This window comes from Cololabis saira, chromosome 16 (genome assembly GCF_033807715.1).
Source record: "Cololabis saira isolate AMF1-May2022 chromosome 16, fColSai1.1, whole genome shotgun sequence".
In the NCBI taxonomy this organism is placed as follows: Eukaryota; Metazoa; Chordata; class Actinopteri; order Beloniformes; family Belonidae; genus Cololabis; species Cololabis saira.
This window is the reverse complement of record NC_084602.1, coordinates 6,046,155-6,190,333: the sequence shown is the minus strand read 5'-3', so window position 1 is coordinate 6,190,333 and position 144,179 is coordinate 6,046,155. Positions and strand designations below refer to the sequence as shown.

Sequence of the window (144,179 nt, the reverse complement as noted above, 5' to 3'; positions counted from 1 at the left end):
TCCAGCTCCTCTCAGATCCTCCGGCTGTTCCACAGTTTTGGAGCATAGTGACTAAAAGCAGCATCACCAAATGTTTTAGTTCTACTCTGTGGAACAGCTAGAAAGGAAGAGCCAGAGGATCTGAGTTCCTTCCTGGTTCATAGAATAAAAACATCTCTGAAATATACTCTGGTGCAAACCCATGTAGCCCTTTATAAACTAATAAAATAACTTTAAAATCGACACGAAATCTAACAGGTAGCCAGTGTAAGGATTTTAAAATGGGCCTAATGTGTGCTCTCCTTCCGGTCTGAGTCAGAACTCAATACATACAAGGAGTTTGGTCATCAACATAACTATCCAGACTTTGATGACAAGGTGGTGACGACCGTTAATTAGAATCAGGTGTGTTGATGCAGGAAACAAATAAAACATGCAGGACACCACCAAGAGAGGAAGGAGCCGTCACGGAGATGCAAGGTGACGAGGTGAAAAGAGGAACAGGGTGAGGACAGTAAGAACGTACAGGCATTGAAAAATGAAACATTTTATTTTTAGTTTCATTCCATTGTTTTTGCATAGCTCCGGTTCTCTGCTCAATGATCCGTCCCTGTAAGTATGTTTTGTTTTCCAATTGTGTAGAGTATGAAGTATTCTTATTTTTGGGCTCGGTCCCGCGGTCTGAGCCGCTGCAGACCACCCTGGATTTCATGGAGCTCTCCGACAGTCACTTCAGGAACAATGCGGGTTGCTGTGTCGATTACAGGAGGGACCAGCTGCCTCCACCTGCTCGCTGCATTACTCCGCTGGCTCTGAGCCCGGGGCCTTTCTACACTGTCAAAAATAAATAAAAAAACTAAACTAAACTTCAAATTATCATGAGTATTTTTTGACACCTGATTGCTGCGTCATTATTTACTACAAGTTCGGAATTTAGAGGGTTGTGATGAAATTCAGTCAACATCTGGACATTCCAAACACTCACCAACTTCAGTTTAATTTAAATTCTTTGAATGGACTGCATGACATGGAGAGATTGATTTGAAAACAGGATTGAGTTGACGTATGAAGACACATTCCCCACATGTGGTTTTTTAAATCTTCCAGAAATGCATCCAGACACATACAACCGCACACACTGGGGAAGCTAATGTGGCAGGCGTGATGCTGAAGAACAGAAGAACATTGATACTTAGCAGAATAGAGAGACGTAGATGAAACAGACTCAGGATCAGAACTGCATTATTGTCAGTGTCAGTGAAACGGCTTCACGGACGAGGAAACTGCTCTGATGTAATGGAAAAAGCAAAAATAGCATAACAATGTAAAAATTAAAGCTGCAAGCAGCGATGAACGGGCCTTCGCACCCTTGTGCACATTCAGGCTGCAGTGGAAGCTTGTATGACTTGCATGTAGATTCTTCAGGCCTGGACATTTAGCGGATGAAACCACCCACGACTCTCTATATAAAACCATTCAAAAGTTATGGCAGAAAGTAGGAACTATCAGATATCGACCAATCAGAAGAAGGGGCGGGGCTAATTCATGCCAATGAAGGTCAAGTACTCAATACCAAGTCCGATGACACCACCCACGAGTCTATGTTAAACCATTCAAAAGTTATGGCAGAAAATAGGGACAATCAATTATGGACCAATCAGAAGAAGAGGCAGGGATAATTTGCACCAATTATGTTCAAGGACTCAAAACCGAGTACGATGACACCACCCACGAGTCTTTATGTCAAACCATTCAAAAGTTATGGCAGAAAGTAGGAACTATCAAATATGGACCAATCAGGTAAAGGGGGTGCACTTTTTGGCGTCTATCATCGCCATGGTAACGCTTCTGACTGAGAAAAGCAATGCGCATCGTTTCAGGATGGAGACGCACATTTTGATGTATAACACACCTGGGTGCACGTTACAGTTCGGGCGAAGAAGCGGCCGAAGGAATGGCATAAATTGCGCCAAAATTACACGATTGATTCAAAATGGCCGACTTCCTGTTCGGTTTCAGCCATGGCGCCAAGGGACTTTTCTTTAAGTTGCGACATGATACAGGTGTGTACCGATTTTCGTGCATGCATTTTTTATTTGTATGAAAAGCGCTTTACAAATAAAGATTGATTTGATTCGATTTGGTGCCCAGGCAGCGGAAGGAGTCCACCATGGGGGTGGAGATTGGGGGTCCATGAGGGAAAAGGGGGGATGTGACGGCTGTGACTTTCCTGAAGTCCATGATCATCTCCACCGTCTTCTGGGCGTTGAGCTCCAGGTTGTTGCAGCTGCAGCAGGACACCAGCCGATCCACTTCCCTACTTCCCTCCATCTCATCAAAAAAGGAGAAATTCATAGCGGAGGGGCTGCAGATCTGCCGGCTAGCTTTTACAGCAGGATATCCGGTTTCAGATGTTGTTTCAGATGGGTCCATGCTGGGTTAGTATGGACTACCAATTGCATCCACAACTTTATATTATGATGATGACTAATGAGGACGTGATGGTGTCTAACCATTGGCTGAGCCGACTGTCAATCAAAAAGTATACGTCTGGTATTAGAAAACAAATGTTTTATACAACTTCAACTGGGGTGGGCGAAAAAATGTAAGCCCTTCTGGCGTGAACTCAATCAATCCAAAACAGTTTGATGAACCAGGCTGCAAATATGTAAAAACTGCTTAAAAATAGGGGATTTTTAATTGGACATCATTTTGTGTTAGACTCACTTTCTTGGCTTTTAGGTTATTTTTATGACATGTAATAATACAACAACAAACATTTTTTTAAAGCAAGGATTGTCCCCTCCTGTATTATTGCAACTTGAAAAAAAAATATTTTTAACCTGAACAGAACATTAAAAAAATATATTATATGGGCCACTGTGGGCTAAAGCAAATATTACCCTGGAGCAGCCTCAAAGATGAGTTTGAAAACAAGAATTTGAATATTTCTCATGAGAGTTGATGGTAAATTTGTCATTTTGCTCCAACAATTCAGGCGCCGTCTCATAACATAAGGTAGGAAGACACAACCTTCCCCTCCCTCCTCCAGCACCAGCAGCAGGCTGAAGGGACCACCAGCCATATGGCCACCCCTGGATCATTCTTTGTTTTTAGTGAGGGTTCATGCACACAGTACAAGGTATTTTTTGTCTTTCTTACAATACTATTTTCAGGAAGGGGTTTTCAAAATCAATAATGAAACTTGTAGAAATCAAAAAACAAACCCGTGGCAGTTCAAATGTTGGGCATGATAGATTTCAAAAGTTGCTCAAATAGATATGAATCAAAACTAATCTGAAGTTAAAAGATTATTAAGTGTGAATGTGACTTTCTGTCCTTACTGGTAAAGAATTTGTTCATTTCTAATTGCAGTACCTGAATATTAGGCTGTAGCAGGGCTGCACTAAGACAATGCACAGCAAATAAAACATCTCATAAACAATGTGCCTTTGATGCTTAGGCTGGACAAATCAAAGTATTTGATGGTTTATTATATGTTTGTTTTTTAATACATGTCAGAAAATTATAAAATATAGGGTAAATTTTCTTTTTAAAGTTTTGGTGCCGAAATGGAATGGCCCATTATATGACGCTTTTCCACTAGTACCTACTCAGCCCGACCCGACTCGCCTTGCCCACGTTTCTTTTCAATACCCAGAGCAGAAGTAGGAGTGTTAGAGCTGCTGTGACATATTTGATTGTGTGATCTAAACGAAGAAGACAACAACACGCATGTTTATTTATCAAATCTTGCTTTGAGTCTTATTCACACGTCAGTTTAAAAGTAGCTCTTACAAAAAAAATACCTTCTCACATTGATTTTTTTTTCCACACACAAGAGAATTAAGAGGATTTTTTTTTTATATTCACACATTTTTAAAGAGCATCAATGCTAAGTGAGCTCATCCATTCCTTGGCAAGATGAGTCCTTTCATTGTGTCATCAAAGAGCTGTCAGTTGTCGGGGCGTCTTTTGTCGTCATCTTTTTGAAGAAAGCTGAAAACAGAGCAGCCTCCAGAACTCCAGCGGCTACACCTGCGGCAGCGGCACCTCTGATCACGCTGCTGTTTCAACCTGCAACAACACACACTGACAGTCCCAGGACTGTTCTGTAGCACTGCAGTTGTGATAATACTCGGATGGAAATTCGGTTTCAAGCCATAATTATCACAACAAAATGTCCCACATTGGACGGCATGAATACAGTTTCACAAACAGTCGTGTATAACAGTTGGCTCCTGTTTTTTTTAAATCAACGTTTTTCTATTTTCTTGTCTAAAAATATATTATAAATATAAAATATGGGCACCGAATAGCTTTGGAAGCTCGGTTGTCCAGAGGATGCAGATGTATGACTAGGAGTGGAAACATAGGAATATTAAAGAGAAATTAATATTGTCTCCTCCAAAATGAGAAATAGAAAATATATATTTAAATGTAAATTACAATTAAGAAGACTGTTTAGTGGTGTATTCAAAGTCAGTATACTATTCCATACTCTATGCTTTAACTTAAACTGGACTTTAAATGTTTGGTAGACATGGTGAACAAGGAATAGAGACGTTTAATTTAGTCATTTTTGATTTAACATCATCCTGGCTTTTCTTTGTTTGGGCTGCTAAACACTATGCTACCATATTTTTGTCCTCTATTTTCTTTTCTTACATTTTTTTTCTTGCTGAAAACTCATGTCACGCCATCGCATCATCATGCCCTTAACATGACTGACAGGTAGCCTATTCAGGTGAGTGGACTCTTCCATTCACAAAATGTTCTTTTTTCCTCCCTCCTTCACAGGCCCCTGATATGATGGCGTTGGGGCTCCGGTGCACCGCCTACACCGGTTGCACCGCCGATAGTGCCTGTGGCCTCAACACACAGTACATTTACATAGGATTTCTGATCGTATAAGGCAGTGGTTCCCAACCTTTTTTCCTTGCAGCCCTCCCTACTTGTGTCTAAGACCAGCCAGGCCCCCCGACCCGTACGTACTAGCACCAAAATAGTCTTTTAATTGATAAAATGAACATTAATTATGTTTTTTTTAATATATTTTGCTTTGTTTTACTCTGTATACATATGACTTTGTTCTTCTCCAATGTCACCAATGTATAAAATACGCACAAAAGGACATAAAAGGACGTATAAATATTTCTGAAAAATGTCTCTTTTAATATGAGACCAACATTTTTTAACATTTTTCCTTTAACAACCTGTCGGAGTAGATTAAATGTTGAGAAATGATATAATAATAAGGAATTTCCTGTGTTTGTCACCAGTGTATAAAAAACACAAAAAATATTCAAGACATTCATAAATTATTCCTAATAATGTCTTATGAATGACTCATTCGCAAATATAATTTTTACAACTGCATAATTTCAAAGCAGACAGTTTTGCGCCCCCCCAGAGATCTCTGCGTGTTAAATAGTTGTTTAAACACCTTTAAAAAGATTGCGAAAGAGAGAAGCTTCATCAGGACACCAGAGCAGATCAAAATAAAGTGGAATAGATATACGAAGGCGTACATTGGCACCAAACAAAACAACCGTCAACTGGAAGTGGCTCTTTGTTGAAATGGTTACCATGGTTACCATGGTTACAGCGCTACCTAGCGTCACGGAGTCAGCCATGCTCTGGACATTTATCCCATTCTCTGAACAGCATAAACTCAGACAAGTGATTGGGTTTTCTGGATGTTTATCTGATACAATCAGAAATCCGATTGCTTTGCTGCATGTAAACGTCATCTCTAAGGCAGTTCAGTGTGAAAGCTGGATGAGTTAGTGAAACATCCCTCTGGAGTTAATTAATCTGTCAACGATGACTCTTTATGAGGCAGACTGGCTATAAGAAGAACTTAATCCTCTACTGTCACATCCTCCTGAAATGTCCCTGATCTCATCTTTCTTGCTAAATTAATTAAGATTTCCAATATACTGCAAATGCAACTCTGGCATGTATTTTTTCTTGATACCAGTGCTAAAATGTTAATGTTAAAATAGCACTCACCCCTACAACAACACTAGTTGAGTCAATACTTACAATACAAAAGAAAATGCACATGAAATCAGGGCTGACTTTGACCCTGAAACACCCAAACACAAATCATTTTTCACCCCTGAACTACAACAGGTTAGCTAATTATTGTGTGAAAATGATTTGAGTTGAATTAGTGGTTAACAGCCATGTCTTTTCCAGACAATCCATAAAAATAACAGCTTTTAAGGAAACAGGTTTGGATAGATAACCACAATATTGAATTGGTAGCATTGGTTTACTAACACAGTAACACAGTAAAACAATGTATTGACGGAGAACATCAGTGTTGTAAGTTTGAAAGTGCGTCATTATAACGTCATTGTGTGCACGGCATCACAAAAATAGCAGCTTGCTTGTTTGCTTGTGGCGGTTTCTCGGTAGAAGTTACTAATATTATAAGGTCTCTAATCTACTGTCGCTGCACTTTAACCAGCTAAATGTATGAATTAGAGCTGTAGTTGACGGAATATTGTTATTTCTGTATTCACATGGAACAGCGACATACAATATAACCCAACCTCCACAAAAGTTAGGATGCTTTGCAAAATATAAATAAAACAGAATGTGATGATTTACAAATCCAATAAACCCGGATTTAATTCCTAATAGAACATGACCAACATCAGATGTTGAAACTGAGACATCTGCAAACATAAGTGTGTGATGGAGAACACAATCACACCAGCAGTCATCTGTTGGGGAGCAGCATCAGAGCCAGGGGCTTAAAGAAACTCAACAAACAGACAAAGAAGGCTGTTTCTTTTCTGGAGCCTCTGGACCTGATTGTGCGAAGAAGAAAACTTCATGAAATGAAGAAGATAATGGACAACCCTGAGCATGCTCTTCACAACACAGTAGCCACCACATTGGTGAATACCCCAGATTTACTGTAACACCCAACTATAGAGGGAATGCGCATGACGTTACAGATGCAACTTCACAGCGGGTTATGCCCACTGAGTGTCAGAAAGACTGAGTGGCAGAAAGACTGAGTGGCAGAAAGACTGAGTGACAGCGCAGACTTTCAGTTTGAGCAACTGGAAAACATCTAAAATGGGAAAGAGCTGTTGTGTGATCGACTGTACTCATAGATTTAGCAAGAAATCGGAGTTATCGTTTTACAGACTGCTGAAAAATAAGCTTAAGAGAGACAAATGGATCACTGCAATTCACAACAACTGGATTCCAGGCACCGAAACGTGGATTTGTGGTTCCCATTTTGTATCAGGTAATGTTGGATTTTTGGGTAGCTAACGTTAAACAGTCAAATCATAAAGTTCGGTGTCCTCATCATTTTGCTTTCGCCAACAAATCCTGCCGTGAAGTCGGGCCAAGCGTCAAGACTTTTTCTATGTCTTCAAGCTTTGCTTCGTGTATTTCCCCGACGTAGAAATTAAGTATATAAATATCAGGAAACTGGATTTGTGGTCAAATATTAATGTCCATGGACCACTGGTTCTTGGGGTAACTGTACCAAATATTAATGTCCATGGACCACTGGTTCTTGGTAACTGTACCAAATATTAATGTCCATGGACCACTGGTTCTTGGGGTAACTGTACCAAATATTAATGTCCATGGACCACTGGTTCTTGGGGTAACTGTACCAAATATTAATGTCCATGGACCACTGGTTCTTGGGGTAACTGTACGGGTCACTGTCAAGTCCAACTGCCTTTAATTTAAGTTAATAATCGGCTGTTATCCCGTCATCTCCACTAGTCGCAGCCATTTTTGCTGATGTTGTGCCACTCAGTGAGAGTAAAGCCTGAATAATGGTTCTGCGTCAAACCAACGTAGAGCACACGCCGTTGCCGTGACGCCGTCGTGAACCCTTCGGACTTCTCCGTCACTCCATTTTCGATGCAGTACCCCCCGTGACCGCTAATTCGCGATCTTTTCCTGAATGGTTTATCCGACTTTTTCCGGTCACAGTGAATCAAAGAGATAAGGACAACTATTGTGCTAAAAAACAAAACCAAAAAAATCACACATACACGAAGAAAAGAGCGCTGAAAGTTCACGACTGCTTCAAACCGGAAACCGGAAATGCGTTGCTTCCAAGTGAACCAATCACAGCTCTCTCCGTCTGCGTGTGGTCTGTGTCGCCTCGACACGTAGTTACAATTTTCGGGAGGTGCACGTCAGTGACGGCGTCAGTGACGGCGCCAGTGACGGCGTGTGGTCTGCGTCGACGCGTACCACACGCCGTAGGCACGGCGTCGTTTTGACGCAGAACCATAACTCAAGCTTAAGGGGGCTGGTCCAGTGGGGAAGTGAAGTCAATGCATTCCCTCTATTGCCATAAAAACGCATATCTTATACCGAATAGAATATGAACATCATAAGATGCTGAAACTGGATATTTTGCCATTTCATGGAAATTGATGGCAGCGACACATCTAAAAAAAAATGTTTTTTTAGATTGGAGGAGCATTTTACAACTAGTTAGGTAATCAGTAACATGACTGGGTATAAAAGCAGCATTTTAGTGAGGCAAAGATGTGAAGGAATGCAGCGGTTTGCCAATCTGCAACAAACTGCGTCAAAAAATTGTGAAACAATTTGGGGAAAATGTCCCTTAACATCAAATTGTGAAGAATTTGAAGATACCACCGTCTACGGTGAATACCATCAGAAGATTTTTTTAAAATCAGGAGGAATATCTGTGCCTGAGCAACAAGCCGAAGGTCCAAACAGGATGATCTTTGGGCCTTCAGTCAGCACTGCACTAAAATCAGGCAGGATTCTCCACTGGAGGTCACTGCATGGGCTCAGGAAAAACTTCCACACATCATTGTTTATTTACCAAGTTCACCATGCAGGCTACAAATGCTGCTTGTGGCTCTATCATGCAAAGAAGAAGCCATGCATGGACACGATCCAGAAATGCCACCGTCTTCAGAGGAGAGGGACCCAACCTGATCTCACAAAAATCTGTGAAATGCCCACGACCTCTCACCACTATTTTCCGTGGTACCAACACGGAAATGATAAAATTCCGTGTGAGCACCACGGATATTGTACCTATGCGAAGTCAATGGAATCCGTTGTCGTGATATATACACGGATTATTACATTACTATTACTATTAACACTATTTTGACAGCAAGTATTTAATAATTTGACATCACTTACGCCACCTCCGTCGTCATGGCGACAGCAAACAACATGGTTAAATACTCAAATTTACGTTAAATACTAGAAAACACAGTTAAATACTCGCCGTCAAAATAGTGTTAGAAATCATCAATACACCATTAAAACACTGTTAAAACAGCGTTAAAAACATGCTTTTACAAACTGAGAGTAACAAACAGTAACTTGCGCGTCAAAAACTCATAACTTAGCCACTATAATAAGAATAATATATACATGATAATAATGTTATAATCCGTGTATATATCACGACAATGGATCCCAATTGACTTCGCATAGGTACAATATCCGTGGTGCTCATACGGAATTTTATCATTTCCGTGCTGGTGCCACGGAAAATAGTGGTGAGAGGTCGTGGGCATTTCACGGATTTTTGTGAGATCAGGTTGGTCCAGCTTGTTATCAAGGCATAGTTCCTGGTCTGTCCAGGTTGGGGGGGGTCTCTGTGGCGATGCTCCTTGTGGTCGTGGCCGGTGGAGCCTCTCGGTGTGGACGGCCACCCATAGGTAGTGTTTTCCTCACCTGGATCGTTAGTGCTAAGCCATGTCACCAGTCCACTTATTGTGTGTGTGTGTGTGTGTGGGCGTGTGAGTGTATGCACATGTGTATGAGTGTGAGTGAGGGGGTGTGTATGCGTGGGGGTGGGGTCGTATGGGATGTTTTAAATTGTACTTTTGATTGTTATTTTATCTCTGTATGTAAAGCACCATGAGTTGCACTTACACTGCATGAGTTGGTGCTATATAAATAAATAAAGTTTAAGTTTAAGTTTAGTTATAAAGTCTGCATCTCTGACTGTTTGGGGCTGAATCAGTGGTGTGGAAAGCTCTCACATCTGGAAAGGCACAATGACTGCTGAAAAAGCACATGGAGGTTGTAGATCAACATGTGCCCTCATCCAGACAGCATCCCTTGCACGGAAGACCTTATTTCAGCAAGACAATGCTGAACTACTTACTGCTGCATCCATCACGACAGCATGGCTTTGCAGGAGAAGAGTCCAGGTGCTGAACTGGACTGCCTGCTGTCCAGACATTTAATACAACATAAAACATTTGGGACGTCATGAAACGGAAATTCTGGCAGCAAAGACCCAGGACTGTTGAGCAGCTGGAATCCTGAACCTGAGACATCATTCTTGTACAACTCCAGCAACCGCTCTCCTCACTTACCAGATGTTTAAAGACACTTCTGAAAACTACTACTACTACTGTCATTTAGCAGACACCTTTATCCAAAGCGACTTACATCTGAGAGAACAATACAAGCAAGAAATGTGGCAAGCAAAAAAAAGAAACAATGTGCTTATTTAGCACTGTTTTAGTCCAAGGACCACTGAAAAGGATTTCCCAGTGCAAGTAGGTTTCTCTCTCTGCCACATCCACCCTCTCTCACACGCACATTAATCAGATAGATTTATATTTTAGCTACTCCTATTATTCCTATAATTACACCTATAAATCAAATCGGAGTATAGTTCATGTAAATGAAGTCTAGGTAGGATTTATTATAACCAAATAGCCTAAACATGATTTTAAGCTGGGAGGAAACCGGAAAAACCCGTAGTAAACCCACACAGATACGTGGTCAACATGCAAGCTCCACACAGAAAACCATCAGTGCCAACCGCCGCTGAAAATACAGGAGGAGAACCGGAGCAGCAGTTGCAGCAGGAACCAGCAGCCCCACGGTACGACCAGCAGAAGGAGACAGCAGACAGACTACACAAGATAGAAGATGTTGATGCTATTAAATGATCCAGGACAATCTTGAACTGAGATAAACAGGAAAGTATGAAGATGCTCAGCGCACAATGGAAGTCCCCCCCTCCACTATCCCAGGCCTATAGTAGCAGGGTGCGCCGCAAGAGGTGTCGGAGGTGATGGAGGTGTCCAGAGCGTCAATTTGAAGTTGAGAGATCTCAAATTTATGCAAATGAGCAGCGGCGACGCCGAGGCAGCGTCCAATCACAGACCGGGATTCCCGAAGCAAGAAGCCTCAATGCAGATTGTACTTTCATGTTCACACAAACGTACACTCATTCACATGCATACATGAGCAGAGCTGTGCACTAGCAAACTTATTTTAGGAATTAATATATTTCATCCAGCAAACTGACATTTTTGCTGATTTGACTGCTGTTTTTACCTGAACTGCTCATGTGAAACACGTAACTGATGGTTTTGGATTGGATTGGATTCAACTTTAATAATCCCCAAGGGGAAACTTCATTGCCACCATGGCCACAACAATACAACATAAGACAATCAACAATACACATTAACAATATGTCCACCTAGGGACAGCAGTAGATCAATACAACAGCAAAATAACCAGAATATGACCCCCCAAAAAAGGGAGATAAAAAAAAAAAAAAGAACGATACTTTTTCCAGGCCTCAACTTCTGACAGGAGTGTCTCCAGCTCACGGCCAATGTTTTTTTTTAATTTGTTTTACTTGTTTTTCCAAGTTCCTTGTTAGGATGAGCGGTTTTTACTGGATATATATCCTTATTATCATATTCAAATTGATCTACTTGAGGAAAGATACAGGGAGGAGACAGGGAGGAGTGTTGTACGTTCAATTTCATGTTGGTTGTGATGTCCACAAGAAACGTACGTGGATTTAAACATCTGATTTTTTTTTGCGATGGCAAGATGTCCCACGCACTCCTTGCACATGAGGCCCCTGGTATTGGTGACCAGTTTAGTAGGTATACCAGGGCTACCTCATACCCCTGGTATACCTCATAAAGTGGCTGGTGAGCGTAGATTCTCTTCATACCATTCCTTGAAGGAATAGTCGAACCCCGTATCACTTTTGCAAGTAGATTTTTGTTACAAACATCTTACTTTAATTTTTTTTTTAACAAACTAACTCTCGCTATAATGAACCACCAATTGACTGAAATATTCTGAACACACCCATGTAAAACAAAGTGTAAGATTGTAGTTAAAATGTCCCAAAATAACGGCAAACGATAGAAGAAATAACTGCAGTAATGTTGCAATAATGATGACTGTGTACTTGACTTGTGAGATATCTACAGATATTATATACCAGTTTCTGCTGTGTGTGGCGGTAGAGAGCAACATGGCAGCCTCGGAACACTTGAACTTGTTGTCAGTGTTGAAGGTACCGCGCCCAAGTTACCACCTCAGGATGGATGAACAGAAACAGCAAGGATGGCTGCAGCGCTTGGGAAGAGACCTTTCCCACCACCACAACCAACAGGTATCAAGCGCCAACCATCTTATTTCTGCATTGAGGCTAATGTTGAACTAAGATTTGTTGCAGTTCCATGACTGACCATTAGAGGTTGGCTCCAAAAGTTAGTCAATCTATTATCCATGGTGTTAATTCAACGCCAAATGTATTGATCTCGAGCATGTCCCACTTGCCCTCAGTACACTTTCATTTTTGGCTTCACATTAAGCATCGTTCCTTTTTAAAAATATGAAAAGGTTTGGATTTTTTTCTCTTTGTGCCACAGCAGTGATGCTGGTTCTTTGGAGCAAGTATTGTCTGACTGATCCTGCAGCGCTCACATCAACTGGAATCTCTTCATCAGCTCTTTTAATGGGACATTTTCTCCTGAAGGAACCTCCAAAAAATTCTTAACTCATTTTTTAGATCTGCTTATTCATTATGACATTCAGGTTGATATCTTGGTTAAGTGCTGAAAGTCTTACATCAGTGTGGGCTCTTGTAATGCAAGAGATACTTAAACCAATGACCTTCTCTTAACCACCGGCTGCGTTACCCATCTAAGAATAATACTGAAGTTTAAGCTCTTGATGCTGTGGCACTTTTAAACATATCAGATTAAACATAGAGATTGCAATTTGTTCTGGGGTTTCTTTCTAACTTAGGAGTGGAATGCTGACTGTATACAGTTTACATGAAATTAAACACTTGTTGTCAAAGAGCCAAGCCTGCAGTTGATGACAAATCCCAATGAGAGATATTGTTTAGGTTTTTGTCTTTGTCTTTGTCTTTGTCAAATGCCCCATCGGGTTTTGATTTAATTTCAAGTTTCAACATGTGATGTTGTTTTTGTTCTGTTGGGAACAATCTTGTTATTCTCCATCAACATAACAACAATTATCTTGAATCTTGAATTAGCTCAGAGCACAGTTACCCCTTTTACACCAAGCTGGTGCTAGAGCCGGTTCGCGGTTGGTTCTAAGTAAGAACCGGTTGAGAACCGTTTGCTTTTACACAAGCTGGTGCTCTACAGCTTCTGGCCAGAGAGCCACGTCATCACGTTACTGCATACGTCTGTGTACGTCACCATTTCCCGGTACAACTAGCGCCAAATTCAGTCACCACAACAAAGATGGAGGACTACGCTGTGCTGCAAGTGTTGCTGCTGGCTTCTCAAGCCTTTCTTGGACAGCAAAAGTTTGTGATCCAGCAAGTTGATCTTGCTCGTCAAGAATGCTACGAATAGCGATTAATAATAAAAGAGTCTGCTAACTTAACCGCCGTCTTCAACGCTCCGTTGTTTAAAAATGGCGCTCTTCCGTGTTTTATTCTGCTTTGGTTGTTCAGTAACACCGCCCCAGGCCCCACCCCCAGCCCCTGACGTAAGCACGTAGCTCCCAACGTAACGTGGTTCTTTCCTGTTGACCAGCAAAGAGTTGGTTCTTGTCTAGCGCCAGTTTTGAGAGCCAGGAGCCGGTGCTTAGGCTGTGTAAAACCAAAGAACTGGTGCTAAGTCTGGCTCTAGCCCAGAACCAGCCCTGGAACCAGCTTGGTGTAAAAGGGGTAAGTATTGTCCAATTGAAGCTATGCTAACTTGAGAAGTCGTTGGCAGCCTTTGAACCCCAAACTAAACTACTAATACATACTATGTGGCCAACATGCAGTTTGGAAGAAACTAATTGGTGGAAAAAATATGGAAATAAATATACATACACCCTGGTTCACAAAACAGTTTTGGTTTCCATATCTAGATTTCACATTCAACTACATGGGAATTATTTTGTATTTTTTTATTCTATTTATTTACCTCATCAATAATTGCTCTGGGGTTCATGTTCTGGGTCTCTGGAAAGCCCCTAGAGACAACTTCTGTTGTAATAGATGATATATAAATAAAATTGAATTGAATTGAATATGGGTTCATGAGATCTGCAAATCATTACATTCTGTTCATATTTACATTTTGGAACTGGGGTTGTACATTCAAAGTGTTAATGGATGAGGTAGTTTTTGGTTTTGGGGGAAATATTTATCCAGGTTGTTGATCAGATGGGTTTATAAATGGGAAGAAAGAGAGTCTTTATAGTTTTAATCTTTCTGGGCCCTGACCTTCACGCAGGGAGAGAAATGTTTTACTCTTCCTCTTGACCCAGCTTTGAAAGGTTAATTCTTGTTTTGATAGAGAAAGCCTGGACAAAGATTTATTGTGAAGAAATGAATAGTGATTTAAAAAATAAAAAAGATTTGAAAGCTAGAGGCAATTAAAAAAGTGCAGCATCAGTCAATTTGCTGGCCTTCCTGCCTTCTCGTCCCTTTGCTCAATTTATCTCACCTTTAAACATCAACGTTAACACCAGTACTGCCTCAGGTGTTAGACACTTTTAAGTTTTACATCTTTACATTGTTTAAGAAGCCATCAAAACTATATTTTTCTCATTAGCCTGCACAAAATTCCTCAAGATAATAAAGTGAATCCAGATACATTAAGAACTTTGTGTCTTTGATTTAAAGGACTGTTTAAAAGTTTTGAAACACTGCTATGATTCAATTTCAATTCAATTTTATTTATATAGCGTCTAATACAACAGAAGTTGTCTCTAGACGCTTTCCAGAGACCCAGAACATGACCACCATAATGAAGCAAGATGCAACCTTCGACATGTGCAATGAAATCCACATGTGCCGAATGTATTTGATTAGACATAACTAAGAAGGCAGTAGCGGCTGGCGGTGTTCATGGAGGATCTGACAGGTGATGATGTATTGCAGGATAAAAAACCATGGCAGGTTAATGAATCTCCTGCATTTTAACCAAATTTTTATAGATATTGTCACTTTGAATTTTTATTTTGTAAAGCGCCTTAAAGGTATACTCAGTAATGTTGGAGAGCTAGCAAGATTTGAAAGTTGCACCTCCTCTAAGCCCCGCCCCCTCCTCCCCCTCCCGTCAGCGCTCCGTCCAAAGCCACGCCCCCACAAACTTTGGGGAACGCGCATTTGCAGGAGTCGAGTTTTCCAGGACATTTTGGACAGCACATTTTCAACAAAACTACCCCATGTCTCATTCACCTGTAAGCGAGGCCGGTTTTAGGGGGGGCAGGGGGGGGCTGTGCCCACCCAAACGTGCATCCTGCCCCCCCAATCAAAGTTATGGGGATCCTTTATTTTTTTATAATTTTATTTTTTTATAAATATAAAAAAATATCACAGAATATCTGTACCGTTTCTGATTGGGTGGGCACTGCCTATCATTTTGAGACACAACAATGAACGCATACCGCAAAAGTTGTGTCTCGGCGGAGAGACCCGACGTCCCAGCAAAATGAGAAACAGAGAAGTTCAGAACAGCAGACAGAGCACACACTGAAGGCTGATTTATGGTTCCGCTTTACACCAACGCAGAATGGTGCGCGTCGCCGCGTACCCTACACCGTGGGCTACGCCGTACCCTACACCGTGGGCTACGCCGTACCCTACGGCGTAGCCAATCCTCTGGTCCTCTGACGAATCCGTGCCATTCGGTGCGCAAAAAACAGATTGGTCAGAGTTTTTACAGGATTAAAGCTGTCAGAGAGGTCAGATTTTTTTCTTTCCTTTTTCTGAACACATTATTCACTGGCTACTCTCAGGATGGAAGGACCATTTCACCCAGTATAACAATAACTGTTTGTGAATATGATTACAGACTATACCTTTAAGTTCCTGTTGTCTTGGGAAGATGTTTTATAAATTGATAAAGTTAACGTTAAGTAGAGAGCATCAGTCTGATCAATGACTTAAATAACAAGGACTGAACAAAATTGCAATGTTTGAGTTCATCCAAAGCTTTGATTATTTAAAGATATAAAAGAACCTTTGTCCTATGTCCATTTGGGATTCCACATGAAAGAGTTGGCATTGAGTGTGCTGCCTTTCTCTGGAATGAGGAAGAAAGACAATATTTAGAGCAATTCTTCTGAGGATTTTCTACATTTCGGTTAATAGAAATTCAGCTGCAGGTACAGCAATTTTTACAAAGCTCCTTTAAGTCCTCCCTCAGCTTCGAATGTACACCAGGTAGGTGTGTTACAACAAACTGCCGGGGTTCTTTCTTTCACCCAGTAGCACATTTTTGGATGAACCGGGGTTGGGCAGAGTCCGCTCCTGCCAAGACGATGTCAAACAGGGCTTGTCCAATTTTTTTCATTTTTTAAATACAGTCCACGGTATAGGTTTAAAAAAAAAAAAAAGAAGCTGTGCACTGGAACTCCAACTCCATCCCTCAAATGTTTTTGCAAAGAATGGACATTGTTTGACAAGTTGGTGGATTTACTGAGGAGGTTCCTCTTGCCAAAGGCGCTTCAACCAAGTGTTGAGTAGATACTTGAATAAAAAAATGTGTCTGTCTTTCCTTGTTTTTTTTTTTTTAACCACTGCTATGGAGATGCCGTAGCCATAAAACAGAAGTTTCCATACTGGGTGATTTGAATTACACAAGCAGGGGTCAGTGCGTTTGAACGATGCCCCCTCTCCGTCTGCAGCTGTCTGTGCTGGAAGCCGCTGCCACTGGGCTCTGGCAGTCACCGGCGCTGTCAGAACAAGTCAGCAACGATCTCCTGGAAGCCGCTCACAAACCCAGAGCCATCAGTCAGGGGAACAAAGACCCGCCCACAGCATGGTGTGGCCCAGAGAGCAGCCATTCATCGCAAGGGAGAACCCAGAGCACCGGCCAAGCCTTTCATGGAAAGAGAAAGGGATCTGTAACCAAATCATGCTCAGGCCAGGCTCTGATTCGCTAGGGGAGATATGGGGTAATCAATCATCTGTGGCTGGTCTTTATGCAAATAGCAAGAGAAAAGTGTTGGTCCGGCAGCCAAAATCAGCTGACACCTCTCAGTTAAAGGTGTGAGGAACAAAGAGCTGCTGTGTCAGGAGTCACGGCTAATGAACAAGAGCGCTCTGTGTGGCTGGATAGCTGTTATGGTGTCATTTATTATGCACTACAAACGCCATGTCCAGAAAATGGTCAGTTTTATAACATATATGAAACAATTCATTTTTAATGTCTTCACTGATCTAACTGACAAATTTGCATTTGGGAAATTTAAGCATGTACACATGCCATCTTTTTCCCACGTTTAACGTGTTGCTGACATTAAAGAAAGATCTGTTTGTTTTTCCCTAAATACAAGTCCACCTTTGACCTTCTGTCTGTTTAATACGGGTTCAAAAGAATTAAGACATTCTAGGTTTAAGCTTTTTGTTGTATTTTAACATTCTGGTAACAGATGACTTGATATATCACACTTCCAGTTAGAGGAGACAGTACATTTTTAATATTTATTCATTTTTTATAGTTTTATTTGGATCCCCATTAGCTACAGCAAAACTGCAGCTATTCTTCCTGGGGTCCGACGCATAATACACAATGCATTAGAAAATTAAAAGCAAACCTAAAGAGGTAGCATAAAAAAAGAAAGGAAAAACAGAAAATAAAGAAAAAATAAAAAGTCATTCCATTTAACATTTAGATATAAATAAAAACAATACATATTCATACATTTTATAACATCAACAAATTCAAACAATATATAGTTATCATAGTTTGCACCAATAACCATTTTTAATAAATATTAATTAATTAATTTATATATATATATATATATATATATATATATATATATATATATATACAAAACACATTTGCTAACATTACGTCATATTCTGTCAAATTTTCCTTCACACCTTGTTTACTTCCTAGATGCTTCCAAGTCTTGTTTATGGTGGTTGCTAAGCAACAGTAACTCCGTTCCTCTGAGTGGAGACGCTACGTATTCAGGATACGACAGAGAACATGCTGGTGATGCTTGGCTGTGTCGGCTGGTTTGATTGGAGTTTGGTGATAATTCGGGTCTGACATCGTTCAGCGTTCTCAACATCCTTTTTGTGACGTGAGAAGATACACAAAGCAAGATTGTAAAGGAGTATCGACTTCCTTCTCAAGTAAATAGTCATACAGGTGGAGTTACGCTGACGCTGGCTTGATACGGTTTCCCTTCCATTGATCTCAAACTTTCATTTTCAGTTGTACATAGTTTTGGTTTTGTGTTAATGGTATCTACAAGTTTACTGATGTAACATAAAGCTACATGTCTCAATTGAAACCCTGTTTGATACTGCGGTCTCATATTAGTGCATGTTGCTTGGGCACAGTGGCTCATGTCCAAGCACACTCCTTGTTAATACAAAAACACAAACATTCACAAACTGGCTGGACGTTGAATGTTTGCAAAATGTACATTTATCTACTGTATATTAAATTAATGTGTTATTATTGCCCATATTTTGCACTGATTCTCTGACTGCGTTTACATGAACATAATTTCCATACCAGCAGACACCAAAAAGCTGCATATTTTGAGTGAGTCACCAGCATTTGTTCACCTTTCAGCTGTTTCCTGCTGGTTAAAATATCTCTTGTGAGAGATGGATGAGCTCTCGGAGGAGACCACGGAGGTTGAGCAGGAAGCAGCTTCTTCTGTCTGTGAATCACCATCCACCTTCTGTCTGCCAACTCTGACACTGCTCAACCTCAGAAAAGTTACTTTTCTTCCATTTCTCTCCCTCTCAGATCCACTAATAGAACTGTTAAGCAGACAATGTCAAACAAAGACACATAAAACCAACATAAATACCTATTAGAAGACATATAAAACCAGCGGTGGAATGTGATGTTTCCCAAATGCAGAGTTTCCCAATGTTTCAAATTCTCACTGGTTAGGGTTAGGGTTAGCAGTCCACAAAAACGTGATTGTTCCAACCATAGAAATCTTTTCTCACAATAGAAGACAAATCTTTTTTATTCATTTAAAGGTGATCAATCATATAATCACATAATAAAATGATAACAAGGTTAAGATTGACAAATGGGACCTTGGCTTTGGGAGGGAAATGTGAGCAGCATCTAGTTCCATGCGGGTCCCTGGGGCTGTCGGTCGCTGTGACTTATGAGCTGTGCTGTTTGATTGGCGCAGAGCATGAAGTCTTTGAGGAGGAACAAGAGCCCTTTTGAAAGCATCCATCATCCCATGCTGCTCGCTGGGACTTGTCTTGGCCGGACCTGCAGACGGCTCATTGACAGGACTTGGTAACAGCACTTGGTATCGTCTGTCTGTTCTTCTGTGCTCATAGCTTTCGAAACATTCGGATAAAAACTCCTTGTAGTTGTAAAAATCCAGAGGAATTGAAGTGTTCAAACAGCAAAGAAACATTCAGGGATCTGCCTTTGTGTCACGGTTGTTGTAGATATTTGGCATTGCATCTTTAACTAGTTCTGGAGGTTTATCCCATCTCTACACCGCAAAAACTCAAAATCTTAACAATAATATTTGTCTTATTTTTAGTTAAAAGGTCTCATTTTTAGTCAGAAAAAATCTCATTACACTTAAAACAAGACTCATCACTGGAAAAAAACACAATTTTCAGCTGTTTCAAGTAGATTTTCAATTAAAATAAGAAGAAAAATCTGCCAGTGGAACAAGATTTTTTTGCTTGTAATGAGAAGATAAATCTTGTCCCACTGGCAGATTTTTCTACTTATTTCAAGTGAAATTTTACTTGAAACAGGTGAAAATTGTCAAATAAGTAATTTTTCTGGTAATGACTCTTTTTTAAGTGTAATGAGATTTTTTTTACTAAAAATAAGACATTTTGACTAGAAATAAGACAAATATTCCTGGTAAGATTTTGAGTTTTTGCAGTGTACGACGCTGTGCTCCTTCTTTAGTCCCCACCAGTTAGAAGGACAGAGGTATTCATTGTTAGGTGTCTTTGGTTGTATCAAAATACCTTTGTAGTTTTTTTTCTAGCATTACTAGAACCCTCAATACCCTAAAGTTCCCCAGATCTGAGGACGTTGATAAGCGAGTGCAAGTATGAGCAGAATAGGCTTAGGGTTCACAGAGTAGGGTCCACTACAAGACACATGTCCTCCCTTCACCTCAGATAAAAATAGAATAACCTTTGCAATTAGTCCTTTCACTTTGTGCATCCAACTTTACAAATCTGCTGATGTAAGTCTGATAACGATGCACATGGTTTTTGTTTGCATGTGTCTTTTCTTTCTTATATAACCTCTACTTGTACCATTGTTGTTCTTGCAGTAAAGACAACTTTCCTTGACTGAAATTGTGCACAGCATGCAATCATTGCAGCAGAGCAGAGCTCTGATGTGAACTCCAGCCTCCAGCAGCCTCCAACTATGTTCTGACCACTGTGCTAACCAATCACTGTGGTAACTGGCGCAAAACACATTTTTCAAAGATCTGGTTTTTGGAAAGGAAAAAATGTACAGTTGTATTTGTTGTATATGCTGCAAAAATGTGGCTTTCATATGGAGCCAGGAAGCCTGCGAGGCTTTGTCCTCTGTGTAGATGAGTGGCAGTCTGTTTTCTAGCCTTGAGCAAACATTTTGGGACTTGTCATCCTCCTCCTCCTCCTTCCTCTGCTCTCTGCCAGGCTGAGGGAACCGTGGGACTGCGTTTTGTAGACAGTGAGTTACAAAAGAACCACTGTCACCGAGATCGATCTTGTGTTAATTAACCATTGTACAATGATCCATGATTTCAGCCAGACAGCCAGCTTGATTTATGGTGCTCCAGTGGTTGGGTTTGGTTAAAAAGGGCAACTTTTCCTCGCCATGTTTTTCTATAAAACAATGTGGCCTTTGTCTGCTACTGACTTCATACATTTGAGGTTGCCATCAAAATATGTTTACATTTTAATTTTCCACATCATCCTTTAATCTATTTTTAGCATTATTTCTCCAAAATGATTTTTTTTCTCTTTTTTTGTGTGTCAAACAGAAATATAATATTACTTTCATATTTTGCAGTAATTGTTGTACCAGTTCATTCTTACTTTGAGACTGGGGGAAATGCCTGCGGCTAATTTCAGATCATCTGTTGAATTTTAGCATGTTCACTGCAAAAACTCTTAACAAGAATCTTAACAAGAATATTTGTCTTATTTCTATTTAAAATGTCCCATTTTTAGTCAAAAGAAATCTCATTACACTAAAACAAGACTCATCACTGGAAAAAAACAACAATTTTCACCTGTTTCAAGTAAATTTTCCCTTGAAATAAGTAGAAAAATGTGCCAGTGGAACAAGATTTTTTTGCTTGTAATGAGAAGATAAATCTTGTTCCACTGGCAGATTTTTTTTACTTATTTCAAGTGAAAATTTACTTGAAACAGGGGAAAATTGTCAAATAACAAGTTATTTTTGTGGTAATGACTCTTGTTTTAAGTGTAATGAGATTTTTTTGACTAAAAATGAGACATTTTAACTAGAAATAAGACAAATATTCCTGGTAAGATTTGGAGTTTTTGCAGTGTTGGATCATTATTTGATCTTAATGACTGACACTGTACATTATATCCAGCAAGCTATAGATCCAATCTGCTTGTCCTTGTTGACGTTCCCTAATCTCCACGGTTGCTGTGGTAACTCACACCAGTAGAACAGATGTAAACAAACCAAAATGCCTTTACTACTCTCCCGAATGGTTACGTGGACCTGTGGCGCAAATTCTCTACAAGTTACAGGAAAGCAACATGGACCGAGGATGCTGCTGTTTTATAGTTTAATTTGGGCAGCTGTCTCCGCCGGCAGGTCAGTCCAGGGGTTTTGCACGGGCCACACAGGTGAGCTCTTAGCTCAAGGACACAAAAGACGTAGTTGAGAGACCAGGCTGTTGGGATTGGATTGGTTTGTGCCGATGAAAATCTGATCAGATTCCCATTTGACACAACTGCTGCATGTTGTTTGAGTCGCAGCTGGAAAAACTGTAATTTTTATGTTGGTTTTTTTTACAGTTCAGACTTCAAAAGAATCTATGTCGATGCAACCTGGATCTGCTAAAAACTGACTCTGGGCTGACGTCCATGGTTCCCAGGGTTCCCAGTCCAAATGCCAGCTTTGCGTTTGATGCGGAGCAAACAGCTCAACAGGTGCTGTGGTGAAAGGCAGTCACGACGAGGAAGATGAATGTTCAGTGTCAGTTCCATTCTAGGGATTCTGTCTGCTTTCAGTGTGCTAAAGACAAACAAACAAACAATAAAAGGATGATAAAAGATTAAAGACGAGGTGCATAGCATGGATTTAATAAAAGAACTGCAGTGTGGATGTGAGTTTGGGAATTTTATTCAATAATAAAGTTTAGCAAAAAGGTCAGTAAGCTCCCTGTGATGATCTGATTGAGGGTTTCCTGTTCTACACATTACATTAGGGGCTAGCATAACTTATCTGGTGATGTGAGGACTGTCGTGTTCTTCACGTGTGGTCGTTAGCTTATTGTTGACGTCACGTTTTTAATCCGGAACACTGAATCTATTTTTTAGTCATCAAAGTTTCAAAATAAGAATGATGACAGGTGTAGCAACAAAACAAAGTAATTAAATCAATCATGTTCTGCCTTACCTTAAAGAAACAACCAAAGATGTTTGTTCTGAGATGGCCGAGCTTCTTTCTCTTCCTTATCATCAGTAGCTAAACTAAAAGCTAAGCTAAGCTAAACTTTTTATGTGTCATAAAACTAACTTTAGTCCATATAGACTTAACACATTTTAATTGGGAAACTCTTAAGTGTGATAAAAGAGCCTCAACTGTTAGCCGAGCTGTTAGCTTGTGCAAGACACCAGCAGAATTTAATGACTAACTTGACTCTTAAGAGATGCTAATGCTACTTTAGTGGTGTTTGAAATTGTATTTAGAAATGGCCTATTCCTGTAAGAGCAAAATGACATAATTATATAAGAACTATGGAAATATACCAAACAGGGCAACATATATCTGATTTCAGGTAAGATAGTCTTCATAAATTTCAAACTGTTAATTAATGGGTCCATTTCCTTGTCCATCCGCAACAGAGCCCTGGGGTAATCTACCCACAGCCAATCTGTTGGGATCTGGCTTAAAAGTACCATTTTAATGACTTCATTATACTGAGAAATGGTCCAATAAGCAAGTTTTCTGCTTTGAGAAAACAATTTAACCTCTCGTGCATACTGGCAAGAGACAAGTTAAGAAGACATCATGTGGAATTAAACTGTTATTACACCTGACAGCTGTAAAATATCCTCTAGGGTCTGATGGCAAACATGGAGCCTATATATGTATGTGTAAAGTTCCAACGTGGCAACCAAATGAAGATTCAGAGGGCCAATTAAGGCTCCAACCTCCCCCCTCTCACCACCACCCCCCAGTTCCCACTGCTGGCTGAGCACCTGTCCCATTAAAATCACAGCAGCGCACGCAAGCGCTTGTCTCAGGGTCGTTAAGTCCCCATGACTATGTACAGAACAGTTGCACTTGTTCGTGTAAACATCACATTTGGCCAGCAGCTATACCATGCTGCCATCCAACAGCTGAAGCTGAACAGAAGCTGATCCCCGAGGATAGATCATCGGGAAGAGGCCGTCTATCTGCTCATGATGGAAAATATGCCAGTTCCTCTCCTAGATGGGACTGCTTCTTCTCAGGCATGTGTTTGTGAACCACCATTTTCATATCAGCCTGCCTCTTTGAAAGGGGGGGGGGGGGGTATGGGATCATTTCCATCAGAGTTTTTTATCTTTAATGGTAAAAAAGTTTTGGGTTTTTTTGTGCCTCAAAGTAGATCATTAAAAAAGCCTTCTGAGATTAAGGGGGCTTTCAGACCTGTGGCCCGTTTGTTTTGTTCCGATTCAGGGGCTAAATCGATACAGTTGTTTAGTTTTTCATTTGTGGCGTTTGTGTTCACAAGGCAACCGTCTGTAGCGGTTCAAAGCTGTTAACAAATGCCATGAACCAACTGTTCTCTCATTGGTCAGAAATGAACGCGGAAGGAGTTTCCTCTTCCGTACCCCGGGAAAAACAACAACTATGGAGCATCGTAAGCGAGTTATGAGTGAGTTGTGTCGGTTGCTGTGTGGATTATGTTCTCACTGCAAACGAACCGCTCCAGGTCTGGAATGGAAGCGAGCCGAGACCACCTCTCCTAGGAAATCTCAGCTCGCTTGTTTTGTCCCGTATCCGAGCGCGATTACTGTGTTCACATATACCAAACCAACCGATCTTTAGGGGGAAACGCTCCCTGTTTCGGAACAACTGCTCCAAACGGGACAGGTGTGAAAGCACCCTAAAATGAAACATCCCATTTGTGGCCTGCGGGGCACTGTTATTCAGGCTGAGCGAAAGGACCAATCAACTGGACTTTTGGCGTTCATGGCGGTTACGTGCACTTCTCTCATGCATGTTTGACGGTAGTTGTCCACAAGCAGATAGGAGCACAGCTGTCTGTCTGTAAAACCAGCTGAGGAAGCTGTTTTTGAGACACCTGCGGACAAAGAACAAAAAACAGTATGCCACAAAAAGTAACATGGTATGTGATATTGGTGTGATGATTCCTCGATGACAACATTTGAGGGAAAAGAAGCATCAGTGTCAGGAACTCTATCATACAGTATCATCAGAGTACTTCCATCCATTAACTTCCACGTATCCAGGCTAGGATCGCTGGGGCAGGGGTAGGGATGGGATTCAAAAACCGGTTCTTGTTGAGAACCGGTTCCCAGTGTTTTAATTCCTTGGAATCGTTTGCATTTTTTGCAAACGATTCCCTTATCAATTTCAGTGGGCGCGAATGACGTCACCGCATGACGTCACCGCATTCGCGCCCAGCAGGAAAACATGGGGACAAAGCGGCATAAACGCTCGAAAGTTACTGACAAAGAACACTGACCTTTATTTGTGGATATTCAGTTAAGATATTGCATTTTTGTTCAAACTGAATTTAGTTGAGTCATAAAACTACTTCCCTGAAACCCTGAAAGCCACAAAGTGTTATAATAATATATGATCCTTTTGCCCAAATGAATAAAACACTGATTCGGATTGATGAGTTTGCAGCAAACTTCTTTACTCTTGAAAACATTTGTTTGCTTGTGTTTTTTCCTGCAAAATTGTTTGAATACTGGTACTCACAGTTTTTCATGTGTGCACTTGGTTCTCACATATGAGGTTTTAAAGCTATTTTAGGTGCCAAAGTCTTTCCCAAAGACACATTCAAACTTCCCGGATCCAGGATCAAACCACCAATCTGTCATCTGGAAGAAGATCTAGAAGAACTCCCCCAAAAAATGTTTGGTGTTTTTCTCACATTTTATATTAAGGGACCTAATTGAAAAGAAATTGAAAAAGAGACCTTGATTCCTCTTTCAGGTCCAACTCTCTGTTTGCTCTCACGACAAAGGAACCAGAAATCAACCACACGTTGTTTCCCACTCACTGCAGTGGACTGTTTGACGGACAAAGATTTAATGGGTGTTTGGTGGTGGTGAGGGGGTTGTCTGTGTAGTAGCAGTGACCATCCATCTTCTCCTGCCTTAGTCCAAACAAAGATGCATGGGTGCAGGGTGCCGAAGATGTTCTCCAGGAATAGCCCAATTCCAGCGTCGCTCGCAGCCTTATAAAGGCAGGTACGGAGGTACGGATGCCAGGGAGGGAGCTGTCTCTGCAGCTGAAATTCAGCAGGGTTTCTTAAGTTATTCCAGACAAGATATGTTGCCCTGTACCCTCATTGCACTGTGGAATGAAGCTCTGTGATAGATCAAGATTGATAAGAGCCCTTTCCATGTTTTCCTGTAAGTGATGAGCTAACAATGGGAATGTCCATTAATGCTCAATCGAATTATTTGTGAAAATCCAATTGAAAGAGGTCAATTAATCGATGAACCTTAACTTTAATTATTCCTGCAGACTCTTTGGAACATGTGGACTCTTCATGTGACAAATACATGGTTACAGTTGTATATGCTGCATTCTCAAACTCGCAATGAATGTCAACAAGTTTTTGTAAAATGCTTTTGCAGATGCATAAATAAGATGAGATTCCAAACCATATTGAAAAACATAAATCAATGAAAAAGTACAATCTTGAGCAATACTGTACACCACATCCAGGACGCCATAACTGTCCAGTGACTATTACATCTTGTTTCATCACCGGCTGCTTCAGTGGTTGAAGCTGTAATACTTCATTTACATGTATCGTCTTCGCTCGAGGGCTTTAAATGGGTGTGCTTCAAAACCACCATATCCTGGGGCAATGTTACTAAGCGGGGCAAATTAGCATTAAGCTTCGCCAAATAAATGCACAAATGTTCTGGCATATTCTGCAAGTTATCCACAGACAATGTGCTAGTTCCTAAATACAGAGCCAGATTATGACAGAAATGCCCAAAAGAGCAATTGGACTTAAAGAGGATACACAGAGGCGAAGTCGTGAGTGTGGTCGAGCGTTTTGCTACTTAGTTGGAGGTTCATAGTTGTTATTTGACCAAAATAACTAGCTGTAGGCATAAATGTGACTACCCTCTACCCTGCCTGGTCACGATTGTTGTCCACAACATGAGTTCACTTTCAGAGGAGTCCTGACATACGGCACATTTATATGTGTTGAAAAAGCCCTAACTTGGAGAACAACTTCATCTCAGGACTGTCGTAGATCTGCCACGCCTCACTGTGGGACGCCAGTTGTGGTGAACAAATGCTTCAGGTGTGGAATACCACCTCCCCCTTAAAAACCAAACTTCAAACTTTAGTCTTTAGTAAACCTCTAGTTGGTGTTTCGTAAACCTCTAGTTAGTGTCAGTAAACCTAGTTAGTGTCAGTAAACCTCTAGTTAGTGTTCAGTAAACCTCTAGTTAGTGTTTAGTAAACCTCTAGTTAGTGTTTAGTAAGCCTCTAGTTAGTGTTCAGTAAACCTCTAGTTAGTGTTTAGTAAACCTCTAGTTAGTGTTCAGTAAACCTCTAGTTAGTGTTAAGTAAACCTCTAGTTAGTGTTTAGTAAACCTCTAGTTAGTGTTTAGTAAACCTTTAGTTAGTGTTTAGTAAACCTCTAGTTGGTGTTTAGTAAACCTCTAGTTAGTGTTTAGTAAACCTCTAGTTACTGTCAGTAAGCCTCTAGTTAGTGTTTAGTAAACCTCTAGTTAGTGTTAGTAAACCTTTAGTTAGTGTTAGTAAACCTCTAGTTAGTGTTTAGTAAACCTCTAGTTAGTGTTAGTAAACCTTTAGTTAGTGTTAGTAAACATCTAGTTAGGGTTCAGTAAACCTCTAGTTAGTGTTAGTAAACCTTTAGTTAGTGTTAGTAAACATCTAGTTAGGGTTCAGTAAACCTCTAGTTAGTGTCAGTAAACCTCTAGTTAGTGTTTAGTAAACCTCTAGTTAGTGTTTAGTAAACCTCTAGTTGGTGTTTAGTAAACCTCTAGTTAGTGTTAGTAAACCTCTAGTTAGTATCAGTAAACCTCTAGTTAGTGTTTAGTAAACCTCTAGTTAGTGTTAGTAAACCTCTAGTTAGTATCAGTAAACCTCTAGTTAGTGTTCAGTAAACCTCTAGTTAGTGTTCAGTAAACATCTAGTTGGTGTTTAGTAAACCTCTAGTTAGTATCAGTAAACCTCTAGTTAGTATCAGTAAACCTCTAGTTAGTGTTTAGTAAACCTCTAGTTAGTATCAGTAAACCTCTAGTTAGTGTTTAGTAAACCTCTAGTTAATGTTATTAAACCTCTAGTTAGTGTCAGTAAACCTCTAGTTAGTGTTAGTAAACCTCTAGTTAGTGTTATTAAACCTCTAGTTAGTGTTAGTAAACCTCTAGTTAGTGTTCAGTAAACATCTAGTTAGTGTTTAGTAAAGCCTCTAGTTAGTGTTAGTAAACATCTAGTTGGTGTTAGTAAACCTCTAGTTAGTGTTAGTAAACCTCTAGTTAGTGTTAGTAATAATAATAATAATAATTAAAGCTGCAAGCAGCGATGAACGGGCCCTCGCACTCAAGGCCACCGCCCCCCATAAGCATATCAGAAAAGACACCACCCACGACTTCCTATGTCAAACCATTCAAAAGTTATAGCAGAAAAAAGGGACAACCAATCAGAAGAAGGGGCGGGGCTAATTCAGGCCAATGAAGGTCAAGGACTCCATACAGAATCTGATGACACCACCCACGACTCTCTATGTCAAACCATTCCAAAGTTATAGCAGAAAATCGGGACAACCAATCAGAAGAAGGGGCGGGGCTAATTCAGGCCAATGAAGGTCAAGGACTCCATAAAGAATCTGATGACACCACCCACGACTCTCTATGTTAAACCATTCCAAAGTTATAGCAGAAAATCGGGACAACCAATCAGAAGAAGGGGTGGGGCTAATTAAGGCCAACGAAGCTTAAGAACTCAGTACAAAGTCCCATGACACCACCCACGACTTCCTATGTCAAACCATTAATAGGTTATAGCAGAAAAAAGAGACAACCAATCAGAAGAAGAGGCGGGGCTAATTCTGGCCAATGAAGGTCAAGGACTCCATAAAGAATCTGATGACACCACCCACGACTCTCTATGTCAAACCATTCCAATGTTATAGCAGAAAATCGGGACAACCAATCAGAAGAAGGGGCGGGGCTAATTAAGGCCAACGAAGCTTAAGGACTCATTACAGAGTCCCATGACACCACCCACAACTTCCTATGTCAAACCATTCAAAAGTTATGGCAGATAAAAGTATTCTAGGGGGCGCTGTTGAGCCGTTAGGCCACGCCCATTAATGCAAACCATGAAATATCAAATTTATCGCCACGTCTGGCTTGCATGCAAAATTTGGTGACTTTTGGAGAACTATCAAATATGGACCAATCACATGAAGGGGGGGCGCGCCTTTTGGCGTCTAGCGTCGCCACGGTAACACTTTTGAAAGAGAAAAGTAATGCGTGGTGTCGCAGGATGGAGACGCACATTTTGATGTATAACACACCTGGGTGCACGTTACGGTTCGGGCTGAATTAACTGCCGAAGGAATGGCATAAATTTCGCCAAAATGACACAATTTATTCAAAATGGCCGACATCCTGTTTGGTTTCGGCCATGGCTCCAAGAGACTTTTCTTTAAGTTGTGCCATGATGAAGGTGTGTAGCGATTTTCATGCATGTACGTCAAACCGTATTGTGGGGCTTGAGGCACAAAGTTTTCCGGGGGGCGCTGTTAAGCCATTTTGCCACGCCCATTAATGCAAACCATGAAATATCAAATTTTTCGGCAGGCCTGCCTTGCATGCCAAATTTGGTGACTTTTGGGGAACTATCAAATATGGACCAATCAGATGAAGGGGGGGGGCGCGCTTTTTGGCATCTAGTGTCGCCACGGTAACACTTTTGAAAGAGAAAAGTAATGCGTGTAGTCGCAGGATGGAGACGCACATTTTGATGTATAACACACCTGGGTGCACGTTACGGTTCGGGCCGTATTAATTCTCGAAGGAATGGCATATCTTGCTCCAAAATTACGTGATTAATTCAGAATGTTCAAAATGGCCGACTTCCTGTTCGGTTTCGGCCATGGCGCCAAGAGACTTTTCTTTAAGTTGCGACATGATACAGGTGTGTACCGATTTTCGTTCATGTACGTCAAACCGTATTATGGGGCTTGAGGCACAAAGTTTTTTCTGTCTGAACCAATTAGATGAAGGGTGGGCGCGCTTTTTGGCGTCTAGCATCGCCACAGTAACGCTTTTGAAAGAGAAAAGTAATGCGTGGTGTCGCAGGATGGAGACGCACATTTTGATGTATAACACATCTGGGTGCACGTTACGGTTCGGGCCGTATTAACTGCCGAAGGAATGGCATGAATTTCGCCAAAATTACACGATTAATTCAAAATGGCCGACATCCTGTTCGGTTTCGGCCATGGCGCCAAGAGACTTTTCTTTAAGTTGCGACATGATACAGGTGTGTACCGATTTTCGTGCATGTACGTCAAACCGTATTGTGGGGCTTGAGGCACAAAGTTTTCCGGGGGGCGCTGTTGAGCCATTTTACCACGCCCATTAATGCAAACTATTAAATATCAAATTTTTCGCCAGGCCTGGTTTGCGTGCAAAATTTGGTGACTTTTTGGGCACGTTTAGGGGGGCAAAAAGGCCCTCCTTTCGTCAGAAGAAAGAAAGAAAGAAAGAAAGAAAGAAAGAAAGAAAGAAAAATTCCTACAGATACAATAGGGCCTTCGCACTGAAGGTGCTCGGGCCCTAATGATGACTTGGATTTATATAGCGCCCTTCAAGGCACCCAGAGCTTTACAGAGATCATTATTCATTCATACACATTCTCTCTGGTGGTAGCTACGTTTGTAGCCACAGCTGCCCTGCAGACTGACGGAAGCGTGGCTGCCATATCGTGCCAAACGGCCCCTCCGACCACCACCAACATTCATACACATTCAAACACATTCACACGGGGCAAGGTGGGTAAGGTGTCTTGCCCAAGGACACTACGACAGCAAACTGGGACAGAGCGGGATTTGAACCGCCGACCTTCCGATCATTGCACGACCCGCTCTCCACGCCCGGTAAACCTATAGTTAGTGTAAACTAGTGTGTTAGGGTTAGTAGTCAGCAGGTCCTTCAGCTGCAGGACCAGACTAGAGCAGCTGCCTCCTAGATATGCTGCTATAAAGCTATGCTGCAGGGGAACACCAACATGATTCACTGAGGGGTGCTCTTCTCATCACCATCATTGTCCTCCATTGTTCTTGTAGTATGTTGTGCTGGTCTGTAAACCTGAAACTTATAGAAGGACCATTTGTGGGTTATTTTTGTGTCTTGTTTCTTGGAGATCTTTGGATTTGTTTATTAGTCTAGTCTGCTCTGATTGGTCAGATTCACTTTAGATTCATTGGTTTGATTTATTTTGACACTTCCCAGACCAAACAGTGCTTGGAGCCATCCTTGGTTTCATCACAATAAGACAAACGACACAAACAAGATTTGATTATAATAACAATGAAAATTGTTTTCCAACTTTAAAAAAGAATGTTAGTCTTTGAGAGATTGGATAAAGACATTAATGAAGAAATCCTGCAACACCCTGCAAGATCCAGCTGTGTTTGGGTTTATGACGTTTTTATTTACAGCCGGACGTCCATCTTCTTGTTCCCACAGAATTAATTTCAGAGGAAACAGTGTTATCTTTGTGAGAATTTTGCCCTGGCTTTTCTAAATGAAGTTCACAGCAGCCCTCTTTACCTGGAGCCGGAAGAGGAGTTTGACTTTGACACGGGCCACAGTAGCCTCATTAATGCGAGAATAAAAATGAGGGAAACAATGTATTCAAGGTGATAGCTAATGATGTGGGAGAAGAGTGTTAAGCACTCTTGAGTTTCCGGGTGAACAGATTGTCTATCTCTTTTTCTCCCACTCAAGGACGAATCGTAAATCATCTGAAGGGCTTTGAGGCTTTCAGCTTGATCCTGATACTGAACGTGTATATGTACATGGAGACTAAGCTAAAGTCACCAGAAACAGAAGCAGAACCTGACATCTATATGTATATCTACATATACATATAGATGGATATAACCATAGAACAGCATGACAAACGTTGCCTGACGGAGCTCAACTTAGTGTAGCTGGAGGAGTGCAATGAATAACACTGAAAATAAAACGGTGGTCGAAGAAGCACACTATGACTTATTTACAACTTCTCATGAACAGCTCCGCTGAGGTTTTGTAAATAATAAAAGTGGATCTTCACTTTGTCTCCTCTTTTTTTGTCAATATTGATTTTGTCTTGTCCTGCATCAGAATGCCAATGAAGTCTGTATGAACGGTTCAACTATTAGTCCCTAATACCATGTTTATGTTTCCATACATCAAAAGCAAATATAAACTATGTGCTATTGCTGTATTTCATGCAATATACTGATCCATTTCATGTTACGCTGTGTGAAGCACACAGATACAGTCCAGTGTGAGTACGCGTTACACCACTCCAGCCAGCACTTGTCAGGCAGCTGCTCGGGCATGGAAACTCACCCCATGAAGCTCCTGCTGCACAGTTTTTCTACTTACATCAACACCAGTAGAGGTTTGAATATCTTCTGCACAGTGTGACTTTTATGCATCCTGCACCTTAGGCATCACTAATCCCACTCTGTGATTTTAAGTGCTCTTCTGCTTCAAGGCTGACTTGCATGCTAATACTTTCTAATAATATATCACACGAAGCCAAGTGGGGGAAAGTAATCTTATTCCTTATCGTGCCACTGGGGAGCACCATGCGTCTGAATGACTGATGTTGGACGACTAAGAACAGTGCTTGGGGTAAGCAAGCGCCAACTAGTTAACTTCCGGGGTGATTTTCCAAAAGCGAGTCCATCTCCACTGACCTCCATGTTAAATGTCCAACTTTAGAGCATAAATGAACATATTTACAGCCTGGTTAAAACATTGTTTCTCTCAATTGTTTGATTTCACACCCATGATAACAGAGAGGCCACTGAGAGGTTTATATAAAGCAATCAATTAATTTCTAATGATGACTGATTGACAGTCAGCTCAGCCAAGGGCTAGCCATCATAACTTCCTTGGCCCAGTTTCCCAGATCAGTTAAGTAGCTCTTAAAAGCGAAAGACTTCTTTCAAACCTTCTTAAGGAGCCTGTGAAAGAAGTCTTTCGCTGTTAAGAGCTACTTAACTGATCTGGGAAACCGGGCCCTTATCATTATTGTCATGCTACCGCACTTAGCGAAGCAATCAGCAGTGTGTGCTAACCTAAAGTCTAAATACGACCTTGTTTTTTGATTTTGCCATCGAGTCAACATGTGAAACAGAATATTCTGCTGTAAATGTCTGCCGGCAGCTCTGCACATATTTTGGTGGGGGTCAGCTGAAGGAGCTGGTAGCAACATCTAACTTTGGTTGACAAACGTTGGGCATGTTCTCTTCGGCTTCTGGAGGCAACACGGCTTGGAAACCACTCTTCAGAAACCAATGAGTCATGTGACTGATGCTTCGTCCATTGTTTTTTACAGTATGTCGGGGGGTAAAGAGAGAGAGCAGTAGAAAGAAAGTCGTTTTCCTCTCTGCCACGGTGTAACGTGTTTGTCTTCCGACCTTATGAGACTGTACAAGGTAAAACTCTAATTGATGGTTGTTGTACAGAATGGTTAGTTGTAAACCAATGACATTTTCAACTGAATGGAACTGTATTTGTTATTGGGTTGTTTAACCCTTGCAAGGCGCTAAAGATCGGGTCAAAATTACCCAACCTGGAGCAAAGGCCTTCAGTTCCCTCACAGGGCTTGCTAACTCATTAGCACCTTGCAAGGGTTAAAACAGTGTTCCCGAGGTTTGAGGATGCTAACGTGGCTAATGTTGGATGCCACCATCCTAATTATGTGCTGGAACACAGAAGAACCACATACAGACACATATATGGATTTTATTTTATTTTTTGGACTATATTAAGTGACTGTCAGCATCAGCATTAGGCAGTGGATGGTGCTTTTTCCGTGTGTGTAATTTTAATTTATGTTCTGGTCATAGAGAAGGAGGTTGGTTTTGTTTGACAGTCATCAATCAGGTTGTTTTTCTTTTTCTTTTATATTGCATTTTTTTGTTTGTTTTTTACCCTGAACGTCTTTTTTGTTTCAGAATAAAAGAACCTAAATAAAGTCTGTGTCCTGTGCAGGTTAATAATAATAATAGCTTGGTTTTATATAGCGGCCTTCAAGGCACCCAGAGAACTTTACAGAGATCATTATTCATCCATACACATTCACCGGTGGTGGTAAGTTACATTTGTAGCCACAGCTGCCCTGGGGCAGACTGACGGAAGCGTGGCCGCCATATCGCGCCAAACGGCCCCTCCGACCACGCCAAACATTCATACACGGCAAGGTGGGTAAGGTGTCTTGCCCAAGGACACTACGACAGCAACTGGGATGGAGTGGGATTCGAACCGCCAACCTTCCAATCATTGGACGACCCGCTCTACCACCTGAGCTACTGCCGCCAGGTTACGTGTACAGTTGACTGCAGACTTATGGGGGAATTTTACTGCCTTTAATCAAGAACATACATTTTAGATTTGAGAGCATTAGACTGTATTTTCACTTTCAGATTCTGAACTGCTCTGTCTCAATAATGCTTCTGCGTGGAAATGTCGTTTTCATCAGAACTGGTCTTCTACTGTCAAATCCACGGTTGCTCGCACAAACTTCCTCAGTGGAAAGCATGTCGGTGGGATTGAGAAGTATTCCTTCCATCGCCCGATAGTCCTCCTCCATGGCCTCACCAAATTCCTCCCAGACCCAAGTTGTTGCCTCCAAGACTGCCCAAGCTGCGCCTTGCTTGACCTGCCGGTACCCATCAACTACTTCAGGATTCCCACAGGCCAACATAGCCAGATAGGACTCCTTCTTCAGCCTGACAGCATCCCTTATTTTTGATGTCCACCACCAGGTTCAGGGGTTGCCACCATGACAGGCACCAGAGACCTTGCATCCACAATTGACAGCTGCCACGTCGACAATGGAGGCAGAGAACATGGTCGACTCGGAGTAAATGTCCCCCGCCTCCCTTGAAATCTGGGAGACGTATATTATTGAAGACCTCTCTGACAGAGGGCTCGGCCAGACGTTCCCAACAGACCCTCAAAAAACACCAATCCTTCTTTTTCAGCAACTGCAGTTTTGTCAAAAAAAATTTTTTTTAACTCTCAACAAAAGTATACTGCAGGGATAGTTATAAGTAGGTGTGTGCACAAGCCAGTACTCAAAGGCCAGTCAACTGCATGTTTTAGACGTTTCCCTGCTTAAGCATGGCAATATACTGTAGTTATACTGTATAAGTAGTAGTAGAAGTTTATTACACACTCGTGGTCCATACAAAAACAAACCAATTAATTAGAACAAAATACATACAAAACATAAAACATAAACAAAAAAAAAAACCTGTCCAGCAGGGACAGTTACAAATACAAGCTTTTAAGCCAATGTCTCCTGAGACAAGAGGAGTATCTGACGCAGCTCTTCCCAGGGTCATTTATATTGACAATGATGCGATTCACAGACTCATCCAAACGGCACATGAAACTGTGCATTACATTCCTAAAAACAGCTTGAAGAGTATTGACTCTTGCAGCCACAAACATCTCACTTGCACTGCACCCTCTAGGTCTTTTGAGTAAGATTCTCATAGCATCATTATATGCACCTTGAAGTTTCTGGAAACTTACTTTTTTATAACTTGACCACAAGTGGGCAGTGTATAAGTATAACATTACACTTTAATCTCATTCTTCCTTTACATTAAATTCTACGTGAACTGTCCAACACAAAAATAAACCCATAAATGGAGCATACGATCCCACTAATTTGGTGTGGAATACTGTAATCCGTCACCCATTACAGAGTTGTATTCATCCCTGGTCCTGCTCCCTTCATTGATCAGGACTAATATTTTATTTTTTTCTCTTAATATTTATCTTATAAAAAAACAAAAAGAAATGCAACAAAAACTATTTAATTTCTTTGATCTAAGAATGTCCCTTTTGACGAAACTGCTGTCTTCTGTCTGAGACTATTTTTTCCAATGTGGACAAATTGTTATGGGCTCTGGAGTTAATTTGACTTCTGCATTTGGAAGCTGTTGCTATGGGCTCCCATCTGGACTCGAGCAGGCCATTCTTAGAATAAAAAATAATACATGAATAAAAATATTCAGAGAGTGACTTGATCAACGGCATAGTGCCGCAGTTTTGTTCTCTGGTTTCTAGGTTACCCCATCTTCCCCCATGGCTCCACTCACCTCCCCTCACGACTGCGACAGCTGCCTCCGCAAATCCCAGAAAATCGCAGAGCTGGAGCAGCGCATTTCCAACCTCCACTGGATCAGGAATGAAGAGACTCGCCTGGACTCCGTGATTATTCTGGGCGCCGGTCCTCCTGCCAACCCCGCTGACCTGGACTCCACTCTCCCGCCGCCTGATGCCGGCTCCCCCGCCGCAGCGGTCGCCCCAGCTGATCCGGTCTCCGCTCTCCCGCCGCCTGATGCCGGCTCCCCCGCCGCAGCGGTCGCCCCAGCTGATCGGACAGCCCCTGTCACTCCGCCCCACACTGTTGCTGTCCCCACAGCTACATCCAGCCTAGCCTCCTCAGTCTCCGCTTCACACCCGGATCCTCTGGCTGGAGTCACATGGCTCTTGCAGGGGGCCAAGCCGAAGCCAAAATGGGTGACTAAAAGCCGAATTTCAGAGGCAACTTTCACCCTTAACCCGAACCCGAGGCTCGGGTCCCTCACGTCCACCCCTATCCAAACGGCACGGCCCGCAGTCAATGGGAAAGAGCGAGGAACACCCAACCCGCCCCCCTCCTCCCCCCCTCCCCCCTGCGAGCTCCAGCTGGGAAACAAATACAACATCCTGAGCCTTGAGGATTTCCCTCAACCTGTCCATCCTTCTCCAGCCAGCCCCGTCACAGCCTCGCTGCCAGCAGCCCGAGGGGGTCGTGGGTCTGCTTCGGGTCCTCCATCGTCCCGGTCTGTGACCACCTCCTCCTCCCGTCGCAAAATTGTGAAGGAAGCTGCTCTCAGGGCGCGACGCTCCAGTGGTCTACCCAGCTGCAAAGTGGCCGCAGCTGCACCTACAACCTCGTCAAGGTCCCCTCCAACAGAGGACCAGTGCCTGCCGCCCCGCCCTCCCCCACCCCTGTTTCCCCCAACCACCGCTATAGTGGGGGACTCCATAATTAGGAATACGCGATTTTTCAACGCCTCCACGCACTGTTTTCCAGGGGCCACAGTCACAAAAATGATCAAAATACTTCCAGGTTTACTCCAAACACTTCCCCACTCCATTAAACGTATCATCTTGCACCTTGGGACCAACGATGTGTTCCGGAGTAACCCCGACGTGCTGAAACGGGACTTCAACTGCCTGTTTGCCATCCTAAAAAACTGTGGAAAATCAGTCTTCATCAGCGGCCCTCTGCCCACCCTGGGCCGCGGTGAACAGAACTTCAGTCGCCTCCTTCACCTCCACTTCTGGCTCCAGGCTGTCTGCGGTATCCATGGCTTTCATTCCATTGACAATTTCAATTTATTTTGGAACCGCCCTTCATTCTACCGGCACGACGGACTTCACCCGAGCAAGCTAGGCAGCCGCATGCTTACAACAAACATACAGCGCACTGTACACACCATTGACTACATACAGGACACTCATGCATGACTACTCACATGCCACGCCCACTCCTCCGTGCCACCAGTGCCTTCTTCTTCTCCTCCCTCCCTCGGTGAATCACTCCCCCTACAGGCCCCTGCTGTCACTACATCCCTTGCCATCTGTGAATCGCTCCTCCTACAGGCCCCTGCTGTCATTACCCCCCCTGCTGTCGGTCGCCCAATCGATACCATTATAACTGTCAGACCCCTCCGTTTCCATGTGACTTTCAAGGAGCCACGCCCCCCTCCCCGCACAGACCGCCATATCAATCCTGTCAATCACAGTGTACTCTCTACCCTGCCCAAAGCAGCTGCATATACACCACTCACCTGTCTCAAACTCTGTCTTCTCAATATCCGATCACTAACCAATAAGGCCCTTCTCATCTCTGATCTCATCACCGACAAAACTCTGGACATTTTCTGCCTCACAGAGACGTGGCAACAGCCGAATGATTTCACTCAGTTAAATGCAACCACCCCACCTGGCTTTTCCTTTTTTAGTAAACCCCGCGCCACTGGGAGGGGGGGGGGCCTGGCTCTCATCTACCGTAAAAACATAAAAGTCACTGCTCTCACTGTCCCCCAACACTCCTCCTTTGAATGCCTAGCTGTAAAACTCTCTGGACCCAAACCCATCATCATCATTACCATCTACAGACCACCAAAACCCTCCGCTGTTTTCCTTACTGAATTTTCATCACTGTTAACATCTGTATGCACAATGTCCCCCACTGTTATCCTCCATGGCGATTTCAACATTCATATTGACGACCCATCCTGCACCCTAGCAAACGACTTCACATCACTTCTGAACTGCCTTGGTATCACACAACACGTCAACCTTGCAACACATAGCAAAGGTCACATTCTCGATTTAATCTGCTGCACAGACATAATTCCCGCCAACCTCACTATCATGGACTTCCCCATCTCGGACCACAAAGCCATACTTTATGACATCCACACCCATTTGCACAAAGTCAAAGAACAACGGATCATCTCCTTCAGAAACATCAAACACATCAACCCCACAGATCTCTCTACCCTTATCAGCTCCTTCCCCAATCCCCCCTCATCCCCCTCCCCTGCCGATCTGGTACAACACTACAATAACTGTCTCTCCTCCTCTCTCACTGCCCTGGCTCCACTTAAAACCCGCTCAGTTTCATTTACCCACTCTGCCCCCTGGTTCACCCCTGACCTCCACCAGCTCAAATCCACAGGCCGTCAACTGGAGCGACTCTACAAAAGGACCGGACTCATTGTGCACATCCAAATGTACTCCGATCACCTTCAGCTCTACAAAAATGCACTTAATACCGCCAAATCATCATATTACTCCAACCTCATTACTTCTGCCACAGGAAACAATAGAGTCCTTTTTTCAACCGTCAACCGCTTACTTCAGCCTCCAAAAACCCTCCCTCCAGACATCTCCACTGACCAGTGCACCGCCTTCCTGGACTTCTTCAGCTCCAAAATCAACATCATTCACCATCAACTGGCCTCAACACGCTCTTCCACAAATGACCCACCCTGGATAACCACCACCAACCAACCCCTCTCCAGTCCTCTCACCAATTTCACTCCGGTATCAGAACACACCATCTCAGAACTCATTCGTAAAGCCAAAACCACCACCTGTCAGCTTGATCCCCTCCCCACCCTGCTTGTCAAAGCATGTCTGCCATCCATTTCCCCCATGATTACCAAAATAATTAATTCTTCCCTCACCACTGGAACCGTTCCCCCAATCCTGAAACTAGCTGCCATCACACCCACCCTAAAAAAACCAGGTGCAGACCCATCTGACCTCAATCACTACAGGCCCATCTCCAACCTTCCCTTCATCTCCAAAACTCTGGAAAAGGTGGTAGCAGCACAATTACAGTCCCACCTAAACTCAAATAACCTCCACGAACCCTTCCAATCCGGTTTCCGCCCCAATCACAGCACTGAAACAGCCCTGGTTAAAATCACCAACGACCTCCTCCGTGCAGCTGACTCTGGCCTACTCACCATCCTCATCCTCCTGGACCTCAGCGCAGCTTTCGACACCATTTCTCACCCAATACTCCTGGACCGCCTGGCTGGCATTGGGATCACTGGTGTTGCACTCTCCTGGCTTTCATCTTACCTCACTGACCGTCAACAGTTTGTCCAACTACAGAACCATAAATCCGGGTGCACGGGTGTCACAATGGGTGTCCCCCAGGGGTCAGTACTGGGTCCACTCCTCTTCACCATCTACCTCCTACCCCTAGGTTCAATTCTCCGGCACCATGGGATCCATTTTCACACTTACGCCGATGACACACAGATATATATCTCCTCCAACCCCACCGCTGCCATTCCTCCCGCTTCCCTCACCACCTGCCTACACGACATAAATACCTGGATGAGCAATAACTTCCTCAAACTCAACGGCAATAAAACTGAGGCTCTTCTCATCGGCTCCAAATCCACCCTCACCAAGTCGCAACCCTCTCCCGCCCCTCCCATCATCATCGACGGCTTCCCGGTACCCTTTTCCCCCCACGTCAAGAGCCTCGGCGTCATTCTGGACAATACACTCTCATTTGCACCTCACATCCACAACATCACCCGGACTGCATTCTTCCACCTCCGCAACATCTCCAGACTTCGTCCAGCACTGTCCCAATCCAGCACCGAAATTCTGGTCCACTCATTCGTCACATCCCGTATCGATTACTGTAATGCTCTCCTCACTGGCCTCCCAACCAAACTCACCAACAAACTACAACTCATTCAGAACTCGGCCGCCCGGATCATCACCCGCATCAAGTCATCTGACCACATCACCCCCGTTCTTATCCAACTCCACTGGCTCCCAGTCCAATACCGTATAATTTATAAAAACCTCCTCCTCACCCACAAAGCCCTTCACAACCTAGCCCCCACCTACCTCTGTGACCTACTGAAAGAATACACCCCCTCCCGCACCCTCCGCTCAACCTCTGCTGGACTTCTTTCCACTCCCACCTCACACCTTAGCAGCATGGGTGCCCGAGCTTTCAGTTGTACGGCACCCAGACTCTGGAACTCCCTCCCCCCATACATAAGACAAATACACTCCATCACCACATTCAAAACACAACTCAAGACTCACCTGTTTAAACTTGCCCATTCACTTTGACCGGTCACCACACACTACCTCCCACCATACTGTTATCTGTACTGTTGCTCCTTGATTGTCTATTTGTATGTATTGTGTATGTGTGTATGTATTATAATTTCTACTGTATTACTATTATATTTCCTGTATTGTACTGTTTGTTTTTATTCTGTAAGGTGACCTTGGGTGACATGAAAGGCGCCGTTAAATAAAATGAATTATTATTATTATTATTATAGTGCATCAGCCATCTGTGGAGTCTTGGGCACCATAAAAACATGTTCCTCATATTTTCTGCGGAGCTGGAATTCTAGGACAACATTGACTGATGAGCACATGAGCTGTAATACTCTATATTAAGAAAGAACTAACACTAACTAGAGGTTTACTAACACCAACTAAAGAAAACACTCCTACCACCAGGCAGTTGAATGACAAACACCAAATGAGATTGAATTAAAAGTTCAATTAGTATCAGAATGACATGAGACAAAGTTTTATAATCATTCGTGGCTTTCAACTGCTCTGTGGGTAACAGGTCTGGATAAAATAATAGAAGACAGAAGCAATAGAAAAAAATTGGAAATGCACATCATACTGTCAGTTAATTTCAGCCAAATGTATCAAAGTTAATTACGACCCCCTTTAGAATACAAAAGGAAATTAAAGCTGCAAGCAGCGATGAACGGGCCCTCGCACCCTTGTGCACGTTCAGGCTGCAGTGGAAGCTTTTATGACTTGATGTAGATTCTTCAGACCTGGACATTTAGCAGATGAAACCAGCCAAGACTCTCTGTTATGAAACCATTCAAAAGTTATGGAAGAAAGTAGGAACTATCAGATATCGACCAATCAGATGAAGGGGCAGGGCTAATTTGCACCAATTATGTTCAAGGACTCAAAACTGAGTCCGATGACACCACCAACAAGTCTTTATGTCAAACCATTCAAAAGTTGTTGCAGAAAATAGGATCTATCAAATATAGACCAATCAGAAGAAGGGGCGGGGCTAATTTGCACCAATTAGGGTCAAGGACTCAAAACCGAGTCCGATGACACCACCCATGACCCTCCATGTCAAACCATTCAAAAGTTATGCCAGAAAATATCATCAAATCAGATGAAGGGGGGGTGCACTTTTTGGCGTCTATCGTGGCCACGGTAACGCTTTTGACTGAAAAAAGTAATGAGCATCGTCACAGTATTTTTGACTAGCATGGTCAGGAGTCTCAAACCTCTAGTACTACAGGTTTCAGAGGTTAACAGAAAAAGTGTGAAACTAGGTCAGCTCAATAGCAGAGTAACAGTATGAGTATCAGCACACACTTGGTTATTAGTAACTGCGGATTTATATTTGAGCACATTAAACATTATCCCAGAAAGGGAATGAGACTGAAGGAGGAAGATTTAAGCATGTCCAACAGACTGTAATTACTACATTATGCCAGACAAAAATAGGGTATACGGATGGTGTTTAAATGGGCGATTAATTATACATAGAGGTACTTTGTGATTTCTAATCATTCCTGGCAGCGGCGGGTGTAATTCCATTCCTTAATCTAATCACATTAGCGGGCCCCTTCTGCAATGGTGATTTATATTGATTGTCAGGACTCAAATACTGGAAGTTAATTAAGCGATAAACGAGGAAACAATTTAGTGAGTTCTGAATGTTGGTGTTACAGGAAACACCTCCAAAGAGACAAAAAGACGAAATCAGGGAGTCACACTGTACACCCACCCCAGCCATGCAAACATGCAACCTTTTACCAGAATCTTGTTAATTCACTCTAAATTACAATTAGGTAACAATAAATCTTAATGTCACTTTCACATCCTGTAACTTTGGGATATATTCTTATAGAAATGTACTAAGAAATGTGTACAAATATAAACAAGATGCATCATTACTCCTATGTGCAATCCAACAACAATTATAAATTTAACATACTGTATAATAAGGATATAAGTAGAAGATGTGAACAATCATCTATGAGGCAAACCCGTTGGGAGATTGCTCAGGCAGGCATCTTGGGCAGTGTTTTATGCCCACTTTCACGCCTCTGCAGGTTTATTCCAATTACTCTCTCATTCTATTTAAGGAGCAAGAGTTATTTGTCTCACAAATGCCTTCTGATGTCTCTCGCCGAGCACGATTCCAATCCACACTCTGTCCCAGCTTTCAGCTGTAAGTTTTGAATCTATGGAGGGATATTAAGTCACGTTCATCACCCCCACCATCTCTACATATGCCTAATGAGCGGGGATGGATTAGATCGGAGCCTAGACACTCAAACCCAAGTATCATTAGCCCGTACATAATATCAGAATTTTATACCTTCACAGAATGGTTCAGGTCAATTTTGACCCCAACTGTTCCTAAAAGGGAATTTTTAGCCAAACCTTTGGACTTTATATTTAAAATGTTTAAGAATCATATCTAACAATAATTATATGATTCTAAGAAAATGTTTTTGAAAGTCGTAAGAATGCTGTTTTTTTTTTTGACGTTTTACGTTACTCGTTTTTGAAGAAAATATCTCCCACAGTATCATGTCCTGTTTTCAAAAAGACATAAAAACGTATAATTTGAATATATTTGATCACATTTGAAAATTGCAGGAACATTCTGAAACTGTTGGAAGTTAAAATATTACTGTATTTAATTAAACTTTATCATTACTGCTGCGGTTTATCACAAAGATTTCTCAACAGTATTCAAAATGTACCACTTACAACAAAAAAAATGAAATATAAGGCTTATTTCAAACTACTCTCTGCATTCAAGTAGAAAACTTTGCATGTGTACTAAAAAGGAGAGAATTGGTTGTCTCCACGAGTTTTACTAGTTTAGAGTGGCAAAGTATAAGGTTGGTGTTCCCATTAAAGAGACTGTTTAGCCAATCAGAATGCAGAACATGATTCACAATGCAAATCCGTGAAGCAGCGAGACGTGAAAGGTGGACCGCGTTATAGCCAGGGATTACTAAATTAACGTTGGAACGGCTGTGGTGTGCTCAAGGTGCGCATGGAACATATGAAAACGTACTTAGAAAAACAAGCTGTTACTAAATTGAACTTCATTTGGTTAACACGTTAACAGGGTACAAGTAACATAAACAGTGTTTGCTTTCCAACATGAGCAATTTGCAGATACGTCTCTCACATTTGCAGCAGGTTATTCCTGTTTTGCAGTTCTTTTTTGCTATGGCCTTTCCTTCTGTCCCCTTGTGTGGGCTTCTTGTGTGACTTTTTGATGATGGCCAGGCTCGTGTTGATGCACTTCCCCTAGCAATGCTGCTGGAGCTGCCGTTTGGGGAAGCTGCTGTCACTGGAGGAGTCACACGATGCAGGTGCAGGTCTTCTGTTTGGATGAAGGTTTCCTCTGACCTCTGGATCATGTCTGTTCCTTGTGGACGTCATACATGATGACTCTTATATTCTTTTACTATTTTCACTTTTCCAACACACACACACCATATCATCATCTCTGCTGGAACCTGGGCTAACATACATATATATATACAAACATATATAGGATCAATTTACCAAAAGTCAGAACCAGGACACACGGGGAGGTGACATTCAGTTATTATGGTCCCCGATTGTGGAACAGCCTCCCGGAGAACCTCAGGAGAACCTCAGGTCCGCAGAGACTGTTGATGTTTTTAAAAAGAAGCTCAAGACCCATCTCTTTAATCAGGCTTTTAACTGACTCATTTAACTCTTCATAATTTTTTATGCTCACCCCTATTTTTATTGGATCTTACTACCGTACTTTGTCTTATATTTTTTTGTTTATCCTGTTTTATTATCTCATTGTTTTATCTCAATGTTATGTTTAAATGTTTTAGTCGTTATTTATTGTCTATTTTATACATCCTATTGTTTTATTCTCTCAGTTCTAATTTCTTGGTCTTTAGACCTACTCTTAGGATTTATTGTAATACTTCTATACTTTTATAGTGTGTATTTTAACCTCATAGCCTATCGTATCCTGCTTTCTTGTAGCTTTTAGCCCCAGTGTTGAATTGTAGTGTTGTGTCTGTCTGTGTGTGTGTGTGTGTGTGTGTGTGTGTGTGTGTGTGTGTGTGTGTGTGTGTGTGTGTGTGTGTGTGTGTGTGTGTGTGTGTGTGTGTGTGTGTGTGTGTGTGTGTGTGTGAAGAATATGATTTAGGGGTCCCTCTTCCCGTTAAAAACATCATTACCACTAACATCAGTGCCACTAAAGTAACTGCTGCCGCTGTATTTATGTATTATTCATATGAGGTTTGAGAGTGATTTGTTATGCAGAATTTATTTTGGTTATATTGATTTGCATTCTTTTTTCACGCTGTTTTCAGTAAAGAGGAAGGGACTTTTATTTTGAAGCCTTGTTGAAAAGTCTTTTATTCTGAAGCCTCAGTAAACTGCCGTTAGCTGATTGATGGGAGAGCTGAAGGCAAACTGGTTACGTCAGGTTAACGTCAAAGGAGCGAATCAGAGTGATTACTTCGGTCCAATTTAGTAAAATATGAAAGATTTATTTGTTGTTTGGACACTGGTTTCACCATGGGAATTAACAATATTGGCCTCAAAATCAGAACATTTTGCTAGTAAATAATGCACAAATAAAATTTGCATAATAAAATGCATTTCCATTTTCACCTGTGAAAGGTTATGCCAGTGGACTCGTTTGTGATATAAGACGGTTGGTACAATTTAACGGAAAACATGAGTGGGGCATCTTCTCCCGTCTCCACTTTTTGCCATTTTTGATATTCAGTGCTCAGTGATGCATCTACCTGTCTAAGGCAATTATGATGAATATAATTCATCAAAGGACACCTGTAAGTAACAGTAGTAACAGAGAGAAAGAAAGGAGGACGAGGATGAACAACTACTTGTGCTTTTAAGGAAACATTTGCAGCTACGGTAAGTGTTTAAGGTCAAGAGCTCTGCAATAGTTTGGAAAATTAGATGAAACAACCTGTTAATTCAGAGAGGCAAACCCCACCAGGCCACAGTTCTATGGAAGGAGGATCAGGTTCTACACCCTTATCTCTGTGTAGGCATGATAAATGATGCTTGAATGGAGCCTAAACACAAAAACTCAAGTGTTTTCCCATTAACGTGTTCTCATTAAAGTTTTCACTGTGTGAGATGTCTGATTTAAATCACAATTTAGTCATTATTTCTGAAAGGTTTTGGTTCAGTAGCTATTAGGATGCAAACGCCTATGCTCCTTTTTCTATGGGTCACCAAAAGAGAATTGTTTATAAAAAAAAGTAACGTTTTTGTAATACACAAAACTTCGAAATTAGAGAACTTTACAATATAATAAAACATTGTACCATACGTTGAAAAAGCACAAATGAAACTGAGTAGATTTATACACATATCAAACTCTGAATGTGATGGAGAAAAGAATGGCATCAATTTTGTAGATGAAGATTTCTTCAAACACACACAGAGAAAGACCTCTAAAAGACATTAACAGCGATCATTGGAAACTTTTTCCTCTTCTTAAAACTGATGGAACAAAATGAGCTTTCTTTTTCCCTGTTAATTTATTTCCCATTTATTTAACCAGAAAGGCTGCATTTGCCATCCGGTTGTGATGTAGTGTTGATACCACAGCTGCGGAGAATGGCCCGAACAGAGGGATGATCAGAACTAATGCATGTACCCTCGGGAAAATAATTGATTTTTTATCTGTTTTAGAACATAATGAATCCTTAGACATTAGCACGAATTGAGTTGTGAGGACTTGGCAGAGCATGGATAATTACTGCATGGGCTGTTGGGAGACAGGGAGCGAGAGAGAGCTTCATTATACTGGAGGTTACAGAGGCCACACTGGTGGTGTATGCATATGTAACTGCAACCACAAGCATACAGCAGTGTCTCAAGGTTTCCTCTGAGAACAAGAGGGCAAAGTCTTCATTATCAAAGAAAACAACTGAAATTCCAAGTTAGAGTTTATATTTGATAGATTTATAAACGCTATGCTTTCCAGTATGATAATAATAATAACTTGCATTTATATAGAGCCTTTCATGGAACCCAAGGTCACTTTACAATGTTTGTATATATTATTCATTCACTCCATTCATACTTGGTGATGCCCTGGGGCAGACTGATGGAAACGTGGCAGCCGATCTGCCCCAACGGCCTGACCGGAATACTGGAATATTCATACAGATTCACACACCAGCGGTAACCTCACTGGAAAGATTTTTTTTTGGTTTTGTTTTTTGAATATATATACAGTGCCTTGCGAAAGTATTTGGCCCCCTTGAACTTTGTGACCTTTTGCCACATTTCAGGCTTCAAACATAAAGATATAAAACTTTAATTTTTTGTGAAGAATCAACAACAAGTGGGACACAATCATGAAGTGGAACGAAATGTATTGGATATTTCAAACTTTTTTAACAAGTAAAAAACTGAAAAAGTGGGCGTGCCCTACCAGATGGGGTAATAGTGGTCTAAGGTGCCTCCTGTTCCTCCTTAGAAAAATCCTTGCCAGCCTCTACCATATAAGATCTGGGGGTGTTGGCTGGTCTCCTACCGTCCCTTCAGTTGTTATCCTAACTTTTCGTCCAGGTCTGAGTTTTGGGAGTGGTCTGGTGGGGTGTCTCCGGTTGTAATGTTTGGCCTGCTCACACCTCCCCGCCTCATCCTTCTTACGAGAGGCTAGCAGGTCCAGCCACTTAGGATCCAGCTTGGCTGTGAGTTGAGGTAGGATGGTTCAGATGTTTCTTCCCATCAACAGCTGAGATGGTGAGAACCCATGTGCCAGAGTGGTGGTTCTGTACACCAGCAGGGCTCTGTTGAAGTCATTGTCCTTTGTCCACAAATCTTTGATGGTGCGAAGATGAAAAAATGGTGCGGTCATCCCGCTGCTGCTTCCACCTGCCTGCGGTCCCCCACCCCCCTCTGGGCATCCCGCTGCTGCTTCCACATGCCTGCTGTGTGCTGCTGACGTCCCCAACTCCCCCCAGTCTGGCAGGAGGGTCCCCCCTTATGAGCCTGGTTATAAGGAGTTTTTCCTTGCCACTGTTTGGCTTAAGGCTTTTCTTCCACTAGGGGAGTTTTTACCTGCCATTGTTTATGTAATAATTGCTCGGGGGTTTATGTTCTGGGTCTCTGGAAAGCGTCTAGAGACAACTTTTGTTGTATTTGACGCTATATAAATAAAATTGAATTGAATTGCATTGAATGGAACAACATGCTCGGCCTCTCCGTCGGCCTGGGGTACCAGGGGCTGCTTGTTCAATTCAATTCAATTCAATTTTATTTATATAGCGTCTAATACAACAGATGTTGTCTCTAGACGCTTTCCAGAGATCCAGAACATGAACATAAACATAAACATAAACATAAACATAAACCGCTTGTGACTTGTGTGAACTGGTACTCCTTTGCGAACTGTTTGTCTGTAGTGATCAGATGAAAACTGCAGCCCGTTAACTGATACCGCTTATACCGCTGATACCGCTGATACCGCTGATACCGCTGATACCGCTGATACCGCTGATACCGCTGATACCGCTGATACCGCTGATACTGCTGATACTGGAGTTCCATGCTTAGCAAAGGCCTCTTTGACAACTTTGATAGTGACCTCTGCTGAAGTGTGTTTCAGCAGTGCCACTTCAAAATATCTTGAGAAAAAGTCAATTATCAAAATATACGTTGACCACTCGAAAAGATCCATTCCAACCTTCTGCCATGGATGGTCCAGAAGTGGAATGGACAATGGTGGTTCACGGTTCTGTCGCTTGTGTTTTTCACATGTTTCACATTTTTCCACCATTTGCGCTATTTGTGCAGAGATGCGCTGCCACTGATTCCTTAGCTCTGGCCCTGTATTTGGAAATGTCTTGATGGCCTTCACGCAGATGTTGCAAAATGTCTGCTCTCAGAGGTGGTGGCATCACAAATCTTTCTCCTTTCATGAGAAGGTCGGAATCAACATGTAAGTCCGTCGGGTATGCGTTGGCATCTGGATGTAGCCTGCATTTCTCTGGCCAACCTGTAAGACAATAGTCACTTTTTTACACTTCGTCTTTTTCCTCTGCTGACCTTATCTCTCATCCAGCTTCTTGTCCGTGGCAGGGAGACAGGGTATGTCAGTGTCCACAAAAACCTCTACCTCCCCTTCCAGCTGAAGATCCCCTACAGAGGCGGACCTCCCACTGGAACTAGCACTGGAGCCATCTAGTTCAGTCTTTATTTTGTCAGTCATTTACGGTATAAACTGCACAAAAACGTCTTCCACCATTAAACTACACTGTACTGCACCTGAAAATACCCCAGAGACTCGCACTTCACCGCATCAGACACCATGTAGTGTATATTAATGACACGGTGGACTCATATTAGCAAACTTCTTCATTTTTTTAAATTAAATTAATATTTCTAGGAGGATGTATGCTGGCATTTTTGCATAAATCCTGATTCCAACAGAACATTTAAATCAGTTTGAGATTATTTATTTAGCTATTGTGTTTCAGATTGACTGCTCTGCTTGGGTTCATTATTATGTTCCATGACCCAATTTCAGACAAGATGGCCTCCCATTTGACTCTTGTACACTTTGGCATAAATAGGAGTTAGTGGTCGTATCAAGGTCTACTGGTCCGGTGGCTGCAAAAGAAGCACAAACCCATGCCTCTAGTACAATAGAGCTCCGGACCGTGACGTCAGAATTCTCAGTGTGCAACACTCGAGAATGTAAACTATGCCATGTTGGAAGTAAAGCTAAAGCGGGCGAGAATCACGTTTCTGCTCTGGTAAGCGGTTGTAACAATGCCTGATGGCTGTTGTGCACAGGGAATTCAGAAATATTATAAAAAGGGGAACAGATAGAGCTTTTTATGGGATTTGTAAAGATCCAGATAGGTGAAATAAACTGATTTATACCATAAAACACACAAACAAGACAGCTGACACATGAGAAAAGCTCTAACCAAATCCAGCTGTGCAGTTGCAATAGGCTCCAAACACAACATCATCCTCTCTGACCACTATCTGTGCCTTCATTTGATGGTCATTGGTCTTTTTGAATGACTCACCTGAAAATCTTTCTTAACCCTCGTGATGTCTTCGGGTCAAGGAAGGAGGAAGGGAAGAAGGGAGGAAAGAAGGAAGGAAGAAAAGAAGGAAGGAAGGAAGGAAGGAAGGAAGGAAGGAAGGAAGGAAGGAAGGAAGGAAGGAAGGAAGGAAGGAAGGAAGGAAGGAAGGAAGGAAGGAAGGAAGGAAAGAAGGGAGAAAAGAAGGAAGGAAAAAAGAAGGGAGGAAAGAAGGAAGGAAGGAAGGGACGAAAGAAGGAAGGAAGGGAAAAAGAAGGAAGTAAGGGAGAAAAGAAAGAACGAAGGGAGAAAGAAAAGAAGGAAGGAAGGGAGGAAAGAAGGAAGGAAGGGAGGAAAGAAGGAAGGAAGGGAGAAAAGAAGGAAGGAAGGAAAGAAGGGAAGAAAGCAGGAAGGGAGGAAATAAGGAAGGAAGGAAGGAAGGAAGGAAGGAAGGAAGGAAGGAAGGAAGGAAGGAAGGAAGGAAGGAAGGAAGGAAGGAAGGAAGGAAGGAAGGAAGGAAGGAAGGAAGGAAGGAAAGAAGAAGGGAGGAAAGAAGGAAGGAAGGAAGGGACGAAAGAAGGAAGGAAGGGAAAAAGAAGGAAGGAAGAAAGAAAAGAAGGAAGGAAGGAAAGAAGGGAGGAAAGAAGGAAGGATGGAAAGAACAGAGAAAAGAAGGGAGGGAAGAAGAGAGGAAGTAAAGAAGGAAAGAAGGAAAAGAAGGAAGGAAGGAAGAAAGGAAGGAAGGAAGGAAGGAAGGAAGGAAGGAAGGAAGGAAGGAAGGAAGGAAGGAAGGAAGGAAGGAAGGAAGGAAGGAAGGAAGGAAGGAAGGAAGGAAGGAAGGAAGGAAGGAAAGAAGGAAGGAAGGGAGAAAATAAGGAAAGAAGGACGGGAGAATTAGGTCATTTTGACCCAAAGACGGAACAAGGGTTAAAAAGGCACCTGTACCTATTTATCATAGACATGAAATTGATGCATGAGGTGGTACCTTCAAAATTTCATTTACACAGTAAACACAGTCTAATTTAACTCAGAGAAAATCCATGGTGACATTTGATTCTAATTAACATGCCAATTACATTAGCCAACACTGACTGTGTTGGTGTTGTGCCTTTGTTAATTAAATAAATGAAGTGCTGCTTACCCTTCCAGTAATGATAAAATAATGCTTTGCTGACAGAGTCCAGGACATAATGTCCTTTTACATCCCTCCAGGTTTTTGTAATTTTAGAGAGAAGCCCCGGAGTAGGACAAAGGAAAATTGATCATAGTTGTACAGTAGATGTCGGGATTTTGGAGGTGTGGCAGTTCTGTTGTACAGGGACTGGAACTCGGAGATCTGTACCTGCTAGTTCCATAGAAAAAGCATTGGAACATTGGTTTCATAGAGTGTATGTCAAGTTATTTTTTAAACAATGGGTCTAGAGGACTTGTACTCCCAAATCCAGTTACCCTCAGTGGATTGGGAAAGGGAGTTCATATTACTCCATCTTCTAAGTCCCAACAAAACAGAGCTAAAAGAGTTATATTTTTACCCTACGCTGCATGAGCAGTGTTTATCCTGGATCTTGTCATCTGCATTTGTTACAACAATACAATGAGGGTTCTCCCAGTTGCACCGTGACCTATACATTTTGCCTACAGTACATAGATTTTGTGCATATCCCTTCATGGAATTAAGCCCCATTTGAATGCGCCTCGACAAAAGTTGCCAACTTCTTTTAACACTTGAATTGTGTCCACAAACCTGTTTAGAATATCAAGATTTTCACACAAGCAGTCACCATTGTAAAACAGTAAACAACACTAATAGCTTGTCTTAGATAGCAACAGTAACTAAGGCAGCAGAGACGTACCTATAGGTCAGGTGCTTCTCTAAGATCATTGTTGTTGTCTAAAACCCATTGGCATTACATCAACTTACACCTGAATACTCCAGACCGTCAAACTGCCAGAGCTTCCTCTTCTATGGGCTGCTCACACTTAGTGGTAATCAGAGGTGAGTAGTAACGAGTTACATTTACTCTGTTACATTTACTTGAGTAAGTTTTGGGAAATGTTGTACTTTTAGGAGTAGTTTTGAACCACTATACTTTTTACTTTTACTTGAGTAGATTTGTGAAGAAGAAACTGTTACTCTTACTCCGCTACATTAGGCCAAATTGAACTCGTTACTTTTCTTTTATCCCTTTTATCCACGTACGCGTCAATCTCATGACATCACTGAGTGATTCTTTGGGAAAAATGTTTGTTTTTGCATGTTTTGTCACATTTACACAGACTCAAACACACACAGAGTTTCTATGAGTTCATGTTTGTTCTAGTTCTGCCTGGTTAAAAAAGAAAAGTACAAAGGCTTGAAATTTTGTGCTACTTGTGCTTAATTTATTTTTTTATTCTGTTATTTTATTTATTTTATTATTTATTAAAGTACTTGAATTTACTTTAAGATTATTTTAATTTAAGCTATTTTTTATTAATTTTAATTAATTTTATTATTTTATTAATTTAATTTGCCTGAAGATGATTATTTTGTACTTTTCTCTGCTTGAATGGTTGTGTTAAAAAAATAAATCAGAAGTTACTCAACAGTTACTCAGTACTTGAGTAGTTTTTTACTTTTACTCAAGTAATTATTTGGATGACTACTTTTTACTTCTACTTGAGTCATATTATTCTGAAGTAACAGTACTTTTACTTGAGTACAATCTTTGGCTACTCTACCAGCTCTGGTGGTAATCAATTAATCAAATGCATGTGATTAGCAGGAGCTAAGTACTATGGGAATGCTTAGGCTTTCGAACATTATTTCTGCATTGAATGGTTGACAACACTGGAAAAGTGCTACATAAACAGAGATCATTTACCACTTTAGATTCACATAAATAAGGCTTTATAAAAAAAGAAGAAATTGAGTAGCAGAGTGTTTTTTTTTCCTATGACTGGGGTAGCCATTTGTGCTCAGTCAACCGCTGCTTATGAAATCATCACCTAAATCTCCATAATGTTGTCAATGGACTCATCAGCGTTTCCCCCTGCCCCGCCCACTGCCTTCTGTTCCCAAAGAAAAGGCCTTGTCCTCACCGCTCCTTCCTCCAGGAATCCCGAGGGGATTAAGACAAAGGTCCCAACATGAGACAGCCATAGACCAGCATCATGTAGAGTCTATTTCACACATGAGTGTGCCCCAATCTCATGCTGTTGCACACTCTTTCAATGAGCACACCAAGAAAGGGTGTGTGTAGGGAGGAATTCCAACTGATCTCTTTAAGCCATTTGGGCTTACTTCACTTATCCAGGAGCCGGTGCTCTGCTGAAGGTATTGCTAAGGCCTCACTTTGCATGATAAAACCAGGATTAATCCAAATATTTATCAATGTTGAGAGAGATGTTTTCCCAGTCTTACATACAGAAAATAAATCTTCAAGTTTTTTTTACATTTTTCTCATTAGAAATGCTAATATTAATACACTTTCTTTGGCTGAAGCTTAGTTTTCACTGCTGCGTGTGTATGAAATGTTTTACCCGGCTTGGCATAAATACTTCACACAGAGAAATATCATCCTCTCCTGCCTCTGGAATGGGTTTCTGGCAGCATGGAGCCTGAGTGGAAAGTGCGAGCGTCTCCCTGAGACTGTCCTGTGCCCTGTGGTTGACTTGGCCGCCTGTCTACCTGCAGAAAACAACTGCTCTACTTACAAGACTTGTCTTTTGTCAGAGCTGTCACCACGGCTACAGCCAGGTTACGACATAATCTGACAATTCTCTCAGAAGAGACATTGAGAAACTCCATGGGAAACCCATCAATCTGCTGAGAGGTATCCATGGTAACCCAGAGGAAGCCTAGCGTATTGTGACTCATTTGATATCTCCCTCTCTGTGTGCATCCAGTCACCCCATTCAACTCAACTCATCTCTCTTTACATTTCCATCCGTTTTCTTTTCTATCCTTGTCTATTCAATCTGTTTCTCATTGTATCTGCCCTCCTCTCCTTTCCTTTTTTATGTTATATCTTTATGTCTCTATAATTACTTCTTCCTTATACTGAACCCCCCACCCCCCCTTCCCAGCCGTGCAAAAGTGTTACTGCTGTTGTGTTGGGAGCAAATGTAACACAACTTCCATATTTCCTTTTCAAGGGAATTAAAATGAAATAAAAATCCTAATCAGTAAAAAAGTGATGTGTTTATTTCTCTTTGACTACACTGTCATAAACAAACAAGACCAACAAAAGAGTCATTTTACTAGTTGCACGGCGCGTCTTCATTACAAATGCAGCTTGGTCTCTGTATTTAATTTAAATCCACCCCAAATCCAGCCCCCTGCATCTGCAAATTCTCACTAGTGTCTGTGGCAGGGTGCAGGATTGGGGCATGGTCTGCAGGGGAGAGAGGGGGTGCGGGGGAGTGGTGCACAGGTGACGTGGCTGGAACAGCTGATGGTGCACAGGTGTGCCTAATTATGCTCTGTGTATTTCAGTAGTGTGCAGGCCCTGGACACAGGAGTGGAATGACACAGAGCTGAGTGCTGATACGCGTCTGGGTGACTGAAAATAAAAATCCACAAATGTCAAAAAAACGTGGGGCCCGACAGGATGACGGAGGAATGCGGGGATCGGACCCTCGAGATGCTGGCACAGGTGCTGGCGGACCTGGCAGCCCTGCTCCAGAGCCAGGTGGAGCGGCAGACCGCAGTGCTGGAGGAGCTGGTGGCGCAGCAGCCGGCAGGCCATGGACTGGAGGTTGGAGGCCACCAAGCGCCGGTTCCTGAGGCGGTCCTGGACGCGGCGGTTCCGGAGGCGGACCAACTGCTGGAGCAGTGCTGCGTCAGGGAGTGGGTGATCCTGGACGCACCTCGGCCAGCGCCGTGGATTCCATCTGCCCCTCGGCCCAGTCCCGAGAACGGCCCTCTCGCCGGTCGGCCCGGCCCAGAGGGCGACCCCCCGAACAGTCTCGCTGGTCGTCCCGGCTCAGAGGGCGTACTCCAGAGCTGTCTCACCGGTCGGCCCGACCTGGAGGACCCGGGAACCTGGAAGACCCGGTGGCCTCAGTCTTCCAGGTTTGCTTTTAAAAAGGTTTAAAAGCAAACAGTGAAAACATAGTAAGACTGCAGTGAGAGTTGCAGTCAGAGCCGCAGAACTGCAAGACTGGTTCAACTGCTCAGATGGAGGTCCCTGGCTTCCTCTCCCGTTCTGAGGGGGAGTTGGCTAGGCCGGATGGTCCCCGGCCTGAGTCGGGCGATGGAGGATTGGGCGTGGTCTGCAGGGGAGCAGCACACAGGTGGCGCGGGGCTGGTTCAGCTGATTGGGCACACCTGTGCCCAATCAATCTCTCCACCCTGCCTGGGTATTTAAGGAGCGGCTGCACACCAGCAAGGAGTTCTGCTCACAGGATGACACAGACGCTACTGAGTGTGCTGGTACTCGTCTGTGTCCGGGTAAAATAAAGCTCAACGATTTCTCTGCCGACCCACGTGTCCTCGTTCCTGTCCAGCTACCCTAGTAGCACGAGTTGGCTACAGTGTCAATTAAGTTTCTATTTTTACTGCCTGTATCTAAAAATGTGAACGGAGGCATCTCTTTTCACGTAACTCCACAGTGTTTGAGACAGTGAGGCGTCCTTTAATAAGACCCACATCTAAAACCACAATAGTACATTCTCTCCAACTCCATCTTTTGCTCTATGTTTTTATTCTTGATTTCTTAAATCAGCTGAGGTTCTGAAGAATTCTTCATTCAGACGGCATTAAACCCAAATTAAAATATTAAAAGAGCTTTAACAAACACGTAACTGAGAGAAAGGTTAAACCTTTGAGATATCCAAGACTCGATAACCAACCAACATTTCTGGAACGGATTTTTTTTCCTTCATCTTTGTTTTGTGTAACATCTTTGTCTTCATCTAAGGGCGCGCGCTCTGCCATCTCTGCCTCTGTATTCTCACGTTCTTTTGATATCTCATCTCTCGTCCATTTCCACCTCCTGCTTATTCTGTATCTGCCTTCACCCTCCCTCCTCCGTTTTCACTTGTCTTTTGTTATCATCCTTATTTTCCGTCTCGCTATCTTCTCACCTCCCTTCCTCTCTTCCACACCCTCCCATCCAACATTTTCTCTGCCTCCCTGTCCTGATGGCTTGTTCTTGGGAACCATTCTCTCTGTGTAAACTTTTAGCTTGGCTCCAGCTGTACCTCAGGCTCGCTCATAAATTGTGCTGTCAGACAGGAAAAAGTAGCATTGGATCAGCCCAGTAGCTGAGTTTTCTCTCTCTTCCACTTTGTTTCTCCTTTGTCTTACAGCTCTTTAGCGAGGGCATGGACCAGCCCTTCCCGTCAGCCGCAGCGGGCGCCCAGCTTTGGCCGGCTCGGTGCTGGGGCTTGATGGGCAGGACTGAGGGTCCCAGAGACGTGAGGGACTCCACTACGGGCCCTGAGACCACTCAGATCTCCTCTGCAGGAGTCAAACAGAGCTATTGAGGCAGGAGAATAGCCAGACTCGGCCAGAGGGAGGGCTGAGTCCAGCCTACGCAGCATGAGACACCGTATCATGGGAAAGATAAGCATAAGGGAGCTATGAACTGATTCGCCTCTCAGACTCACTTCAGAGAGCTGCCAAGACAATGTGTTCCTCTGTACTGTCTAATCTGCGCAAAATAGTGCCTAAAAAAGGCATACACAGCGGCAATTAGAGATTCTGAGATGAATCTGTGCTTGCCAAGAAAACTGTTTACCATAAATCAGTCTCGCCTCAGTGGAATCATATTTAGAGCATTGTTTGCAGGGATTTCTGGATTTTAACAATGTAAAATTTTAAATTGCAGAATAGCGGGTGGTTTATAAGGTACCCACACATGTTTTAAACTTCAGATTTGAAACAAAAAAAAGCAAATAAACCAACAACACTAACTGTTCTTTATATCAAAAAAGATTACCTGGAGTTTGAAAAAGGGAAACAATTAGAAACACAACTGGCTCATGTTCATCACGTCTTCTTATTGATACAGAAGATTCTCTGAAAAAGAGAGAAAAACTTCTGTAGGAACAAAACTGGTTTTAAATATGCAAAATGTATTCAGGTATTATATGGTAACTAAATATCACTCTCTAATAAGAAAAAAGTTTACACAAAAACACTTTTTTCACTATATGTTTGAATGAAAACCATGGAGGCATGAGAAGTGAGAGGATGGATTACTGGCACCCTGGAGCCCTTCTTTTACTCCTGTTTCTATATAGTTTAAAGTGTTATTATTGGCAAAAACTACTGAGACAAAGCGACAGCATGTGTGAAAATCAAGGCTGAGCCGAGACTTCTGAGAGAAAGACTGTGAGGATGTACAGCAGAGATAGATTTATCTGATTTGATCACTCTTACCTTTCATGAGTGCCCCAAAACCCCAAATCTCTAACACTGAGACTGAGTCCACCAGTAGGGGGCACTTGAATCACACCCCCTCGGAAAAACCCGTGCCAACCCTCTCCGTGCACAGCAGAGCAGCCCTGGCACCAGCATCACCACACCCAAACCCACACATAAAACCAGGGGGACAAGGAGGGCTGCTTTTACGCAGATACAATTTAAGGCACTAGACGCAAATGATATTACATGTCTGAGAAGTGACTCTTTTTAGAGACGAATTAAAAATGTAAAAATGTCTCAATTAAAATTCACAATCCCTCCATAAAGCAGTTGATAGTTGTGCAGTCCTGTATTACAGCTTGTGTGTCAAGGCCGTGGACATAGTATAATATAATGTAGCCAGAATTAATGATCATTACCAACTAGCACAAGCTCTCACTTTTACTACAAATGATCCTCACAAACCTTACATCGAAATTAATGACTAAAATATATATTTTATTGGGGGTAAAAATTAAATATGCCAACAACTTTTCTTAGCTGCAGCAACAAGTTTACAAGATAATGATTATAAAGCACCGCAAAAACAATGGAAAACCAGACTATAAAAGTTAATGAGACAAAAGTACATTTTATATTTAAAATTTCACAAAATGAGGGAAGCCAGTAAATATCAGTTGTTTGACTGGAGGATTATTGTGGTCTTGCTGAAACTCCCAAGCATTCTTGAAATACTTCAGAAGAGAAATTCCTTGAAAATAAACAGTGCGGTTTTAGCAAATATCATAATTGTTTGTATGAATAAGAATGACAACACTAAAACTGACAAACTTCAACTTGAAAGATGCATAATTACAGCATCACACAGCAAACAAGGCAACATAAAGGAGGTCACATGAGCAGAACCAAATGTGTGTGGTGTCTGAAGTTCATTAAGGCTGAAATCTCACTCTGTCAGCTCTTTTTTGGCGGGAACGTCTTCATTTTGAGGAGAGCAGAAGGCTGTTACACAGCGGACTCATTCACTCCTGCTTTCAATGGGACAAGCACAACAATGGATGTGATCAATGTATGCAGGGGGAACAAAAAGCAACAGATAAGAAGGTCCTCACGGATCAACAAGCCTTGTTTACCATCGCTCCACAGAGCCCCCTTTAGAAAACACTGCCAGAATCTGAATTTAAAACACTGAATCCGATTCAGACTCCATCACTCTGTTACTTTGTGACAAATTTAAAGGATGCAGTGCATGGATCTTCTTAATCAGTAATTACTAATAATTATTAATTATACATTATCAAGAATAATACATTTGTTAAAGGAATAGATATGAAAGATCCAGTACTTTCTCCAGTACTTTACTTTCTGTACAGTTTTATACAGCTGTACTATACAGAGAATTCAAATATATACAACAAGAGCCATATCGAGGTGTGAGTGTTTGAATGAAACACATATTACAAAACATTTTATAGAACTTTAAACAAGTTCAACAGCAAAATAAGGCAAAGGTATTAATGAAAGCTTGGTATCAGACGTGAGTGGTGTCAAGAGGAATTGTGAGTTCAAAACCAAAATATCCCACAAATGGGTGAATTTGCAATTTTGGAAACCATCCATTGGAAATGATAACACACACACATACATATACACACACACACACACACACACGCACACACACACACACACACACACACACACACACACACACACACATACATATACACACACACACACACACACATGCGCGCACGCACACGCACACGCACACGCACACACATATAGACATATACACCTGCATGCTTGCTCTGTATTTTTGGGGGTTAGTTAATCGCGGTAGCTTAGGGTGCTTTCAGACCTGTGGCTCGTTTGTTTTGTTCCGATTCAGGGGCTAAATCGATACAATTGTTTCGTTTCTCGTTTGTGGCGTTTGTGTTGACAAGGCAACCGTCTGTAGCGGTTCAAAGCTGTTAACAAATGCCATGCGCGAACCAGCTGTTCTCTGATTGGTCAGAAATGAACATGGGAGGAGTTTCCTCTTCTGCAGCCCGGGATAAACAACAAGCCCCTTTCACAGAGAGGGCGCAAAGCGCAGCCTACCGCCGGCTTTCCCATTCATTTATGTGCTACCGGCGCAAGAGCGGACCGCTCTGCGGCGTTTGCGCTGCGCAAACCCTGCCCGAATTGAAAATTTTTTAATTTCACCGTGCCGCGCTGGGACGAAATCTCGGCACGAAGAGAAGGGGGTGGAGGCTGCACCGACTTTTCTCCTTGAACAGCGGCAGCACATACACAATGAATGGAGTTGTGTCGGTTGCTGTGTCGATTATGTTCGCACTCCAAATAAAAAAAATGAACCGTTTCAGGTCTCGAATGGAATCGAGCCGACCAACTCTCCTGGGAGATCTCGGCTTGATTGTTTTGTGCTGTTTCCGAGCGCGATTGCTGTGTTCACATGTACCAAACGATCCGATCCGATCTTTAGGGGGAAACGCTCCCTGTTCCTGAAGAACTGCTCCAAACGGGACAGGTGTGAAAGCACCCTTAACTTAGTTGTGATTGGGTCTCGGGACCTGGGACGGTTGCTGCTCGTGTTTCTGCCGGTTCCGTGCCTGTTTTGTGTCTGCTCTATTTCCAGTGCTCGACGTGCGCCTCCATGTGTGTTCTCACATCCTGGATTAGCAGCGGATTTCAGTGATTCTTTGTCTTCTGCTTTCTGCAAATCTCTGTTCTGTTATCATACAGGCATATGCTGTACATCGAGTTAGCATAAGGACTGGAACTTGTTCATCTAATTCATTTTTCTATTTAATTTTAGTGTCATTTGTCATGTTATAAATAAATAAAATAATCATTCCAGAGGGCTGCATCACAAAACCAAGATAGTGGGTGAAGCCGGGATTTTCCTGTTATTCTGGTGGAATTAAGCCTCAATTCGGTTTCACAAAAGCAGTAGCACGTAAGTTACCATGGTAACATATCCTGTGCAGCCAGCCTGCTCTAGACCAGGCTAACAGCCAGGCTGGTTAAGCCTGGTGTCTTATCGGTTCAGTCAGCGTCACGCCGATCACAAACCAATGTGTTTGGTCTGTGGTTACGTCTTCTTAACTCTCTGTGTTGGACTTTTTTCAGCCTGGAATAATATACCACTGATTCATTTGAAAATCAGTCAAGTCCTATTATTATTTCAATAATATGATGGTTACCCTTATGCATTTTATAATGATCCATGTGGACATTGATTGATCATACAGAAAGGTCTTTAACAGACTATCGCATGTGTTGAGGGGATTAAACCAATCACTGATGAAGTCAAAAGTGTTTTCAATGAAGTCTCCATTTAGTCCATATAAGTAGCTCCAAACACACGTGTCATACTTCACAATGGCGTGCCCATTTTTGAATGACGTTGTCGATGATGAAGCACTTATATTGAGAAGGGCTTTCAAATGAAAAGGACTGTTTCGGGACAGGTCTGACCCGCTGACTTTTCCAGAAAATGACCTTCATGGGCGCTACCCACTCTTCTGGGGATGCTATCTGCTATCTGTGCAGACTACTGGGTCCCAAAATTCAGCACCACACCAAGCGGAGCCACACCCTCACCATTACACAGGGGATCGCCCAGATGATCAGACGTTTCTGAAGTGGTATATTCCTATATGTAAATCTATGTAAAACATACAATCTAAACAAAGCCAGTATTTGCTGCACCAGCAGAGAGTATACCTGGCATTAAAAGAATATATGCACATCTTTATAACCTTCCCCAGCCACAGAACTATCCACTACATCAAGGAAGGATTCAGCAACATCGCAGGTAACATGAATTAGACTACAGCAAAAAAGAAACTATAGAACGGGGTGGACTACCTTTCTTTCTTTTTTTTCTTTATGGATTAAATTGAATTCTGTCCCCAAGAGTGACATGATACCACCAGCATTCTTGGTCCTTATCCTCTGCAGCAGAACTTCCTTCACCCCGCCACATTGCATTTTTTTGAATGGTTGAATGTATTTCAGTCATTCCACCATCAACCAAACTCATATGAGCCTAGAGTGGACAGGTGCCAATAGAGGGTTTGTATTGACGTCACTTCCCTACTGGACCAGCCCCCTTACTCTTACTGAGTGGCAAAACATCAGCAAAAATGGCTGCAACTAGTCGGGGAAACTGTGGAAAAGACGGGATAACAGCCGATTATCAGCTTAAATTAGCGTCAGTTGGACTTGACAGTGACCCGTACAGTTACCAAGAACCAGTGGTCCATGGACATTAATATTTGGTACAGTTACCAAGAACCAGTGGTCCATGGACATTAATATTTGGTACAGTTACCAAGAACCAGTGGTCCATGGACATTAATATTTGGTACAGTTACCAAGAACCAGTGGTCCATGGACATTAATATTTGGTACAGTTACCAAGAACCAGTGGTCCATGGACATTAATATTTGGTACAGTTACCCCAAGAACCGGTGGTCCATGGACATTAATATTTGGTACAGTTACCAAGAACCAGTGGTCCATGGACATTAATATTTGGCCATAAATCCAGTTTCCTGATATTTATATGTACTCAATTTCTACGCCGGGAAAATACACGAAGCAAAGCTTGAAGGCTTACAAAAGTCTTGAAGCTTCGTCCTACTTCAAGGCAGGATTTGTTGTAGAAATTAAAGTGATGAGGACACCGAACTTTATGATTTGACCGTTTAACGTTAGCTACCCAAAAATCCAACATTACCTGATACAAAATGGGAACCGCAAATCCACTTTTCGGTGCCTGGAATCCAGTTGTTTCTGTGAATTGCAGCGATCCATTTGTCTCTCTGGAGCTTATTTTTCGGCAGTCTGTAAAACGATAACTCTGCTAAATCTATGAGTACAGTCGATCTCACAACAGCTCTTTCCCATTTTAGATGTTTTCTAGTTGCTCAAACTGAAAGTTTACGCTACCACTCAGTCTTTCTGCCACTCAGTGGTCGTAACCCACTGTGAAGTCACATCTGTGACGTCATGCGCATTCCCTCTATTGTCTATCTTCCTTTGAACAATCCTTGCTGGATTAATGTTAGCCTTTGGAAGCTCCACAAGATATAAGGTGTTTCCAAACCCTGCAAGACTACTGTACATCGGTCAGTCCATGTCATCAGCTTACTGCAGAAATGTGTGATTATGTTGCATATTCAGTAGTGGAATGATGAACCATGTATGAAGGGGGTAGTTTCTATGGGTGGGTCACAGTCAATCGCTGTCCCCCCCAGAACCCTTCTAAAACAGGCCTCCCTTTATTTATATCAAGGGTGAGCTCTTCTCCTGGCGTGGATTCTGGGGATGGTGGGCAACCTCCTGTGCCAGAAACATGAGCCTTTTTTAACAGCTAGAATAAATACAGGGATTAAATCTGTGAGCAACACTTTCTAAATCAGAGCAAGTCATTTGTACAATGTAGTCAACATACTTTCCAGATACTTATCAGTCTGGAAAATGTTGTAATCTTGACTTGTTGCCAAGTCCTTTTTGGTCCGGTCGCGTTCGTAATGCATGAATATTGATAAAATGTGTAACAAAAAAGAGTATCGGTGTTCCATAGAAAACGCACCAAATCCTGCACGTAAATGACAGAGGAGACGAACGAGACGTTTCCGTCGCTGGCAAAAAAAACTATTACCGGTAACTTTCTTAATGTTTTATGAAAGAACAAAAGATTTGTTAGGTTATCTTAGATTTACGCTCCATTTCTGCAAGTCAATTCCATTTGTATATTTCCTGCACAGCTTCTGAGTAAAAGTGATGGATAAGACATTTTTATTCATATTATCAAGTTTTGCCGAAAGATTTGTTTCAGTCTTTAAATCAAATGATTACAGAATCATTTACGTTAGTTTACAACAAACTTAGTTAAATTGCTTTATGAAACAAAAATAATAAAAATAAATAATAAATAATAAATAAATAAAATAAAAATTGCCTTCACTTTCAATTGGCATATTTCACGATTGTTTTAATTTACTGAAGCGTAGTCCTAAATTAAATACCTACCTGCTGTACTCTACTGCCCTTATTTTTAAACAACTTGTGCTTTTTATTATTTTACCTCTTTTTTTATCATTTTATTTCATTTTATTTGTTTTTTACTGTTTAATCGTGTCTTGCCGCTTTTAATGTTGATGTAAAACACTTTGAATTACCTTGTGTTGAATTGTGCTATATAAATAAACTTACCTTGCCCTAATAACAGGTTTCTAACTGAATGTTTTCACAGTAAATTTACAAGACATACAACAACGTGTTGCTTTATCCTTGGAAAACCCAATGTCATTCTACGAGTTGTTAAGGGTTTCCCGAGAGAAAATAAGGCTCAGTGTCAAAAAATAGCAGCATTACTTTTGTTTTATATTTCCTAGTTTTCTCTTATATTAAATATTATGTTTGTATTGTAAACTGACACATATGTAAACTGGGAGGCAAAGCGCAGGACGAGGGATAAATCTGAGGTGATGGTAAAAAAAGAGAAGGAAAAGAGGTGATAGTGGAACTAAACTGGCTGTGCAGCTACAGCACTTTTGTTGTAATTAAAATGAAATAAATCAAAGTGCTGCCAGAAGAAAGTGTTTTCCTTCAACCAGATGATGTTGTCTTTGATAACAACTTGATGTTTTGGTACCAGCAGCCTTGCCCGACGCAGCGTCCCTCACCACTCCAACACAATCCCTGACTTGTCAGCAGACGTGTAGGAAAACACAAGTGGAGCCTTGCACGAGTGTTTTATCAGAAAAACTGTATCCAAGCCTAATCTACAGAGCACGCTCCATCAATCAGGCCGCCATCACTCACACTGAACTAATGTATCAGACAAAAGAGCCTGGGGATGAGTAAAGTGCTCCGGGCTTACTTGTAGAGACGGAGACTAATGTATTTTAAAGAGTTTTTCACATAGTGCTTAAAAGACATAAATACTCACTAAAATGGACAGTGCAAGGCCAAACGGGTTCATCTTCTCTTGTCAGGAGAACCCCCGGGAAGACTTTCTGACATGTTAAAGGAAATATTGTGCTTCTTAATCAACTCTCAGTCTCAGGAATGATAAATAATAATTTTCAAAGACAAGCAAGCTGTTGCTACAAGTGTGTTTTCAATGGTGTTTTATGCAAATACTTGTGTGTGAAATAGTTGTGTGAAATAAGACCTGGTAACAGGCATTGAATTGTCAAGTTGGTTTAATTCTCCGTACGAATTGCTACAGATTACTTTTGTAATACTGTATTTGACCCGGTCTTTGTACGTTTTGACCGTATAGAAACGTAATTCTTGCCATTGTAAGAATGAGATGTACCTGCTGTAGTCTACTGCCCTTACTTTTTAACAACTTGTGCTTTTTATTATTTTACCTCTTTTCTTATCATTTTATTTCATTTTATTTGTTATTTACTGTTTAATTGTGTCTTGCCGCTTTTAATGTTGATGTAAAGCACTTTGAATTACCTTGTGTTGAATTGTGCTAATAAACTCGCCTTGCCTTTTAATGAATACGTGGGAAAGTGATGGGCCATGCAAACTGCAACCCTAACCCTGATTACGTAGGAATAGCACATGTGTATAACATCTAAAATGGTGGCCAAATTAAAAAAAATAAAGTTTTTAAATTCATCTTTAAGACAAGATTAATCCGATGAAAGAGATGAATGCACATAAAAGAAGTGATCCCCCTCACGCTGTGATCCAGCAGTTGAGTGAATTGGGTTTGCTGATCTGTGTGCTGTGATCCTGGAGGTCCCGGGGCTTTAGGGGTCAGGCGTGAATGGGACTGTTGTCTCACTTTATTTGTAACTGTTGGACAGCTAAATCCCCACAGACTGAAAGGTTGCAGATGCAGCACACCGAGGAACGTCCCCTCGTCATCCCTGGATTAACCCCCACAAACAGATCAGAGGTTATCTGCTGAGAGCAAAAGGACGGGGTCGATGACGCCCCATACACCCCACACGAGGAGTGAATGTAGTCGTCCAATCAATCCCACGTCTACAGTGAGTGAAACGGCCCACCACATCTATCACTGCGGGCTCAGAGTGCTGTGACATCACTGATTGCAGGATTTAGATCAGGGGTCGGCAACCCAAAATGTTGAAAGAGCCATATCGGACCAAAAACACCAAAAACAAATATGTCTGGAGCCGCAAAAAATGAAAAGTCTTGTATAAGCCTTAGAATGAAGACAACACATGCTGCATGTATCTATATTAGTTATAACCGGGGGAAGATTTATTTTTCATTATGCACTTTGAGAAAAAAGTCGAAATGTTGAAAAAAGTAAAAATTTCAAGAAAAAGGTTGACATGTCAAGATTAATGTTTAAGTACAATCTTGAGAAAAAAGTCGAAATGTCGAGAAAAAAGTCAAAATTTCGAGATTAATGTTGAAGTACAATCTCGAGAAAAAAGTCAAGAAAAAAGTCAAAATTTCAAGAAAAAAAAGTCGAAATGTCGAGAAAAGGAAATGAAAAGGAAAAGAAAAAGGAAGAAAAAAAGAGAAAAAAAAGAAAAGAAAAAAAGACAAAAAAGAGAAAAAAAGGAAAAAAAGAAAAAAAGGAAAAAAAAATTAAAAGAAGAAAAAAGAAAAAAAGGAAAAAAAAGGACAAACATTTCTTTAAAAGCTCCAGGGAGCCACTAGGGCGGCGCTAAAGAGCCGCATGTGGCTCTACAGCCGCGAGTTGCCGACCCCTGATTTAGATCAATCATAGCTGAGGATCAAACTCTGAAGTAAAGGAAAGAAAGGGCCAGACACCTCTGCCTCCTTTCTGGTTTACATTTTATACTAACATTTACAATTTGGTGTGGTCAAGACGTGTGTTTGTTTTCCTCTGTCCCACTAGAGTTCTGGGATGGATGTATTTTTTTAGGCTGTAGCATCCTAATCAGCACAAAGTGCAAAACAAATTCATATTGCAATGGACTGGGACAGCTGGAAAACAACAGGAAGAACATACACACTTTGAAAAATAATGTCCCTTTGAGGCACGAGTTATGCAAAGTACAGTCAAAGAAAGCATGATCTTGCGTGAACTCACATCCAACTGGATTAGCTGTTTGCTGGAGGGACGCGGGTCTCCTGATGCTCCAGGCCTTTTTCTGCAGAGAAATCATGAGCTCAGCTGAACTATGAAGTGAATTAATCGTTTCAGTGACTCGCTTTCGATCTCTTCAGCCAAACAACTTTTGGAATCCATGAAACTACTAAACATATCTTTCGTTTTTTCACACTCTGTTTCAGCATTGCTCATTTTTTGCTAAATAATCCTGTGCAATAAATCACATATTGTTGTTCATCTTATGTTTGAAACGTAATTCTCGTCAGATGTGTGAAATAAGACCTGGAAACAGGCATTGTGGCATAGAATTGTCAAATTGGTTTAATTCACCGTACGAATTGTTACAGATTACTTTTGTAATCCTGTATTTGACCCGGTCTTTGTACGTTTTGACTGTATAAAAATTTAATTCTTGCCATTGTAAGAATGAGATGTACCTGCTGTACTCTACTGCCCTTACCTTTTAACAACTTGTGATTTTTACTGTTTAATTGTATCTTGCCGCTTTTAATGTTGATGTAAAGCACTTTTACTTACCTTGTGTTGAATTGTGCTATACTAATAAACTTGCCTTGTCTTGCCTACGATGATGCCCCTTCGTCTCGTAGGCTCCCGCCTGATGGAGCGATAAGTAGGTTGCGTTATCAGCATGCAGAGCAGTAGATAAATAAAAAGTGAAAATGAAACACTCTGTACTAGCTTTTATAAAAAAAAAAAGTTAGAAGGCTTTACAAAATAATTGGGGATGGAGAAAGTGTTCCCAGTCATGATTCAGGGGAAGAGGCAAACTTTGGATGTCAGTTTTGCAAAGAGAGCATGTAGTGCACAGTGATGTGTCTGTAGATATTATATAAGACAACTTACATAGAAATCGCAGGGCATTGCAACATTACCACAACCCCACCAATGCTGATTCTGTCGCTGTCTCTTGTGCGTCTCGATTCCTTGAAAGAATGGCGCTGGGTCGCATTAATGACTCAAGTTCCATTTTAGGGTTCTTTCAGACCTGTGGCCCGTTTGTTTTGTTCCGATTCAGGGGCTAAATCGATACAGTTGTTTCGTTTTTCGTTTTTGGCGTTTGTGTTCACAAGGCAACCGTCTGTAGTGGTTCAAAGCTGTTAACAAATGCCATGAACCAACTGTTCTCTCATTGGTCAGAAATGAACGTGGAAGGAGTTTCCTGTTCCGTACCCCGGGAAAAACTACTACTATGGAGCATCAAATCACAGTTATGACCAGTGTTGTGCTAGTTACTGAAAAATAGTAACTAGTTACCGTTATTAGTTACTTCATTAAAAAGTAACTCAGTTAGTAACTCAGTTACTTAGACCAAAAAGTAATGTGTTACTGTGAAAAATAACTTTTTAGTTACTTTAGATAAAAACATTATTTTAAATGCTCCCATTAATGCCCCTCTAGCCTTCATTTCAGCAGGTACTGTATGGATTTGCATTGTGCATCATTCTCGTTCTGCATTCTAAACAGTCTCCCCGCTTCTTCACTTCCTGTGTCAATAACGTTGGTCTCTTAGCAACAAGCTGAGAACGGCCAATGAGCTTCAGCAGCAGCGGGACCTTTGATGAATCGTTCATTACAGTCTCAGATATAATCCATGGTGTCGGTTTAGAAGAATCTTTTTGCCCAGAAGAAAAAAGAGCGACAAAACGACCCATAACTATGTTCCTATCTGGAAAAAACACTCCTGCACCGCGGCTTTAGGAGAAAAAGAAGCTACAGAGTCAGGATGCCGCTGCAGTCAGAAGAGCAGTGGAATACGTGCGAGGTGGTGCTGATCTCCGCAATTTGAAGCCTTCTATAATAATTGTAAAAAGAATTTCACTTATCACAGGTTTTTTTGGAACGTAACCCGTAAAAAAACGAGGGATTACTGTAATGACAATATCTCCACGTTGTGAAACTCTCCTTGCTCTCTTGGCTCGCCATGACCGCTCATGTTTCTGAATGGACACACACTCGCACACTACGTTTCCTCCGGTCTCCGCGTGTGGGGAAAAGAAGCTTCACTGTAGCCAGAAATAACGGAGTAACGCACCGTTTGGTAACGGTAACTGAGTTACTGAATTTAAAAAGTAATGCATTAGAGTATTAGTTAAAACTAACGGCGTTACTGTAACGCGTTACTAAATAACGCGTTAGTCCCAACACTGGTTATGAGTGAGTTGTGTGGGTTGCTGTGTGGATTATGTTCTCACTGCAAACAAACCGCTCCAGGTCTGGAATGGAAGCGAGCCAAGACCACCTCTCCTAGGAGATCTCGGCTCGCTTGTTTTGTCCCGCATCCGAGCACGATTGCTGTATTCACATGTACCAAACCAACCGATCTTTAGGGGGAAACGCTCCCTGTTTCGGAACAACTGCTCCAAACGGGACAGGTGTGAAAGCACCCTTCATCATCGTAGGACAGAAGGTGCACTCAGAAGATTAAATCAGGCAGTCTGGGGTCTCAGTGTGATGGTGGATATGACATCACTCACATCATAAGACGTGAGACGGCCGATGTGGACCTGCGATGACGGATATTCCCACGACTCTTTTACGACGGCCATCTTTTGTCTGAGACGGCTAGAAATCGTTGGATGTGTGCGAGCCTTAGTACCACAATTCCTTATCTGGATCAGGGCGTCAACCTACATCTGAAGTGCTTCCTCATGTTGAGTGAGTAGCTGAACATAAGATTCCTCTATTTCACAGGTGAAAGCATTAGACGCTTCTATGTTTTCAGAATATTTCTCCATATGTTTCTGCGTCTGCAAAGATTCTCAGCACGGCTAAAGGCCCTTGTGTCAAAGTCTTGTTCCTGTTCAATTTCTCTAAACCTTTGATGCCCTGTGAGTCATTACTTCTGCTGCCATAAATAAACCAACTAACAGAATATTACAGTCTCCAGGCGTATCTGTTTAACCATAAAATTAATATAGAAAAAACTCATGTGTCAGCAGCCCTTTGAAAAAAATACAACAGACGGGCCACTGCAAAAGGGAGCTAATCAGTTTTGTGTGCAGAGCATTTACTTCCCATAAATTAAAAAAACATGAATGCAACCTATGGAACATTGGAATTATTACTTGTTTTTTTTTCATTTCTGAAGCAGTGTGCCTTGTTTTCTCTTTGGTGCGTAAGAAATGAAGGGGCAGGTACACACAATGCAATAGAGGGAATGTGCATGACGTCACAGATGCGACTTCACAGCGGGTTACGCCCACTGAGTGTCAGAAAGACTGAGTGTCAGAAAGACTGAGTGTCAGAAAGACTGAGTGGCAGAAAGACTGAGTGGCAGAAAGACTGAGTGGCAGCGTAAACTTTCAGTTTGAGCAACTGGAAAACATCTAAAATGGGAAAGAGTTGTTGTGCGATCAACTGTACTCATAGATTTAGCAAGAAATCGGAGTTATCGTTTTACAGACTGACGAAAAATAAGTTTAAGAGAGACAAATGGATCACTGCAATTCACAGAAACAACTGGATTCCAGGCACCGAAACGTGGATTTGTGGTTCCCATTTTGTATCAGGTAATGTTGGATTTTTGGGTAGCTAACGTTAAACGGTCAAATCATAAAGTTTGGTGTCCTCATTACTTTAATTTCTACAACAAATCCTGCCTTGAAGTCGGACCAAGCGTCAAGACTTTTGTATGCCTTCAAGCTTTGCTTCGTGTATTTCCCCGGCGTAGAAATTAAGTACATATAAATATCAGGAAACTGGATTCGTGGCCAAATATTAATGTCCATGGACCACTGGTTCTTGGTAACTGTACCAAATATTAATGTCCATGGACCACTGGTTCTTGGGGTAACTGTACCAAATATTAATGTCCATGGACCACTGGTTCTTGGTAACTGTACCAAATATTAATGTCCATGGACCACTGGTTCTTGGGGTAACTGTACCAAATATTAATGTCCATGGACCACTGGTTCTTGGTAACTGTACCAAATATTAATGTCCATGGACCACTGGTTCTTGGTAACTGTACCAAATATTAATGTCCATGGACCACTGGTTCTTGGTAACTGTACCAAATATTAATGTCCATGGACCACTGGTTCTTGGTAACTGTACCAAATATTAATGTCCATGGACCACTGGTTCTTGGTAACTGTACCAAATATTAATTCAATTCAATTCAATTCAATTTTATTTTATTTATATAGCGTCTAATACAACAGATGTTGTCTCTAGACGCTTTCCAGAGATCCAGAACATGAACATGAACATAAACATAAACATAAACCCCCGAGCAAATATTATATAAATAATGGCAGGTAAAAACTCCCATAGTGGGAGAAAAGCCTTAAGCCAAACAGTGGCAAGGAAAAACTCCCCTTTAGGAGGGAAGAAACCTTGAGCAGGACCAGGCTCATAAGGGGGGGCCCTCCTGCCGAAGGCCAGACTGGGGGAGTCAGGGACGTTAGCAGCACACAGCAGGCAGGTGGAAGCAGCAGCGGGATGACCAGAGGTGGGGGGGGGGGGGCGTCAGCAGCACACAACAGTCATGTGGAAGCAGCAGCGGGATGACCAGAGGGGGGGGTGCAGGCAGGCGGAAGCAGCAACAGCAGACATCCACGTAGGCAGGTGGAAGCAGCAACGGGATGACCGGGGATGGGGGGGAGGGCCGGGAACACAGGCCAGAACGCAGCTCCCGAGGCTCCAGCCTGCAAACATACACAAAAGAGAAAAAAGGGGGGCCGGCACAAGAAACTACAGGAACGATGGACAAAAATGATAGCTATGAGATACTTATAATAAATAAAAATGGTAATGGAGAAGAGAGGCAGGGAAAAGGAGAGGAGAAGAAGGGTGAGAAGCACCGCCCAGCGGATCATGTCGGTGCCCCCCTGCAGCATAAGCCTATAGCAGCATATCTACCCCGAAGCTATGTTTGAAACTAACTATTATAGTCTTGTTCTATAGCTGCAACTATGACTACTGACTCTAACACACTAGAGTTTACACTACATAGAGATTTACCAACACCAGCTAGAGGTTTACTAAACACTAACTATAGGCTTTACTAAACAGAAAGGTTTTAAGTTTAGTTTTAAAGGTGGAGGTGGTGTCAGCCTCCTTAACCCAGATTGGAAGTTGGTTCCAAAGTAATGGTGCCTGATAGCAGAACGCCTGCCCTCCAAATCTACATTTAGATACTCTAGGAACTACAAGTAAACCTGCACCCTGGGAGCGGAGAGCTCGGCCAGGAACATAAGGCACTATCAAATCTTGTAAATACTGCGGAGCTAAGCCGTTTTGGGCTTTATATGCAAGTAATAAAATTTTAAATTGAATTCTGAATTTTACAGGTAGCCAATGGAGCGACGCTAACACTGGAGAGACATGGTCTCTCCTGCTAATTCCTGTCAGCACTCGCGCTGCTGCATTCTGGATCAGCTGGAGCCTATTCAGCAAATTACTTGGACATCCTGCTAACAACACATTACAGTAATCCAGTCTAGAAGATACAAACGCATGAACTAGTTTTTCTGCATCCCTCTGCGAGAGGATTTTCCTAATTTTTGCAATATTACGGAGATGGAAAAACGCTATTTTACAAACCTGATTAACATATGGTTTAAACGACAAATCCTGATCGAAAACAACACCAAGGTTTCTCACAGTTGCACTGGAAGCCATCGCAACACCATCTAGTCCCTTCCTAAGATTAATGTCCATGGACCACTGGTTCTTGGTAACTGTACCAAATATTAATGTCCATGGACCACTGGTTCTTGGTAACTGTACCAAATATTAATGTCCATGGACCACTGGTTCTTGGTAACTGTACCAAATATTAATGTCCATGGACCACTGGTTCTTGGTAACTGTACCAAATATTAATGTCCATGGACCACTGGTTCTTGGGGTAACTGTACGGGTCACTGTCAAGTCCAACTGACTTTAATTTAAGCCCATAATCGGCTGTTATCCCGTCTTTTCCGCTAGTTGCAGCCATTTTTGCCAGTAAGGGGGCTGGTCCAGTGGGGAAGTGACGTCATGCATACCGTCTATAACCAGGTGCAAAACATCAAACCACATAATTAACGCACAGCTTTAGATGGATATCCTCAGTGGGTCATTATCTCAACAGTGTAACACTTACAACAACGTGTTATCTGCTGAGAACAGCAGTTACGTGAACCTCTCAGGCTGAAAATTAGGTTGATGTAAAACCTCATTTTCAGAAAACACACCACATCGTGCCTTTATGGCTTTTACATCAAGTTAAATATCACTTGCGTTCTTACAGCTTGAGTGGAATCCCCCCCCCCACCCCCCAATCCGGCCTTTTCCCTCGACAAACAGCCAATTATGTATTTTTAACCCCTTTTTCTGCAAGCCCTTGTCCCATCTCTTCTAAAAATCCGTCTCCGAGGTATACTAAGTGACAGAGATTGCTGCAGCAGCAGAAGTGTGAGGTTAATCAAAATAAGGCTCAGATTGCCGGTGCCGACCCAGAGCTCCATTAACAGAAACGCCGTGAATCTAAGTGATGGTGCTGATTGTTTGCAGGGAAACTGCAGGTGAATGCTTGTTTGCCAGAATTTCCCCAAAGTCTCCCACTACTCCATTTTCCCTGAGAGAGTAAAATGAATTAGAGCCTGTTTTCATCCCCGCTTGCTTTCTTTAATTCAGAAACCAATTACTTCAGATTTTCCACTTCAGAAGAGACTGTGAGCAGCAGAGATAGAAAAAAAAATGGGAGGAGAGACAGACTCAGAGGCGAGAAGAAAGCTCAAAGACAATCCCTTCACAGAATTAGTTTCATATGGAGATGACAGCAAGGAAAAAGTATCTGCACTTCGGTTCCCTCGCTCCATGGACTCTGGACCCCGAGTGACAAAAAAAGCATGATGAAATAGCTCCCAACAAAATATTGTACCCACTGTGCAACAATGGGTTTATCGAAAACAAATTTACCCCAGACTGCACACGACGTACTTGTTGTGTCTCCATTAAAATGCATATACGACAGTAAAATCTAACCGGGTGAGCTGCTGTTCCTCATTCATGAGCTGAGAAAACATTTCACTTGTGCTTGGATGGTTTTACTGAAATGAATGGATAAACACATTTCTTGGCAGTGGTATCTGCGCTGTTCTATCAGCAGAATATGCACAAAAAAAGGGTTATGTTACATTTTAAATGACAGCAGGAACATCAGCTCTTATGCCAGGATTAAATGCTTTCCTCTGCCATCGGCAGAAGGAACCCCCCCCCTCAGCTCCCTTCAGCTGGAAATGGCCAGTGAGAAATTTCTCTCAGTCAGAGCTGGTGATGCTGCTTTGGTTCGAATTTACACAAGAGCACTTGAGGGGGAAATTGCCCATGTACATGAAAACTGCAATTCCCTTAAGTGACTCAGTTGCTCAGTTACATGCAGAGAAGCACACTAAATTCCTGCTCATGATAATGAATCATGGGGTCTTAAAAAGATCGGCTTCACTTGTGTCTCTCAGTTAAAAAGGTCATTTTCGATTAATGAGTTATTTTTGTCATTCTTCTGTAGGAACTGTAAACACTGCTGTTGTGTGGCGATTATAGTCTCGTTGAACAAGTCATCTTTAAAGTGATGCAATGAGTGTCAGTTGTAGAATAGATCATTGTACAAGAACGTCCTTAAAACCATACTAATTGATCACCTGATGATCTGATTTTTTGTCCACTCACAAAGTTATTTAATTTGTTTAGCACATTTTAGCAACGAGGCAATTGATACGGTGGCTGAGACCCGCCATTGCTTAAATAAAAGTAACGCTGCAGACAGAAACAAACGCCGCTGCAAATAAAAGAAGCGCTGCAAATATAAAGAAACGCCGCTGCAAATAAAATAAACCCCGCTGCAAAAAAATTAAAAAACGAAGCAAATAAAAAAGCCACAACGGCAGTGAATTACCGGGGACTATTTTTGCCGATGCACCGGTGTTGCACATTAAAAATTACACGTAGCGACGTTGAACACTAACCTTTTCACTTATTTTCTTGTTCGTTGTTCTTCTTATTCCTCGCTCTTCTTATTTCTTCCTTTTCACTTACGTCCTCTTCGTCGTCTTCTTCTCCTCTCACGTAAAAAACACTGGTGCATCGGCAAAAATAGTCCCCGGTAATTCACTTCCGTTGTGGCTTTTTTATTTGCGTCTTTTTTTTTATTTGCAGCGGCATTTCTTTATATTTGCAGCATTTCTTTTATTTGCAGCAGCGTTTGTTTTTATTTGCAGCGTTTATTTTATTTGCAAAGCGTTTATTTTATTTGCAGCTGCATTTCTTTTTATTTGCAGCGTTTCTTTAATTTTCAGCAATGGCGGGTCTCGGCCACCGTAAATTGAAGGTGCTTTATATAATGAAAACATCAAAAGTAGACAGAGAACAAAAACAGGTAAAAAAAAAAAACATAGGAGTTTAGTACTGAAATTAACATGGTTTGAATCTAAATTCAAAATGATTTAAATAATTCATCAAAGGAAGCTGTAAACAAATGAGTTTTTAACCTTGATTTAAAAGACCTGAGGGTTCCAGCGTTCCCGCAGTTTTCCAGAAGTTTGGTCCAGATCTGTGGAGCATAGAAGCTGAATGCTGCTTCTCCATGTTTGGCTCTGGTTCTGGGGACACGGAGCAGACCTGGACCAGAAGACCTGAGGTCTGGATGGTTGACATGGCAACAACAAGTCTGATGTAGTTTGGTTCTAAACCATTCAGTGATTCATAAAATGATAGAAGTATTTTAAAGTCTATTCTCTGAGGTGCAGGGAGCAGTGTAAGGACCTAGGAACTGGAGTGATTGCCTAATCAATTCGACTTAACATAAACTCATAGATTAGTTATTCAAGGTCCTTCTGTGACATTAGTTACAGAATTAAAAAGTCAGCCTTCCGTCAGCTAAAGAACATCTCCAGGATCACAGCCTGGAGATGTTCTTCAGCTGATAATAATTGTTTTAATGTGTCTCTGAAGGTTCAGCTTTGAGTCCATGACTACACCCAGATTTCGGGCCTTATCAGTGGTTTGTAGCTGCAATAGCTGAAGGTGTGTGCTGACTCTTCTTTTGGTCCAAAAACAACTACCGTACTTCATTTTGTTGTTGTTCAACTGCAGAAAATCTTGGCCCATCCACTCATTGATGTGTTCTACACATCTACTCAATGCTTGTATGGACTAATTGTCTCCTGGTGACGTTATATTGTAAAGTTGTCTGTCTTCTGCATAGTTATATAACTTATCTTGTTGTTTTGTTATTATCTCAACTAGCGGAAGCATGTAAATGTTAAATACAAGAGGTCTTAGGATAGAACCTTGGGGAACTCCACATGTAATTTTTGTTGATTCCGATACAACGTTACCTATTGACACAAAGTAGTTCCCGTCCTTGAAGTAAGCCTCAAACAGTCAAGTACTATGCCCGAAAGTCTGACCCAATTCTCCAGTCGTTCTAGTAATATACCATGGTTAAATGTGTCAAATACTCTGCTGAGGTCCAATAATACCAGCACTGTGGTTTTTCCACAGTCTGTATTTATGTGGATATATTTGAACACCTTGACAAGGGCAGTCTAAGGGCCAATCCCAATGTTCACCCTACTCACTACCACTAGCCCTCACCCACTACCACTTCACCTTCAAAATGAAGCCACAAGGGGTAGGGCTTTGTAATCTTCCCTAGGGATTGGGACACATCCCTTTGGACGGGGTTAAGGATAAACCATAAGAAGACCAACCTGATGAGGATAAACACCTCAACCAACAACCCAGTCACAGTAGATGGCAAACCCATACAGTAGGTCGACTCCTTCACCTTTACCTCGGCAGCATTATAGATAGGCAGGGTGGCAAAGACAGCGACGTCACTGCGACAGTAGGCAAAGCCAGAGCAGCGTTCATCATTCTAAAAAACATCTGCTCCTCCAAAGAAATAACCACTACAACTAAAGTGCGTATCTTCAATTCCAACGTGAAAAGCATCCTTCTCTACGGTTCAGAGACGTGGAGAAGGACGAAAAGGATGCTGCAGAAGATACAAACCTTCATCAACTGCTGTCTGAGGCACATCTTCAGAATCAGGTTGCCAGACAAAATCAGAAATGAGGAACTGTGGCAGAGAGGAAGACAGGAGCCAGTAGAGAAAAAAATACTGATGAAAGTGGGGATGGATCGGACACACCCTGAGGAAACCGGCAGCTACTACTACACGCCAGGCCCTGACTTGGAACCCCCAAGGGAAGAGAAAGAGAGGACAGCCCAAACACAGCTGGAGACGGGACACTGAGGCAGAACTCAAGAGCCAGGGAATCAGCTGGGGGGAGGCAGAAAGGACAGCCCAAAACGTTGTTAAATGGAAAAGAGTCGTCGGTGGCCTATGCTCCACTGGGAGCGATGGGCCTAAGTAAAAAGTAAAGTAAATAAGAGAAAAACATTTTAGAGAAGTGGAGTTGGGATGGGGTCTAACAGACACTTGGTTGATCTATCTCTATTGAGAACTAAAGTCGGCTCAGGGAGGTCTATAGGAACGAAGCCGTCTAGAGTCAAGTCAGAGCCTAAGGATGTTGCTAAAGCTATAGAAACGCCCATAGCCACTACTGGGTGGGCCTGGTTGATGAATAATAAGCTGTTCTAGCTTTGCAGAGGTAGAATCTAGGTCAATGGCCTCAACTGCGTAACTATGTTCCACTGTGGTAAGATGAGGATGGTCTCTCTAAATCAAGCAATAGCTTCATCGGACAAACATCTGCTTAAATAACACCTCCTATTTTGCACTTCAATGTCGACAATGTTGAATTAAAACATTATTTAATAGTGATCGGATAGGAGGGAGTTTACAGGTGAAACTAACAGATTATCGGGTTGGACACCGTAGGTGAGGACGAGATAGAGGGGACGATTTAAACAGTGCGCCAGTTTGTTTTCCTTTGGTGAGATGTCCATCGATTCTAGTAGAGAATTAAAAGCTAATTTAAGATTACCGCGGTGAACAGCCATATGAATCTTAAAGTCACCCACTATGATGAGTTTGCCTGTACTGAACAATAAGCCAAAACTCTAGATTAGCACCAGCAGGCGCCCACTACCACTATCAAGCTGTTTTCTTAGTAAAAAAGTTAGCAAATTCATTGCAGACCTTAGTAGAGTGGAGTTCAGATGCGACTGACACAAAAGGGGTTGTTAACCTGCCCACGGTACGACTGTTATTGGTGTTTTTGTTGATGATTTCAGAAAAGAAGGATTTCCTTGAATTCCTTAGTTGTGAATCTGTGAAGTCGCTCTTTACCTTCTGTTTTCCTGTTTTCCTATCCGTCATAGTGAACCTTGACCCCGGTCTTTTGCCATCTCCATTCAGCTTTTTAACACTCAGTTTCTTCACTTCTTCCTAGTGGGGCATTTTTCCATTGAGATTTCTTCTTACTAGAGACAACCTTCACCTTAGTGGGAGGAATAAAATCAATTATATCTGACATTTTAGAGTGAAAGTTATCTAGCAGTAGTAGTGGAGGTGGAAGAGTAGACTTGGTTTAAGGTTTCAATTAAGTTATCCTTAAAAATGTGTTTTTTATTACTTCTTTATGGCTACTTGATTGGGTGGAATTTGTGCTTTCAAAGAAAACAGAAAAGTGGTCAGACAGGGCCACATCAGTCACAAAGACTTGGAAATGTTAAGACCCTTACTGATAATCACGTCCAAAGTATTCCCTCATTTGCGTGTTTCCTGTTTAAAATGTTGAATCAAACCAAAACGTTTTAGCACACAACATAGTTCTTCAGCCTTTCTGTCTTGGAGGTTGTCAACATAGAACTCACCAACAATGATTAAACAGTCATAATTAACACATATGATAGAGAGCAGGGGCCTCATTTAAAATGGAGTGCGTAGGATTCATACTATAAGTGCACGTACACCCAAAAGCCGAAAATGGCGGGCGCAAAAAAAGATCCGGATCTATAAAACCGCGTGCATGCACATTTGCACGCAATGTTCGCACAGTGCAGCTGGAAGGTTGCGCAGGTGAATCCGCTTCATATCCCGCCCTCTACACGCCCATAAATGCATATGGATGAGCCTACTGAGCATGCGCAGTGGCTTCCTGCAGCCTGTCAGAATGAATGAGAGGGTGTCCCACCGTGACGCTGACTTTCACGGAGACCTAGATGTTGTAGATGATGTGGAGGACAGGAAAACCACATTATTTGGTGGTCACAGTAAAAGTTAGAATAACTATATAAATAGTATACAATAAAATAAAGCGAGTGAGTGGCAGCACGCCGTTGCTGCGCTAATCGCCGTGAGTTCCCCGGCGCAACAGGGGGACACACGTCCCCCCGTCTTTTCAAAATCATGTTTTTTTTCCCCTTACTTTTTACAGTTTAAAAATTAACGGTAGGCTCAGCCTTAAATTGCAAATTATCAAGACACTGTATGAAAGCGATACGAAAACGGCCCTGCAGCCCCGCTTCACCCCCCGCTCCCCCTCCTCCTCCTCTCCCGTCTCCCCTCAGAGCTGCTCAGGGCGGGTTTATGGTTCTGCGTCACCAACGCAGAGCCTACGGCGTAGGTGCGCGTCGCCGTGTACCCTACGCCGTAGGCTCTGCGTCGTTTTAACGCGGGACCCTAATTTAGGCACCATACACCCGCACCTAAAGGTTTTACGCGCGCAAAACTCATATATATGAAAACAAATCTGAGTCCCTTTAGGGGCTCCGTGGGGCTCCCTAAACGCCCCTCATTTGTTCTGTCCTAAAGCGGGGGGTGTGAGGAGGTTCCCCGCGTGTCACCGCGGCTGCAGCTCCAGCAGCACCAGAGTCCTGACTGACTGAGCTTCACACAGAGGGACACGATCAGCGCTATTTTATTTTATTTTATTATTTTATTATTTTAAGTCTGATATATGTTGTGATATGTGATGACATTATTAAGAGTATGACATGAATCTGGCTTCATTTCACCACCTCACAGCCTGCGTCGCCAGTTCCCCGTGTCTTAAGTAAATTCTTACGGGAGGGTCCGAGTTGCCGTAAAGATAAGCAGATTTTTCCCCAGGGGCCTCATCTATAAAGCTTGCTTGCGCAGAAAAAGCGGCTGAAAGTTGCGGAAGCCGCCTTCTACGCAAATCCTCGGATCTAAAAAGAAAAAACTAACCGAAAAATCTGCGGATCCCTACGGCAACCCTCACCCTCCCGTAAGAATCTACTTAAGACATGGGGAACGGCGACGCATGCGGTGAGGTGGTGAAATGCAGCCAGATACATGTCATACTCCCAGTGACTGCGTCCACACGCATAACAACCATTTTAAAACGTGAAGATTGGCAATAACACAAACGCGGACTGCATGTAAACATAGTCAATGTCATCACATATCAGACTTACAGATCCATTTACACCCAAGCCGGCACCATCATAGATCCATGTGTTCCACGAGTAAGCCATTACTCAGGCATTTGCAGGACGTACATATATCATACTCCCATCCTCAAATGAGTGGTTAATAGCAGTGGTCTAATCATCTAATGATAAATCGTGACAAGGTGTGTGACAATAAGTCTAATTGCTGTGTAAGAATATAAAATGCACGGTGACAGCCGTGCGTAATGCTGAACCATGGATGCGCTGGCACTACTCGAGGACCACGCAAATGGTTGGATCAGGATGGAGAGACAGTTCAGTGATCATGCAGATTTCCTGGCCCATGATGATGACTGGCTAATAAGCCGATTTAGATTCCCAAGAGCAGTGCTCTTGGATCTATGTGCTGAATTGGGACCAGCTTTAGAGAGACCGACCCGCCGGAATCGCGCCATCCCGGTGCACCTGCAGGTGCTGACGACTCTCGGTTTCCTGGCAACCGGCTCGTACCAGCGGGAATTAGCCGACAGGTATGTGATTAAAAATGAATGTTACATGTCCTGCCTAAAGCCCCATTTGAGGTACGATATAATATCTAAATTCTGTCTTCAGGTCTGGGATATCACAGCCGTCGCTGAGCGCAATAATGCCATCCGTAATGGATGGCATTCTAAAAATGAGCAGTCGATACATCGGGTTTCCCTACACTGTGGGTGAACAGGCCAACATTAAAAGGCAATTTGCAGCAATGGCAGGTTTCCCAAATGTGATCGGTGCCATTGACTGCACCCATATTGCTATAAGGGCTCCAACCGAAAATGAATTCGTCTATGTGAACCGGAAAAATGTGCACACCATCAATGTACAAGTTACGTGTGAGACGAACATGGTTCTGACGAACATAGTGGCACGGTGGCCTGGCTCGACACATGACGCATTCATCCTGACGCACAGCAGTATAGGGAGAAGACTGCAGGCCGGCGCTGCGCGTGATGGCTGGCTCCTTGGTAAGTACACCATAATTGTAGAGATTCCAACTAAGGTCTGACTCATAATGCTCTCATGTTATACATTTCAGGTGACAGTGGCTACCCCCTGAGGCGATGGCTCCTCACCCCATTTACAAACCCGCAGAGCGAGGAGGAGGTGCGCTACAACATCACCCATGCGCGCGGGCGCTCCGTTGTGGAGCGAGCCATCGGCCTCCTCAAATGTCGGTGGAGGTGTCTGGATCGCTCGGGGGGCATGCTATTGTACCACCCTGCAAAAGTGTGCAAAATAGTCCGGGCGTGTGCTGTGCTGCACAACATGGCACTAAAAGATGCCATTCCACTGCCACCCGACCTCCCTCCCCCACAGCACCAGGACCCCGACACACAGCCACCACCTCGACATGAGGAACACCAGCAGGGCGCAAGGCTCCGTGAACGCGTCATGCAGCGGATAACAAGACAAGTAGGCTGTTACATTTATTGCACATGTTTCTTTATTGAACCGGCAATGTCGGACATTACGCCACACATGGTGGTCATCACCACACGAATTTGGCGCAGCTCATTCCTCACATCATTGACAGCGCTGAGCATGTCCCTCTGTGTTTGCAGCACAGTGTCAGTCAAGACGCTGCCACTGGCAGGAACGCCATGCGCTCTGGTGCTGGTGCTGGGGACAGCTAAGCCTGCAGCCGCGGTGCCAGACCATGACGTGCCCGGAACCTCCTCGTCGTCCGACGCTTCCAAGTGGAGGATGACTGAGGACAGAACAGAAAGTTCAATGTGCCTTAACTTGTTATCATTTATTTTAATAAACTGATAAAACTGTACTTACCGCTGTCCTCTGTGGTCTCCGCCAAGTCGGCGTCTCCGTCCTTCTCCGACACGATGCCACACACGCTGGCTGGCCCAATTATAGAGGCTATTCGGGTGTCCAGCGGTGTGGGCTCGGGTGTGCCCGGGCCTCCACCTGTCGCAGACACTTTCTGGCGGTGCCGGGCCACTCTCCTCTTGGCCTCCACCTTCAGGTCAGACCACTTCTTCTTAAGTTCTGCCACTGATCTTTCAGTGGCATTCACGGCGTTTACCGCGGCAGCGACGTGTTGCCACTCACTTGCCTTCCTCTTATTAGTTATACCGCTACTGTAACCACCAAATAGTGTACTTTTCCTGGCCTCCACCTCATCTACCAGCACCTCGATCTCGGTCTCCTCAAAGTTCCTCTTTCTGCTCTTCCCCGCCATGGTTTTTGAGTGTAAAACGCCGTTGATCGGATGATTTATATGCAAATTTAGTTGACACAGGTGCATTGCATTTACCATTCTTGATGGAAAATGGGGGGGGGGGGGCTTACTGTATACGCAGAGCCTACGGCGTAAGGTGCGCGTCGCCGCGTACCCTACGCCGTATGCTCTGCGTTCGTGTAACGCAGAACCATAAACCCGCCCTGAGCAGCTCTGAGGGGAGGGAGGAGGAGGGGGAGCGGGGGTGAAGCGGGGCTGCGGGGCCGTTTTCGTATCGCTTTCATACAGTGTCTTGATAATTTGCAATTTAAGGCTGAGCCTACCGTTAGTTTTTAAACTGTAAAAAGTAAGGGGATAATAAACATGATTTTGAAAAGACGGGGGGACGTGTGTCCCCCTGTTGCGCCGGGGCACTCACGGCGTTCCGCGCAGCAACGGCGTGCTGCACTCACTCGCTGTATTTCATACTATTTATTTTTCTACTTTTACTGTGACCACAAAATAATGTGGTTTTCCTGTCCTCCACCTCATCCACAACATCTAGATCTCAGATCTCAGTGAAATTCAGTGGCACGGTGGCTCGACACGTTCATTCATTCATTCTGAAGCCAAACAGGTTGCGCATGCTCAGCAGGCTCATTCATATGCAAAATGATTCCATTTTCGGTAGAAAGTGGGCGTGTTGAGGGCGGGACACCAGGCGGATTCACGTGCGCAGCCTTCCAGCTGGACTGTGATTTATAAAGAGAACCTTACGTGGAAGTCTGCGTGCACGCGGTTTTATAGATCCAGATTTTTTTTTGCGCCCGGCATTTTCGGCTTTTGAGCGTACGTGCACTTTTAGTGTGAATCCTACGCAGTCCATTTTAAATGAGGCCCCTGGTCTTTTAAAATATTGAACAAGTTTGCCTTGTGTTTTGGAGGCCTGTAAACGTTCATAAACATGGCTCGAGAAGAACCCTTTAGCTATTATATTATTCCAGAGAGTCAAATTTTCTGAAGAACAGCTTTTTACACTTCAGTGAATCATGAAACAGGGTGGTGACCCCCGCCCCTCTCTTATGTTCTCTAATTTCACTTAAAAACTGAAGTTACGGGGTGTCGACTCTATCAAAGCAGGCGTCTTTCTTTTTTCATCTAACCATTCTGTTAAGAACATAAAGTCATGATTATGCTCAGTAATGAAAATCAATGTTAAAAAGAGATCTGACTTTTAACAAAACCGGTTTAAGTGACTTAGCTTGGAGGAAAGTTGGGATTGATGAAGAATAACTGTTCATGCTTTTATTCTGTTTCTAATTTTCTAATCTTACTCTTTCTGTGACCTATCAGCACAGAGACTTTACAGTATTCTCCCAGAGTGGCACAAGCTTTTCGTGGAAAGAGTCACTGCTCGTAGTCTTTCCACCTGGACCTGGTACACATCAGTTTGTTTCTGGGACGTTCTGAACACAAACAGCCTCGTCATCCTTAATACGCTGAAGAGACAGATAGTGGCCACGGTTACATGATGTTTTTTTAATTCGTAATTAATTATTCCGAATTAAATAATTCAGAATTAAACTATTTTCCTTCGAGTTTACATGGAAGTTTACATGGAAATAGTAATTCTGAATTGAGGTTTACATGGAAAACACATTTGATCGGCTTTATCCAATTCCTCTTAAGGTCTGGGGGTTGGGAAGGTTCTGATTGGATAGGGGGGGGGGACCGGAAGTTACGTATTTACGTCTACCGGAAGAAAACAAACTTACTCGATTAGCAACAACATGGAGGAACACAGTATCCTTTTTGGTTTTGTTTTGATTTTATTTTTGAAGCAGCAGCACGACAACATAATGTTGATGATTTTCTTTCGTGTGCTGAGGAGGAGGGAGATAGAAGACCGTGCTTTGGCACGACCACCGTTTACTGCGTGCTGCCATCTTGAAACTTTGTTTTAAAAACAAGCCCAAGAAGGCAGAAGTTGTCCTTCAGAACAGTGCTTTGTTTGTTGCTGATGATTTCCTTGTCTCCTATTCTTGGTGGAGGCTGCTTGTGTCTGATTCACAGAATAAAAAATGTTCGATGTGAACAGCTGTGCTCCATATTTATTAAGACCACCCATCAGCCTTAAAAAGATGTCTGCGTTCCCAAAAAATGTTGAAGTTGTTAATAAAGTTCACTGATTATGCAGCACATGCATCTTTAAGCCATTTGTTGAGTATCAGGAGTCTGCTGAATCTCTCATCACAACGCCAGACTGGCGGTAGAGGTCCACTGAAAAACACCTGAGTATTAAGGCCCTGAACCTTGTTCAGTAGATAAATAAAATACTCTTTGAAGATGTCCGATTGTTGCTTCACAATATCAAGGGCCCCTGCATATGATGGGGTTTTTTTTATTTCTGGATGCTCATCGGCAATCCCCAATGTTTTCTCAAATATCAGACACCATGTCGTCGGTAAAACAGAGTACTTTGGTGTTTTTATTGCTGCAAAAGTGTTTGATCTCATTCACAGCACTGTCACTCACTATCAGGGTTTGATGCCCAGTGGCCTGGGGCCTCATTTAAAATGGACTGCGTAGGAGTCATACTAAAAGTGCACGTACACCCAAAAGCCGAAAATGCCGGGCGCAAAAAAAAATCCGGATCAATAAAACCATGTGCAGCACACTTGCACGCAATGTTCGCTTTATAAATCAGCGCAGCTGAATCCGCCTCATATCCCGCCCTCTACACGCCCACTTTTTACCATAAATGCATATGGATGAGCCTGCTGAGCATGCGCAGTGGCTTCCTGCAGCCTGTTTGGCTTCAGGATGAATGAGAGGGTGTCCAGCCACCGTGCCACTGAATTTCACTGAGATCTGAGATCGAGATGTTGAGGATGAGGTGCAGGACAGGAAAACAACATTATTTTGTGGTGACAGTAAAAGTAGAAAAATAAATAGTATAAAATACAGCGAGTGAGTGCAGCACACCGTTGCTGCGCGGAACGCCGTGAGTGCCCCGGCGCAACAGTGGGGACATGTCCCCCGTATTTTCAAAATCATGTTTTTGTCCCCCCCACTTTTTACAGTTTAAAAACTTACGGTAGGATTAATTGCAAATCATCGACACACCCTGTGCGAAGACGATGCGAGAACGGCCCGGCAGCTGAAGCTGTTTGGAGTATAATCTGGTCTCGTACCTTTCTCTGCTGTTTGAAGATGACTTTTCCTTTGGAGAGTCAAGGCCTCGTAGAAATGGAACAAACCTGTTTTGAAGGGGAATTCCTATGTTTTCTGTCGGTTTGCTCTTGTTGTAGCCACAGTCTGCTCCTGTTTTCTCGATGGTCCTGGGGTTGGAGAGACGTTTCTCTTCCGTGCTGGCCAAGCAGTGTCATCCAGGTGCTGCGTTCTTCCTGCAAGCTGTCTTCCCAGGTCTGAAGGAAGCCATTTATCCTCACCCTGGATTCACACTGAAAGCGCCACATGGGCGTCCGGCGGCCATTCATTTTCGGCGTTGGGGGCATCGGGAGCAGCGCGATGGAGGCCTTCAGAGCGTCAATTTGAAGTTGAGAGAATCTCAACTTTATTCAAATGAGCAATTTCATCCAGCAAACTGCCATTTTTGCTGATTTGACTGCCATTTTTACCTGAACTAAATGTTTTTACCTGAACTGCTCATGTGAAACACGTAACTGATGGTTGAGGAGCTGTATGGTCCGAACGATTTTATTTGCTACATCGATTCAATGCAAACTAATTAAAACTGTGCTTATTAATCACAAAACACAGTTTAAACAATATGACCAAATATTAACCGCAGACAGACTGCAGCTTCACCGGGACCAACGGCTCCCCGATGGTTGATGTTGATCCAGGACTGAACTTGTTAAGGAGCATCAAACTCACTCTTATCTATGCAGAAATAACGCTAAAATATAAAGAAGGCTTCCCAAAGTTTGATCCATGGTGAAAGAGGAAACCGAAGATGTGCACACTATATATAGATATATTTAGACTATATTTGTTGTATGCACTTGTTTCCCTCCAGTTCTGCAGCGCAGCTTGAAAGCCCCGCCCACTGCAGGCGTCCTGAGCGACAACAAGCGATTTTTTGATGCTTTCGGTGTGAATCTAGGGTTAGACTTTCACTGAGAGAGTTCAGGGAGGACTAGTGTCAGCCTGCTCACCGCTGTGGGTCATCGGTAGACGGGTTTGATTTCAATATAAAGCATTCACCTCAGCATTCACTTCAAGATAATGAATTTTCATTTCCATTACTGCTATTTTCTGTATACGTTTTTCGTAGTCATCTGTAGAAAAGGGAGGTATCTAGTGCTGATTAGCTCATATTTCCAGAAACAAATGCAGCTGCTACCGGCGGCGTCTGGTCCTCCTCTCAGAAGTAATTAAAGAAAAATAAAACACTGCTCAAAAATCCTTGAGTGCCACTGATTTAAAGACGTTGAGTCCAACTTTTCTGGAAATTTTAACTGAGACGTAAAAAGATATGAGTAAAAGAAGCAAAACCAATCAGAGAACAGAGAGCAAGTAGAAGCATCCCCACTCTAAGGAAGCAGGAGATCCTTAGTTTGTTTGTTTGTAGGGTCCTTATCCGCACTATCATTTAATGGAATTACATTTTTTAGTCTTGTCTTAGACAAAATAACAATTTAGTTATTTTTGATGTCACTACTTGCCCACTGGGCTAACGTCAAATCCATTATGCGGCAAACACATCTTCCAACTAACTCAAAATGGCTTTGATTCACTTAGTTTTGCTCCAAATTAAAGTTTGCACTCACTACCATATCAGAGCCAAAGGCTTGATTTAACTCCAGAATATTCTTTTAAGGGGGGAATGTGTAAAATTGCAGGTTAAAATATGTCAAAATAACCTAGAAACACTAAGAGAATGAGAAGAAATAAGTGCGGCCATGTCACAAAAATGATGAGGATGTATCCGGCTGTTGAGATGGTGTAAAGAACTGAATTTCAGTTCAAAACAGCTGCTGAGCCAAATGAAGCTACATGGAAACTCCCTCCACCTTCTGGAAATTTACTGGACTACAGTTATACACAGGTTTACAAATAAATCACAATTCAATCCACATTCATATATTCCCACCTTATATCTGTTAATCACTGGCACAAACACGTCACTAAAAGCTTTTGACTTCAGCTGAATTTCCTGCCAACTACCAGTAAAGACAGGGATCACCGCTTCAACGTTGTGCATCAGTTGAAGCCGACCTGCTTTGCCTTTGATTGTCTGCAGAAACTAAATGAAAGTGACAGTCAGCAACTACCAGTAATACAAAATGATTGATGGATTAATTACCCCCACCCTACCCCAGCACAACAGTTAACGCTCTCAAATCAACACTGGTGGTAAAATACTGAAAGAAATTACACAGCCCACCTTGCTTTGGTCTGTACCACAAAAATATACAACAATAAAACAATCAAAGAATAAAAATGCAAATGCTAAACTTTGTTTTATTTGTATGTGGTTTGAGATAAAGTCCAACCAAAACCTACTATAGTGAACACAGAAAAGAAGACAATGTACAAAAGCTGTTTATTCAAAGCTCTGATTCCATGTTAATAAGAAAATGTTGTGCATCCACTACTGATACTAGATCAATACAAAACCATCTCAGCAAGGTAGTTAAGGTAGTTATGATAGACACTTAGCATTGTAATTGTAATGTCAACAGGAAAAGGAACTGGTTCGTCCAATCAAATCATAACTTACAGATTTACAGGAGCTAATTTTCTTCCCTTGGCTAACAAAAATAACTCAACACAAATAGTGGGCTTCATCCCACCATCAATACTTACGTTATTCCGCAGAATATATGGTAGTTTTCAGAAGTAATTATAATTTTTTTTCTGCTATATGGCCAATGTTTAGCTAACGTTGGCTAATGGGAAGAGATGCAAAGCTAATTGTAGCCACAGCAGGTTTAGGTACACAGGTTTAGGACAAAGTTAAACAACTAATAATATAAATACATAAACAAATAAACAAATACAATTGAAATAGCTGACTGAGCTTGCTTCAAAATTAGTGGAAGACCACGATTTATGGTTTAAAGCAGGTCTCTGTACAGAGCCCAGGGGCCATCTGTACAAGAGCCCAATCACACCAAATCCCGCCAAATGTTTGGCGTGTTGCTTTGGCCAATCAGATTCAAATTAATTCCAAGCAAATAAATAAATAAATACATAAATAAACAAATACATCAATTAATTAATTAAAATTAATAATATGAGTATATACAGCAGGGGTAGGCAATTCCGGTCCTCGAGGGCCGGTGTCCTGCATGTCTTAGATGTTACCCTGCTTCAGCACACCGTGATAAAAGTACCTGTGTCATTAATAGAATTGTGCAGCCCTGGATGACAAGCTGATGACGATGATTAATTAGAATCAGGTGTGTTAAAGCAGGGAAACATCTAAAACATGCAGGACACCGGCCCTCGAGGACCGGAATTGCCTACACCCTGATATACAGTATATGCAGCACCTCTTTCAGGTGTCCATATGACATTCAAAATCAGAAGTTCAAATGTTGACCTGTTGGCAGGTCAGGCATTCCGTTAGAAAGTATTACTCTTGAAAACAATAAAAATAAAAGATGAAATAGTATCAAGAAGAGTAAACCTGCATGCTTTTAGTATGCGATTTATAAAATGTATCTTACAATGATTCTAAAACAGCCTGGTACCCCTTAAAATGAGCATATATTATTTCAAATTATGTTTAACCTTTATTAATATTGTATTGCAGTTGTCTTTAAAAATTGTAGAAACCATTCAGCCCCTATAAATTGAGAAAATTAGCCACTTTGTGGTTTGGTATTGCATGCACACCGAGTATGAGTATGGACCTGAAAAGCAAATGAGTCTTCTGGGGATTCAGACAGAAAATTAAGATAGGATGTTTAAGAAAAGGTTTTAACAAGCCAAAGTTGTAGCATTTGGATTCATAAGAGGAAGAGGATTGTTATTTTATTTTGCCAAGTGAGGTTAGTTTTATGGTCACAAATGGAAAATGTTGGTATCCAAAGAAAAAAAACAGCATACATAGTGTGAACTATGAAGGATTTTGATTATGTTTTGGGTTTGTTTTGCTCAATTTGCCATGAAGGGCAGTGAATCTACACAGGACACAATGGAGCCTCAAGCCTGCCAAGTCATGCTGGAAAAACCTGCCCGGTGTCGCCAGGCTCCGCTCCAGCTGCAGGTCAGAGGCCTCCTAACAGGATCAGAGTTAAGACCAGCTAAGACCGGCTGAAAAAAGTGGACTCTGATCTCTAATCTTAATCATATGGAACATCTGTAGAAAGATGTGAAAAATGCAGTGTGGAGAAAGTAGGCTTCAGACCTCAGACAGAGCAGATTACTGAGTGGATCAACATACCTGCAGATACAGGAGTATTATCACGAGCTGCAGAGGTCGTTGTTGACGGGGATGTCTGGTGAAGGAAGTGCAGAATAATATCAAGTGAAGGATACATTCGTTCATTTGTTCGTTTTCGTTTATTTCAAACATGTAAAGAAAACAAGTAAAAAGACAAGAAAACAAATACAGGTGGGCATTCCACCACATAAAGAAAAAAAAACATCAAAACACATATTCCAAGTTACATGTTCGAAAAGGAGAGGGAGGAAGTATACATTTATTTAATCCCACCCCCTTTCCACAACTAAACATAAATGATACGTCTGTATTTATTTTTTAGTCTATACACTAATTTGTATAAATATATATCATTTTTACAAAAATAACCTGTTTAATACAAGATGTAAGCTCTATCATAAATATAATATCACTATGATATCAATATTGTACGTATATCTAAGTATATAAACATACAAAGACGACATGACAATATAGCAGAACACAAACAGCTGGTGATCCTTAAACACAGTCTTCCCTTTTATACCTCAAATAAACCATTTATTTATGTTTCTTCTTACATTTTTGTATGTTTGTACATTCTTTTAACTCCAATTTAAACCATTCCACAGTTTAATTCCACAAACTGATACACAAAAACTTATTTTTGTTGTACGCACAAATAAAGATTTGAAATTTAGGTTTCCCCTTATATTTTTATCATTTGTTTATCTTGTATACGTTTATATGTTTTGTATTACATAAAATAATAATGTTAGTCAATAATAATTCAGTATCTCATTGGTGTAATGTGGAGCAAATATTGTTGTCGCGCTAATAGGAGGTCACACATAACCCCTATTCTCAAAGATCTTCATTGGCTGCCAGTTTCCTCTAGGGTAAATTTTAAAATTCTGGTTTTAACTTTCAGAGCTTTGCATGGTCAGGCTCCACCTTACATCAGCGATCTGATCCAGCCCTACACCCCAGCTCGGGCTCTGAGGTCTGTGGATCAGAATCTGCTGATGGTTCCTCGTACTCGCTTCCGGACCAGAGGAGACCGATCCTTCCAGGCCGTTGCTCCCAGGCTGTGGAACGATCTTCCAGTCTCTCTGCGTTCCATGGAGTCTGTTGACTCCTTCAAAAGGCAACTAAAAACCTTTTTATTTGTGCAGGCTTTTGCCTAATTATCTTGGGGCTGTTATGATTGTAAATGTGTTGTCTTGGCCTTTTAATCTTAAATTTGTATGTATCCCTTAACTGTGTTTTTATTTTAACTGTGGAGCGCTCTGTGACCATGGTCTGTGAAGAGCGCTCTACAAATAAAGTTTACTTACTTTACTTAAAGTTTACTTGAATGTTGAATGTTGAATGATAGCGAGAACGTATTTTACGTCTCAGAGATAATTATGGGTTCTTTATACTTTTTTTGTTTGCGAAGGAAACCAACTTATTCATATATGCCTGTACTTCTAGCTGCTTCAGTGCAACAGTTACACCGTGCACTTTTGTAAAGCATAAAGAAAGTCTTTGTTGACTAATTAGTGATTTGAGAACATTAACTGGAACAGACAATTTAGAGAAAGGCCCATAGTAGTTTAAGTCTGAAGATTTGAATGGAATTGACTTAAATGATCTGATTCCTTTTGAATTTAGCATGGTCTGTTAACAGATTAAGTTACTGATTTATTAGTAATTTTGTTTTGTCTATAGTTTCCTTGGTCACAATCAATGCTATTTGTCCAGAAGGTCATGCAGTTTTGCTCTTTGAGCAGCTGATCCATTAGGTTGATTAGGAGCACGTGCTTCTTTAGGTCGTATAAGTGGCCAAACGGTCAAAATCATTCATTCTCATGGCCTGACTCAAATTCAAAATACAAAAAACTTTATTTTGAATAAAAACTTTGAGAAATGTATGCAGGGAAAATGTCAATGACACAAATAATGCAGCTTAATGTAAAAATAGAGCTTGCATAATTGAACATGCTTTTCCTTGAATGGTATTCACCAAAGCTGTGCTAACCAACTACACTTTATTAACATCCTCGGATTCATCACATGTTAGGTTTGTCAAATCAGTGTACAAGAGACTTTGAGCCAATTTACAGTCCATGTCGGGAAATTAAACAATATCCAGACTTTAGATGTCAGTGTTTCCTTTGTGTTTACCACACAAGCAATGATGATGCCGTCATGTAGCATTTTCGCCAACAAATCTGAGGCATGAGGCAATGGTGTGGATCCACTCTTACAATTAACTCTCATGTTGTTACTCTCATGGAAATCTCCTGCTGATTCTTGACAGAATCTGCAGAAAAACTTATCAGACCAATTTAAAACTGCAAAACCAAGTGATCAACCTGTTCATGGCAGGTTTAATTTAATCAGGGAACCTACGCCTTCATGTAATTACAGCTTTACCATTAAAAATCAATAATTAGGTTAATCTGTACACAGAAGCTTCTCAAACAGGAACATGCATCTTAATCAGCACTTTATTGTTCAGTAATCCCTTGTTTTTCGCGGGGGTTACGTTCCTAAAAGAACCCGTGATAAGTGTAATCTGCGAAGTAGCTATCTTTTTCTTTATAATTATTATACAAGGCTTCAGATTGGGGAGATCAGCCCCACCACGACCCGATCAATTGGATTTCACCGGGAGAAAATGAAAAATTATTATGAAAAAAAATACAATAAGTAGGCTACAGTAGGACAAATTGTGACTGGCGTGTATTTCACTGCTCTTCTGACTGTCGCTGCATCCTGACTCGCTCTGTAGCGTCTTTGTAGCAAGGCTAGTGCTACGGGGGTCACCCGACAGGACAGGGAGAGGAAGCCAGGAACCGCCATCTGAACCTCCGGGCCTTCCAGGTTAGACCGCCGAGACCGGTCAGGAGGTCGCCCTCGGCGTCGGGCCGACCGCCGAGAGGGCCGCTCTCGGGACTGGGCCCAGGGTGGCCTCGGGCCAGACGGCATCCGCGGCCTTGGCCGGGGTGTGCCCAGGACCACCCCCTCCCCGACGCAGCACTGCTCCAGCAGCTGGTCCGCCTCCGGAACCGCCACGTCCATGACCGCCTCGGCGACCGACGCCTCCGCTTCCGTGACCTCCGCCACCTCCGCCACCTCCGCCTCCAGGACCGCCTCCGGAACCGGCACGTCCAGGACCGCCGAGGGCCGCCCCAGACGGTCCCGCACCGCTCGCCTCACGTAAGGGCATGTGAAGGAGAAGGGGTCGTCCTCCGAGGACCGCCCTGGACAGTCCAGCGCCACTCGCCACACGTCCGGGTAGCTGAAGGAGAACGGCCTGTCCTCCGCGAGCAGAGTAGGCGGGCGACCCCACCCTGCCTGCTGCTGCGCTGCCAGCGTCTCCAGCGCTGCGGTCTGCCGCTCCGCCTGGCTCTGGATCAGGGCTGCCAGGTCTGCCAGCTCCTGTGCCAGTGCCTCCATCCTGTCAGGCCCCACGTTGGGCGCCAGTGTAGCAGGGCTAGTGCTACGGGGGTCACCCGACAGGACAGAGGACACAGGGTTTAGTGCAGGAACTCTTTATTCTCTTCTTTTACCCAAGACACACGTGTCATCACCTTCAGCAGCTTCCTTACAGCAGACCCTTGCTGGTGAGCAGCTCCTCTTTATGAAGGCAGGCAGGGTGGAGAAGCTGATTGGGCACAGGTGTGCCCAATCAACTGAGTGGCTGCTCCTCCTAAAGCCGCGGTGCAGGTGTGTTTTTCGAGAGAAGAACATAGTTATGGGTCGTTGTTGTTGCTCTTTTTTCTTCTGGGCAAAAAGATTCTTATAAACCGACACCATGGATTATATCTGAGAACTGTAATGATGATTCATCAAAGGTCCCGTTCTTGAGCTGCTGCTGAAGCTCATTGGCCGTTCTCAGCTTGTTGCTAAGCGACCAACGTTATTGACACAGGAAGTGAAGAAGCGGAGAGACTGTTTAGCCAATCAGAATGCAGAACACGATGCACAATGCAAATCCATGAAGCAGCGAAACCGTGAAAGGTGAACCGAGTTATAGCGAGGGAATACTGTACATCATAGATGGGTGGATATAAATGAGGTTACAAATTCACTATTTGGCCATGAATTAATTTAGTCCAATACACTGGTTTGTCACCTAAAATACATACCAGCTGATGAAGAGCCTATGAACATTAGTATGTTTGAACATTTCAGCGTTCGTACTGCTATATTCCAGGAAATAGTCCAGGACCACTAGAACCACCACGACCACCAAGACCACCAGAACCCCCGGGACCACCAGGACCACCAGGCTAAGAGGTGGCTTCTTCCCAAGAGCACACACACACACACACACACACACACACACACACACACACACACACACACACACACACACACACACACACACACACACACACACACACACACACACTCGCTGCACGTCACAGACCACTAAAGACTATTTCCACTAACGGAACGACTGCACTTCTATTGTTTCTGGTTTCTGTTAACCTTCATGCTGCTCTGTCAATCAGTGAAACAATTTTCAATGCCTAATCATACAGTGCAATGTTAACCAACTGTAATCTGTATATTATCTCTATTTTTGGTTACGTGTACTTTTTGTCACAGAGAGCAACACTGCAATCTTGTAATTTCCATCAACATAACGACAATTATCTTGAATCTTGAATCTTGAATTAGCTCAGAGCACAGTATTGTTCAATGGAAGCTATGCTAACTTGAGAAGTCGTTGGCAGCCTTTGAAACCCCAAACTAAACTACTGTGTGGCCAACATGTAGTTTGGAAGAAACTACATGTTGCGTCAGTTTGTTTGGGGCGTGATTAGGTCTGAAGTTACGTCATTCACAAGGAGGTTCAGATTTCCAGAGAACGATGTCAGAACATTATCCAGCCTCCCAGTCTTTTTATCCACCCAACATCACTTCACCCTGCGTTAGCTGTGAGGGGCCGTGACGGTTACGCACGAGGATACAGAAATACTCTCTACAAAAAAAGGGCTTTTATTCACCTAAAAATTGCGACGGTACAGAAAATCAACCAACAGGGCTCTCAAGAGGTCAAAGAAACAAAACTAAACTAAAACCATAACTGGAACTAGTAGGAACCCTGACCGAATTGGGGCCCTAAGCAACATGTTATTTGGAGCCCCCTCCCCCCCCCCCCCCCACCCCCACCCCACCCTCACACCTCTCCCCATCCCAAATGTATCATTGGTACAGAATGACCGTATAACAACATGCCATTTAACTTGACAACCTTTATCAATAATAACAAATGTATGGTATGTATAGATAAAGTAATTTGACTGTATGAGTCAAAAATAAAACTTAAAATAATACATTTTATTAATAAAAAACTTAAAACTGAAATAAAAAAATCCGAGTCACAAATAGCGATCAACTACTCATCAAAAGAAAGTAACTTCCACCACCTCAAAACCACAAAACCACCAGGAAAAGCCTCAAAGCAGGTCTAGCAGGTCTGAAATCAGAACTCAACACGCACGTGTGCCTTTTACAGACGCATTTTCATCTCCTTAAAAATATCCAAACTTCTTAGCAACATAAATTGAACCATAAAACTACAGCCAATATATAACATGAAGCTGAAAATGATAGCTTATATATGACCAACTGGTCATGTTACCACTCTCTCAACAGAGGTGAATGCAGAGGGCGTTAACAAGGCGTTCAATAAATGTTCATCAGGGCCGCTAGAAAAACAATTCTCCAGTCTAGACAGAGACTCCAGACAGATTCCTATCTAATGAGTGGCAGCTCAGGTGTTTGTGCTACAACATTTTATTGCAATAACATCCCCACCTTCAAGTGAAGCGCGAGTTTCCTCGTGTTTTCCCTTTTTTTTTCTCTTGCTCGCTCCTTATTGGTGATGTCTTTTGAACGACATGTTGAAATCTCACCTTCTGCAGCTTTGCAAGAGCCTGCCTGCACGCACACCCCCTATTGGTCAGGTGTCGAGTGCTGCCAATCATTGTGCGGTCCTCCGGATATCTTCAGACCTGGGCAAACACTAAGAAAATACCAGGGGCCGGATTCACAAAACATTCTTAAGAGAAAAAATCTTCTTAAGTCTCATTTTTTTAAGTTCAGTCTAAGTATTTTCTCAACTTTCTTCTTAAGTTTTTCGTGAACAAACTTAAGAAAAAATGGTATTCTTGAAATAAAAGTTCTCAAATTTGTTCTTGACTTTTTTCTTAACTTTAAGACAACCTTGACCTGTCTTAAAATGTCTTCTGTGAAAAGGTAAGTCTCTAATATCACCTTTTTCAACACATTTTAGACAAGTTTAGACTAGTAGGTCATAGTTTGAGAATATACTTTGTAATTAATTACACAAAGAGCCTGTTAATTGTTTGTTAGCATGTTAGTTAGCGTGGTAGTTAATTATTATTAATTTTCCCCAATAGTATTTTCTTTCGCAATCTCATCCACCATAACCCTAAAAAGTTCCTGCATCTCTTTTTCTCCTTCTCCATGTTTAGTGAGTGACGGTTAAGACACAAACTACCTGTATAAATGTTGTTTGTTGGCGCGTGCAATGCAATGACATATTTTAAGAAGTTCTTAAGTAGGAAAAATAAGAAATTCGTAAGAAATGACAGTTCTTAAGACGGTTCTTAAGAAAATATTGAGGAATTGCACTCTGAACTTTCTTATGAACTTCTTAATTTTAGATCGTAAGACATTTCTTAAGATCGTTCTTATTGGTGAACCTGGCCCCAGGTCTATGTGTCAAAGCATTTGAATTTGCAGTTAAGACACCTAAATACATACTCTCAAGTACTTCTGTTGCTTTTAAAATGCTATTCTGTCACACTGCAATGATCCAAATACAAGAGCATGTTTGTCTAACAAAGAGACATGCAGACCAACAGCATTTCTTGCACAGGAATGAAGGCCAGTGGGCCTTTTCTCTCACTGTTGTGGAATTGCTATAATAAGGGAGAGAACACTGTAATTACAGTCGATAAAACATTCATGTTGCTTGGCAAACACATGACAACGTCCTTTCACAATGTGGATGATGTTTTTAATCAGAATATTACATTGGCCGCCCAAGCAACAAGTCCAGGAATGCACAAGCCGCAGAGCCACAAGCAGTTCAGAGATGATGAATAGAAGGAATGTCTGTGAAACCTCCAGCACCTCATGAGGTCCACTCTGGCGAATGGGTCTGTGTTGTCTAAAGATTGGGGAACTTAATTGCAGCAATCTAAATGTGTTGGACAACCACAAACTGACCTGGGATATGATGCATTCACAGATTACACTTGGTGGAAAAGAGTTCATAGCAGCATTTCAATTTCACTAAGATAGTGACAGCTGTAATTGTTTCCAGGTGACTAAAACCATTTCTCAATGTTACGTTTTGAATAAATCAAGGGTCTTATAAATTCAGATAACCTAATAAATAAAATTCCAGTGTTGGGACAGAGCATGCTTTACCACAGATGTAAAGAGGCAATATCCAAACTTCTGCCTTGTGTTTCACATTCAAATGAAGGTTAATGTCGATGTGTACGAATATATATCGGATTCATCCTCTGTTGACAGTTTTCAACAGAGTTTCGGAGGGATGCGGAAGCATGTGGAGGGATATGGAGGAATGAGGAGGGATGAGGAGGGATGCGGAGGGATGCGGAGGGATGATGAGGGATGCGGAGGGATGCGGAGGGATGCGGAGGGATGCGGAGGGATGAGGAGGAATGAGGAGGAATGAGGAGGAATGAGGAGGGATATGGAGGGAAATGTAGAAATAACTAGCACTTATAAGAAAAACACCATTCAATGGAAACACAAATGCTTAAAATAAACCATAATGACCAAAAGGAAACTATTTTGAAGACTTAAATCTCTGGTCTCCTGTTAAAATAACTGCTGTAGTGCAGCCGTCTCACAGCAAGAAGGTCCTGGGTTCAATTCCCGCTGGGGACGCTGTGGGCGCTGAAGTGCGTGTTAGTTCCCCCATGACTTCAGCGCCCACACCCTGGGTGGGGTTGGAGAAAGGGCCTTTCTGTGTGGAGTTTGCATGTTTGTTTGTTTTTTTTGTCTTTGTTTTATATCTTTGAACAAAAAAATACAAGTGAGGTCTTAGCCAGCCTTGGGCTCCTCCATGGTGCCATGGGGTCCCCACAAAATTATTTGTAATATAAAATATGTATTTAATATAAAATAATAATAATGAATTAAATATTCTTCTGTAGAAATTAATTAAATACAACAAATTATTTTGTGGCAATTACACAAGAATGTCCGGTAACATGTTCAACACCACAAACTTAGTCACTGCTCAGTGACATTCATCTATTCTGGCCTGATTCTCTTCCCTGCCTTGATGGAAGGAGAAGTTAGTGGTAGATGCTCTTTAACTTCTCCCATAGATGAGCTGATGCGCTGCAGCTGTGTAAGGAGCGCGCTCCGCTGTCTGCCGGAGCGCCCGGCTCGTCCTCGTGGCCACACGCCGGCCGGCCGACTCCACGTTCCCAGCGACCGGGTTGCGGAGGAAAGCACCAGCTGAGCCCTAAAAGTTTCCTCCCTTTGTTGAAATGTCCACATTGCAAGTATTGTCGCCCTGTTGTCATCCTTTTTGGTAAAATGTGCGAATGCGCACGTTGGGTAACTACGCAACCTGCGTGGTGACGTCATTCACGTCCACTGGAATCGATAAGGGAATCGTTTGCAAAAAAGGCAAACGATTCCAAGGAATTGAAACACTGGGAACCGGTTCTCCATTCCCATCACTACTCCAGATGGAGGAGAAGCCACTCCAAGTCCCCCTCAGATGATTGAATGTCACTCCACATCTGATGGAGAGTCCAGTCACACTGTTTCAGTCTCTTGCATCCGCAGGCTTGTTCTGTCAGTCCCTACCCACAGCTTGCGACCTTTGGTGAGGGCAGGAACAAGAAAAGCTTTGCTTATTGGTCTCAGCTCTCCGGTCACACCAGCAGTCTACATATTTGAGCTTATAGGACTAGATAGTACCATCCCTAAGAGAATCGGAACTTGGCATTGAGTAGGTAGGGGTAAAAGCTCCACTGAGATCATCAGGTGGGCACCCTCCTTCCTAGGTGTTTCGTTGATAGGCCCACGACACCTCCAAGGGGGTCAACGGCAACACCTGGCGTCCCAGGTGTGCCCCTCTCGGCTTTCACCCCTCAATGTTCATCTAGGAGCCCAATTGGGGTCCTTCCTCCTGATCCATAGCCATCTGCTGCTTCTTTCGGCAGCCTCTGACACCGTCTTGACGGCTTTGCGGAATGCCTGTCCTCGCACTCCCATCCCCTTCAGAATCTTGGTCGTGGACGTAGCATATGTCAACACTGATCCACCTCTCCACCTTCTGGTTACATTGTTTCCAAACTCGAGGACAAACCATGAGAAAGAACCCTTGAAATCCCCCATCTAGTTCCTAACCCAGAGTTTTGGTCCAACAGTCTAAAACTTAAACCTAAAAGGATCTGAAAAACAAATTATGGGTGAGAAAATACAGGGAATATATGAAAGATGCAAAACAGAAAGAAAATCCCCAAAACCATCATTACCAAACAACAGTCAAAACAGACAAAAGAATGAAAGTAGAAAACTGCAAACCACGACACTTTATTTGAAGTGAAGTGTTGTATAACACAATGAAGTTGAAAATCAGATTTTTTTCACTGAACCTCTTTGATTCTCTTGAACAGTGTTTCTTATGCCAACTGTTTTATCTATTTTAGCGATTTGTATTAAAACCACCAGTAAAAACTTTGGACGAGCAAATGTCTGCTGTATATCCTCTCTGCCGGGACAAAAAGGGAATCTTAGCCTAAAAATAGAGTCCTTTGGGAGGCTTTGGATGGGCCGGCGCTGCAAAAGGAAACAACTAATGCTCATAACTAATGTCCAGAGTGAAAAGGAAGATTGTTTTGGACCACTATCAGAGCAGATCCCTCCAACCCAAACCACTTCAAGCAGCGTGCAGAAAGTGGGATGTGGAGGGAAGGAGAGGGCATCCGAGCATATGCTCTCCATATGCTGCACACACTCAGAGAGGACTATGGATTTCCGCTGTGATGCTTCAACCAGGCACATCTCACCCCTTCATTCTTTCTTTATCACCCCCTCACAAGTCAAAGCTCCACATACTCAAAGTACACCGTAGGAATGTGTGGATGTGCAAGGCAGAGAGAAGTCGTATGCAATCACACTGATGAAAAGGAAAGTTTGAAACAGGCCACTTCACTGAATTTCAATTTTTATGTTTGGATGAACTTTGCTATCATACGTGTAATTAGTGAGCACCTTTCCAAATAGGCAGAGCAAATACCTGCGCGTAACGTGAGCATACCTGCTGTTTAGACAACCCAGTCTCACAAAAAAAGTACCCTGTCTACGTTGGTCCAAAGTGCAAAAACGTAGAGGGGTTACAATAATAGCCCTTGAATTGTATAACTGTTACATTTTTCTGACTATTCGTTTTGCGTCCAAGTCACATGACTTTCAAGATTCTGGCCGTACAGCTGGAAAGCGCTATATAAGTGTAAGCCATTTACCATAATAATGTAATAATCCGTGTATATATCACGACAACGGATGACTTCGCATAGGTACAATATCCGCGGTGCTCACACGGAATTTTAGCACTTAAACATCATCAAAACACCATTAAAACATCAATAAAACACTGTATAAACATTGTTAAAAACATGTTTTTACAAACTGACAGTACAAACAGTAACTTGCGCGTCAAAAACTCATAACTTAGCCACTATAATAAAGAATAATATATAAATAATAATAATGTAATAATCAGGTTTGCCGTCCAGCAACCAAAATGTTGCGATTTCACATTATTCAAAAGTTGCGATTTCACGTTATTCTGGCGAGATCTGAAACAACTTCGCAACGAGCAAGCGAGTGATTATGTACATTCACTGAGTGAATATTATGAAAGTAAAACATATATTTCTCGCTAGATATGTAATCAAAACGCATTTTTATGCAGAAACTAACTCAAGATGTTGATTTGTTTCACTAAAAAATGAGAAATGTCTGCCATGTTTTTTGGTGTCACGGCCAGAATCTTGAAAGTCATGTGACTTGGACACAAAACGAATAGTCAGAAAAATGTAACAGTTATACAATTTAAGGGCTATTATTGTAACCCCTCTACGTTTTTTAACTTTGGACCAACGTAGGCAGGGTACGTTTTTATGTGAGACTGGGTTGGTTTAGAGCAAGTAAACCAAGACAACTCCATGCAATGAACCTCAGGAGAGAGACATGTAAAGGCTCTCGTCAGACTAGGAGCCTATTTCTCTTCCCGTCTTGATCTGTCTGTCTTATCTAAGGTCTTGAACCGCTCTTCCCCTCCCCTCTTTTCATGATTCCATATGTGCGATCTGAGGGATTAGGACTCTCCGTTGGACCAGCATGCCTATGTTCCCTGTGACCCCTCAACATCGGCTGCAGGATTAAGCTGCTTCCAGGTTATATATGAGCAGTGATGCTCAACAAAGCAGACGCTGAATACAAACCGACGGAGCTAATTCCATATGAAAATGTAGACATATGACACATTATCTCCAAATAAAGAGGTTTTTTTTTTTATTTTAGGTGAAAAATGCTTGTTTTAAGGTTTTTAAAATGTGTGTTTGCATTTTACATTTGTTCCAACATTTGGTTTTATAGGTGGGTAATTTAAGTGCTGTTCATAAGACTGGTTTCCTGTAATAATATGATAAAGCTGAGTTCCTTGTGGCCAGGTGGCCTGTGGCCGAAGTAGTGGCCCACACATTCCTGGTACAGGGAAGAAGCCAGTCTTCCTTGTGACTATTCAAACGTCACATCAACAATGAGGAAGTAATAAAAAAGGAAACGTGATTTATTCTGCAGCTATTTCTCCAGCGCTCAGCGTGACCTGGTCAGACATGGCGGCTCACATGGACTGCTCCTTGTTGAGATATCTGGAAGCAGAAAATTGTAAAATAGGCACAAAAACTTGAGTTTTCTTTCATGCGAGCTGACACAAACATTATAAAGATCGAAATAATGTCTACAATCAATTCTTTTTCAGCAGCTGCTGTTCACTAAGACTTCACAGCGGGATGTACCGTTTTCTCTCTCAACGGGAACTATCCAGGATGGCACCAGAGAGTGCACAGGAGGCAAAAAGTACACTTTGGAAATTTCCTTCATCTCCACAGAGTGTCGACAATGGCGAATAAGTGCCTTTGAATGTCGACAATGATGATTCATTGATGTGTGTTGATGTCAATAAAGAAGCAGCTTTTCTGAGCACACAGGTGAGACTGTCCTGCTCTGCAGGGGATTTTACTGTTGTTTGATCCCGGAGTACACACTCAGCCACAGGACCAACACAAACAAGCAGACCTGTTGACCATCAGGAGCCTGAAATGTTTTGACAAGACAGTTTTTATTTGGATTTAGTCTATCGGGGCCAAAGAAAAGACTTTCACGATGTTGATGTATGTATGTATGTATGTATGGCCATCTACCATCCCCGGGAGGTCCCTGCAGTGAGCTCAAGGGCCAATCCCAATGTTCACCCTACTTTCTACCACTAGCCCTCACTCACTACCACTAGCTCTAAATGAGTAGGGCCCTTGTAATCTTCCCTAGGGATTGGGACACCACTCGCTACTTCACTGCGTGGTTTACGTTCGGGTACGTAAGCGACTGTGTAGTTACGTTTGCACATACGTCACACCATATCAGGAAGCCGAAGCTAAAACCTGTTTTAATTTCAGCTGTAGCGCTGTTAATATGCCACTTTATTAAGTTTTAATATTTTTTCAGGCGTAAAAGTAATCGTTAAGATCCCCAACCTGGGCTCAGTTTATCCAAATAACGCCTGTTAAGAAATTTGCTCCGATGTTTTCGGGGATGAGAACAACCGCCGGCTCGGGAGCTGATTTATGGTTCCGCGTTAAATCGACGCAGAGCCTACGGCGTAGGGCGCGCGTCGCCGCGTAACCTACACCATAGGCTCTGCGTTGGTGTAAAGTGGGACCATAAATCAGTCTTTATTCTGGCGAGATCTGAAAAGACTTCGCAAGAACGAGCAAGCGAGTGATTATGTACATTCACTGAGCGAATATTATGAAAGTAAAATACATATTTCTCGCTAGAAATGTAATCAAAACGCATTTTTTATGCAGAAACTAACTGAAAATATTGATTATTGATTTTCTGTTTCATCATGAAGCCGGATGAAACAGAACCGTCTCTCCAGTGTTAGCGTCGCTCCATTGGTTACCCGTAAAATTCAGAATCCAATTTAAAATTTTATTACTTGCGTATAAAGCCCAAAACGGCTTAGCTCCGCATTATTTGCAAGACCTGATAGTGCCTTATGTTCCTTTCAGAGCTCTCCGTTCTCAGAGTGCAGGTTTACTCGTAGTTCCTAGAGTATCCAAATGTAGATTTGGAGGGCGGGTGTTCTGCTATCAGGAACCGTTACTATGGAACCAACTTCCAATCTGGGTTAAGGAGGCTGACACCACCTCCACCTTTAAAACTAAACTTAAAACATTTCTGTTTAGTAAAGCCTATAGTTAGTGTTTAGTAAACCTCTCTCTCTCTCTATATATATATATATATATATATATATATATATATATATATATATATATATATGGTTACTCATTCACTTGGAGCCCCAAACCTGCAGAGGCTGCTGAAACACCTCATACCCTGGTATCCTTTTTTTTTTTTTTTTTATATTTTTATCCCGGTTTTTTCTCCATTCTATCCCCCGGTGCTCCTACCTAAGCTCCAGTCCTGGGCATTGCTCCCTCCACCAAGGTCCTGCACTGAGCTCAAGTCTCCTTCTTAACCTGAGGAGTGAGCAGGCCGCTTCTTTTCACCAGACAAGGTGGAGCTTCTCTTTTATCCTTATAAGTTCTTAAAACTCATATTTTTTTCATATTCATGCTTCAATAATGTCGCTGTATTTCTGTGCTTTTATGGAGAAAGAAGGAGAGAATAGCTCTGCTGGTGACACACTGACAGAGCATCATAATTCTACTCAATCGGAGAGTTTATTTTGGTGTATGAATGCAATTTTCCGTTGTTATTTTCTTTTGCTGTGCAGGTTATGAGCTGGACCATTCTTACAGTGTTTATCCACAGTTAGCTTGATTTCATTATTGCTCTGGCCCTGCTGCATTGTGCTGGTGTCCGTTCTCATCAGATAGAGCAGATCTGTTCAGGTCTGCAGTTGGAAGGACCGGGGGGGGGGAAACACAGTACAGCTGAGTTATCCAGCAGTGCGATGCTTTCTGTCGCTGTTGTATTGTACAAATCTTTGTATTGGTAGTTGTATTATTTGTTATTTCTGCTCTTTTCCTACTATCATTTTAAACTCTGACACCCTGAAGGATATGCAGTGTGGCGATGTCCACCCTTTGTCCTTTTTCCTGATATTCAGGTGGCTTTTTGTTTAAATAATTTCATTGATACATTTCAACTTCTTATTTCTAGGGGTGTAACGATACACTAATCTCACAATACGGTACGATCCACGATATTGAGGTCACGATAACGATACGATATTATAGCAGTATTTTTTTAACAACCTTGAATGAGGAACATATGACTGAAAAAATGGTCTTTTATTTGAAAGACACAAAATACTAAATAATACTGTATGTTTGCCTATTGTTCCAGTTTGTAATGCTTTATAACTGTTTAAGTTTTAAAGAGAAAGCCAGGACAACCATTTTCCACAAACTGAACTAAAAGTAAATGTCAGGTTTGCATTATGCATCTTTAGTTTCATACAAGTACAAATATTTTGCCACAAACTGAATAGTTTCTCTCATGTATGATTTGACTTTTTTCTTTTCCAGAAATTTAACAACTAAAATTAAATAAATAAATAAAAGTAAATAAATACTCTGTAAAAAAATGTTATGATGTAAAATACTAATTTTACTTCATAAAAAAGATTGATTCATGATCACCTTATAAGTGTAAGAGGAGATTTATTTTTGTTAAGGTTATTTTGGTAATTCAGGGTTCATTATTTTATAAATATATTATTTATATTCTGATGTAAATCAGGGAATATAATGACACTAGTCAGTTTATCTGTAGTGATTAGTCTATTTTAGATTGGGCGGAGTGATACGCCACAGTACGGCACTAGGTGCTGTGTTGATGTTCTAAAATCCTACACTGTTGAGGGACATTAAAGTACACTGGAACTCAGCAGAAGTTTCCCCGTGTTTATCCTACTCACCACCCCAAAAAGGTTTAATTTAATAAGGTAAGGCTTAACTCTACACCAGCCTTACATAAGTAAAAGTTCAGAAATCAAAACCCTGCAAGAGTCCCGTGATCGGGACCAAAACGGTACTAGTTTCTTCTGAGCGGAGGAAGATTTTGGTCCGCGGGTCGAGGCGCGTTACTAACCAACACAATAGATTAATATTAATAACCCAATATTGCGCTACAGTTTGTCACCTCCACGACACGTATCGTGATGTTTTTGTATCGTGAAATTTCGTGGCATGATATTGTTATACCCCTACTTATTACACTTATCAACATCTAAATAAACAAATGAATTGAATAACCTTCAATAACTTGATAAGTATCGTTCATTAGGGCAGCGTCACACACTCTCTTGTCATAAGGAAACGTAAAAAAAGGGGGATTTTGATTCTCATATTAAATCATTGTAGGCATTTAATTAAAACTCATTGACATTTACTGTCTTTACAGGCCATCTTAGGGTAATTAACTTGTGAAAAAGTATTCTTCATCACTTTACTTGGGTATTGTTTTCCCCCAAAACACCCAGGCAAGCTCTCACATGTTCTTCATTATGAGCCAGACCACGATAATTTCAAAATGACACATTTAGATGTGAGGTTTGTATACAACCAAACAAGACTTAGACGCGTCAAATTAAAGACATTCCTGACATATATTTAGAGTGGCATATTTTATTGTTTCCTAGTGGTAATGCTTCACAGCTGCTGCAGTGTTGGTGGTGGCGAGTAAAACCAGTAAAGCCAGGCAAAAGAAAAATCAGTCTGAATCCAGGAAACATCAGGATCAACACAACAACATGAGGGATTGTCAGTAATTACCTGAAGGAAAACAGAGGTCTGTGGGAGTCCAGGGTTGTTTTAGCAGGTACGACATTACAAGTAGGTGCAGAGAAACTGAATGACTTGATATTACTGTGATTCATGATCCTCCACTGGCAGTAAAACTGTGTAACTTAAAGTGGGAGATAATCCTGCAGCGTGCACAAAATCACTGAAGTAGTATAAAACCTTTTAGTCTGATCTTTTACTGGAACAGAAGATAGTAGTTTTAAATCTAATGCTTCTGAACTGAACACAGAAGGGAGTTGAACAAAAACTAAATATAAAATACTGACATGTCAAGGGAAGTCATTTACTTCAACATCTCCCATCCTTTAGGTTTGTTCTGTAGTTGAGACGGGACCTCATGAAGTAATTTTGGACGAACCGTATGCTATAAAAAAGGTACAAAAGAGGAATGAGACATTAAGAAGTTATCCAAATATGTGCTGCCTAAATTAACTAAGAAAACGGACAAAAAAGAGAAAATGGGAGCTGGTGAAGGTTAACATTTAACAGGGTAAGCGAAGCCCCGAGAGCCTGAGATGTAGATCTTGGGCCTGGTACAGTTTCTCTGACGGTTGCACATATTGACCTTGGGCCAAGCTTCCAGGCACCTCCATTTCTGGGAATATTGACTTTTTAAGCATTTCCCATTTGTGGGTAATCTTTCACACTGCAGAATGTTGGATTGTGACGGGAACTGGGTGCTTAACCACTTCCAGACAATCAGTCTAAACCAGTCTAAGAGCACTGAATGTCTAAAATATCAAGATTTGTATCACAGAAAAGATTTAACCGTTTACAGGGCCGATCCCCTTATTTGGTCACTACAGAACCGCTCTAGTAGTCTTTCTCTGGTTAACGGTAAGAGAGATATTACTTTATTCTTTATTCATATTTGTAAGAAATGTATCCATATCAAAAACCCTGCAAGTTCTATACAAAGAATTATGTTACAGTTCAGAAAATCATAGCTACAGCACAAGACGTGCTCTCAGAGGTAAATTTCACTGCCAAAAATAAAGACAGACCATGGTAAAAGAACAGTGATGTACAGAGTTGTGTCCCAAACACTTTAAGCAAACTATTAACATAAAAGAATTCAAATTGTTAGTAAAAAAACATCTCTTGAATAGAAACATATAAAACTTATTGAATAAATACATAAATAATGTAGATAGTATATGGGTATGTGTACCTATATATGTATATATATATATATATATATATATATATATATATATATATATATATATATATATATATATATATATATATATATATATATATATATATATATAAATGCATATTTATTAAAAATGGTTATTGGTGCAAACTATGATAACTATACATTGTTTGAATTTGTTGATGTTATAAAATGTATGAATATGTATTGTTTTTATTTATATCTAAATTTTAAATGGAATTACTTTTTCTTTTTTCTTTATTTTCTGTTTTTCATTTATTTTTTTATATGCTACCTCTTTAGGTTTGCTTTAAATTTTTCGTTATAATGTACTGTGTATTATGTGTCGGACCCCAGTTTTGCTGTAGCAAATGGGGATCCAAATAAAACTATAAACTATAAACTCTATGGTTAGTAAATGTTAATAGAGGTCCTTTAATACTTTTAAAATTTCACATATTTTATTGACTGTCCTATAAAGGCTTAAGCTTAAACTTTACATTAATTAGTGGTAGGAAAACAGAAAGTACATGATCACTAATTGCCTGAAAAATGCCTTGGACATCAGAAAAGTGCATGTGGACATTTATTCAGAGGTGTTTGTGGAGCTGATGAGGATGAGGCAGGTGCAGAGCGACCGGCCATCTGCTCAGCTTTACTCTCTCACACCTTTGTACTGTCATCACCATAGACACACATAGACAAGACTTTGCTTTTTTTTGTGCCATATCTGCTTCAAAACTGTGTCCAAAATGAATGAAAAATGCTTGAATCTGTCCAGAGTGGATTAAATCTAACTTATCAGTGAAGCAAACCTTCATTGTAACTCATACATGTTCCTGTCAAGTACTTCAGCATTGCACTTGAACTCTTTCCTTTGATTTGATATTGCCAAATTAATTCAGACTGAGACTTGAAGCAGTCTTCCAGCAGACTCTATGGACCCCGTTGTTTCCAGTCTAAACGAAGCCACCCAGCAGAACGCGGTAGATATTGCCTTCTGTCACGCCAATAGCATCTTAAACACAAACCAGTGGAGGCGAAGCTGAGAGCTGAGCTAATCCAATTTGTAGAGTAGAGGAACTCTGTTGAAAAGGGTCCATAAAGCATAATTCACATGTAATCTAATCTAACAATTCACAGATTCTCCCTTTTTAAATAAAGGAAAAAGAAAGGAGTGCATATATGTATGTGAGCGCTTAAATAGATGTGTGCGGTAGAGTAGCGACTCACATAAAAACTAAAGGTAGGAATATGAAACTGCGAAAATTGCATCCTAAATCATGCGGGAGAGAGGTGAGTTTACATTACTGCAGAGTAAACAAGAAAAAAAACTACTTTTGAAACATATCACATGCAAAAAGTTATATTATTTAAATGCTTGACAAAATGCTAAGATATTCTTCAAAAATGCACCACAACATCACCAGATAGATGGATGTTTTGTAGGTCTGTAAATGTATAAAATCATTGCACGTGATTGATACAATGTGCATTTTAAATCATATTATACTTTATATGTGTAAAAATCACAAACTTTCCAATCTGGCCGTCCTTACCTTGTGGAAAATGTAATTGTAGATAGAATTTATTCATGTATTTATCTATTTATCTATTAATTTGAAGAATCTATTGGACATTGGTGTGTGTTGTACATAAATAGCACAACTAACGTTGCCACAGTAATATGGGATGTTTTGAGTGGCAGTTAAAGTGTTGTTGCCTTGGTTACTGAGACGCTTTCTTATGCCGATTTGTTAGATGATGTGTGCTTGTCAATAGATAAATATTACGGATCAAGCCCCTCGATCATTTTACCCTATGTATGTTATATCCACATGCAGGATTAGAAACCAGTTATTTGAGATTGTTGTAACCACAACGGCTCAGATGGGAAATACCAAATCCACTCTGGAGATATTAAATATTTCAGTTATCATCCGGCTGTGGATAAAGTTACCTAGTTTCATAGATTGTCCATATTATTCTCACTTTCAGTCTCCTGATTTTAATCTCTTTTTTTACCTCTAGAGCACATTTTCCAAAAGCCAGAATAATTTCAGAATGACAAAGACCAATATTTGCAAATACCGATATTATTTTCATAGGTTGGTCTAGAGGTTTACCAATGGACAGAGCAAATGGCAAGATACATACATGTAAAAGCTATGTGTGGTCAAACAAACACACTTTTAACATTCGTACCCAGATGCATTGATCTCCCCTCACTCTATCTGCAAATGATTAAGTAATCAGGATTTGCACTTGCAACGACTAAATGTGTGGTTTTTTACCTGCGGATCCAGCCATGAGTTGAGTTGAGTTGAGTTATACTTTAATGTCCACTAGGGAAATTTGTTTTAGGCATCAAATACATGCATAGCGTATAAAACCACATACAATCAACACATACAGACAGCAACAGATATCAGACTCAATACCACAATAAAATTAGTGAGAAACCAAGCAGCAGTGAACAACATTGCACATACCCTATAGGCAAAAATTGCATCTATCCCGGAACCTCATTTTATTACATTTCATTATTGGTACAGTATGAAAAAAAGCAAGAACAAAGAATAAAAACAAGCTTTTTCCTCATTTCCTCATTAGCAGCATGGTAGTAAAGATATAAAAACAAGGACTGACTACTACTGGATCAGTCAACAGCTTAGTTACAGCAGATCAAGTCTGCTCCTGTCCCCACCTGTCCTGGTGGGGACTCTGCCCTCTAAAGGGAGGACAGGTAGTTTATCTAATAAGGACAGGGAGGTGGGGAAAAAAAGGGAGCTTGTAACGATTGCTCTTCCATTTACTGGCTCTGAACCGTTTCCTGGACGGCAGGAGCTCGTACTCAGAATGTAAGATATGGGAGGGGTCTGGAAGGATGCTTCTGGCCAAAACTACTACCCTCTCCTCATAGATAGTCTGAAGATGTGGATAGCTGCTGTGCCCGATTATCTTCATTGTCACTTTGATTAAACTGTTGATTTTGTTCTTGAGCTGAACAGGAATTGCGCCATACCATGAAGCCATGAAATAAACTGCGACTAGCTGTCCGAAAAAACGAGAGCACTCTGGTTTGTTGTTATTTGTGATGGTTCTCGCTTGTTGTTTTGCACATTAATAGGATACAGTAGTGGTAAATGAGTATGTCACTCCGCCTATAGAGGACGTCATCTATACAGACGACCCTTCAATGTGGCCCAGGACTCTTATGGCGCTTTTCCAATAGTACCTCATCCATGTTCTCTGTCTTTGGAGCCTTTACTTCTTCGTTTGTGTCGCACAATCCAGTACGTCACAGCAGCTTTGCTCCAACTTCTGATCTGGGTATTGAAAAGAAACGAGAGCAAGGCGAGTCGAGTCGTACGGGCTGAGTAGGTACTAGTGGAAAAGCGCCATTAGGCTTACACTGCAGAAAGAATGTGGGCCATATTATGTCCAAATGTGGCTTAAGTGATGGGACCTAAACGTATCCTGAGTGTATGTACAGGGGTGTACATACACTCACACACCTTAAGCATGGGTGCTTAAGGCTCTGCATTCAGGTTTGTTGCTAATACAAGGTACTACAGTAACAGAAACCACGTCAACATGTCGTCAACATCAGCTTCAACACCTCAAATCATTCTGCAAACATTTGAATAAGAATCATGAACAGAATATTGTGTGCACAGCACGAGGAACCACAACATTAAGTTGTGTTTGGGTCCCTCACTGTCTGTATATACTGGACTTCTGTACTTCTGGAGGTGGTGTAAAAGGTCAGCAGCCAAGAACTGGAGGTGAAACTGTCACCAAACTACAACTGTCTAGCTGCCAAAAATCAATGCAGTCTTGGAACAACAGTCAGTGAAACAAATCGCTCTTTTTTTCTGCATGTAAGGCACTGAGGTGAATTGGTTTTTGGTGAACTTTGCCCTGTTCATAACAGTCCTCTGTGACGTCTTCTCAAAAAGCAAATCCCTTTACTCAACTGCTGGCCTGGGCAGAAAAAGTACAACCGCTTGTCTATCCTCAACCATCTCTCCTTCACACTAAAAAAATCGCTTGCTTTTGTGGACGCACGCTACTTTGAAAATATACAGACAGGGACATTTTGTACAGTATGACATCATAATGATGCCGTAGTTCCTCTAGCAACAGGTATCGAATGCTACAGAAAACTCTCAGGAAGGAAGTGATCTCAGGCCTCTGAAAGCCTCTGACTGTGACGGCAGCCAGGTTCCCAGCCAATCCAGATCAACACCATCAGAGGCGCTGTGGCACAATTCAAAGGCCTCCTTGAGGTGAAACTCTGCTCTGCTAAGGATATGAGCCAATTTTGATGTTCCTCTATCGCTGAACCGCATCAGTTTACACATGACAGATCCAGCTGGCAAGAAGTCGGACACAACAATTGCCTATGGAGGTCGGTGTAGTCTGTGGAGGTCGGTGTAGTGGACCTGAGGTTGCACTGAGGTTGGAGTTTGTTTGGTTGTTTGTTTTATTTAGGATCCCCATTAGCATTAGCAACAGCATTAGCTATTCTTCCTGGGGTCCGACATACACACAACCCCCCATATAACACTTAAAGGAGACCTATTATGGCATTTAATGTATATTTTAAACATGCCTTGAATGTCTTAAAAACAATCAAAAGCTTGTTTTTTCTACATAAATCAGAAATTCAGCCTGTGGGCCATGTCTCTAGTTTTACTAACCCCATTATCTGTGAGTGATTCTGAGGGGAGGCAAGGCTATGATAATGAGGCTCTGTGCTGATTGGCTGCCTGAATGACGTGTAGCAGGGGAGGGAACAAAGCCTCGTTCCGGGGGGAAGAGCCGGCTGCGTACACAAAGCTTGTCCCATGCGATGCGATCGAACTTCTGTGACAAAATCAATTCCATTGCTTTATTTGTATTGGACTGTCCTAACTGGCCGTGAGTTTAACGGTTTCAGTGTGGACAGAGAGCGTCTGATGTCACGCAGCTCGACGCGATAGTCGGACGCTCGCATGCAGTTATGACACGGTGTAAACGACTCCCTGGGATCTTAAAGCCTGAATTACGGTTCTGCGTTAAATCGACGCGTACCCTACACCGTAGGCTCTGCGTTGGTGTAACGTGGAACCATAAATCAGCCTTTAGTTCCCTGAAGAGGGAACGGGTCACCTCGTCTTCACACTAATTCACACAGGAAGATTTAATTTAATTTTAAACAGTTACACCACGGTTATTTACTCCGATTCCTCATTTGATTTCTTAAGTTACAAGACAAATGAATCATGTTAACTGTAAAGAAATCACAACACTGAATTTTCACAAATGGCAACTTTATTGTTAAAAAAATAAAACATAAGTTGTATATAAATAACATTTATGCACTATTGCTGGCTCAAGGAAGGACCGTGCATCATAAACAGAAGAAATTGCATTACGGTACTAATAGAGCTCCGTAACACGGAGTAAGACCGGAGCTAAGCTAAATACATAGCCCAATGCAAAGATCATACTTGTAGACAAATATAAATAACATAAAAAATTAACGTCACTTACCACTGACTCGTGTGCAGTTGCCGGGTCCGTACTGTTGGAACTGATCCTTTTATGAGGGTAAGTGTCGATACAAAACCTCATTTTTACTGTCCCCTCGCTGTGGAAACAGCCACCACTTCTGAACAATGGCGGACGCTCCGGCCGGCTGGTTGTGGGCGTGGTTTCAGCAGCGGGGGAGACCTATGGAAATCACTCCTGACGTTACGTAACGACAGGAGCAGATTCTGAACGGCTCGTAAAAGTCACATGACACTGGAAGGATCCTCTGGGCGGGGTGAACAGACCCTGCAGAATTAAGTTGCTTTCCTCCTTCTCTGAGTTGTCAGGGTGAGGGGAGACCACTTTATATAAGTTAAAGCAAGAAAAAACGTGTTTTTCATATTAGGTCCCCTTCAATAAATAACAGACGTACATTATACATGACAAACAAAACAATAATAGACACAACTCCCTTAGTCACAAACAACACAGAGGATACAACTAAATCAACATCATTCTCAGACATAAATACATAAAAATGAAATCAAATAAGTGGAGTGGAGTGCATTTGTCCCCGGTGGGACCTAAAGGTAACAATGTCGCCCTCTCACCAACACGGTCTGGTGTTCCCTCTTCACAAAATGAATCCTGCGCATTCAGAGTGTGTGTTTCACCAGTTACTACATGCTAAGTTAGTACCATATTAACCACGGTGCCACGACATCCAACATCTTTAACTTTTCATCTTACTGATGACGTACTGACAAACCTTTGGCTTGTTAAAAACCTTCATGGTGGTACAGGAACTTACCCGAGCCAAGTAAAGGCCTATAAGAACCTTGATCAATAACGTAAGGATAATTTTTCCATTATTCCTTTCAGGATGTTACTTTTTTTCCTCTTTGCATCTGGTAGAAGTTTGACCTTTCTGGACTTTTGTTTGTGCAACTTTCTCTGCAATTTGGTCTGATTCCCACACATTTCTATGAGACACTCTTTTCCTTCTCAGTAATAAAATAGTCATGCGTTTTGCACTATTAATCATTTAGGTTTTGCCGAAAAGTATTTACAGATTGCCCGTTAATCCCCAGGGAGTTAAACATGTACTCTTTAGCAAGCAGGCCACAACTTAAATAAGTCCCAGGACTCAGCTTCCCCACAGTCATTAACATCAGAGCAAGATTATGAAATATGACAAGCAATGAAAACTTGGTATGCAGTTGGGGAAGCGTGCTGAAAACACAAGGCAATGTAAATGTAACGCAAGTGTGGGATAGCTGATGTGGAGTTCAGGAATATTTACTTCCTCTTGTTCACTGCGCTCAAAAATCCTGCTTCAAGAAGCTAATGTGAGGTTTAAACTGTGAATGAAACAGCCATTCAATGCCAGTGAGCTCTGGGTCTCTCGTTCATACTCCCTAATAAGCTTGTGATTGATGAGACTTCAGCTCATTGCAGTGGAGCGAGGAAGTAAGAGGGAGCCGTCCTCCGCCAACATGTGCTCTGACCTGCGTGAAAAGCTTCTTCTAATAACCATCCATGTTTTGAATTAACATGGCAGATCAGGACAATTTAAATGAGGTAAAAAATAAAATCCATCAGAGACAAGAGACAAGTCTGGCTACAAAAACTGCCAATATTGGCCTAACTAACATCGACAAAAATACTGGCGATTCATAAGAAAAACCGCCTCTCAATTTGCAGCATTTTCACCCACATCTGGCCAAACCAAAGAAATACATTTCTTGCAAATAGTATTTGAAGTACATCCAGTGAACTCTGACGGCCTTTTTTGATCGGTCTAACAAGGCGGTGATTGATGGCATTTTAGTGAATAGTCGTAGAGAAACAAGCGCAAATGAAGTTCTGTGCAGCAGAGCAGAAAACTGTTTAAATGTAAAATCTGTCGCCACTAGTGGCACATGTGCACATGCCTTTTGTGAGTCTGGGCAGAGTGAAAAGTTCACTCTGTGTGTGGACTCGAAGTCAGACCTGGGCCATGTGCACTTACAAATGCTTCTTTTATAGTAGTTTGATTCAACCTATTTTCAAGCCAGATGGGTGGGTTCTACCACATATGACAACACTGCGAGCGCCAGCAGATTATTCAGCAACTACAAAGGAGCGTTTCAGACTTTCCTCGGGTTCTGCGTGCAACAACTGACAACTTCAAGTCTGATTCAGTAAACTCCACCCATCTGACACAGCCGGCAGATTAAAGCAAATGCTGTAAATAAGAATTGTTTGCAAACAGTATTACATATCCTTCAGTGAGAAGGCGTGTGTGCAGTGAGGGTTTTTGCGACTTTTTGCGAGGAGCAGCAGAGGAGGAGCAGTATGGTTTCAATTAGGTGGCTGCAGCAGCGTTGCGGGTTGGAACACGGTGCCAGGACGTCCCGGGAGAAACAGCACTGACGCCTTTGAGGCCTGCCAAGCGCAGCCACAGCCTATTCCAGAATGCCTCTGTCACCGTCACCGTGGGGAACGGCGGGGCCACAGAACATCTGAGAAAACAATCATTTCCACCCCACCGTCGCTACGGATACACTCCCATTTCTCTGCCCAGGGAGACTGGGAAGGCAAACAAGATGGGTTGCTGTCTGTTTGGTCAACATTTGTGTTCTCTTCTCTGACGCGCTGCAAGATAATGTGTCACATTTGATGTCTTCCACGCTGGTTCATCACTTCCCAGAACACACGATGAAAGCAGCAGCAAGGATGGGCTTTCATTCCTTTGTTCATCTGACAACGTGCAGACTCATTATGTGATATTAATTGAGTCACTATCAAAAAAACCCACATCATGAATACAATCCAACCCCCCATCTCAAAAAAAAGTGTTACTTTATTTATATGGAAAATGCAAATACATTGACAGTGACTTTTATCCTCTTTGCAACTGCATTTCTTTGAATATATGAAAATATTTGTGTGTGTGGTGGGATTTGCTGGGCTGGTTGCCCTTGGTGGCGCTGTTGCCATGGATGGGGCGCGTTGTGGTTGTGGGGCCCGGGGGTGGGGCAGCGGTGCCACAGGCGGCCCTGTGGTCTCCAGTCCCTCCTGGGTTGCTCCTGCCTGGTTGGTCACGGTGCATGAGGGGGATCTGGGACGGTCCCTTATGACACGTTCGTGGCAGTGACCAACGATGATAATAACTAACATTGTTATTGTCAGAATTGTCCGTTATATCATTACTATTATTATTTTTTGACTGGTTATTATTTTGGGCCTTTTTTCATTGTATATATATATATATATATATATATATATATATATATATATATATATATATATATATATATATATATATATATATATATATATATATATATATGCATACATACATACAGCTGGTTAGTGGAGCTCAGAGCTCTTGCTGGAGGATGAGGCTTTGTGAAGATGTATCCATCTTTATATATCAGGCCTGAAACATGTTCCACAAATGGTGCTTTTCCACTAGAACCTACTCGGCTCGACTCAACTGGGCCTGGTTTCTTTTCCATAACAATTCAGCACCTGAAGCAGAAGTAGGAGGTTGGAGTGAAGCTGCTGTGACGTATTTGATTGTGTGATCTAAATGAAGAAGACAACAACACTAAAGATGTAGAACCTGGAGGAGATGATAGATGTGCTGCTGGATCTGTGGCTTGTGTTTGATATCAAGTTAAAAAATGAGAGTAAGAGAAGTTTCAAGCGGTGACGCTTTTTTTATTTTTGTTAGTTTGTCTCGTTGCTGCTGAAAAGTCAGCTGGAGCCGTGAGCAGCTATGAAGAGACAGAGCTCCTGGTAGATCTGGTCGTTCCTTATCTCCGTCTAGATCCCTTTTTAATTCTCTCCTCAGCACCAGGTTTATGAACATCTGACCCTCAGAGTTGGATCATGAAACAGACTTTTGCTGCCATTGCCTGTTGAATAAAATGAACCAGAATCCGTCAGAGTCTCTTTCTCTGATTTCCTCCTCCTGACTCAGACGTCTGACTCCAACCCCCCGACCAATCAGTGGCCTGTAGTGTGATGATGTCAGATACAGCCGACTCAGCCGCTTAGAACCTCGGCAGAATAGATACAGAAAAAGTATCTACTTGGTACGTTAGACCCCTAGTGGAAAAGCGCAAAACAAAGGTTGCCCACCCGCAGCAGTGTGTGTGTGTATGTGTGTGTCTGTATGTGTTTATGTGCTCATGGCGATTGACTTTCTTTTGGCGCCACTCCTCAGTGGTTGCTCAAGGATTAAGAATTTTCCCTATTTCTGCAATGGCAACATCTTAGACAACTGGATGTTGCTCTTCAGAACACCCTGGACAGATCATGAGCTCATTGCAGAGACAACCAGCCCTCCGTGCTCGCATTCACTCCTGGGGACCACTGAGAATCATCAATAAGCCTCACACGTATGTTTAGGAGAAGAATACATATGTTTGAGGAGCTTGTCGTTCATGTGTGAGAGGTTTGCATGACGCTCACAGAGTGAAAGCATCACTAAAGCAGAACAAAATAAAGATATCTGGGAAAAAAAAGCCCTTTTTCTTGCTTTTCAAAATGTATTCCATGACAAGGTAACTTTGTGAATAAACTTCATAAAGTATTTTTCTATTCTTGTTGATCGCTCAAGGGACTTTACAACAGAAGCAACATCCACTCGTCCTTGCAAACACACAAAGAGCAGACTCTTGGTCTGCAGAGAGCTACACAGATTCATTTTTCTTTTCTTTTCTTTTCATACATAATATTACACAATAGTTGAACTCATTTGCATGTGTTCAACCAATCAGGGGAAACGTGGGATTCAGTGTCTCGCACAAGGACAGGCCATCATAGGAACTGCAAGTTCCAGTTAACACCAACGAAGCCTGCTCTTCCTTATCAATGTTTATCCCATTAGTGACGTTTCCATGGGAAAAGATGATACAGTTTAATAAAAAACTTGGACCAAAAACACACACATCCATCAGAAATACTGCCGGCATGTTGCGCAGTCTTTGAAAATTACTCAACAGTTCCACATGTTCTCCCATGTTCTCACTGAGTAATAACTACAATTCGCTAGAAAACATGTAAAATGACATGTTGTTAAAATGGAACCAGATTTCTTACATTTTGATTGACACCACATTTAACCCAGAAGGACTTCCATGTCTGATCCTCTTGACCAGAACAGTTCACGTCTACAGGAAGTGGTTACCACTCTTAGTTTTAGAAGGTGAACATACTGCACACAATCTCAGCGTCATGGACACATTAAAAAGCCAATGAAAGAATAACAATGATGTGGCCTTTGAGTGGGTGGCGTCATATCCCAGACAAGGAAATGATTGTGTGAATTTGCTTCTGTCTTGAGAAATGACCAAATATGTATGTGGCTATGCGCCCAAGTCTCTCTCCTTCCTTCTCTTTCTGTCTGTACTGTATGTGTGTCTGTATGCGTGCGCGTGTTTAGAAAGATAGGGAAATACCTGATACCGTAACCCAGTCTCACATAAAAATGTACCCTGCCTATGTTGGTCCAAAGTGCAAAAACGTAGAGGGGTTACAATAATAGCCCTTGAATTGTATAACTGTTACATTTTTCTGCCTATTCGTTTTGCGTCCAAGTGACTTTCAAGATTCTGGCCGTGACACCAAAAAACATGGCGGACATTTCTCATTTTTTTGTGAAGAAAATCTATATTTTGAGCTATTTTCTGCATAAAAATGCATTTTGATGGAAGTGGAAAAGCGCCATAAGTTACCTCAAGAATTAAAGTCTGCTTTCCTTTCTTATCGACAGCATTAGAGTTGCGTTTTCAGTCCAGGCTGTTGTCCAGATGAACACCAGTCCTCCACCACCTCCACTTAATCCTAGTCCTCCTAAACTTCACATTTCAGTCATCCCATTCACCTCGGTCCCATTCAAGAGGAGGTCACTGTTCTTGCCCACGAGTCTGGCACGCCATCCAAGTTATTTTTCTCTTCAGTCCTCTGGATTCAACTTTAATATCGCGGAGACAGTTCCAACGGATGTGGTAGAAACGGCCATTGGATGGGCCAGACCAGCCAGATCAACCAGATCAACCAGACCAACGTGAAGAAAAGACATCCACATTGGATTAGGAACGTCGGTGGATGACTGTCGTGGATTTTGCAGTAAATACTTGTTGATCCAAGGTGTTGTTAGCTACTGTTTGGTTTTGCTTATTTTTAATAGTTACTCTTTGACGACCCTGTATCAATACATGAAACCCATCCCAGCCCCATTGAGATTAGTTTGGTACATTCTGTACCAGAGGAAATGGCTGTGATTGAAGAACCTCTTTGCACAGAGTGAATGGTTGCAGCTGGCACAGGCTACCTGATCACATTTTTAAAGGGGATCTATTATGAAAAACACATTTTTTCTTGCTTTAACATATATAAAGTGGTCTCCCCTCAGCCTGCCAACTCAGAGAAGGAGGAAAGCAACCAAATTCTGCAGTGTCTGTACAGCCGCCCGGATGAGCCGTCCAGTGTCATGTGGATCTACAAGCCAATAAGATTCTGCTCCCGTCGTTACGTAACGAAAATGCGATTTACATCGGTCGGCCTCAGATGCGTGAATCCACGCCCACAACTAACTCCGCCGGCCGGAGCTTCCGTCATTTTTCCATAGCGGTGTATCGCGTCATTCAGGCAGCCAATCAGCACAGAGCCTCATTATCATAGCCCCGCCCACTCAGAATCCTGCATAGATAATGAGGTTAGAGAATGGGAAGATAAAGACATGGATCAGAGGCTGAATTTCTAATTTATTTAGCAAAAACAATCAAAAGCTTGTTTTTAAGACATTCAAGGCCTGTTTAAAATAGGTATTACATGTAGATGCCATAATAGGTCCCCTTTAAATAGATAGACAGGTAGGAACCTCCCAAACCAATGGGCTGGTTCGCTTATCATTCCTTACGCAACCATGTCAGAATCAAGAAACGTCTTTTGACCAGGTAGTGCATATAAGTTAGTCTTGCCACATGGTCCCCCTGACAAACAGAATTAACATAATGAATCTATTAATGAGTCCTGATTACACTTAAATATAAGCTTCTCACACAGCGACAGCGCACCTTAAATCAACTCTGATGTCAGTGCAAGTGCCGTGGCAAATGCTCCACTTTGAGAAAAGTATTCGAAAAAGAAACTTTTCATGAAGGTGGGCAGAAAAAGAGTGTGCTACTGTTTAATTTATTCTTGAATGAATATTTAATTGCTTCTGTGTAGCTGCAGCTTGATGGTCTGTAGCTGAGGTGGTAAAGGGAGCCTCCACCGACGCACTCATTTGATGGCAGTTCTGCTCGCTTTCATCATTATTCATGCGTTTGTCACAACTCTGCAGCTTGGACACGTACCAAGGTAGGATCATGAGAGTGTTACAGGAAATTCTGAAGTTTAGCACACGTGTGCTCTCAGTATGAATCTTAAACAGTTTTGAAAGCATCAGTCATTTGTGGTAGGCCCAACAGTTGACTGAGCTCCAAACAGCCATCCTTCAGTAACCATTCACCGTCATCAAGCACAGAGATGAGCTGTCACAATTAGAGATGTGATGCGCTAAGATCAAAACTACATTACGTCACTGTGTCAGTACTCCCAGCAGATAAAAGCGTTGGATACATGATTTTACAGGCCTAATGCCGTAGCTGTATTAACCGTGAAATTGCCTTGCTAATTAGCTTCCCTTGAGGATTGTTTCCAGTGAAATTTGCCTGGAGAACACACTGCCTGTCCAGATGCATAAATCATAAGGGCATGCTTACAGGCACCCAGATTAATAAAGGTTAATTGGGATGGGTACTATGACTTAGAGAGGACCTATAGTGAAAAACAGGTTTTTTCTTGCTTTAACATATATAAAGTGGTCTCCCCTCAGCCTGACAACTCAGAGAAGGAGGAAAGCAACCAAATTCTGCAGTGTCTGTACAGCCGCCGGGATGAGCCGTCCAGTGTGATGTGGATCTACGAGCCAATAAGATTCTGCTCCCGTCGTTACGTAACGACAGGAGCAATTTACATAGGTCGGCCTCCGATGTGTGAAACCACGCCCACAACTAACTCCGCCGGCCGGAGCTTCGCCATTTTTTCATAGCGGTGTATCACGTCATTCAGGCAGCCAATCAGCACAGAGCCTCATTATCATAGCCCCGCCCACTCAGAATCCTGCATAGATAATGAGGTTAGAGAATGGGAAGATAAAGACATGGCTCAGAGGCTGAATTTCTAATTCATTTAGCAAAAACAATCAAAAGCTTGTTTTTAAGAAATTCAAGGCCTGTTTAAAATAGGTATTAGATGCCATCATAGGTCCCCTTTAAAGGAAGTGGGTGGCAGCCTCTCAGATGGTGAATGAAGAGAGAAACCATCTGTTTCTGTGAGATGTGAGTTAGTGTAAACCTTCAGACTTTAATTGTATTTTCGCTCCAATGGGCAACAGAGTGATGAGATTCAAATCAAGTCAAATTAAATAAAGTTATGTTCAATTCATTGATGCTTTGTTAGTTTCCTTTATGTTACAGTGGTTGTCAGTATTAACATGTCTTTAAGAAGTCATTGTAGAGGGTTATAGCTGTGGGCAGGAAGGATATCTGCGACGGTCTGAAGGAACTCTGTGATGATCTGAAGGATCTCCTGTAGCTGGTCCTCCAGCCCCCCCACTGTCCTGCAGGTTTTAGATGCTACCCTGCTTTCATCACATCGTGATACAAGTACGTCTGTCATCAACAGAGTTGTGCAGCCCTTGGTGACAAGCTAAAGAGGACCATTAATTAGAATCAGGTGTGTTGGTGCAGAGAAACATCTAAAACAGGCAGGACAGGGGGGGCTCGAGGACCAGGGTTGGGAAACACTGGTCTGAAGGATCTCCTGTAGCTGTGTGATGCTCGGGGTTGTCCTTCTTTGCATGATCAGTTCAGAAAGAATGTCCATGATCATCTTCAATGGCGTATCCCCCTCAGCACAATCAGCTCCAGAGGTTGTTGCAGACACTAAAAGACCCAAACTTCAAGAAATAAAGTATTTTCTGTCCTTTCTTGTAGACAGAATCAGTGTTGCATCACCAGTCTGGTCTTTCGTCCAGGTGAACACTAATGACACTTTTACACTAGTTCCAACTCAGCCCGACTCGACTCGCCTCTACTCGGTTTGGTTCTTTTCCACTAGGGGTCTAAAGTGCCAAGTATATACTTTTTCTGTATCTACTCTGCCGAGGTTCTAAGCGGGCCTCTCATGGACCTCATATGGCCGACGCATACTTTCCATTTGAGGTTCTGTGAGAAAGTGAACCTGTCCACCTCCCCTATTCTGTTTCCGGAATATGTGTGGGTCACTGTCTTGGGGGTGATTCAGTTTTAAAGTGTGTTAATTTGGGTGTGGTCCCCATTACCTTCCGTTTTTTCCACTTTTATCTTGTTATATATCCATAACCCGGTTTGTTTGTACATTTACTTACATTGACGTTTCCTCTGTCTGTCTCTCTGCAACGTGTCATTCTGCAGCAGGACAATGATCCAAAACACACCAGCAAGTCCACTTCTGAATGGCTTAAGAGAATCTAAATGAAGGCTTTGGAGTGGCCTAGTCAAAGTCCCGACCTGAATCCGATTGAGATGCTGTGGCATGACCTTAAAAAGTTGGTTCATTCTCGGAAACCCTCCAATGTGGCTGAATTAAAACAATTCTGCAAAGATGAGTGAGACAAAATTCCTCCACAGTGCTGTAAAAGACTCATTGCCAGTTATCGCAAACGCTTGATTGCAGTTGTTGCTGCTAAGGCTGGCCCAATCAGTTATTAGGTTTAGGGGGAAATCACTTTTTCACACAGGGCCATGTAGGTTTGGATTTTTCTTTCCCCTAAATAATAAAAACCTTCATTTAAAAACTGCATTTTGTGTTTACTAGTGTTATCTTTGTCTAATATTTAAATTTGCTTGAAACCTGAAACATTTAAGTGCGACAAACATGCAAAAAAATAGGAAATCAAGAAGGGGGCAAACACTTTTTCACACAACTGTATATCTAAACAGTTATAAACCTGCAATAACTTCGAGAAGAACAGCTTTGCAGAACTTTTTCCATGTCTAGCGCAATTTAAGAGTGTTCAGTTCGGCAACATGGTTTCTTGTATGTGCCCCTCCAGAAAAAACACATCCTCAGACCCAATCTGGATTTCGGTTCTGATATAATGTGGTTGGGACAATTCCACGCAGAACATGAATGAGGCGTCTTCTCCTGTCGCTCCACTTTTTGCCACATCCAAGATGACGGCAACGTTGACGTGTGATTCAGTGCTCAGTGAGGCATCTATGTATCTAACGGCCTAGCAACATGAACGTTTAGGCTCCCCCACAATCAGTCAGAGCTCTGTGATATTGACTCAAACAGGATGTTAAATATTCCAACTGTACATTTGAATGTAAATTCTTGTTATTAAATAATTGTTAACGTTCAGAAACAGGAACATATCTTCTGAGATTTGCATCGTTCTAATAAAACTTTGACAAATCGCCAAAACAACCGGAAACCTCCATCCATCCATCCATCCATCCATCCATCCATCCATCCATCCATCCATCCATCCATCCATCCATCCATCCATCCATCCATCCATCCATCCATCCATCCATCCATCCATCCATCCATCCATCCATCCATCCATCCATCCATCCTAACCCACCCATCCATCCATCCATCCATTTTCTAAACCCGAATTATCCTTTGCAGGGTCACGGGGGTCTGCTGGAGTCTATACCAGCTCATTACAGGCGAGAGGCAGGGGTTCACCCTGGACAGGTTGCCGGTCCATCGGAGGGCCACATATACAGACAAACAACTAAACACACTCACACTCACATCTACGGGCAATTTAGAATCGTCAATTAACCTAGCATGGTTTTGGACTGTGGGAGGAAGCCGGAGTAACGGGAGGGAACCCACTAGGAACCTTCTTGCGTTGAGGCAACAGTGCTAACCACCAAGCCACTGTGCTGCCCCTAACCGGAAACACAGTTCTAGAAAATAAGCACGACATATAAAAAAAACGAGACATACTTGAGTGTTTATGTCTTTTATTTAAGGAAAAAACAGGACAAAATTTCAGTTGCAAATGTTTGTTATACTACTTTGCTATACGTCTGCTGATGTCTGCGAGGAAAATAGATCGTTTTACTTCCCCAAACGGTGAAAAGATGAGTTTGTAGGAGGGATAGACTTTGTATTTTTGTTTTATTCAAATCAAAAACGGTAATAACACAATCTCTTTCATGTGTATTGACAGTCTTTAAGAGTTCAACACACTCAAACTCAAAGTTTTTTTTAACCGGAGCACCCGGAGAAAACCCAAACGAACCACGATCTTGCTTCTGCATGTGGGAAAGGTGGAGGTTCTGAAGTTAGGGTGGGTGAAGGAAAAAGGAGAAGGGGAAAGCTGTGGAAGGACAATGTTGGAGGGAGGGAGGTTTTGTGAGGGAAGGAGGTTATTTAAAGAGCTGGAGGAATCTTGCCCAGAGAGATTTCTTTTTAGTTTTCTCATTTTTCTCCGTCTGACTTGGGCTGTATCTGACATCATCACACTAGAGGCCACCGATTGGTTGGGGTGTTGGCCCAATCGCACAATCAAGCACGTCACAGCAGCTTTGCTTCAACCCGCCTACTTCTGATCTGGGTAGTGAAAAGAAACGAGGGCAAGGTGAGGCTAGGCGAGTCGGGCTGAGTAAGTACTAGTGGAAAAGCGCCATAAGGTACTTATACTCCCCTGCCACGTCTGCTTCTCTCATGATTGTATTAGTGTTCGACTTATTCCCGATCCTCCAGAAATCCACAATCCTCCCCTTTATCTTGTTCAAGTTCAAGATGAGATGCCATAAAACGCTCCACCAGTTCTCTGTACTCAGTCTCTTGTCTCTCACTGATACCCTCCACAACTGCAGTCATCTGAGTATTTCTGCAGATTACAGGATTCTGACTTGTACTGGAAGTCTGAGTTGTACTGAGTAGTGAGGAATGGTGAGAGTACCGTCCCCTGAGGTGCTCCTGTGCTGCTGACCACCAAACCAGAGACAGCGACCTTCAGTCTCACAAACTGTCTATTTGCCAGTAATCCAGGTGATTTTGGAGGGATCCGCAATCACTGTCCTCTGGAGTTTCTAGGATTGACAGAAGGTTAAAGTGAATGATGTGGATTGGACACCAATCCAGAAGCAGCAAACCAACTGAACTTTATCTTAAAAAAACCATTATAATTGTAACATACTGTTAAATATTGGCATCAAAACTGAAAGGCACTGCTTTTATCTCTAGCTGTATTACTGGTCTGAGACGGTAGAAAATGGCTTTTAGCTCCCAGTAAATTTGAGTGAGAAATGGTTAGACTTGAAAGGAGCACCGTGGGGGGGCAGGAAGTGATGGGCAAGTTGCACAGCAGGCCATGTTGAAATAAATGAACTGTGACTTGGAAAAATATAGTATTGTGGCACACTAACCAATCAGAGCTGTCATCTGTCATGTGTTTACCATGAATAAATGTAAATTGCAGCAATTTATTTCCCCGAACAACCCCAGCGAGATGCAGTTCCTGCACTCATGTGTATCCTCGGGAGCCGTAACAGCATGCAAGCTAGATGCATGCAATAAACTGCAGAAACCAGTTTTCATTCAGATTGATTAACTCACAGAGGGCTGGCTGTTGGAGCTGTTTTTTAGTGGTAGATTGTTTTTCTAACCAAATTTTACATTATACCTAATTGGCTTACTGACTGACACGAACACAGTGTAAAGCTTTGATTTCCGTAAAGTTTAACCTGAACCTCATGTAATTCACAATGATAATCAACAAGTCTGATAACAAACATATAATTTCTGGCATATTTATTGCACTCACCTATTAAACATTACCATTGCCAGAGTAAAATGTAGCAATAAGTTCAAAGAAGGGCTTTTAGAATGAGTGAATCAGACTTACACAATGTTCACGTGGGATTTTTGACCATTCCTCTATACCAGGGCTCTTCAAGTCTGGTCCTGCAACGTGTTGATGCAAGGAGACCTCTAAAAAATGAATGGATCATCATCAGTGTGTCATCAAAGTCTGCTCAAGTCTGGTTAGTGCACAGTCATGTGTATCAGGGTGTGTTGAAGCAGGGAAACCTCTAAAACAAGCAGGACAGCGGCCCTCGAGGACCGGAAGTCTCCAAACCCAGATCTCCTTACACGTCATCTCAAGACAGACCAAAGTGCCCTGGGGAAAACTGAGTAGAAAAGAAAGTTAAAAAAATTAAATTAAAAAAAAAATCAGTCCTATTCATTGGCGTTTGGAATCTTAGGGTGCTTTCAGACCTGTGGCCCGTTTGTTTTGTTCCGGGGCTAAATCGATACAGTTGTTTCGTTTTTTGTTTGCAGCTTTGAACCGCTACAGACGGTGTGAAATACTGACTTGTGAACACAAACGCCATGCGCGAACCAACTGTTTCTTCTTCCGTACCCCGGGAAAAACAACAATGGTTATAACCCCTTTCACATAGAGGCCGCAAAGTGCAGACCGCCGCCGGCGATCCCATTCATTGTGTATGTGCTATTGCGGCGCAAGAGCGGACCGTTCTGACGCCGAGCTCTGCGGCGCGCGAGAGGCCGCCTGTCGCAGCGTTTCCGCCGCAGCGTTTGCGCCGCAGCGTTTGCGCCGCAGCGTTTGCGCCGCAGCGTTTGCGCCGCAGCGTTTGCGCCGCGCCTCCCTGCCCGAATTGAAAATTTATTTCAATTTAATTTAATTTCACCTTGCCGCGCTGTGACGACATAGGAGAGAAGGGAGAAGAGAGAGAAGGGACAAGAGAGAAAGATGTGTCCAATAGGAGAGAAGGTGTTGGAGGCTCTGCGTCCTACCCGGCGGTGGGCGCGGCGCTCTATGTGAAAGCAGCTTCTGAGTGAGTTGTATCGGTTGCTGTGTGGATTTTGTTCTCACTACAAACGAACCGCTCCAGGTCTGGAATGGAAGCGAGTCGACACCATCTCTCCTAGGAGATCTCGGCTCGCTTGTTTTGTCCCGTATCCGAGCACGATTGCTGTGTTCACATATACCAAATGAACCGATCTTTAGGGGGAAACGCTCCCTGTTTCGGAACAACTGCTCCAAACGGGACAGGTGTGAAAGCAACCTTAGTTTGACAAAAACAAGGTACTGGACTTCACAAAGAACTGACTCACAATGCGACAGTCTCCTTCTGCTCTGTCCAGGCAGCTTGAGCAGGCTTCCTCGTGTTTCGGCCTCATACCGTCAATAAATTGCTAGTCTCTGAGACGTCTGCGTTCAAGACTAATTACCGGTGTGTGTAGAGACCCTTCTGATGTGTTGCTCTGACAAAATTCACGGAATTTGAAAACAGAGCAGAAAAGAAATTGCTATTCTCTGTGAAAAAAATACTCCCTCATCTTGGACTAAATCTTGAAATTCAGCTCAGACGTGTCCGCTGGTGTTCACTCGTGGACAGTCTTTCCATTATACGACCAGTTAATTGGTGTGAGAAGATGTTGGATCAGTCAGCTTCAAATGAACCTTTCAGATCTTTTTTTTTCTTCCCTTTTTTAATTTCTCTATCGATGAGAGCGGGCCTGGCCCACATCATGGAAAGGCGGGAGTTTAGAGGTAAGGAGGTGAAATGGAACCCACACACTGAAAATAAATGAGATCCCTGAGGTCCACACTGGACTCTGAGTTGTTCTGTTCCATCACACCTGTTTACAAGAGGAAACAGTGATGTCATCCACTTCAGTCTTCAGGACAATGGTGGCTGGAAGAAAGCAACAGGTCGCAAAAGGCGGTGGAAAGAGGGGGCGCAAGGAAGGAGAGGAGGCTGGGTTTGTCAAGGGGCCTGAAGAAGCTCTGTGTTGTATTTACTATGGATACTATGTTTTGGCCCCTTCAGTTTGAGCACAATAACACTTGTAGGCTCAAGTTCCTGCCATCCTCTTATTCTCTCTGTCCTTCCTTTAATTCTGCACCAGCCCCTCTCTCATACATCATATGATGGGGTTTAAAGACATGAATTTCCCATCTATTGGAGCTTCTCAGTAATTACCTCGAGGGTGGGGAGAGGGGGGCTAAAATGGGAAAGTGAAGAGTAGTGGGGGGAACGGAGGACATATTAAAAGTGCCTGAAAAAGAAATACTCTGCATTCTTCTATCACTCTTCACAAATACAATAAAGGAATGAAGTGGAGGGAGGGAGGATGCAGGGGGCAAGGGGACGGGGAGTATGAGGGTACATAAAAAATGGGGTGCGTTCCAGGAGAGTCTGTCCCCGGAGGGGAATCTGAATAAATTAATCACGGCGATTGGCTTTCTCTTCATTCTCACCTCCTTCCCTCCTGCAGCAATGCCGTCGTCTCGTTGGACCCTGCCTCTGCCCAGGGCTCTGATTGGCCGAGAGGGAATGTGAGAACCTGAAGACCTCGGCCAACAAGGCTGACAGGGGCTCAAAGGGCAGCTTCTCTCTCCAGTTTGAAAGCAGAGGAGCTGGGGAGATAGGGTGAGTGGGAAGGGAGGGGTGGGGGGTATTATACAGCTACTAATAGAGCCACGGATTTGGAGTGGGATAATTAAAACTAAAGGAGGTGGGGGGAGTTGTGAGGAGGCCGTGTGTGTGTATGTGTGTGCTTTTTTACATTTGCATGTTCACATGTCTGTTTGAGAGGAAGAAAGAGTGAGAGGCTATGAGAGGCAAAGAAGTGAGAGGATAGAGTGAAGGAAAGGCTGACCCAACTGACAAAGCTGGGATTCCCACCCCACCCGACTGCCCCCTCGCCTGCTGTTTGTTCCCAATAGCCAGACATCTGCCTCATTATTGCCTGCACTTCACCGCATGCTGCCCATTGTCTGCAGCCATTCTGTTTGTGCACACCATTCTGAGCCCGGCAGAAATAGCTGCCGAGCCAGAAATGCTGTTAGAGTGAGCGGTGGCCTGAAGGAAGCCCTCCACTGCTGGGGAGACACAGCAATACCTCGGAGGCAAAAAGGTTGTTTCACACTACAGTGCTATTGCTTTGATTCACAATCTCTTCCCAGGCAAATCAGAAGCAACGTGCAAACTGCATCTTCTGCATAAATTCAAAGTACAGGCACAGTTGTGCTTTTGCTGTAAGAAATTGTTCAAAGATTTGCAGGTCAGTTAATACGCTCAATCAGGCAATCAAAGTTAACTTAAGTCTAAACTCTCTTGACCTTATTGTACAGTTATGTAAGCTAATGTGAGACAAGCTGTGCTGACAGGAAGTAGCAAGCTGATAATGGTTGCACAACCTGCAGATGGAGAGGTCAGCACTGAGCGCAATCTTCCTATCTTCTGCCGCTGTTAGCCAGAAAGTGAAGATGTTTGTATCCTTGCAAACACTGTGACAAGAAAAAGAATAAAATCATGTGGCATTATACATTAATTTGCTGTAACGTGTGATTTTATCTGCACAGTAATAGACCAGCACAGTCTGGTTGAGCAACTACTGTAACACACTAACAATTCTAATTTCTCGTATTCTACATTAAACACACCCATCAAACTTTCACAGAGTTGGGAGACTAATTTCCTCAGTGAAAGCAGTGGTTTGCACACCTTGAGTCCAATTAGTGAAATTTATTTGGATGTGGTGTAGTCGACCATCAAACATGGTAAGTTTGCTTTTCATTAGAAGCATCTGCAGATGTGAACCGCGCTGAACCGCTGATCTGTCTGAGGCTGGAAAGGTGTGCCGAGTCATTTCAAAGCACTTAGGGATCGATCAGTCCACATTTAGATGAACTGGATAAAGAGAGACAGTTTAGTACAGTGGCTACTCTTTCTGGAAGTGGGTGCTCAACCAAGATGACTCCAAAGTCAGGACATCGCTGGAAGTGGCCAAGGTCCCTGCTCTTGAGCCTACCACATGCAAGTTGTGGAGCATTGCTGCATGCCTGAGAATGTCTTGTGGACTGGTGACATAAAATGTTTATTGTTTGAAAAGAACTGAACTTGAAATGGGAGCAACAGGTTTTGAGGAAGATTAAGGTATTCTGGGAACTTCTGGGCATGTCTTAGGAAAATAATTTTCACTGCTGCCTTCAGGATGTCGTTATGCCCAACCTGTTTGTAAGGGTAATCGCTTTTCCAAGTCTTTTATCCCCTCTGCTGTTCGTCTATTAAATTTAAAGTTATCCTTATTGATTTGTTTGGAATGTGTATTTAGGTACTGTGTACCTTCTAGGAATGTGTATACAGTGTTTGTATAGACTGTTTTTCAATTAATGTATTGGTATCAGCACTTTTTTTTAATGCAACAAATTGCAGATTTTTGTACACAGCTGCCAACTTTCTCTGTGTTCTATTGAATGTGTTATGTGTTTGTTATGTGTGTGTTTGGGTGCGAGCTGCCAAATCAAATTGCCCTTCAAGGGATTAATAAAGTTGTTTTGAATTGAATTGAATTGAAGAACACGTCACGTGTGTCACAAAAAGGGTGACAGGTGGTGGAGTATGGTGGAAGAGGGTATACTGATTTGGCCTTGCTTTTCTGCCTCAGGACCTGGAACGTTTGCCGTCATAACATGGAAAACACAATCCCAAATATAGCTTACCAACATTTTCTACAGCATGAACCTCCAGATGGCTGGTTTCCAGCTGAATCTTGAAGAAGTTTGGTGAAGAATGAGCTAAAAAATGGAAGTGAATGCCCCACAGAACGGTTTCAGTAAAAGAAAATCCATCTCATGGGGCGGCCTGGTCAGGACTCTCAAGAGTGGTTCACACCAGACATCCGGTAAGTCCGAGTGAGCTGAAGCACTTCCGGAAAGAGGAATGGTTGCAAAAACCCCACCCCCAACAATTCACAAAAGTGCATCATTTTGTTTGTATACGTGACAAGATGTTCTGAGAGCCAGTAGCTTGTTTTCTTAGTCAAAGAAGAAATCAGTGTCGTATTTACTTGATGGAAGCAATTACCTTTTTATTAACAATTCACAGTTAATGACAACGCTCAAACCCCAGTACTGAAATCCTGCATAACAAGTTTAAAATATATCTTTTAACCCTTGTACTGTCTTCGGGTCAAAATGACCTAATTCTCCTGACCTTCTTTCCTCCTGCTCTCTCCTTCCTTCTCCCTTCCTTCTTTCTCCCTTCCTTCTTTCTCCCTTCCTTCCTTCCTTCCTTCCTTCCTTCCTTCCTTCCTTCCTTCCTTCCTTCCTTCCTTCCTTCCTTCCTTCTTCCCTTTCTTCCTTCTTTCCTCCTGCTCTCTCCTTCCTTCTTCACTTCCTCTTTTCTCCCTTCCATCTCCCTTCCTTCCTTCCTTCCTTCCTTCCTTCCTTCCTTCCTTCCTTCCTTCCTTCCTTCCTTCCTTCCTTCCTTCCTTCCTTCTCCCTTCCTTCTTTCCTGCCTCCCTCCCTTCTTTTCACCCTTCCTTCCTTCCTTCCTTCCTTCCTTCCTTCCTTCCTTCCTTCCTTCCTTCCTTCCTTCCTTCCTTCCTTCCTTCCTTCCTTCCTTCTTTTTTCCCTTTCTTCCTTCTTTCCTCCTGCTCTCTCCTTCCTTCTTCACTTCCTCTTTTCTCCCTTCCATCTCCCTTCCTTCCTCCTTCCTTCCTTCCTTCCTTCCTTCCTTCCTTCCTTCCTTCCTTCCTTCCTTCCTTCCTTCCTTCCTTCCTTCCTTCTTTTCTTTTTTTCCTTCCTTCCTTCCTTCTTCCCTTCCTCCTTCCTTGACCCGAAGACAGCACAAGGGTTAAGTAAAAATTTACAAATATGTAGCCTATGTGTTTTACGCATATCTACGACTGTTCACAAATGGTGTGAGCAAATTTGAACCAGTCAGACTGTAATCTGCAGGATTGTTGTCAAGCGCCTTTTTCCCAGCGGGGTGCGTAGTTCAAGTGCATTTCTCCAGTTTCATTGTGGGTGGAGACTTCATCAAAGGGATTAATGGCTTACTCTAAACTCTAATTTTCATAACAAGCTATGACAAGATAATCTGACTCACACTTGCTAATTCACCACACTAATTACATTTGCATGGTTCGGGGTTAAAGGCGTTAATGCATTCGGCTAATTAATCACTGTAGAAGTGTGGCCCACGGTGAAGGATGAGGGACATGAGAGAGCACGAGGACAGAGGAACAGCTAGGGGTCTAACATTTATGACACGGATCAAAACATCTGACTTACTACTCAAGAGATATCCGAGAGGTTTTCACTGAAAAAGTAAGCTAATGAAAACAGCCCAACCCTCATCTGCCTGAGCAAACTGAATACACACAGTTTTAGAGGAGATCTGCCCAATGTGGCTGGCTTACTTTTATATAGCATGGTCCCTTTTTTCCTCAGGGGCTGAGGTGAATGTGGCCTTTGAAAGTGGAGGGAAAGCAAACACGTATCCAGCGGCTCTTGCCTGGGAAAAGAACATCTGAACTGAGTGGGTTGTCTTCAGAACGACAGCCTGAGCAAACAACCTGAGAGGGCTCCGTGAGAGTGGGGAGGGGGCTCGGCCACTGAACTCTTTCACAGAGCCAGCCAGAGGACAAGGTTTCATGCAGAAGGTGAGAGATGATTCAGGATGATGGATGGCACCGAAGCAAACTGAACCAGGGTCCCGTTCTCAGCAGCAAGAGAGAAGCCTGAAATACGACTGTGGGACCTTTGGATGTCAGGAACTGCTATTGTCTCAATGCACACTACACTTTTAAATCAGATTTTCAAAGCAACTAAAATGTTGAGCTTTCTTGCTAATGTGGTATGACTTAAAGAATTAGTCACACGTTGTAGCTGCACACAGATCAAAAGTATGTTGTCCCCAGTTGGCTACAGACCAGGATTTCTAATAAGTTTAACTCGGTAACATGCTTAGATTCATAACATTCATGTCACTTTGACTTTGTGTGATTATATCATAAAAGAAAAGTACCAAAGCATCAATAAAACGGAAATGTTTGCTGCAGGCAACGCGATTGTTTTGGATCTTACATTAAAAAAAAAAGAAAAAAAAAACATGTTTATAGTCAGAGAAAACCACAACGTTTGAAGTGTCACTGTAAAGAGGGATTTCTTAACCCCAGACCTCAAACCGTGAGTTTCCGTCAAACTATGTGCAGATGTCACCTGTGTCTCTTTAGGAGCAGTGTGTTGTTCTGTCATCAGTCGCCACTGATGATCACTCAAGTGACATCAGCAGCTCAGTTGTTGCCAGCCTACAACCGCAACGCCTAAAGTATTCAAGGCAGTTTGAACCGCACCTCTCCCTCTCTCTCTGCTGATCCTCCAACTCGTCAACTAGTCAACCAGAGGAAAGGAAAAGCTAGATTCATTGATACATCTCCTCTGCCTGTCCTCCGCCTGGCCAAGCGGATCTTCCTCTGGTCCTTCTCACTTCCTCTCATACAGACCAATTTTTCAGAGGCAACCTGCTACCAAACGAACTGTGCAAAATTTAAATAATATTGTTGAAAAAAAAGATTATTTTCATATACCACGTGGGATCTCCTGAAACATTTTCCTGAACCCACAATTCACAGACCAGCCCTTAACCCTTGTGCTGTCTTTGGGTCAAGGAAGGAGGAAGAGAAGAAGGGAGGAAGGAAGGAAGGAAGGAAGGAACGAACGAACGAACGAACGAACGAAGGAAGGAAGGAAGGAAGGAAGGAAGGAAGGAAGGAAGGAAGGAAGGAAGGAAGGAAGGAAGGAAGGAAGGAAGGAAGGAAGGAAGGAAGGAAGGAAGGAAGGAAGGAAGGAAGGAAGGAAGAAAACAAGGAAGGAAGGAAGGAAGGAAGGAAGGAAGGAAGGAAGAAAGAAAGAAAGAAAGAAAGAAAGAAAGAAAGAAAGAAAGAAAGAAAGAAAGAAAGAAAGAAAGAAAGAAAGAAAGAAAGAAAGAAAGAAAGAAAGAAAGAAAGAAAGAAAGAAAGAAAGAAAGAAAGAAAGAAAGGAAGGAAGGAAGGAAGGAAAGAAGGGAAGAAGGGAAGAAGGGAAGAAGGGAAGAAGGGAAGAAAAGGAGAAAAGGAGAAAAGGAGAAAAGAGGAAGGGAAGAAGGGAGGAGAGAGCAGGAGGAACGAAGGAAGGAGAATTAGGTCATTTTGACCCGAAGACAGCACAAGGGTTAAAAACAACAACCAAACAACTGAACTGTGAGTTTTGGGTTAGTTATGAAAACACATGAGGAATAAAAATGGATTGGTATCAGTCCACACTTCTCCTAACAACGACCGCAGGACGAGCGTGAATGAGGAGTGAGAGGTTTACTGGCTCGTTGTCGGTGGTACTTTGTCGTGACTGGTTTCCACACAGACGGGATCAGTGTCCCCAGATCAGGCTGTGAGTGGATTAGCTGCCGTGCCAGGGCAGCGTGATCCCTCCGCCCACAGCTCACTGCTCACACCAGCAACCTCGCACCGGGCCTGTACGCATGGTGGGGGGAATCTCAGTTAAGTTTTTACTTGGAATTTAAAATCACGAAGGCAGATGTGAAATAAAAACGTCTCATTGGTTAGAGATAAGTATTAAAGCCTTTTTCGGTGTGTGTGTGTGTTTGTGTATGTATATGTCCGTGTGGCTATGTGTGTGTGTGTGTGTGTGTGTGTGTGTGTGTGTGTGTGTGTATACGTCTGTGTGGCTATGTGTGTGTGTGTGTGTGTGTGTGTGTGTGTGTGTGTGTGTGTGTGTGTGTGTGTATACGTCTGTGTGGCTATGTGTGTGTGTGTGTGTGTGTGTGTGTGTGTGTGTGTGTGTGTGTGTGTGTGTGTGTGTGTGTGTGTGTGTGTGTGTGTGTGTGTGTGTCTGTGTGGCTGTGTGTGTATGTGTGTGTATGTGTGGCTATGTGTGTGTGTAATAATCCTATCAAAGCTCCACCTGAAGTATATCTATAGTGGGGGAGGGGGGGCAACCCTGCCACCCGAGAGACCAGAGGCCGACCGAGAAGAGGGCGGGAGGAAACCCACCGCCCCCTCGACACGGGAAGAGGCAGCCAGGGAACCCACGCCGACGGACCGCGACCCAGGTGAACCCCGACCACCCGGCTCGGGCCGGACATGTGGCCAGGAGGCCCTCACGCCCCCAGCCAAAGACCCCCACCCGGCGAGGGGCCAGCCTGCCCGGAGAGACAGAGCCGCCGACGCAGGCAGGTGCACCAGCCCCCACGAAAGTGGCCCTCCAGGACCAGAGGGGCGCCCCGCCGCAGAGGCAGCGGGGGGGGCCGGAGACGGGCCCGGAGAGAGGGAACCCCCCAACAGGGCGACACCCGCGCGGGCCCGACAACAGAAATTGTATTTCAACATTATTCTCAACATTTCGACTTTTTTCTTGAAGTGCACAATAAAAAAAAATCTTCCCCTCTCAAATATATATATTTTAATATTTTTATTGAGGATTTTTTTTTCTTCAAATTTGGGATAATATTATGCACATTTAGTGCCATTTCTACAAAATATGAACATCTCCTGTGATTTAACGCGTGTAGCTTCCATGGCGTTGGACGAGCTTGTCTAGATGTGAGACATTCGTCATGGTTACCGCTTCAGCTTTGAGATGCCAAGAAGAGCTACAGTATGTGCTGTACGTCTTATTCTGTATTTCTTTCAGTAATTTGGCAAATAAAATCCTATTCATTCCTGGAAACTTGCCAACTTTCCACTGATGAAGAAGACCAAGCCAATTAATTAATGAATATTTCAAATATAGATGTTTTTTTTTTACTTCATTATAAGGCAAGCGGATTCCCCCTTGCCTTTAGTATTTAATCAAGAATTTTGAGATGCATATAAAGAGCAGATTATAAGATACATTGGGGAAGTTTAAAGTCTAAATAAGTTATTTTAGAAGATCTTTTATTTGGAAAGGTTAGGGTTTTGAGCCGAGACCTAAATGTGACTTTTAAGAGAGTCTTCAGACAGGGTTGGAAGTCATCTCAGTATTAGCCTCTGGGATTCCCTTAAATAACGAAGCCTTTTCACCCCATTAGAAACTTTAGTATACACTGAAAATGACAACACTTCACTCACTACCAGCGTTTTACAGAAAAAAAAGGATTCCAATTGGTCATAAGCTTGGTTCCCTGTCCCCTCACACAGCGTAGCGCTACATGCCACATAACTGTAGTATCAAGGTGATGGCCTGCCTGAACAGTAGGGGGAAACAGATGGTCGACAACAGTCCAGGGGGGCCGTCTTTGAGCCGGCGCCAACGCCGAGAGTTGGCAACAAAAAGCTCTTCAGTCCCGGGTCCAGGGAGGGAACAATGGGCCCAACACAGGCTCATTCACTCAACAGCTGGCTGAGAACTAACAGGTCTACAAACGCAGGGCGGCAAAGACAAAGAGCGAGAGGAAACTCGTTATGATAAGGTGTGCGGGGAAAGCTTGAAGATAAATGATCAAAATCACCAGAGGGATGATGAATAACAGCTTTTGTTGGAACATCTGGTCGGTACCTCACCTTTTTGATCACCGAGTAGCTTCCTCTTCAGTGAGGTGTTCAGTCGCTTCACTTCTGATGTGTTGCATGTTACTGAGGAATGTGCACACAAACAATTTCCAGCAGGCTTGATCATAGAAATGTGAATGGTAGAAATGCATTTTATTGTCTTCTCCATAAAATCTGATCAATAGCAGAAACTTTTTTTTCATATAAATACTGAAGTCATACACAATACCAGCTGATACTGGTGAAATGTGCCGTCTGTGAAGGGATCAATAGTGTGTGATAATGTACAATTTCAACAGTGTTGTGCAAGTTCATACTTCTCATGAACTAGTTCAAAGTTCAGTTCACATAGTTTAAAAATGAACAGTTCACGTTCATAGTTCACCATTTTCACTTTGAACTAGCTCAAATTCAGTTCATTTCAATATTTGTAGGTGAGAAATAAGAATGAAACGCCCCCCCTATCCTAAAACTGTTCACTGTTTACAATCATGTTTTGTCCTAGTGGCTTTTCAACTTTACTCAGAGACTGTAAATCTCCAACAATGTAGTCCATTATCAATGAGTCTACCTGTTGCTGGGAAATATTTTCTCACACTGGACGGATACTTTAACTTCACATGACGTTTCAAATGTGAAGTTGACAAGGCAGACGCTCAGACTTGTTTTCTCAGTGCAGGTGGACATAACTTGTACAGAAAGGTTAGATTTTTACCGTCGGACTCTTTAGGAGACAATGTGTAAAATTCCCACAGATAATGATAAGCGGATCATCATCTGGCGGCTCTCTCTTCACTGGTCATGTAAAGATGCACCGGGCTCAGGCTGCCATTGCCATGGAGCTGGTGCCCGTTGCTTTGCTAGTGTGTGCACTGCATTGTGGGTAATGTAAAATCCATCCACAAGCTACTTCCAACCTGTTTTCATTCTTTATTTAAATTCAATTCCCAAATTCATCACTTTAATACTAGGTCTGCAAACAATCTCCATCCCACCTTTTTCAGGAGTACTTTTTCCCAATTTTCAGTTAGGTTCAGAGGTTCCTCTTTATTGGAACACCTTACAAATCAAAACTTTTTTGCTAACCCAGTTTAGCAAAGCTTAATAACTAATTTCCAGAACTTCTCTGCATGTCCTCATCGGATTCCTGTTTTTCTATTAATTTTGCTTATTCTCCTTAGTTGTCCTATGTTTTACATATCTCTGTAGATATTGTTTGTTTCATTATAGGACCACTCGACAAGCCCTTATGGGTTTTTTGGTTCCTCCTGCACATTTTTTTCTGTTACATTGTATTTCTTTTTTTTCTTGTTGTTTCCTTTTTTTCTACATACTGTTTGTCTGAATTTTTGTATACTTTTATATGTACAAATAAACTAAACTAAACTAAACTAAATGTAGTGTGAAGTCGTCGTCTCGTTGAGTATTTTAAATGTGCTGCCCGCTGTTGAAATGAGAAGGAGGATTATTCCGTAATAATTGGGCCTAACAGTTCAAATTCCAGTTCGTGATCTGCAGAATGAACAAGTTCACGTTCTAGTTCTTTATTTGCAAATATGTTGCGTTCAGTTCAACGTTCTCACAGAAATGAACGTGTTCAATGAACGCGTTCTTTTGAACTCGTTCATGCACAACACTGGATTTCCATGCCGTGTCCTCCCTTTCTGTCTGAGGAGGTTTCTCCTGCTCTGCCTCTTGCAGCTCCACTGAGCGGCCTGACTGAGTCCTGTTAAAGTTAATAGCTCGGCACAGACAGACCAACACAAATAAACTAAAGAGAATTATATGGAGAACAGGAGGCACCATAGAGCTGTTCTGTTGTTGGGCTCAGCATTCCTCCGCTTAGGAGGAGGAGACTCGAATCCAGCAAAGATCACTTTAAAACTCTGCAGAGTTACGTGAGGAATAAAGTGATCAACAGGTTTGAACATTCGCGCCGGTTCTTAACAAGAGTGAGGTGTTATTGAGGCCTGGATTCAGTATCTGAGAAACCTGAAGCTTATGCTGGCAAAGCTCCTGTGCTCCTGAAACCTTTCATACACATGTCCCTGGCGTTAGCAGGACTTAGCTAAAAAGGCAGCACCGAGTGAGCAGGATGTCAAAGGGACATCAGTCTCACATCCAGTGTGATTCAGATCAGCTCAGGACGGACTTTTGATGACTGCGTGATCTTTCTGTGTCGGTTTTGGGTTCACTTCAGGTGATCAGGCTTTCTCCCACAGTCTGAGAACATTTACGTCAAGTTGAATCATTATTTTCAGTACTGGAGTTGAGGGGGGATGAAAAAAAAAACGGTCCAAATCATCCCCCCTGTAAAACTGCCATCCCTCCTTTCCATCCCTTATGTCATTTCATCAATGAATGTGGTTTTACTGCTATTTCAACATTTAGAGTCATCACCAGAAAAATAACACCAGAAAAATAACTTATTTGATAATTTTCTCCTGTTTCAAGTAGATTTTCACTTGAAATAAGTAGAAAAATCTGCCAGTGGAACAAGATGTATCTTCTTATTACAAGCAAAAAAATCTTGTTCCACTGGCAGATTTTTCTACTTATTTCAAGTTTTTGCAGTGATCCATTTTACTTATCCTGTGAAGGACAGAGTCATATTGATAAGTTCAGAAAAGTGTTTTTTATTGTTGTGTTTTGATGTATTTGATGTAAGCCCAGTGGATATTTAAAGCTTACAGAAGGCTGCATTTAACTGCTGCTATGTCATTCCTGCAGTATTTCTGCAGGTGTTTTGGTCACTGCTATTATTTGTAATATATTATATTATTTGTAATCAGCACAAATTATCTGTCCCCATATGATCAAATCCACCATCCCACCTGATTGTTACAACTCGAGTACTGCTGAGAACATTTACGTCAAGTTGAATAATTATTCCAAATCCTTCATTGAAGGGTTTGTAAGTGTTTGTGTCATTGTGATGGTAACCTGTCTGGGGTGTAGCTGCCCTCCACCAGACACTACTCATCAGGATCAAAACGGCATAAAAATGAAAAGGTGGATGACCCTAAGTGACAGAAAAGGCTTAAAAGGTTAAATGGGATAAAGATGTATGGATGAAATAAATTAGAAAAGTTTTCTGCTGGGTTTGATCATACTCCTGGTCCTCAGGCAGAGATGTCATTCACACGGGCCAACTTTGCAGCATTCAAAGCTAAAGCAGGGAACGGTGTGTAATGAAGAGGCTTCGCTTCCTGTCAGATTGTCAAAGTGATTTATGTGACAAGTCCAGTTCCAATAAAGTTGGGACATTTTTTAATTACATTAGAATATAGAAAACATCAACTGTTTTCAGTTTCTGTCACCACAGGACAGCTTTCTACTTTTTCTCAGTTCCTTTCAAATTGAGCTTTGGTTCAGAGAAGATGATGATGGATCATGTTCATGTCTGGCTTTCTCCTTGTTTGAGTTTTAAGCTGCAGCCATGTGGGGATTCCCATGTCACAATGTCTGGTTACAGGGCCGGTTCTAGAAAATGATGACTACGGTGCATCTCAGATCAGAGGGGGTGCACATTCCTGGCATGTTATTCAACACTAAATTATGCATTTTCCTATAATTTCAAGCGGAATGATACTAGCAAAACGAGAATATTTAAAGTGTATTTCAAATGCTTTCTTGCAGAAATATTGCTGCAGAACAAAGAAAATGCTACATTTAGTCTGGGCTACCTCACCCATCAGACAATCTAGCAACAGATGTTTCTTACCCTGAAAATAAAACATAGAAATTCAAACTAATTTTATCTATACAGCTCAAAACCATCACTAAACATGACAGTCATTTCAAGTGGAATGATACCAGTCACACAATAATATTTAAAGTGTCTTTCAAGGGCATTTTTGCAGCAATATTGCTGCAGAACAAAGAAAATGCTACATTTAGTCTGGGCTACCTCACCCATCAGACAATCTAGCAACAGAAAATAAAACATAGAAAAATTAATAACAAAAATAAATATAACCATAAATAAAAACTTGCTTGCGTCGTTGTGCTTGAACCACTTCCGAATATCCATCGTTACTTTGTTAACGGAGCAGGAGAGAGCAGCGTCTTGCTGGTGCAGAAAACTGCTGGAAGCAGATGAGTGACGGACACTGGCTGGTTTATGGTTCCGCGTGGCACCAACGCAGAGCCTACGGCGTAGGATACGCGGTGACGCGAACGTATGGTGCGCATCGCCGCGTATCCTACGCCGTAGGCTACGCCGTCGATTTAACGCGGAACCATAAATCAGGCTTAACGCGCGTGCATTTGTCAGTTTTCTTTTCGCCTTTTTAACTGAGCATGCAAACACTTATGCACCCTCTTTGAACCGGGCCTGTCTGGTTATCTAGACTTCCTGGTGGAGCTTGCAAGACAGTTGTATAGCTACCACGTGGGTGCGAAGAAGGCACAAAAAGAACAATTACTTCACCAACAACCCTCCACACCTAACCCCGGAAAAGGAGCCAAGTGTGAGGTTACAAATCAATGTAAGGACAATAATGCCACTGTGCGATGTGTTGACTGCCACGGATACACATGTGGCAAATGCAGAAGGGAGATGCCATGGTAGTGCCGGGATTGTGTGCGATTGCTCAAATGTACACACTCACTGCCACTAACACTGTATCAGATAATGCATTAGTTTTTTATTTTTTTTATAAAAATGTTTTGGTTTTCTTGTACTATTTTTTTTATCAATAAATCTCAGCAACAAAGGAAAAAACTTGTGTATTGACCCCTTCCTTACTGTTGATCCTTCTCGCTGCATACAGCACATTGTCCAGTTTATGTCTTTATGGCTATGTGCAGTGAGGAATTTATCTATCTCTCTTTTGAGAGCATGCTACATGAAAATGTGATAAATTGTCAATCAAACAGTGCTTTGTGGGTCAACGACCCAGAATCCCGTCAGTCTGGTTGCAGTCACATGGGTTGTTACGGTCACATTTTCATTTTATTTTTAATGTATTCTTATTCAAGGTGAAGCTGGGTCATGGAGGTGTTGGTTATGAATGTATGAACAGGTTTTGTTGTCCAGCTTCACCCTTTTGTCATTGGGATGAACCAATTCCTGACTGCCAGATTTGAAGTTGGGATGTCAGGATTTTAGACGGATACCAGCAGCCCACATGACTTCACACACTGCCCCCCACCCCTCTCCCTCTCCCTCTGCCAGAAACACAGGTTTGTTTGTGGCTCACCGTGCTCCTGCCGTGTGCCAATAACGGCCCTATTTCCATAGAAAATTAGTGTCCAGAGGGGGGACTTCGGGCTAACTGGCCCTTCTGTGGGTTTAATGGGTATGAAGGCCAAATGGCCCTTCTATAGTACTTTTATGGCGCTTTTACACTAGTACCAACTCAGCTCTACTCATCTCAGCTCGGCCTGGTTTCTTTTCCATAACAATTCAGCATCTGGAGCAGAAGTAGGAGGTTGGAGTGAAGCTGCTGTGACGTATTTGATTGTGTGATCTAAACGAAGAAGACAACAACACTAAAGATGTAGAACCTGGAGGAGATGATAGATGTGCTGCTGGATCTGTGGCTTGTGTTTGATACTAAGTTAAAAAATGAGAGAGAGAGAAGCTTCAAGGGGCAACTTTTTTGTTAGTTTGTCTCTGCGCTGCTGAAAAGTCAGCTGGAGCCGTGAGCAGCTATGAAGTGACAGAGCTCCTGGTAGATCTGGTCGTTCCTTATCACCGTCTAGATCCCTTTATAATTCTCTCCTCAGCACCAGGTTTATGAACATCTGCACCTCAGAGTTGGATCAGAAACAGACTTTTGCGCTGAATAAATTGAAGCCGCTGTCAGAGTCTCTCTTTCTCTGATTTCCTCCTCCTGACTCAGACGTCTGACTCCAACCCCCCGACCAATCGGTGGCCTGTAGTGTGATGATGTCAGATACAGCCGACTCAGCAGCTTAGAACCTCGGCAGAATAGATACAGAAAAAGTATCTACTCGGTACGTTTGACCCCTAGTGGAAAAGAAACAAACCGAGGCGAGTCGGGCTGAGTAGGTACTAGTGGCTTTGTCCCTAGTCTACAGCGATTCCTCCAGATTATGGGACATTCAAGTCTCTTTTTTGCAAATGGGTGAAACTCTGCTTATCACTTCTGAGATGTGTCTCTAACATTTTCTTTTCAGACCCAATCATGTCGCTGCTCTGCTGCAAATTAACCTAATTAGCTGCAAGAACCAGAGCAAGAAAATACAAACCTTTACACGGGATGTTGCAGAAATCTCTGAAGGGCATTGACACGCAGTTTGACTCATTTTCCCATGTGTCTGGATGTGTGCATCCCTATCTGGACTGGAAAGACTGGGTCCAGCGTCCATTTCAACAGAGATCCCGCTGTATCAAGAGTGTTTATACAGTTCCATGTTTGAACTGAAGAAACGAGAGTGTAGACTGACAGTGAAAGCAGACACTTTAAATAGTTGTTAACTCCACTCTGCTGTTACACTATGCAAACAAATGACATTTTCACAGCTACCAGTGAAGCCCTCTTTCTGCATAATAGGAGCTCATTGTGCAGCGAGATCCAAAGGCTCGGGCACTAGCTTTGCCAAGCGGTGTAAATATTTAGGATCGCCTGTCACACAATGGAAAATGAAGGCCATGACTTTTACTGTGTGTGTGTGAGTGTGTGTGTGTGTGTGAGGGAGGCAGCGAGACGGAGAACACTGTGTATGTCTATATGTCAGCGGGGTTACTGAATGTGCACTCTGCAGTATTGGATGACACGGGTATGGCACTTACAGCGTCTTACAGCCGTCTGTGAGTGGACATCTCTGTGTGCCTCTGCTCTGCAGAAGCCTCCAGAAGACAGAACTGTATACCTGCATGTGTCTGTGTGTACGGAAGAGTATTAGGGCCAGGCAGGAGAAAAATAAAAATGATATTTTAGAGGAGGAAGATTTTTTTTCCATTATGCACTTCGAGAAAAAAGTCGAAATGGCGAGGAAAAAAAGGCAAAATTTCGAGAAAAAAGTTGAAATGTCAAGATTAATGTTGAAGTACAATCTTGAGAAAAAAGTCGAAATGTTGAGAAAAAAGTTGAAATGTTGAGATTAAAAAGGAAAGGAAAAAGGAAGAAAAAAAGAAGAAAAAAACGAAAAAAGAAGAAAAAAAGAAGAAAAAAAAGAGAAAAAAAGGAAAAAAAAATAAAAAGAAGAAAAAATGAAAAAAAGAGGTCAAACATTTTTGAAAAAGCTCCAGGGAGCCACTAGGGTGGCGCTAAAGAGGCGCATGCGGCTCTAGAGCCGTAGGTTTAGATGTTCCCCTACTTTTTTCATTATGCACTTTGAGAAAAAAGTTGAAATGTCGAGAAAAAAGTCAAAATGTTGAGAAAAAAGTTGAAATGTTGAGAAAAAAGGTGAAATTTCAACTTTATTCACAAAATTTCGACTTTATTCTTGAAATTGTATTTCAACATTATTCTCGACATTTCGACTTTTTTCTCGACATTTCGACTTTTTTCTCAAAGTGCACAATAAAAAAAAATCTTCCCCTCTCAAATATTTTTTCTCCTGCATGGCCCTAATACTCTTCCGTACTGTGTGGGACCCAGATTCTTGTTTCTTTTACTTTCATGCCCCCACCCCCCTCCGGCTGGGACTGTTATCTGTCTGATGTGGAAGCTGTGGCATTCAGGGCACCACATTAATTACTGCTGAAGAAAACGCTCCCCGCTTAACATAAACACCAGGCTCCAAAAAAGATCACAACAAATTGCAAAGCCAACATTCAGCTGTGCGCTTTCACCCAGCAGTCTAGTCCTTTAATTCTTATTTAAGTCTTAACTTCGAGGTTTTACAGTTATTTTCTTCAGTCTTTAACTCTAAGTTAATGTGACCAAAATGTCGATTTAAGATCAGAGTCAGACTTTAGCTTTCCAAATTAGAGACAGTATATATTTGTTTTTATGTTTTTGCACTTAATACATCATAAAATAGTGTTCCAAGGATTTTCCTCTACATTTTAACGTACTAAAAACACATAAACACTGTGTAAATATATGCGATGAACAGCTCTACCAGCTATAGATCTTTTTTTTCTTTTAAACTCCTTTAAACGTGTTGCGTTATTCTCCCTTTTCATGACTAACGGCACTGAAACGAGAGGAGAAACAGTGAAAAACTGTGAGACGTGTCTAAAAAAAGAGGCTGAATGGTTTAATGTATTAGAAAACAGGGAACAAAAATAACAATTTGTGGAACGAGGAGGCTGCGGTTCAGTAAGATGAGGCTGACCTTCACAGTGAAAAGAAATGTGTGTTACCGGGGGAGTGGGCTGACACTGGGAGCATTTACAGGTACTTTAAAAAGAGCCTCACAGACCGTGTGACGAAAGGAAAACTAGCTGGAGACATGGGGGATAAATATAACTTTGTGTGTGTGGCCTTTGGTGGATACTCTGCTCCCGAATGTGGCGTCAGCGGAGAATCGGCAGCTTTTTACCCCACAAAGAGCCTGAGCGACGCGCGTCACAGTCGGCCAGGAGTTACTTTATCATTGCCCAGCTCTTCAACGGGAGGCAAGACCATATTTTAGTCTGGCATTTGAAACAAATTAAACTATAAAATAAACTCCACGGTTAATAGGCGTGTTTGTCGCTTGTGTGAGTGGCCGTGAATGGGTGTCAGTGTGCTCCGGTTCTGCAGCAACAGGCCTCCCTTGTGCTGCCCCTGCCCCCGACACTCCCCTCTGCTTCACCCTGCGCTGACCCCCGGACTGACACCGAGATGGAGAGTACCTGCTTACAATCACGGGAATACAAGCACAGTTGCTTCTGCTCAAGTAAAAACTCAGGCCCCGTTTCCACGTAGCAAAAACGGTGGCAGCATTTACCACACTGATAGCAAGACGTAGAATATGGTTGGGGTG

General features: G+C 42.3%; 1 protein-coding gene across 1 annotated transcript; it reads left to right on the top strand.

The window, feature by feature from the left end:
* Positions 1–79,352: 79,352 nt before the first annotated feature.
* LOC133462832 (putative nuclease HARBI1) lies at positions 79,353–81,119 on the top strand. The gene is made up of 4 exons (XM_061744283.1): positions 79,353–79,973; positions 80,056–80,450; positions 80,522–80,967; positions 81,048–81,119. Exons 1-4 carry the CDS (start codon positions 79,699–79,701, stop codon positions 81,117–81,119), a joined length of 1,188 nt encoding a protein of 395 aa, XP_061600267.1. The 5' UTR covers positions 79,353–79,698.
* Positions 81,120–144,179: the final 63,060 nt, after the last annotated feature.

What these genes read in the sequence shown, in the direction of transcription:
- LOC133462832 (XM_061744283.1), top strand. Translation starts at nt 79,699, where the DNA reads ATGGATGCGCTGGCACTACTCGAGGACCACGCAAATGGTTGGATCAGG. An exon ending in GCGTGATGGCTGGCTCCTTG is followed by an intron (nt 80,451 to 80,521) that starts GTAAGTACACCA and finishes TATACATTTCAG; the next exon opens with GTGACAGTGGCTACCCCCTG. An exon ending in CGGACATTACGCCACACATG is followed by an intron (nt 80,968 to 81,047) that starts GTGGTCATCACC and finishes CTGTGTTTGCAG; the next exon opens with CACAGTGTCAGTCAAGACGC.